We start from the raw sequence: 124,281 nt of genomic DNA, 5'->3' as shown, positions 1-124,281 counted from the left end.
GATGTCCATCAAGGGTAGGAACAACAAAATGTGCTCTATTCATACAGTGGAACAGTCCACGGGAATGCAAAGCAATGAGGCGCTTCTACACACAGCAAGGCGGCCGAGTAAAGAAGCTGGAAGAGCCCGTGCTGCACGATTCCGTTCTCTGTGTGAGGGATCCTTCTGGAATGACAGAAGTTGCCTTTGTACTGGTTTTCTTTTTTTTCTTTTTTAAAGATTTTATTTATTTATTTGACAGGGAGAGAGACAGTGAGAGAGGGAACACAAGCAGGAGGAGTGGGAGAGGGGGAGAAGCAGGCCCCCTGCCGAGCAGGGAGCCCGATGCGGGGCTGGATCCCAGGACCCTGGGATCATGACCTGAGCTGAAGGCAGACGCCTAACGACTGAGCCACCCAGGCGCCCATGTACTGGTTTTAAACATGCTTGTGAGCTCTTTGGCACTCCTCCCGCCCAGAGTGGGGCTGTAATTCCTTTCCCCTTGAGTACACACTGGCCTTAGCAACTGGCTGCTAATGACGGGAGTGCAGCTGAGACCAGGCCGGTGAAGGCGACACAGCCTCCCCTGGGGCTCTCGCAGGACACTCCCCCCTAGAGGCCAGCTCCTGTGCTGGGAGGAAGCCACTCGGCATGTTTAGGTGTCTTAGCCCCAGCAGGGTCCTCGGCAGACAGCCGTGTGCAGGGGCCTCCAGATGCTTCCGGCTCCCAGCCTTCAGACCACTCCGGCGGACACTGAGTGGAGCAGATGAGGCATCCTGTCCGAGCCCTGCCCAAATTGCAGGTTCGTGGGCAAAAGAAATGTCATTGTCTCAGCCCCTAAATTTTGGGGTGGTTTGGAGGAGACATATCGTGGTCTAAGCCGTGACCGCCGCGTGGCTGTGTCATGGAGCTGTACACACACAGCCGGTGTACTTTTCTCCTTAATGAAGTCTATTCAAAAAGCCTAACTTCTGAGGACCTGGCTTGGACAGCCGGGTGGAAGGTGGGTGGTGGTCCCGCTACACACTCAGACAGGAAGTTTCTGGTGACTGGGAATCCGAAGTTCCATCTTCTCATTCAGGTCTACGATGTCTGTGAGCCATGGAGAGGACATGTCTGGTAGGCAGTTGGAAGCATGGGTAAACAGCTCAGGGGAGGGTACACTGCTGCACGTGTCATTTGGGAGCGGTCAATACATAGATGGTGTTTAGAGCCATGACAATGAGTGAGGTCAGCACAGGAGTAAGTGGAGGTAGTGAAGGCGGCCCGGGGGCTCCCTCAGGGGCTCCCACCTTGTAGAGGTTGTGTAGAGGAGACAGAGAGGGCAGTGCTCCAGAGGTCCCAAGACGAGGGCAGCCTGAGGGACCCATAGGATAAAGTCAGAAAGGAGCCACTGGATTTGGCAACATGATTATTGGTGTTCTTGACACACCACTGTGGTGCAGAGTGGTGGGGTGTCGCAGATTAGAAGGAGTTGAAGAGGGGCGCCTGGGTGGCTCAGTTGGTAAAGTGTCTGCCTTCGGCTCAGGTCATGATCCCGGGGTCCTGGGATTGAGCCCCACATCGGGCTCCTTGCTCAGTGGAGAGCCTGCTTCTCCCTCTCCCTCTGTCCCTCCCCTCCATTTGTGCTCTCTCTCTCTCATAAATAAATAAATCTTTTTTATTTTTATTTTTTTAAAAGATTTTATTTATTTATTTGACAGAGAGAGACATAGCGAGAGAGGGAACACAAGCAGGGGGAGAGGGAGAGGGAGAAGCAGGCTTCACGCTGAGCAGGGAGCCCAATGCGGGGCTCAATCCCAGGACCCTGGGATCATGACCTGAGCCGAAGGCAGACGCTTAACAACTGAGCCACCCAGTCACCCTAAATAAATCTTTTTGAAAAAGATTTATTTATTTGAGAGAAAGAGAGATAGCAACAGAAATAGGGAGAGAGAGCACGAACGGGGAGGAGAGGGAGAAGCAGGCTCCCTGCTCCCTAACACGGGGCTCAAGCCCAGGACCCTGAGATCATGACCTGAGCCCAAGGCAGATGCTTAACCCACTGAGCCACCCAGGCGCCCCAATAAATAAATCTTCTTAAAAAAGTTGAAGAGGCAGTGGGGAGAAGTAAGGAAATAGACAAGTATTTTGAGAAGTTTGGCTATAAAGAGGAACAGGGGCACTTGGGTGGCTTAGTTGGTTAGGCATTCGACTTTTAAAAAAATACGTTTATTTATTTGAGAGAGAGAGAGAGAGAGCACGGGGTGGGGGGGGCGCAGAAGGACAATCAGACTCCCCACTGAGTGCGGAGGCCAACACGGGGCTTGATACCAGGACCCCGAGATCACAACGTGAGCCAAAGACAGACACTTAACTGACTGAGCCACCTAGATGCCTCCAGCATCCGACTCTTGATTTCGGCTCAGGTCATGATCTCAGGATCGTGAGACTGAGCCCCGTGTTGGGCATTGCGCTGGGTGTGGAGCCTGCTTGAGATTCTCTCTCTCCCTCTGCCCCTTCCCCTGCTCTCTCCCTAAAAAAATAAAATAAAATAAAATAAACTGTTTAAAGAGGAACAGAGAATCGGGGTTGTGATTGGAGAGAGGTGTTGGGTCAAGAATGGATGCTACTGGGACAGATCTGATGATGCAGGAGAAAGATGGGGTGACCTTAGGAGTGAAGAATTCCTCAGAAGAGAGGAGAAACTTGTGATCTGGCCATGGTGGGATGACAGATACCAGAATAGCCTTCTGGTGCTAAACAACTAGAATACTAGGCAAAATATTGAAAACAAGAGGCAGTGCCAGCCTGTGATCAGAAGGAAACCAAATGTAGTGACCCCAGTGAACAGCCTGGACTTCTGTCTCCTGAGTAGAACCTGTGGTCTCCATTATTAGAGCTAACAAGCCAATAGTGGAGGGAAAAAAAAATAGAAGACCAGAAACATTTGATTAATCCAGAAGTCAGGAATGGAGGAGAAAAGGAACAAAAAACAGATGGGATGAATAGAAAACAAAGAGCTAGATGGTAGACTTAAACCCAACCATTAAATGTGAATGGATTAACCAGACCAATTAAAAGGCAGAGATTATCAGACTGGTTAAAAAAGTAAGCCCAGGGGCGCCTGGGTGGCTCAGTTGGTTAAGCGACTGCCTTCTGCTCAGGTCATGATCCTGGAGTCCCTGGATCGAGTCCCGCATCGGGCTCCCTGCTCAGCAGGAGTCTGCTTTGCCCTCTGACCCTCCCCCCTCTCATGCTCTCTCTCTCTCTCTAATAAATAAATAAATAAATAAATCTTTAAAAAAGTAAGCCCAAGCCACATGCTGTCTATAGGTGCACTTTAAATAAAGACACAGACAAGTTAAAAGAACAGAACAGAAAAAAGTTATATAGAGAAATAAATTAAGCATAAGGAAGTGGGTTGGCTACACCAGACCAAGCAGATGTCAAAAGAAGGAACATTACCAGAGATAAAGAGGAGCATTTCCTGATAATAAAAAGGTCAATTTATCAAGAACACATAACAGTCCAGGGCGCCTGGGTGGCTCAGTCAGTTAAACGTCTGACTTCAGCTCAGGTCACGATCTCAGGGTCCTGGGATTGAGCCCCGCGCTGGGCATCCCCACTCAGTGGGAAGTCTGCTTGTCCCTCTGCCCCTCCCCCTGCTTGTGTTCCCTCTCTCTCAAACAAATAAATTCTTTCAAACAAAAAGAACACATAACATTCCTAAATGTGTATGCACCCAACGAGAGCTTCAATTAGATGCAGCAAAATCTGACAGAACCAAGAGGAGAAAGACAAACCCATAATTACATTTGGAGACTGTGATACTTCCCTCTCAGTCTGCCAGAGAGAACTGGTAGAGAGAAAATCAGTAAGGATACTGAAGACTTGAACAACACTAGCAACCACCTTGAGCTAATTGACATTTACAGAACACACCACCCAACTGCAGAACATACACTCTTTTCAAATAAGCATGGAACATTCACCAAGCTAAACCATATCCTAAGTCATAAAACAAGTCTCAATTTTAAAAGAAATGAAATCAGACAGAGTAAATTCTCTGTACTACAATGTAATTAATGTAATTAAAAACACATAACAGGGGCGCCTGGGTGGCTCAGTCGTTAAGCGTCTGCCTTCGGCTCAGGTCATGATCCCAGGGTCCTGGGATCGAGCCCCGCATCGGGCTCCCTGCTCAGCGGGAAGCCTGCTTCTCCCTCTCCCACTCCCCCTGCTTGTGTTCCCTCTCTCGCTATCTCTCTCTCTGTCAAATAAATAAATAAAATCTTTAAAAAAAATAAATAAAAAATAAATAAAAACACATAACAAAAAGATATAGGCCAAATTCCCAAATATTTGGAAATTAAATACACTTCCAAGAAGGCCATTGGTTAAAGAAGTAATCACAAGGGAAATTAGAAAACATTATGAACTCAATGATAGTGAAAATAGAACATATCCAAATGCATAGAATGCAGCTAAAGATGTTCTTAAAGGGAGTTTATAGCTTTAAATGCTTATGTTAGAAAAAGAAAGGTTTAATTTTTTTTTTTTTTAATTTTAAGTAAGCACCATGCCCAACGTGGGGCTTGAACTCACGACACTGAGATCAAGAGTCACATGCTCCACTGACTGAGCCCGCCAGGTGCCCCGATAAAAAGGTTTAAAATAAATGATTTAAGGTTATACTTTAAGAAGCTGGAAAGGATGAGCAAGTTAAGCCCCAAATAAGTTTTATTACTCCAAAATAAGTAAAAGAAAGGAAATGATAAAAGAGTGGAAATCATCAATAGAAAATGGATAAACGATGGAGAAAAATCAATGAGACCAAAACTTGGTTCTTTAGAACGACCAATAAGCCTCTATCTAGGCTGATCAAGAAAGAAGGAAAGACACAAACTACCAATACAAGGAATGAGAGGGGACATCAGTGCAGATCCTATAAAGGGTTGATAAAGGGGTATCATTAACTTTATGTCAACTTAGATACAACAGGCAAATTCCTTGAAAGACACAAATTTCTGAAACAGACACAGGAAGAAGAAACAAAATCCAAATGGCCCAATATCTGAAGAAATTTATTTATTTTTTATTTTTATTTTTTTAAAGATTTTATTTATTTATTTGAGACAGAGAGAATGAGAGAGAGAGAGCACACGAGAGGGGTGAGGGTCATAGGAAGAAGCAGGCTCCCCGCCGAGCAGGGAGCCCGATGCGGGACTCGATCCAGGGACTCCAGGATCATGACCTGAGCCGAAGGCAGTCGCTTAACCAACTGAGCCACCCAGGCGCCCTATCTGAAGAAATTTAAAGATTTTATTTGGGGGGGCGCCTGGGTGGCTCAGTCGTTAAGCGTCTGCCTTCAGCTCAGGTCATGATCCCAGGGTCCTGGGATCGAGCCCCGCATCGGGCTCCCTGCTCAGGGGGAAGCCTGCTTCTCCCTCTCCCACTCCCCCTGCTTGTGTTCCCTCTCTCGCTGTCTCTCTCTCTCTCAAATAAATAAAGTTTTTAAAAAAATTTTTAAGATTTTATTTTTACATAATCTCTATACCTAACATGGGCCTCAAACTGACAACCCAGATCAACAGTTGCACACACTACCAACTGAGCCAGCCAGGCATCCCTTGAGGAATTGAATTTGCAACCTTCCCACAAAGAAAACTCCAGATGGAGATGGCTTCACTGGTGAATCCATCAAATACTGAAGTAACACCAAGCACACACAAGCCCTTTAAGAACCTAAGAGGAGAAGGGAACACTTTCCAATTTGTTTTGTGAGGGCCAATACCAAAACCAGACAGACATTACCAGAAAACTGCAGGTCAATATCCCTCATGAACATAGACGCAAAAATTCCCAGGAGATATTAGCAATGGTGAAAGACAGAATGAAAGACAATATTTTGCACCCAAGTTTGAGAACAAGGTAAGGATGTCCATTTTCACCACTTCTATACAACATCGATTCGAGGCCCTAACCAGTGCGGTAAGGCAAGAAAGAGAAAGGCATAGAGATTGGAAAAGAAGTGGTAACTGCCTTTATTTCCGGAAGAAATGATTGTGCACATAAACTATTCCAAGGTGTCTACCCAAAAAAACGACTAGAGCTTGGTCCATTCCTTGATTTTGGCACCAAAAAATGAAACAAAACAAAAACCTACTAGAGCTAATAAATGAATTTACATAATGCAAAGCCGTTATTAAAAACTCAATTGCAGGGGCGCCTGGGTGGCTCAGTCAGTTAAGCGTCGGCCTTCGGCTCAGGTCATGATCCCAGGGTCCTGGGATCGAGCCCCGCATCGGGCTCCCTGCTCAGTGGGGAGCCTGCTTCTCCCTCTCCCACTCCCCCTGCTCATGCTCTCTCTCCCCCTCTGAAATGGTAAAATCTTTAAAAATAAATAAAGTTTAAAAAGCTGAATTGCATTTCCAGAAACTATCAATGATCAGTTAGACAATGAAATAAAGGGGCCCCTGGGTGGTTCAGTCAGTTGAGTGTCGGACTCTTGGTTTTGGCTCAGGTCATGATCTCAGGATCAGGAGACGGAGCCTCGAGTCAGGCTCACGCACTGGACACGGAGCCTGCTTGAGATTCTCTCTCTTTCTCTCCTTCTGCCCCCCCCAATCCCAAAGGAAAGAAAATGAAATAAAGATACCATTTACAATAGTATCAAAACCATAAAAAAACACATGGATGTGGAAAGGAAGGCCTCTGGAGGATTTGTTTAGTGGGGCGTGGGGCAGCGTGTCTGATGTCGGGGTTGGAGTTAGGAACCCCGAGATGAAAAGCATCGGGAAGACTCGAGCCTTTCAGTGCAACAAACTCCGCGAGTACAGCCAGAGGTTGAGACGTAAGCTTTTATTCCTCCCGGACAACTTGGACTTCGTGGGGCATGTAGTGTGACTCATGGTCGCGGATAAAACATCGTCGTAAGCCTGTGCTACTTTCCAAGACACTCAACTACATGAAACCTGACTTGGTTTTAAAAATGTGCGTCCGATTTTCTTCTTCCTCCTTCTTTGCCTTGCTTCCAACTCCCCACCTTCCTGGGGCTTCTCGCTGTCTGGGTAACTTAAGGTTTGGGCCTAGCCCAGCCCTGGGTAGTGGCCCCTCTGTCACCATCACTGCCTGGCCCTGAGTGAGACCGAGCCAGTGGCCTCTGGAGCCTGACCTGGCTTGGCACCCGTCGGTGGGCGCACCCAGGGGTGGCCTGGCCGGCAGGCCACCACATTAGGCTTTGCTCCCGGGTCCCTGGTGCACTGCCGGGCTCTCGGGCGTCTCGTGCGTGAACCGAACCACAGAACAGCCACACCTCACTTTTTCAAGTTACAAGAGGCTGGGAGGGCCCCAGGCCTCCTATGCTCTGTTCTACAGAGCGGCCTCTTCTCCCTGGGGCTTCAGCCAAGTCCAAAGAGAAGGCCTAAGGGCTGCCCTGCCCAGGTCTTAGGGGAGCCAGCTCCCTGCTCCATCCTACTGGACCGGCCACCCCGCTCACCTCTCCTCCCCGACAGTAACGGCTTTCCTGTCCCCCAAATGCTGGAACGAAGGCAGGCCTTGAGACAGCTTCTAGCAGCTGGCCGGGGGCGCTCCGAGCCCGGCCTGTGCCCACAGCCCGAGCGCAGCTGGGGCCACCACCTGCTGTCCCCTGTGCAGAGGAGGCCCCCACCCCCCACCGCCCACAGGCTGCTGAGGATTCGAGAGCCATGAGAACTTCCGACTATGAGAACTTTGACTTCCAGGTTTGGGGAATGTGCCAGGTGAGCAGATCAGCTCTGAAATTCATCACTCTCTTCGGGCCCCTGCCTGTTCTGCTGTTCCACAGCGAAGCCTACAGAGGGAAGAAATACCAGTTAGGAAGCGGGGGAGGCTCCCCAGCTGCCGGGAGGCCTGGCTCAAGGGCTGGGCTGTGCTGTCACCTCAGCTCCTGGGCATTCCCTGGAATTAGGGGTTGCAAGTGGCACCCGGAAGGGAAAGTACCTGCTGCAGCTTCGTATGTTCTGGAAGCAATGGGGGGGGGGCGCTGGCACCCCCAGGCTAAGGGAAGGTGTTGCTGCGAGGAGGAGGCGAGGGAGCTCCCACAAGGCCTTGTCCAGAATACACAACTTCCTGGGGGAGGCGTCGAGGGCAGGCCGGGCTTCTGGCCATCGTCAAGAGGGGTGGCCTGCCTTTGAGCTGTCCCACGCCCTCAGGGAGCAGGGGCCTTGTCCATGCCCGATGGGAACAAACACTGCGCTGTTCGGGGCTGGCATGAGGAAGCATGCCCGAGCGGCCCTGGAGGCCGGCCATCCAGCTGCAGGGCGCACAGCCGAGCCCTGTCCCTCAAGTATGGGGCCAGTCCCAGGGGTACCTGGGAGGGAGCTTGACGACAGCAGCTGCAGGCTGTCCAGGACCCCATCCTCATACAAGGCCAGCTTCTGCACCATCTTCTGTCGGGCTGGGTTGATGACGATCCGCGGCGGCCGCGATGAGGCGGAGCTGCTCACGAGCGATCCTGGGGCAGAGAGAGCACCTCTCAGCTGCCGAGGCCGCGGCCCCTGGGCACTCCTCAGTGACGCCGCTGGCCTCACGGCTCTCCCCAGCCCCCAGCTTAGCTCCCTGACCCTTTGGGACAGAAGTCCTCCGTGCTGTCTCTGAAGGAAGGGCCTGGAAGGGGCCATGCCGTCGCCCGGGCTCCCAGCTAGGCCAGGAACCCAGTCCTGAATAAAGCCTTCCTTGTTCCCAGCTTTCAGGAAGTGAGCTCCTGGCCTCCTCTCACCCACCTGGAGGGCAGGGCCTGGAGCTTGCTAAGGACGGAGTGAGATTAAGAGCAGGGCCCCGGTTCTCTCCTCCCAGAAGGCTGGGGGCAGGGAGTATGGGGACTGTCACCAAAAGAGGCCCCCGGTCCCTCTTCTGGGCACCTGTCCCCAGCTACCTTCCATAGCTGTCAGCTGGGGCCCCGGGCCACTCCCCCAGCTCGACTCTTGGGTGGCGCCCCCTTGAGTACAGCTGGCCTGCCCAAGGGCTGCTGGGGCCCACACGGTGGCCCCTTGCCCGGGGCTGCCTGGCCAGGCCAGGCCCGGGGGGCAGCTCGGGCTCAGGTGCCAGGAATGCAGGGCAGCAGACAGCCCGGACACACTCTCGTCACTCTCCACGGGCTGGTTGGGGCCTTTCTGGAGCCACTCTGGAGCCTGGGCCGGTGCTCCCGAGGGAACCGCCAGGGGCTGCAGTGGGCTGGCACCACGTGGGGCACTGCCAGTGAGGGAAATGTAGGAGTTTTCCTGTGGGGAAGAGGGGCCTCGGCTGGCGGCCTCTGGCTGCAGGGCTGGTCCTGCCACGGCCGCCTGCAGCTTCTCCAGGCTCTCATACACCTGTGAGGAGAGAGGGGGCTCTCAGGGGGCGTGGGCCGCTCAGACCACTCACAGCCGTCACGTCAGAGGGCCCTGCCCCAGAACACCGTGGTCCTACCACGGGGCTGCTCCAGGGACCACGAGGCTGGGAGAGCTATGTCCCTTGCCTGTTTATCCCTGTCACAAGGAATGCTGAGAAGTCACGGCCACTAAAACGAAGGACTGAGAATGGCTTTTCTCTGTCTGCTGGAAAGCAAATCGCACTGCCCTCCTGCCCTCAAATGGGGCGTCTGGGTTCTCACGCGTCAGGGGAGAAGAGGGGAGGCTCAGGCAGCTGCGGCGGCACGGAGCACCAGAAGGGGGCGCACGAAGAGCCCTTCGCTTCTCTCTCTCTAGCCGTGGGCTTGGGCAGGAGGCTCCAGCCACCCTCGGCAGGACTGAAGGGCAAGCTACAAACGTTTGGAGACCGTCTCCAGAAAGAGGTCTGGCAGGTGGCATGGGCAGCACCCGGAATGCGGGGTTCCTGATAGGCTACCACCTGCCATGCGCAGCCAGAGTCTCGAGCGCTTTCCATCCCCACCGGCCTCCCCCTGCCCAGGGCTACCTGGGTCATGCGGGGCCTCCTCTTGGCCCGGCGGTGCAGGCAGCAGCAGGCCAGCTGGCCCAGGGCCAGGCCCAGCTCGGGTGGGCACGGCCCAGGCCTGGGGTCCACGTGCTTCTTACAGATCTGGGTGGCAATTGGGGCAGCCCAGGCATCTGTGGCCAGACCTGCTTGGAGTGTGGTCTGGGTGCTTTTCAAAGTCACCCCGGCCTCCTCAGCCTCTTCTTCAACGAGGTCTTTCTGTGGGACAGATAATATGAGCGTGGCCACCGGGGAGGGGGGTGGGGGTGGGGATGCCTTCAGCCCCATTCCCCAGGCTCTCATCACTGACTCCTGTGGTCTTTCCTGAGATTTATTAAGCACCCATTGTGTGGCCAGCACTGCCCCAAGGCCCTAGGGATCCAGTGACAGAGCACCCCGGGCCCACCTTCATAGAACTGACTTCCTGCTGTGGGAGAGACACCAACAAGCCTCTAAACCAACGGAAAACTTCAACAGACAGGCCCATGGGGCTTCTGACCAGGGCCCGAGCAAGTAGCACTTGGGAGCTGAGATCTGAAGGCACAGATTAGCCAGAGGTCAGAGCCGAGGAGGAAAGGGAGTACCCCACAGAGAGGTACCCAGGGGTGCAAATGGAACTGGAGGCTGTCCTGGGTTTTGAGATGTGAAGGACCAGGAGGAAGCACCTGGGTCGGGGGGTGGCCTTTGAGGCAGAAGGAAAGGTTCAAACCAAGGCCCTGGGGCAGGCAGCGGGAAGCTAGCTGAGTTTGGGGGACAGAGAGAAGGTTGGTGATAGCAGGACCTGGGGAGTTGTGGCCATGTTAAGGGATTGGGCCTTCACCCCAAGCACGGTGGGAAGGCAAAGGGGCTTCCACAATCTCTTTTTTTTGTTTTCGAAGGATCGCTTTGGCCGTGGCATGGAGAACAAATAGGAAGGGTCCAAAGAAGCCCAAAGAAGGATCCCTGAGGGGTCTGGCCCACTGCCCTGGGGCAGCTATGACAACGTGGAGAGCAGCCTCAGTTGGGTTGGCTCTACACACAGAGCCAACAGGACGTGCTGACGGATGTAGATGGTGAAGGAAGGAGGGCTCCTGGCTGGCTCCCCGATTGTAGCCTGACCCACCGAGACCCGGTAAGGGACAGAAACAGCCCCAGGCCAGGAACAGGAGCAGCAGGAGGTATACCAGTTGTAAAACGTAAAGAACAAACGTGACCGGATGCGTTCCGGGCCCGAGAAGGCTCTGAGCACGGCACGTGTATAAGGTCTGTTCACATGTGGGGAAGCGGGCCCAGCGAGGACCACTGTCAAACTGGGACTAGAACCCACGCCTCCTGTCTCAGCCAAGGGGCGGGGGCAGCTCCGCCACAACGTGGAGCGCTCATCTACGGCGCGCCCGATTGCCCACCACGCCTCTCCCAGGGCCCTGCGCTCTGTTGTCGGCTGTAGCTTCTGGTCCCAGAGCACTGGGACTGCCTTGCTGGGACGACCCCTTCCCCGCTCCCGGCCCAGGTGGGGTCTGGAAAGGCCCCTAGCATCTGCAGGAGAAAGACATGTTTTTCCTGAGCAAGGTCAAGGGAAGCTGTTTGGAGCCCTGCCTACTTTCAAAGCTGAGTCAGCAGCAGCAGAGGCTGGCTTCTGTGGGGCACTGCGTTCCAGATCATTCCACCCTCCAGGGCTGCACCTGTTGGTTATCAGGAGTAGCGCCTCCCTGCCTGCCTCCCTCCCTCCCTCTCCCCTCTGCCTCCCTCCCTGCCTGCCTGCCTCCCTCCCTCCCTCTCCCCTCTGCCTCCCTGCCCGCCTCCCTCCGTCCCTGCCCCACTTCAGGAGGCTCACCAGATACTTGGTCCCGGCACCATGCGTCCTCACGGCCCTCTGGCCGGCCAGGGTCTCCAGCACTACCTGGAGAGGGCAGGACGGAGAGTGTCGCAGTGGCTCCTGGGGGCTTGGCAGGGAGGGCCATATGCGGTGGGGCCTGCAGGGTGGACAGGGCGGCCTGGCCCAAAGAGGCCGCTAAGGCTGACAGGGGCACAGCCCTTAGACGGGCAGATGAGGGCGGGCTATGGGACTGATGCTTCGGTGGTTTGGAGGGCCCACTTGAGGAGAAGGACTGCAAAATTACACATACGAAATGAGATGCAGGGCCCCCATGGGAGGGGCCCGTGTCAAGTAGAGAGGGGCTCTCGAGCTGAGGCTCCGGTTAGCTTCCTGCCAGATTGGCCTCCGGTCTCATATGGAATTATCCAGGCCCTCCTGCCTTTGCTTGGCCACAACTCCCCCACCCCCGAGCCAGCAAAGGGGCCAGGGGCTCACCACGCCGAAGCTGAAGGTATCCGTGTCCACGGCCAGTCTCCCTGTCTTGACGTACTCCTCAGGCAGGTAGGCCAGGGTGCCACGCACGGTCCGTGTCCGGGCCACCGTGCTGCTCTGGCCGGGACTGGCCCCTGCAAAACGGCTGAGACGGGCCAGGCCAAAGTCTCCCAGTTTGGGCATCAGTCTCTCATCCAGAAGGACGTTGGAACTTGGGGAGGGAAGGAGCGGTGTCAGGTCGGCCCTGGCCCGCTCCGCACCCGACACTTGCCTGGCCCTGGCAACCCTGGACTCAGGGTGGTCCAGCTACCCGGGGGCTCCCTCACATGGTTCGGTCTGTGCTCACCGGGGGGGGGGGGGCATCCTTGGCCTCTGCTTCCACACCTGTCCCATGCCAGGTACTCAGTGACCAAGGGCCCCCAGCTCTGATGTCCCAGGCCTCAGGGCTCCACCCCGTCCCTCACCTCAGCCTCAAGCAGGAGAGGGCAGGCCTATTCTCATGGGGGACACCCAGAGCAGGGCTCCTCGGGGCTCGGAGAGCAAGTACCACTGCTGCCTACCGACAGAAGGTTTGGGAGCATCACTCCCCTGCCACAGACTCTATCCTTACAGCGCTTAGAGGCACCAGGGGCCTGTGTCCCCGCCTCACCTTTTGACGTCTCCATGGATGAGGCTGGGGCTGTCCTGGTGTAAAAACTGAATCGCCCGTGCTGTGCCCAGAAGGATGTTCAGTCGCTGAGGCCAGGAGAGAGGGGGGCAGGCCTGGCTCTGGAGTGGCAGAGGAAGCAAAGGGGCTGGGAGGGCCACGGTTCCTTGACCCCAACTCTCCCTCCACCTGTCACTGTGGGTTCTAGACAAGCCGCTTCACTCTCTGGGCCTCAGTTTCCTCTTCTGGAAAATGAGGAGCAAAATCTGCATGAGCTACTTCACAAGAAGGTGGAGACTAAGCTATTCCACTGCTTTGTAAAGCATGCGGAACGTGCTCCCGCGAGTCATCATGAAATGGGGCGCTCCTCAGTGCCTGGAGCTCCCTCCTCCTCTCTGGGGCCACCGGGATGTTGTCAGAGGCATTCTCCCCAGCGCCCCCAGCACAGCGTGCCTGTCCCGAGAGCGGCAGTGCCCTGTGCGCCGTCAGCCCTTGCGTCTTGTGGGCGCGTGGCTAGCGGAGGGTCAGCTGCAGGTCCAGAGGGCGCAGCTTACTGCCCGCTGCCTCCTACTCTCGAGGGCCATGCTGAGAAGACCCTTCAGCTAGTCTGCTTGCAAGAGGAAGGGGCGTGAGTTGGGGCACCGAGTCAATAACCCCCTTTTTAGAGGCAGCTTGAGCCAGGCTCCCAGGCACGCAGGAACAGCCGGGGAGGGACCACGGGAAAGGGTGCCAGGGAAGACGGCAGCCCACCTTGGGCCAAAGCCTGAGCCCGGGCCCTGCCCGCTGGTGGGACCCACTCCCAGAGCCTGAGAGCTTCAGTCAGGTGCTGGGAGAGCTGTGGGGCCAGGGAAGCGTGCCAGGCCAGGGACAGCTACCTGGGAGTGCAGGCGGTCTTCCAGGGAGCCATTGGGCAGGAAGCCATAGACGAGGCAGTAGAAGCCACTCTGAGCACAGTAGCCAGCGAAGTCCACGATGTTTGGGTGACGAAACCTGCTTGCAAGAGGGGGACCTGAGTGCTTTCCATTTGGCCATCGCGGGGGTGGGCTCTGGGGGCCTGAGGGAGCCAGGTACCACGCTTTGTGGTCCTGGAGGCCAACGGGGCCCTGACCCGGTTCTCCCTCTGCCCCCAGACTCACCGTGACAGTTGCCCCACTTCGGTCAGGAAGCTCTGCTTCACTGTGGTCCACTCCAGGTCGGCCCCCTGCAGCCCCCAAGGAAAATGAGGGCGGGGAGGCAGCATGAAGCTCTTGCAGCCGAGGCCTGATGGCCGCTCTCACTGCCACCTGTCCTGGGCCCAGAACCACCAAGGGGCTGGGGACCTCGAACCGGGAAACCAGAGGGCTGAACGAGGTACATGGGGGAGCATGGGAGAAGCACCAGAAAAGTGCGGGTCTGCTGACAACCTGCCGGGGCCTTTGCAGGGAAGGCTCCACCCACCTCCTTCAGCCTCTTCACAGCATACAGCGTGTTCCTCATCACCGCCCGGTACACACAGCCGAAGCCACCCTCCCCGATCTTCAGCTCCTCTGAGAAGTTGTGGGTGCCCTGGGAGATCTCGCTGAGGGGCCAGCAGAATGGAGAGGGCTGGGCCCCCTGCAGGAGGGACACTGGGCTCTCTGGGTTAGGCTGTGGGCAGAGATCCTGGATCAGGTGAGGTCCTCTGTCTTCCCCTCTGCCCGACAGTCACAAGGCCCCCTATCCCACTGCCTCCTGGCTGGCCCTACTGGGCTGGCTGGGGTGCCCAGGTGTACCAAAGGCTACATTTTTTTGCTCCTTGTCTTGAATCTTTCCCTGGGGCAGGACCCACCTACCTTGGTAGAGGAAGGGGCTGGATACGGTGGTGGTGGCTGGAGGGCAGCAGGGCTTGGGACAGGACCGAGCTCAGCCCCAGAATGGGTCTGGGAGCCTGGAAAAGCTTCATAAAGATACCAGTGAGAGGCAGGCAGAGACCGACGGCATGGTTTATGGCAGTGGCCATGGTCAAGGTGGCCCTTTCCAAAGGTCCATCAAGCCCAACACCCGGGTCCTCTTACCTGGGGAGGGGAGTGTGGAGGCTGACGTCTGCAACTTCCGGGGGCGGGGGACCTCAGCCTCACAGGGTGCAGGGGGGCTGCTGGGCCTCGGGGTGCTGGTGCTGGGGGGCAGAAGAGGGGCGGGAGGGTGCCCTGGGACACCAGGAAAGAAAACGGCGGTTAGGCCCAGGCGGGGGTGGGGTGGGGTGGGCGGGGAGGAGCCCCGTAAGAGGCCCCGCACCCAGCCCGGGGTCCCGGGGTTCCCCGGGGCCGCGCGCTCACAGGCCGTGATGATGTCCCGAGCGCGGAGCAACTGCAGGTGCGTGAGGATGCTCACGAGGTCGGCCACGCGGGCGTTGCGGTTGATCCAGGGCCACAGGACGCTGGCCGTGCGCTGTCCGGAGCGCTCGCACAGCCGCAGCTCGGTCTGGTCGCGCACGATCAGGGCGGCTGCGGGGCGGGAGGCGTCAGGCCTGGGCGCCCGGGGCCCGCGCGCCCTCCGCCCCGGCGTCCCCCCGCCCGCCGCCACGCACCGAACTGGCACCAGTCGGCGGGCTCCAGGGCGTCCATCACTTTGTAGAAGCGGCACATGACCCAGGGCGGCACCTCGTACAAGAAGTGCTGGGCGCCGGGGGCCGCGGGGTCCCCCGGGCCCGGCCCACCGGCCATGGCCGCCGCCGCCCCCGGGCCAGGGCCTCTTGGGGCCTCTCGAGGCCGGGGCGGGCGCGGGCCTTGGCCGGCCGGGTCCGCGGACACTGACTCACTTCCCCTTTAAGCCGGCCTCGTGCAGCGCCCGGCGGGGCGGAAGGGGCGGGGTCCGGGCCCGCCGCCATCTTGCCCGCCGCCGCCGCCGCCGCCGCCGCCGCCGCGACCCTCGGCCACATGGGGGCGCGGCGCGCGGTCTCGCCCCGCGAAGGCCGCGCCCCTGGGTCCGGTTGGGCGGTGAGGCGGGCTTCTCGGAGGAGGGGCCCCCTGAGTGGGGCTCTGAGGGATGGAGGAGCGCGGTTCCGAGCACTGGGACAAAGGTCATGGCAAGGCCCGGGACATTCCAGAAAGGGCTAGAGCTGGGCCTTGTGAGCGTCACTGGGAGGTCCCCTTACGAACTTTTGGCTTCATTCGGGAGGCAGCAGAGAGTCGTCAGAGATCCCAGGCGGGGCAGGGTCAGATGTGGGTCACACAGAGAGGACCCCCGCTGCGTCCTGTCAGCTGGCCATGAGGCTGGGTGCAGGGAGAACGATCTGGAAGCTTGTACAGCAGGCTGCCCCAGCTCCTGCCCACCTCCTCCGCCCTGCATCCCATCTTTTCCACTTCTTCAGGAACCTGCTCCAGCAATTATTTGCTCTCTGCAGTGTTTGCAACTTTTCCTTCTTTGGTGGCTTCTTCCCACTAGCACGTAAAACGTGTTTACGTCTCTTAAAAACAGGCCTTCAGCTTCTGCTGTGCCTCCTCCCTCTTGTTGCCATGCTCCTGGCTCACTTGGCACTCCCCCCTGTGAGGATGGCAGAGTCCAGCCTCTCCCAGGCAACAGGCTCGGTTCCTAGGCTGTCTGATGTCTTCACCACATTAGTCCGTCTTGCCCATTCCCACAGTGCTCTGCAGCTACTGCTTTCTTTGGTTCTCTGGTGCTCCTCCATTCCGGCAGCCCCTATTTTGTGGTCATTTCCCCGAACATCTCTGGAGTCCATTTCTTCCCCAGGCCCCCTGCTCTTGCGACTCCCTCCTACCCTGAGGACCCTAGGCCTCTCCGGGCAGAGCTGCCTACAGCCCCTGCTGTGCTTGGCATCTGCGGCGTGTGAGCGTCTGCCCTTGTTTGCCTCCCGCTCTAGATGGGGAAAGACCCCACCAAGCAGCAACAGTGCCTGCTCTTTTGTTTCTCCAGTTGGATGAGTGCTTGCACGGCAATAGGTCTCCTTCCCTCACCACCCGCCCCCCTCGATCCTGACCCCAGAGGGCTCCCCTTCAGGCTGTCCCCCCAAGATGGACCTCCATGGGAGCCTCTCTCCCCAGAAGTCACAGCCTTCACCAGCCACACCCTGGGCCCCAGTGCTTTCTCATGGGGACAGCCTTTACAAAGACTACCAACTCCAGTACGGGAAATTATCACGCACACACACACTAAGCCCTAAAGGAACAGCAACTTTGTCCTCCTCGTTCACTGCTGGACAGCGGCTCCCAGGACAGGCCTGGCACACGAGACATGCTCAATACACACAGGTCGAATTTCAACCCTTTGTTTTAACCTTCAAGGCCAGGACATTCGAGTGCACCTTCTAGCAGCGTGTGCCCACATTTATTTGCATGTGAAGCTGGCCTCTGAGCAGTTGTTCCCTCCAGCCCAGCAACAGCCTCGTAAGAACAGCTGTGGCAGGGCAGGCAGCTCCTGAGTGCCAAGTTTGCAAAAGGTCTGCAAGCCCCACAGTGATGACAGCGCCCCCTTTGGGCAGGGGGCCAGGTCAGCAGAGGCCACGGGAAGGTCTCAGGCTGTAGGCACAGGAGCCGGAGCTCGGGGATGGCAGCTGGTTTCCAAAAGCACCTGGACAGAGGAGGCACCCCTGCCATGGCCCTCAGGAGCAGGGGATTTGTGCGGCTGTGCAGAAGGGCTGCAGCCCACTTGCCTCTGGACCTGGGGCTCAGCGGGCCGACCCGTGCCAGGTCCTTCCCAGCCTGCCACCCCAGAGCTTCCCATCACACGCTGGAGCAGTGTGCCTAGAAAGTGTAGCCTCGGAACCCAAGGGGAGGCAGTGTATGGAGCAGGCTGGTCTTTCCTCCCAAGGCAGTCCTGAAAGCAGCTGGCTACTTGGGTTCAGGGACAGCCAGACGGAATCAGGAAACATAGCACCATGCTGTCCTGTGAGCTGTCTGATAATGAAAGCCCAGACCTTGAGTCACTTTCACAGAGAGATTTATCGAGAATGCTAACAGCACAGGATACAGTACTTCCCAACAAAAGGTGCAAACGCGTCACTTAGAAAGGCATGCTGAGTATTCTTTGCTTTCACACGTATTAAAAAACTTACAAAAATAAAATAAAACTGCGTGCTGCCCATCTTTTCAAATAGTAAAAGAACCTTATGAAAAAATCACTTGATTTTACAACAAAAGACACAAACGGACATTTTTATGTAAATTTATAAGGCAAACTCTTTATATAATAAATAGGTTACAGGGATTCAGTGGGGGGGGTGTTTTTGAAACGTATACAGGTACATTCAGACAGGTTTACTGAAATGGTACAAATTTCCTTAATAAATTGCCTTTTGTTTTTAAATATATCAGTGCTTTCAGTCATTTGGCTATACACAAAGAACCTTTTTTTGAACACTACAAAAAAGCAATCAATATTTTTTGTTTTTAAAACGACCTACTTATTTTCTAAAGTAATTGTCCCAAAACACAAAAACTGAAGGTGAATGTGATGGAGGGCTTTGGAGACATCTCTAGCCAAGTCTGTCCTGGGCTGCTCCCTGTCCCACACACACCTCTCTCCCACCCTCGCCGGGCTTCCGAGCTGGAGCTCCTCTGTCTAGGGTGTCCAGTGTCACTGTGACTCAGGAGGGGGCAGCCACCCTGCCTGGTTCTTCCTGATACTAAACCCATGTGCAAATAGTCATGACAGTCAGCATTGTCTTCGCCTTTGAGGGGGGGGGCTGGGTGCTAAGGGAGCACACATCTGTCCCTGTTCCGTGAGCCCAAAACAATGTCTGGTGGGGGTAATGGCTTTTCTCAGAAGGATCTGGTTTTGCCAGGGGAAGGGAAGTGGGGTTTCTCATGCCCAAGTTTTGCTGGGGATCAGATGACAGCAAAGAGAGTGCACCCCCTCCACCATCGTCATATCACCCAGGATGGTGAAGAATCTAGAGGTCACATTAGTGTTGTATACTCTGGGACTGGGTGGGTTGTGATGGGGGTGTCCTGAACAGTAATGCCTACCACCTAGCCTGTCCAGGAAGAGCTGCATCAGGTGGAGAGTGGCCAAACTGCCCTGTCAACATACAACTGACCTGTGGCCACAGTGGAGGTCTCCAGGGAGATGACCACCCTTATTCTGAGCTATGCTCCTCAGGCCTGCCCTATCCTCCTTCCACTGAGGCAAGGTCGGCTCTGCTCACACCCCTCCTGTCTCCCTTGGAAGGAACATCAACCTTGTCTGTCCTTAAAAATAATGATGATGCTAATAATCTCGGGGGAAAAAAAGGCAACAGAATCCACTGGGTGGAACAAAACCTGGTTTTGCTCTGACTTTGAAAATGGCAACACATCAGCTATTTGGTCCGTTGGCTTAGGCTTAACTTCTTTGGGTGGCATCTGGCTGATCTGGGCAGGGGTCATCTCTTCGGATCTCCCCTCCTGGGGAAAAAGGACAGCCCCTCTCATCTTGGTCACCATCCCCTCCCTCCAAATTCTTTTGTTTGTAAAGAAAAGGTGTCTAGAAGCATTTGTCTCTGGAACAATTACTTTAAACATGGTTACAATACAGACTTCAGTTCAAACACAGAAGAGATTTACTTAGCAAATTTCCTTTCACCCACCAAAAATTACACAAATATAAGCCTCAACACCACAGTTAAGAGGACCAGTAGAGAGAACCTCATGTTTGGAACACAAAAGGAGAAATAAAAACCAAACCAAACCCAAACAGAAAAACCCCAGAAAAACGATGGAAGGATGAGGGAGAAGGGGAGGAGAGCAAACACAGCACACGTTACAGTGTCCGGGTACACGGGAGCCCAGCGCGAGGAACGGGCTCGGCACACATTGAGTAACAGTCCTGGTGATATTTGGTCATATATTCATCAACTACTGACTCTGGAGCGGCCGTTATTGATTGAAGCAGTGACAAATCAAACGGAAAAGGAGGCCTTGGTAGCAAGGGAAGGAGCAGGCTTCAAGTTCTGCAAGCCTTTTGCACTCCACCGTCCAGCTCCCCAGAAACACTCAACTGGGTGGGCCCTGCTCCGTCCAGGTGGGCGAGAGGTCACTGGGTGAGGCTAAGTTGGGCGCTGATTTCAGATTTCAGTCAGAAAGCACGCACGTGGACACACGTGGACACCCACCTGTTAGTGGCAAACATCAGCAGCAACGGCCTCCTCGCCTCCTCTGCCCCCATCCCAGGCTGGGTGGGAAAGGACGTCGTGACCCACTGCTAATACTGAATGCAGGCTGGAGTGGGCCCCAGACTGGGCCCAGAGGCTGCCCCAGCCCAGGTCCTCCGAGGGCCCCACAGGTAGCCTGGCCACCCAAAGGGCTTATGAGTGTTTCTCTTTTGGTTCAGGCCTCAGAAGAAGTAATGATGCAGGGAGGGAAGCTTTTGGCCCTGGTGATTATAATGCTCTCTGCTTTGGAAGAACAAGTTTCTGGGTTGTTGTAGTTGTTTTCTTTTTTTTTTTTTTTTTTTGGTGTTTTTTAATTACTTAAAAAAACGATCAAAAAGAACTGTTACGGCTAAACTCTCTAGCAGATATTGCTCATTAAGAATTACAAAAGCAAATGCAGTTACTCGTAGGATGGGGGAGAAGAGACAGGGATTTTCTGGAGTCTTTGCTACCTCCTAGGGGGGACCCAGTGGACTCTCATATGTGGTTCTGGGGTCCCTGGTGTCTACCTGGTGCAGCTCACACATTCAGAGATGTGATAGGCCTCCCATCTGCCCTCCAGCCTCAGCAAAGTGGAAGCCCTATTGGTGGGGAGGCCTGCTGAGCTGACTCTCCATACATGATCACTCTGACTGGGTCACTGGGAGGGCTGGGGGTGGGGTCAGGCCATCCCCTCCCTCCTGGACTCCAGCTGCCCCACCCAGAGGTCGAAGGGGGCCAGGTGGTACCAACTACATTCCAGACTTTGCCAGGGCAAGGAAGCGCTCTTACACCCACCCGTTGAGGTGAACTGTCTTGCACCAGCATCCTGGGACCTCTCTCACAAGCATGGGAGACAGTGCAAAACCCGGATGCTGCCTGGAGCCTCCTTCGCTTGGCACAGGGAAGCCCTTGAAAGAAGCGAGGAAAGACCACGGATCTGCTTGGACAGAAGTGACCAGCAGACAGATTTGTAGTTTTTTTTGTTTTTTGTTTTTTGTGTTTTTTTTGTTTGTTTGTTTTGTTTTTTTTTTTTTTATAATTTTCCCTTGTCCTATGCTATGGTTATCAGAAATATCGTAATTAAGCAACAGGTATAATTTTAACAGATCTTTTGTGTGTGTGTGTGGAGCCACAAGCAAAATGAGTGTATAATTGTGCAATATACAGATATATATATATAAAAATTCAACTGCTCTGTGTGTCTAGTTGGTGCATTAAATAAAAGGGACAGAAAAACTAAAACCAAAGCTAAAAAGCAAAACAAAAGCCCAGGATAGAGGAGACCAAGCAGGCCTATGCGTATAGTCTATAAGATATTGGATATAATCAGGGTCACCAGGAAGAACACCTTTGTCACTGGACACACAAACACTGAAGGGGAGAGGGACTACCAGTGAGCAGGAGCCAAACCTCTTGGCCTTTTCATCTCATTGTCTCTTGCTGCCGAGGACCTGAGAAAAGGTAAGCTCAAAGGGGGGCTAGGGGAGCAAAGGCAATTTGCAAGTTTCCCTAATGCTCTCAATCTCAAAGGCCGGACTTCCCTCTGGGAGGGTCTCGGCTCTGCCCAGTACCTGTTCTTGTGCCTGCCCTCCCTCTGGCCCAGGGGCTCTCGCTGGTAAGGGGCGAGGGGGACACACACCACAGGGAGTGCTCAGGCCTCTGTCTTCACCTCTGCATGCAGAAGGGAGCACCACTTCACCTAGACCCTGGGCCCCAAGGAGAGCAGAGAGAGGGAATGTCCTCAGGGAACAGGCAGAGGCCAAAGGGGAGACCTCACCCTCACCTGCCTAGTTGCCTGGGCCCTAGTTAGAACTTCTTTTTTCCCGAAAAAATCAGCACTTGGGGAACATCCTGTCGAGATGAGAAAGGAACAAGAAACAGGTGGTGCTGGGTGGTGAGAACGTCGCAGGCCTTTGGACTCACTGGTGACACTCTGCTTCCCACACCAAGTGCTGGGCTCCTACAGCTTTGGGACCAGGCAGGCAGCCCTGCAGGACAGGCGGCTCCCCAATGCGAAGATGGCCCCGAGTCTCAGATCCAGCAGCTTCAGGCTGGATTCCCCTTTTCCTGTAGCACTCACATGTCAGGCCAAGCTCCAAATATTTTTATATCAGCACTTTTGCAAAATCTTGCTCTTATTCATTCAGCAACATTGAAATGTAATTTTCTGCCAAATGTTTTCTAGATTTTCCTTCTGAACTGTTGAGAACGGGTTTCAGTGTTCACATTTTTCCCCTTTAATATGTAACTTTAGACCCTGGGGGAGGCAGTATGCTAGCAATATATAACAGACTATGCCTTTTCTAAAGATTGATACAGCATCTAAAAGAGAAAGACGAAAAAATGGAGACTCGACAAACCCCTCCAGAGTGGACGAGTTTACTGGCGGAGAGAGCAAAGGTGGGGCCCTTACAGAGAACAAAGTAAGATCAGGAACACGACATGGTGGGGCTGCAGGGGCCCAGGAGCAGGGGCTCTACCACCGGCTGGGCGATGCTGCCATGCTTGCCCCCGCTGCTCCCCCCCCCCCCCATGAGCCAAGACTCCAGGAACAGGGCTCTAAACACAGCTTGCTTCCTGAGGTCTGGGCCACCAGTCCTAAAATCTGTGCGTGACTCACATTAGGAAACAATTCGGGATGACACTGGCTAGGAAAGGATGCGCAAAAGGCTGCTCCAAGAACCAGCACCTGTGACCTTCCCTGGCTCCATCAGCCCAGAGAGCCAGGCGCAAATGCTCCGGAAAGGGGGCACAGAGCTCAGCTGCTAGGCTCCACTTGGGTTCTGTGAGATCCAGTCGCCCCACCTGGTGAGTTCACTTCATACCTGTTGCTCCCTCCTGCGCTTCAGTTGCTTACTAAAAGTTACTTCAATCCAGAGATCCTGTCAGCTAAAGAAACACCTTTCCCACCAAACATGGCAGTTTGTTTCAGGCTAGTACCTCCTTTCATCATCCCTGTCAGAGCAATGAAAAACTGCGCAGAGGAGCAGGTGACAACTTGGGGCTGCTCTGGGTCCTGGTGCCACCGTTTGTGGCCTCTAGCCTGGAATGGTGCCCCTGAACAGACTGTTGCCTGCACCTGCACGGGGTCTCAGGAGTAGAAGCCAGGTGCCGGCTGTGGCCAGTGTCCCTGGGCCACCACCACGGCTTTCACCTCCCAGGGAGTTGAGGGGACTGAGGTCCTTGGGTCGTTTGGCACTGATGGACTGGGGAACGGGGCATTTCTAGGTGTCGCCTGTGCCTTCTGATAAGGGGAATACAGCAGCAGCAGAAGGGAGCTGTCTTAGAGCCTGGCTGTGGCTCGGTGCCCTGGTTCACTACAGTGTCAAGGCCAGCGGTTCCACTGGTTAGGGCAGGCCCACCAATGGGCAGGGCAGGGCAGAGCTGGGCTGGGCATTGTAGGAGGAGCTCAAGGACATACAGCATTCTGTCGGGAGAGGAGGTAGTAACTAACAACTAGAACGAGGGTGGGGGAGGCTGAAAGTGACTGTGACCTAGCCCTACAAACAGGTGTCTGAAAGCTGTCAGTTAATTTCTATATTCTTCACACAGTCCCTAAAAGATGCCCCCAATCTTCATGATGTTCAAGCACACACAAAATCGAGGTCACACCCCCAAACTGGGCTGGACACGGCTGGTGAGAATCCCATGGCCTGGCTTTCCCTCCAACCTCCTGTCAACCTGACCCAGGACAGGGGTGGTATGGGAGCTGCAGGGCCCCTCTCTGCCAGGGCGACAAACCACCAAGGTGACCTGCTTAATGGTGACTTACTTGTGATGCCTTTATTAGGTGAAGAAGAGGGAATGTGAAAGAATGGGGAGAAGGAGAGAAAACCCTAAGGAGCCTCAGGGGCTGCCTGCAGCTTTGGAACTGTAAGGAGAAGCAGCTGGGGAGCGAGAGGGCTGCAGGTCAGGCCGGGCCGAAAGAAAATGAAACTTGAAATGCTGTGCTCTCAACCACCAATGCCCAGTCAGCCCCTGAATGGTCACGGGTGAAAGGGGGGCATGGCGGGCCCCGCACTCCTCTTCCCAGGACCACATGGTACTGAGCTGATGGAGAGGCCAGCTCTTGACACTGGTTCCGGGAGTCACATTCCACTGGACTAAGTGTAATGCATAAAAACCCAACCGACCAAAACGGATGGTGTCTCCACGACAAACTGGCCGGACGCTGTACTTGCGTGGACAGGCATCCTTTGTGGGTGCCAGGAGTGCGAGGCCACTTCGGGGTCAGGAGCCTTTTGTCCTTGAAGGAAGAGGGATCCTGAAGGACTTGCCCCCTCCTCCGACCCCCCTGCCCTTCCTGGGGAGGAGTCAGAAGTGAAGCCCAGAGGGTCAACAGCAGAGGGGGTCTGGTTGTGGGACTTGCTTTTGCAGCATAAGGAAATGGGTACAAAAATGCTACAAAGGCCAACTATGATTCTGCAAACAGAATGGGGGCAAACTCCCTTGCTTCTAACCATTCCGGAAGAGACAAACGCGGTTTTTTTCTTAAGCTACTGATTGGAACTGTCAACTATGGTTCCTGATCACTAAGGACTGGCAAGGAAGTGCTAGACGGTTTTTAGGATGTTTCACTCCTTCATGGTTACACTGCAGTAAGGAAGCCAGGGGACAATAACTGAAATACACGAGACAACACGCACTTGACAGTTCATGGCAGCAGCTCGCATGGGACGTGCTTGTGGGTGTTTCTGGAAGCATAAGACTGCTGTCTCATTTGCTACTTTGATAAGGTACTTCTCAGTTGGACAGATTTAGATATAAGAGACATCTCTGTAAACACAGAAAAGGATATACCAATATGATGAAGATATGCAGCTAGATAAGGACTTCCTGAACACAGAATGAAAGGATGGGGTCCTAAATGGAGATTGATCAATGAACACCCATAGCAAACCCAAGCCGCTCGGCCCCCACACCATTCCCCTGGCATAGATGTGGAGATGTGTGATATGCTGGCCCTACCCGGTCTCCAGCAAGCAAAACCCAGACATTTTCCATCAGAAAAGAACTCATGGTTAACTTAAGGGAGGAGCAGAGGGGCCAGGGGCCTAGGCACTGGTCCCAGCTCAGGTCTGGGGCATCTGCCATTTCTTCGCACCTGCTGCCTCGTTTCACCACACTGTGCTAGCTGGGCCTGGCCGAGGCCAAGGTCAGGGCTGGGCTACTTGATGACTATGGCAGGCCATGGGGGCCTCTGCACTACCCTCAGCTCCCAAGTCCAAATCTGCCCAACTTCGCCTGCCTGCTTCTCTCGAGTAGGTTGAGAAGGCCCAGAATCAGGGTCTGACCAGGGAAGGGAGCTCCCTAAGAGAGCAGGATCTTGCTGCTCTCTTGCCCTTCAGAGAGGCCAAGGTGCTAGGGCCAGGTGGACTCAGCAGAGCCCGGGGCTTCCTCAGGGCTCAGAATGGGGGTGTGGCTAGGGCTAGGGCTAGGGCTAGGGCTGGCAGTGGGAAGGCCCAAGGGCAGGGTGAGATCTGGGGGCCTGAGCTGACCAGCATCAGCTCAGGTAAAGCTGAGAACTGTGGGTGCCTGGTACAGAAGGGATGAACGAGGAGGGGAAGAAATGAAAGGATGAATGAAAGAAGGCAGAAATGGAAGGACAGAAGAGAAACCAATCAGGAAGTCCTTATAAAATTGCAGCAAACACTTAGAGTTTCGGAGCTTCGTGGGAACCCTATGTGCTGAGCCCACTTTAAAACAAGCGCAGGTATATACAGATCCAGGTAGTTCTAAACACCGTCATGTCTGGTGGCTTGAGGGACGAAGTGTCACCAATTCAAGCCAGTTTGTTCTCAGAGCATGTTTGTTTTGAAGTGGGAACATGAAGACTCAATAGTGCAAATAGTTCTAAGCTGTCCCTAAAGGAGTAGAATTGAAAAGTTTTGGAAGAACATTTTCCCCTCCTTCCCCCTGGCCCCCCAACCTGTCCACTAGGCCTCTACCTACCAGTCACAGAGTGCTCTGAGCGACTAGGAATTCCATCGGCCCCACTGCTCTCTGCCACCCGGAGGAGCCCAGGAGCCCGGGGCCAGTGCGCCTCGTCCTGTCGCTTCCACGGCCCCTCTCTCTCTCTCTCTCTCTCTCTCTCTCTCTAGCACCACCCACTGGAGAACGGCCCGGGGCGGTCCTCTCACCTGGTCACCTGGCTCAGGCCAGTCTACACCCAGCAGCTCAAAGGACTGGCTCCCTCCTAGCCATGCCAGAACTGGAGCGAACAGGTGCTACCTCCCTGTCCTGTGAAATGTCCTAGTCGGTTTTGGATTGGGGCTGGTGTGGGGCCAGATTTGTGCCACCATGGGTGAGATCACACAGGCTGTAGCCACTGGCCATCTCTGTCTTTTTCTCTAAAGAATCCAACTGTCTCTCCTGCCTCACACCTCCTTGTCCCAATGTGGGTGGGGATGGGGGAGGTGCGGGAGCTGGAGGATGGGGGTGGGGCAGGGTGGGGGGAGAGGAGAGCGGAGACTGGGGCACCAATGGCACTCTCTGTCCCTAATGACCACATGGGGGGCGTGGGGGGGGAGGTCGGGGTGGGAGGGGAGGTGCAGGCATACCCTAAGAAGCCTGGTCAACAGCTTGTCTGGTCAGTAGTATCTGCAGCAAGCCTTGTTGAAGGAGCCTAGTTTAGAAAAGTGCAAAGCTACTTCTGGCCCTGGTTAGGTCTTCAACCTGACTGTGCTTGTCGGTAAGAAAAACATCCCAATGCTCCAACTACTCCCACCCTGAAGCCACGAAACTCTAAGTTTACTGAAAGAAAAAAAAATATTTTTTATTTCAGTTAATCGGGAAGCTTTGTCAGAGCCCTACCCATAAGGAGAAGAGACAACAGCTGCCTTTATTCTTGTTGGTTTGCTTTGCAATCCGCTCTGTGTAAAGTCAGCTAACTCTCTCGGTCACGGGCGTCCGGCTGTCCACAGGCTCCTCTCTGTTTGGCCTTGGCATGGAGGATGAAACAATGTCTTTGCGCTCTCCCTCCCCTCGGTGTTTGTACTTGTCTGCGGCCGTGGCGGCGGTCGCGACCGCGGGCTGAGTCTTAGCTGGCTCCTTGGGGCAGCCGTCGCTCTCCAGCGAGCCTCCTCTCGCCATCTTCTCCTCTTTGCAGACGCCGCTGCTCAAGTCCTGGGGCTCAGGGGGGCTGGCGGGGTCCTCGGAGCTCTGGGGCTCAGGTGGGGGTGGGGGCGGGGGTGGAAGCAGCGGCGCGGGTGCCTTCGGGGGCTCTGAGTGGTGGTGGTGGTGGTGGTGCTCCTTCTTGGGGGGTGAGGAGGCGCTGCTGCTGCGCCCCTTTGGGCTGCTCTCCTTGCTTTTCCGCCCGGGGCTCTTGCAGGTCTTCAGTCCCTTCCCACTCTTCTCACCGAGGGTGGATACCAGCAGGGGCTTCACCACCTCCTTCACCTCGATGCTGACTGTCTCCCGGGTCTTGCGCTTCTTGATGGGGAGCACGGTCTCCTGCACGGACCGGATGGAAGACTCCTTCACTGCTTTCTTCTTGGCCTCTGCGGCAGCGGCTGCCACCACACTGCCCGGCTTTCGGCCCCGCTTCTTGGGAATGGCCTGGGGGTCGGCCTCGGCTTTTCGCTTCCTGCCAGGGCGTTTGATAACCATGACCTGGGCTGACGTGGTGGCCCCGCCGCCCCCTTCGGCCTTGCTCCCTGGTGAAGCTTGAAAAGGCATCTTGACGAGCAGCTTCCCGGGACTTTTCTCCAGGACCCTTTTCACCTGCACACCCTCTGATGCTGCTGCCTTGGGTCTCGCAGTGCCGCTCCCTTTGGGGCGTCCCCGACCTCTGCCAGTTCCTGGAGCTTTGGGAGATTTGGGCTTCTTAGGTGGTTTCTGCTCTCGCCGGGAGGGGCTCCCTCTCCCAGTTACCGTGAAGTCAAAATCATTAGGGTCCAGGGAGGTGTCGCCTACCTTTTCGAAGTACGCAATCAACTCCACTTTAGAGCGAAAGGCTTTTCCCTGGGGACTGTGGGAACAAATGGAGAGACACAAAGAATGATTAGAAGCTTCCACGCTAATGTACAAAGATGGGGCAGAGCAGAAGGTGGTGAACTCTGTGACAGGACGTTCTGCAACTGACCTGCCTGATGATACTACTGAATGAGAGTCACAGTAGAGAAAAGCCAAAACAGGCTAAAAGTAGAGGGGCACGGCCACGGCCACACGTGAAGCAGTCGGGTTGCTGGGTGGTGGCAGCGGGCACCTAGAGGGTGTGCTCGCTCCAGTGACAGCTGTTGCCCGGATGCCCCTGAGGGTCCGCCTACCACCAAGGCCCCTCCGCTGGCCCCCAAAGGGGCCTGGCCTGGGGACCCTCTTGAGCCATCAGGCTGGGGGGCCCATTCTGCTGGTTGGTGCCCAGGCCCACTCAGGAAGTAGAGCACTCCCCTGTCTGAACCTGGGCATGCTGCTTAGCCTCTTTGGGATCGGTTTCCTCATCTGTCAATAGGATAATGCTTTGCTCACCCTTGTCAGAGTTGTTGGAATCAAACGAGGTTGTCTGCAAATGTCCTTCCAAAACTGTTAACCTTTTCTGGATCATGTAAGGGCCAGAACTAAAATGTACTTATTCAGTCCTCCTCTGAAGCTCTGGCTTGGAAGTTACTGTTTGAACAGAAAATGCCCAACGACCAGCCCAAAGCTGGACAAATGCACCAGTGACAGCTAGAAAGGCATGTGTCTCTCCCCAGAGGCCCTGTCAGAGAGCCCAACCTTTCCCAACATGATTCACAAAGTGGACTGAGCCCTATGAATTCCTACTTCTGGGTCATGAAGCCATGTCACAGAATAACTCACAGAAAGAAGAGTTTTAACTGGTTTTGAGAAGAGCCCCTCAGCTGGATGTTTTCCAGCGGGTAAATGGGAGGAACCCAGAGAGCTCTGCTTGCCTTCCAAGCGCAGGCCATGACACATGGCAGGTCCTGTGGCCTCTGGGCCCAGCCTGGGCAGGGCCTTGTGTCCTCAGTGTTTCCCAGGTGACCTCTCCTGGTCTCCTCACTGTGGCCCTGGGTAGGCCCTACTGCTATGCTACCTCCAGACAAGACCTGAAGGGCTGGTGGAGTAAAATCACACTCTGCTACCCTGTGTACATCTCTGTACACAGTCATTTCCAAACACACACATCTTCCTGATCAATAAGTAACAAAGAGCCGCCACTCTAAGGGATCCCCATTAGTTTCTTAGCACCTGTCCCCAACCTCCTGCCCACCCAGCCTTCCCTGCTCTGTAGAGACAGGTGTTGCCCTTACTTACTTGATCAAATACACATCATACTTCCCAGCGGAGCGGCCAGATTTCCTTTGCTTGAGCTTTCGGGTCCAACCTTCAGGCAGAGTGGGGTCATCATACATGGGTCCCCGGTCACGAATGATGGAGCGCCGCTGTTTGGGGGAGGCAGAAGCTTCCGGGACAGCTGGGGCTGAGCCTGACCCTTCCGAGGTCTCCGCTTTGCCTGCCTCTGCTGGTTCAGCAGAGTGGTGAGCCGGTGGCTGCAGGGGCTCATGCTTGCCCTCTTTGTCTTCTTTCTTATCCTTCTTCACTTTTTTAAACTTCAGGGGTTTGTCCTTGAGGCCCTGGAGATCCTGGTCTTCTGACTTTTCTTCCCTGAAGTGTTAAATAAGTATGTAAGTATCACAGGGAACACAATGATTTGTAGAAAAAGTGAGCAATGGCAGGTTTGGGGTACCCCAGCACAGGTAGGGCTCTGAGAGACAGGGCTGCCCCGCCAATGCTCACCCAGATTTTGATGCCTTTCTCCTAGCTGTCCTGTGACCACGCTGACTCCTTCTGTCCCAAGTCCCACTCCTCTAACATACAAGAGAGTGAGCGGCCTGTACATGTGGTATTCTTCTGGGTAGAAACACCATGTGGCTTCTTAGTGCAGCGCCTTGGAAGAGGCCACTTTACAAGCTGTGCCCGAGAGCCTCTAGGCTTGATGGCTAACAAGAGGCCCCTGACTGCTGGAGAGGGAGCTGCCCACCCAAAATGTGGGCAGGGCTTCTCTTCACGAAGACTTGGCTTGGGTGTTACTATAGCTTCTGTATTTTAAGTTTTCTCAAATGTGTGCTTGATAAAAACCAGTCATGGGGCACAGTACAACTTACTGACAGTAACAGAGCCTAGCACTACCCCCTTGGGAGGTGGTGCACAGCACAGTGCTGTGGAAAGAACATGCAGGTTTTGAACCAGCCAACCTGAGCTCAAATCCTGACTTCGCAATTTCTAAACATGGGCCCGAGCAAGTGACCTCAACATCCCGTGCCTTAGTTTCCTCATCTTGACAATAGGTACCAACACCCCAGAGGGAGAAAAGTCACAAAGGCACCATATAAACACCGGCCAACTCGGGCAACCAGAAACTGCTGCCCAGGGCTCTGGAGTGAGAAGAGAAGCCATCCCAGGTCTGGTAAACTTTTATCACCAGACATTCCCTTACAACACATGACCGCCTCAGACTCGACCAATGGAAGGGAAGAGCAAGGACAACGGTGCAGAAGAGCACCCTCCCCAGGTTCCAGGGCAGGCGCCTCCCCATTCTTTCCCACTGACAGAGCAGCTCCTTCCCTATACTTTGGCTCCACCTGGTAGGGTCCCTTCCTTGTGTGCATTGGAAATGATCACCATGAGGCCCTGGACCCTGGAATCAGAGTCTGGCCGTGATGTTCTTGGGGCAGGGCTAAGAGGGCAGAAACACAACCTGGGCTGGGGAGGCTTGGAATCAGCCATCTGCTGGTCTCTCGGCAATTCATTCTAGAAAAGAATAAGACTATTCCTGTCCTCAGTATCTCAGCCCTAGAACTGTCCTGTCCCACAAGGCTCGTGTCAGCACTGGATCACTACCTCATGGCCGGTCTACCCCAAGCAACCTCTCCCTTGTTCACACTGTGGAGACTCCAATGAAGGCATGTGGTGTGCACTGGTAACCAGACTCAAATGATGTGGGTAAGCTGCCAAAGGTGGGTTTGTATCAGGACACACTTGGCACCATGAGGACAGGCCTTTTCTAAACAGCTCAGGTCAGGGGTCAAGACACAGGCTCGCCCCTGAGTTCCTCCCTATCCTGGGTCATCCTCTAGCAGTTCAGGGCTTTGAGCACGGCTACCAGGGTCACCCTGATCCAGCCCATGGCCCATAGGAGATCTTTTCTTGCTGTAAAGTGAGGGTCTCTAATCTGTTGCAGCACAGAGCTTAGTTTTCAATCCTCGCAGTCTTAGCTCCTCAGCAGGAAATGAGGAAGAATCCTGGGAAGCTAGGCGTGGCCTGTGGCCTGCATGCCCCCATCACAGAGGGGAGAAGGGGAGCTTGCCAGCAGCAGAGTGGCAGATGGACTGGAACGACCACTTCCACACAGTCCACCACAAGGGCACTGCTGAAGGCCAGGGCTGCTCCCTGGAACCTGGATAGTCCTGGAGTCAGAGGACAACACTGCACCCATGGGAAAGGTCTGGCTTCTTCAGAATGCTCATTTATATTCCCCAAATGGTTTAACCACCATGAGGTCAAGTACAAACCACATGCCCTGGCAATGCATCTTATAGATAAACAAGGGTATCAATGCCATCAAGGGCAATCCCTTCTAGAACTCTACCCTAAAGAGGCACCCCCCAAATACAAAACAACAGGTGTATGATGTTATTTGTAATGGCATTATTTTTCCTGCCCCAATACTGCACATAACTCAGAGAGCTGCCAGCAAGGACATGCGGAATGAATGGACGACACTACGCCTATAGCATGGAGAGCCATGCAGCTGGAGAGGGCTGTGAAAGAGCACCTCCGGATCTCCTACAGATCGTAGGCTGCCTTTCATGTGAGAAACAAGGGAAGAAGTGCTTCCTAGTCCCAGGGTGGGTGGGAATGAGGTAAGGTACAGGCGCGAGACAAAACCTCTCTGAATCACGTAAAAGTTTACATAACCAAAATGAAAACAAAAATAAGCGATAACAAAATGTTACTATATTGAATGCAAACACAAACACATGAATTTAACTGTATATCAAACTGATACCATACCACAGAGAAAAGATTTATTTCAAATATCTCTGACCACAGTTCTCTGCACATCCCTGGTGGGACATATTCTAAGGCCTAATACGGCACCCCAGGGGCAGGGAACGCACCCAACGTCCACGGAAGGAGCCAGGCTGGCCCTGGGAGAAGTGGATGGTTGTGGTTCTCCGGTGGCCTGTGGGGGCAGAAAGGCAGGGCAGTGCTTGGATGGAGAAAGGGAAAGTCAAAGGACACAGCTGCTGGTCTGGCCGAAAGGGCTCCTTGCACTAGGTGACACTGTGACAAGGCGAGTGTCCAAAAGAACAAACTGACTGGAACACAATGAGGGACAAAAGAGGGAAAAGCCTATAGGAAGCAAGGGAGCAAGCCATGTGGCTATGTGCCAGAAGGTTCTGGGCAGCAGAGAGGCCTCAAGGGGGATGTGGAGGGCTTTGTCAGGTTGCTACTGGGGAGCCTCGGGCAGGGGAAGGGATGAGGGCTCTTATCTTCCAAGGATCATTCTATTTGCTGTGCAGAGAGTGGACTTCAGGAAGCCACGTTCATATATTCTGGAGCTGGGAGGATCTCCAGAAAAACCACCCTTCCAACTCTTCAGTGTTACAGATGAAAAGAAAAGGAAGTATACAAAATTCCCTTGTGTGGTTGGGGAACTTGTCTGAGGTCACGGTTGAGTTGATGAATGTTCATCAACCGCCCTTGCCCTGAGCCAGACTCTGCTAGGGGCTGGAACAACAGGGCAGAATTATCATCATTTGGTCTTCAAGAGCCCCCAGTTTAGTCAGGGGGACAAGAAGTAACAAAAAAATAGTGACACCCTTCCCTGTTCCAGGCACAGGGGAAGCCCAGAGATGGGGATCTCCTGGAGGAGGAAGGCTTGAGCTGGGTTTCCAGGGCTGAGGAGTTCTACTGGCTGGCAAGGAGGGCTCAGGACAGGCCAGTGATAGTAGGCAGTGATATCAATAGCTCCATCCCTAGAGGGAGGAGTGACTAATGACTCCTACCCTGTGTCACCAATGGTTCTGGCTGGCCCTCTCTCCCATATTCTTTTGGGTTAAGATGGCACTTCTGAGGAGCATTCCCTGCTCCTGCCTTCCCCAATCCCATGAGCAGGAGTGCCCTAGGCCCCCCAGTGTGGTTGGAATACACCACTACATAGGTCAGCCCCCGCCCCCCACCCCGGCACCGATGGTGCGTGCCTTCTTTATTGTTGTCTCTCCACTTGACGCACAGTGCCAGGCACAGGAGTGCCAAGTGACAATCACAACCCAGAGGCTGTACTACCTTTGCTTCTTCTGATGACTGTATCCCTCTGACCAATAGCTCTGAAGAGCAGGGGCTAGCTTAGCACCCGAAGCAGGCACGGGCTGAGTAAGTGAACAAAGGATGAGTCTGGGTGCTACCGTAGCTGCTGAGCGCTGGGGGGCTGGGCTGGCAGGAGACGAGGCTGGGGCAGTAAGTGAGGGCCTGGGAGAACAGGCAGTGACAGTCTGTGGTGACAGGGAGGGCAGGGTGTGGGGGCAGCAGTATGGAGGATGGCTATGCTGGGAGGACAGGCTCCAGGCTTCCACGGATCAGCATCAGGTCTGCAAACACTCCTCCTGTGGAAACTACAAAAAAATGCTAGACCGAACATCTTCTAAGAAGATATTACAAAAGATGCTGTTTAAAAAGTTTTACTTGGGGGCGCCTGGGTGGCTCAGTTGGTTAAGCGTCTGCCTTCGGCTCAGGTCATGATCCCAGGGTCCTGGGATCGAGCCCCGCATCCGGCTCCCTGCTCAGCGGGGAGCCTGCTTCTCCCTCTCCCTCTGCTGTTCCCCCTGCTTGTTTGTGCTCTCTCTCTGCCAAATAAATAAAATCTTAAAAAAAAAAAGTTTTCCTTGCACTGGTAAGCTGGTGAAAAAGGAATATACAGTTTAAAGAGTAAGGGAAGGAAGGTAGGGGATCCTGTTCTATGGATAAATCTGGCAAGTGTCCCGTTAACAAGTGATCAAACTGAGCATCAGCACTGTCCCATCTCGCAAGAATGGGTAACTGAGGCCATAAAGAAACAACTGGAAGATTCCAAAGAGAAGGGCATTCCACCCAACTGTGAGTCTGGACTCTTCAAAACAGCAGCCTGAAGAAAAGGTTTGGGAACTGCTCCTAGTTAAAGAGGACAACAGAAGGCAACACGCAATCCTGTACTGGCTCCTGGTTTGAAGGCACTGAAGGGGTGGTCATGGGCCATTTGGGGAATGTAAGTATGGTTCATGTTAGCATGGTGCCAAGCTCCTTGAGGGTCAAAAGTGTACTGTATGCCCTTAGGAAAGCCAGGTTCAAGCAGCACTTCTGAGTGCAATGTGGCAACAGTGACTCAGGGAAACATATGCAGTACAAATGTGGCAGCATGTTTGAAAAGGGGGGGATGACATCAATGTAACTGGAAGCTGTGCGGGTTGACAGTGATATTTTGAAGCAGTTTCGGGCAAGTTTTCTAACAATTAAAGAGAACACCTTCACATTACACGAATACATTAAGAGGGAAAGCTGGAAACCTTGTTGAAGTGCCTTCTTTTAGTGGCTCAAAGACCCACAATGTTTTCCACAGCGTTATGCTCTATATGGTGAAGCTGTGAGTGTGAATGAAGGGAAGGTGTCAGGGTTATTTCCCTGTGTTTAAATAAAAATCATTGCAAGGGGCACCTCACTGGCTCAGTTGGAAGAGCATCTGACTCTTGATCTCGGGGTCGTGAGTTCCAGCCCCACACTGGGTGCAGAGATTACTTAAATAAAAAAAAAAAAAATCACTGCCAAAGGCAGCCTTGCCTAGGACCCCAATTTAAATGTCAAAGGAACTGTGTAATAGAATCTGCATGTGGTGTGGCAGGAACCACAAATCGGGGGGTTACAGCTGATGGTAATGCTGGGTGCAAATGTCAACAGACACTTCAGTGTGCCCCGGTGTTATGTCTCTTAGCCAGAATTTTAATCAGAACTGTCAAGGATTTTGTTAGTGAGCTCAAATCACATAGGTTTGGCGTGGCTTACTCCTCCCATTTTTCCCATAACAACTCTTACTTTTTATTGTGTGATTTGTAGAACACACATATCACATGGAAGCAGAAAGGCCTTCACAAACTTTAAACATCTACGAGGCAGGAAAGAAGGCTCTTGAGTAATAAAACATCATCTAGTAAGTTTGCTTCTAGAACGCAAACATTAGATCAAATCTTTTCTTTGATCTAGCGAAGGAAAATCAGAGTTGGAGGAACCTTGTTTTTGAGCCAAATTACTGTATCCCAAGGGGTTTGATGGCGCGAACTGCCTGTACTTTCATAATGAAAGTAACCTCCAGTAATCCTGCAGAAGGCCACCCTGGGAAGCTGCACCTGACACTCATGTGACCCCAGGCTCCTGTCCATTACAGGGGTGCAGGCAACCAACAGCTGGCAGGTGCAGCTGGCCAGGCAACTGTGACTGAGGAGGGACTACTCAATCCCCGAGGCTTTCAGATTAAAAAAGAAAAAGGCTACAAAGCCAGGTGAAAGCAGCAGCTGAAAGGGGTTTTTCACTTGAATTGGAATCCAGCCCCCTCCCAAGTGAGCTCCAGGGATCCTTCCAGAGGCACAGCAATATCCTGGCCCCATTTCAGTCATGTTTGCATGAGGCCAGTTTCAGGATATAGCATTTCTCAGCACCGTTCATTTCTAGTCACCCATTCCACTGAGCTGCAGAAGGAGCCTGAGTCCTACAACGAGGCCATGACCCATCAGGGCAAGGTGGTGGCTACTTCCCCAGGTGAATGGTCAGGGACCAGAGGAGAGAAACGGCCTTCTTGCAGTGGCCGCTTCCATCCTGCAGTGTCATTCACTCAGTGCTTCCAATTCTTTCTACCTTCAGTATGAGCTGCAGAATCTCAGAATCAAGGAGGCTTCTCTGCACGAATCAATAAAGGCAGCTGCACTTTGAGATGCCAGCTTCAGTCCCTTTTAAGATCTGAGAGAAATCAAACTGGCACTGGAAGAGAGTGTCTCAGTGGTCTCTGGGGAGCAAAAGAGCAAATGGGGTTCAGCTCAAAGGCTATAGCAGTAGAACCTGAAGTTCAACGGCTCTGAATTTAGTGTATTTTTAAATACCTCAGTTTTCAGAAGATGCAAGAGAAACTGTTTTGAAAAGCTAAATAAAATACAGCTCTTGACAGTCAAAGGGAGCTCCTTCCCCAAATGAAGGCACCCGGTGCCATACGGTAGATCTCATCTTCATAGCATGAGTCCGTCACACATGGGGCAAGAAAAGCAGGTTTAAACAAACACTGCTACTGTGGAGAACAGTCAGGCAGTTCCTCAAAAGGTTAAACATGGCATTCCCACAGGACCCAGCATTTCCACTCTAGGTGTAGACCCAAGAGAACTGAAAACAGGGACCTGAACAGGTATCTGTAAACCCATGTTCATAGCAGCATGATTCACATTAGCCAAAAGGTAGAAACAACCCAGGGGTCCACTGACAGATGAATGGATAAGCAAAATGTGGTCCATCCACACAATGGAATGTTATTTAGCTTTAAAAAATGAAATTTAGACACAGGCTACAACTTGTATGAACTTTGGAGACTCTATGCTGAGTGACATCAGCCAGCCACAAAAAGACAAATACTACATAATTCCATTTATATGAAATGTTTCAAATAGGCAAATCCACAGAGAGAAAGTAGATTAGTCATTACCAGGGGCTGGGGGTAGTGGGTAATAGGGAGTGACTCCTAATGATTATAGGGTTTTTTCTTCTTCTTTTTTTTTTTTTTTAGTGGTGGTAAAAATGTTCTGGGACCAGATAGAGGTGATGGTTGCACAACACTCTGAATGTACTAAATGCCACTGATTTGTACATTCTATATTTTTTTAAAGATTTTTTATTTATTTATTTGACAGAGAGAGCTAGAGAGCACAAGCAGGGGGAGGGGTAGAGGCAGAGGGAGAAGCAGGCTCCCCGCCAAACGGAGCCCGATGCGGGGCTCGATCCCAGGACCCTGGGATCATGACCTGAGCCGAAGGCAGATGATTAACCATCTGAGCCACCCAGGTGCCCCTGAATTGTACACTTTAAATGGGTGAATTTCCTGCTGTGTGAATTATATCTCAATTTTTATAACACCCCACCAAAATGACAGCTGACTTTGCCTATTACCCTAAACCGTAAAGGTAGGTTTTACGATGCCCAAGCAGTGCTCAGAACCCACAGCTGTTTGGCTACAGGCAGAGTCCAGGCAAGTAACTCTGCCATGCATCTGAGAGAAAGAGGCCAGCATGGGACTGAGGGGGATATATGCTAGACTAGACCAAGCTGATTTGAATGCCATCTCTGAAGCCCAAGACATGGTAACCATGGCCGTTGAAAAGAATTTAGTTCAAGAAGTTTAATGACATAAAAAAAAGTTTAATGACTAGGCATTTAGCCAAGTTGAAGGCTGCTGGCTAAATATTCTGAGGGCATTTGATCAATCTTTTTCTTATTGTGGTTAAATGCACATAACATAAAATTTACCATTAGCAGCACTTAGTACATTCACAATGTTGTGCAACCATCACCGCTATCTAGTTCCAGAACATTTCATCACCCCCGGAGGAAACCCCATACCCATTAAGCAGTTATTCCCCCAGGTCACCTTACTCCCAGCCCTCAGTAGCTACTAATCTGCTTTCTGTCTCTATGGATTTGCCTATTCTGGACATTTCATATAAATGGAATCATACAACAGATGGCCTTTTGTGACTGGCTCCTTCCACTCAGCATCATGTTTTCTAGGTTCATTCATGTTATAGTATGTATCAGAACTTAATCCCGTTTTATGGCTGAATAACATTCCATTGTATGGAAACAGCACACTTTGTCCATACATCTGTTGATGAACAGCTAGCTGGGTGGTTTCCACCTTTTAGCTACTATGAACATCTGTGTGCAAGTTTTTGCATGGATATATGTTTTCAATTTTCTTGGGTCTACACCTACAGTGGAAATGCTGGGTCATATGGGAATTCTATGTTTAACCTTTTGAGGAACTGCCAGGCTGTTTTCCACAGGGTTTCCTTTGGGATTGATGAAAATGGTCTGCAACTAGATAGGAGTAAAGCAGGGCAGCAGAAACTGCTTCCACTCTGGAATGCTTAGCAGGTAGGGGCAAGCTTTAAACAGAAGTCATCACAGCAAGAGCACTGGGAGTGGCACGGGGCAATGTTTCACCTACTCACTCATTCAGTAGCTAACATTCTTCTAGGTACTGAGGATGAGCTGTGCTAGGGCCAGGAATGCTACAGCAAGAAGACAAGCTTTCTACCTGCATCCATTTCTTTCTTCTTCTTTTTTTTTTTTTTAAAGATTTTATTTATTGGGGTGCCTTGGTGGCTCGGTCGCTAAGCGTCTGCCTTCAGCTCAGGTCCTGGGATCAAGCCCCGCATGGGGCTCCCTGCTCGGCGGGAAGCCTGCTTCTCCCTCTCCCACTCCCCTTGCTTGTGTTCCCTCTCTCACTGTGTCTCTCTCTGTCAAATAAATAAATAAAATCTTAAAAAAAAGATTTATTTATTGGGGGGGGAGGGCGGGAGGGAGAGAGCGCACGCACGAGCAGGAGGACCAAAGGGAGAGAGGGAGAGGGAGATAATCTCCAGCAGACTCCGCACTGAGCATGGAGCCCTATGCATGGCTTGATCCCAGGACCTTGAGATCATGACCTGAGCCAAAACCAAGAGTCGGAGGCTTAACCGACTGAGCCGCTCAGGCGCCCCAACCTGCATCCATTTCTTATCTTTCTCCTGGTGCTGTCTTCCGAGCAGAGTCAATAATGAAATCATAGCAATTTTGACGAATGTTGTGAAAGGGGAGATACTGGGAGGTAGGGGAGGAACTCCAGAATATGGATGCAATGGCAACACTATGGCCTGACGATGTGAGGCTGCTGGGGGTGGGGGGAGGAGAGGGTCCAAGGTGGTAAAGCTGGTGAAGCTGTGGATCATGAGGTGGCTTCCCCACCAGCTGCCCCCATGAAGGCAACTGGAGGGGGAGCTGGCCAGATGAGATAAGAACAGGAGAAAACCAAGAACCCAATCCTCATTACTGATGTTTCTGCTATTTTATCTCTTCCCCTAGAAAGGCCACATTGTTTGAATTTGCTCTCCATTCTCTAGCTTCCACATCTAGCAACTTCTCTTCCATCATGTTCCCTGGAGCCTTTGCTCCTACATGCCACAGGGTGCTCACAGTCATCGCCTGCACGAGTGGTTGGACACTTGGCCTCCAGTGCCCCCATGACAAATATCCAGTCTTCAACATACTAACAGCCAGTCTCCAAATGCACTTACATTATATTTGCCTTTTTGGTCCCCAGCAATACATTCCCACAGCTGCTTCTTCCCCCACTTGTCTGTTGATACTGTTTTCTTCTTACCTCTGTATACTTTATGTAAGTTTTACAGGCTTTTATCAAAGCGCTGGCTGCTTTTATCAAAGAACAGAGTATTTGCCAAAATAAATTTTCAACAGAGGCAATATATTTTTGGGGAAAAAAGAGGCAGAAAGGAAATCTCTAGTAATGGAAGAGAGAACTCTAAGAGCCAGCTCACTCTGTGTTTTCCTTATTGTGCCTCTTACTAGTGTAGGTCACCTCCTATCTGCATTCCTAACAAACTTCTTTTTCCCAGTGATGACATCTGAGCCCACCGAAATGGCCAACAAAATGGAAAAAAAGGGGGAAATCTGTCAGTGCTGGCAAATAAGAAGGGTGCCACCAACGGCTGAAGCACTCTGAGTGCTGTAGAAATGGTGCGGCTGGGCCCAATGTGAGTGAAGTACTGTTTGCGCAGTTCTACCTTACTCAAATACGGGAGCACAGGAGGGATCCACCAGGAAGGTCTACGAATACGATTCCCCAACAGAGCCCTAAGAAGTCTTCAAGGTCAGAACAACAGGACCTTGGAGCCAGGCTGGCTGAAATACAGTTTGCTCGTGGCAAATGGAAGGGCCTGGAATACCACTAGTGCCCTACATGGAAAGGCCAGTAATAGGCTGAGGGGTTTCCCTGGGCACTGCTGAGAAGGGGGACAGCAGAGAAAGACTGCAGTGCTCCAGTGAGACTGCATGGCTGGAACATCCAGAAAGAGATACACAGATATGGATGGAGATCCGACTTGTTCCAGCAACCTCCCCAGCAGCACCCTGGGCCCCCATCCTACACCCCAGCCTGTCACCTGGCTTTGGATGACAGGGGTTCAAAGCCATGGGGAAGCATTGGACAAGCAGGAGGGACTAAATCTCTACCCCATAAACAACTCTGGGGACTGGCTAAGAAAGTAAGTAACACACCTATTGACAAGACAAGTATCAGCAAATTCAGTCACTTCCCTGTGTCTAAACACTAACCAGGGAGAAAATACAATGGTAAGATTGAATACTGTTCTTCCAGTCCAGAGCCCAATGGAACTCCCTTCAGAGCCTGACATTTACCTAGAATAAGCATCTGTGAACAGGCAGAGAAAGTATAGGGGACAGGGCCGTGACTTGCTTCCTATGACCATTGCATCACATGCCACACAACAGAACTGATTCCACACGGATTACAGAATTAGCTTTAAATGGCTGGTTACAACCTCCCACAGACTCGCTCTCTCCCAACCCCTAATAAAACCGAGAAACAAAGGTGGGAGGAGGTGTGAAGGGAAGACTCCATCAAACAAAGGAAAGGGACATAAACCTACCCAGCAGCCTACTGGGGCTCCTGCCCCTGTCCCAAGTCCGGAAGCCATGCTGGGGAGCCGAAAATACCCAGAGACCTTAGCCAATGAGCTGGAGAGAAACAACTAGGTGGGAGTCTGTCACTTTTTCTGTTTAGACCCAGGAACTATAGCATCTCCTGCTGGGAGGTACCCAGCAAGCCAGGTGGGCTCTGTGGGAGATGACTGCTCTTGGGTACAAAAGGACCCAGGGAACTTCCCAGAGCCCGAGGTGCACCCTCTTCCTGCATCCCTGTGGGAACGGCATATACGTCCCTTAAGCAGCTAGAGTGAACCTTGGTATAAGACACTTAACATAATTCTTAAGGCAGAAAGAAGAATCCAGATACTGCCAAAGACTACCCAAGGGTGCAGCTCCCCCAGTGTGCAACTTCTCTGACCACACAATACTGAGCTCATGATAGCCCAGAGGAGAAAGCAATGAGAAAGGATGCCAAGAGACCAGGAAGAAAAAGCCAAGAACTCCCCCGCTGTACCAAAGCCAACAGAATATCTGGAAATGACATGGTAACTCTGCAAACATATTATGGCCAAAAGAGAAAAAAAAAAGAGATGACTCAGGAAAGGCAAAGTCTTTCACCAAGAAGAGAATATGCTGAAGGAAAAGAAGGTAATTCTTCGCAACTTTGTAAGAGCATTTTCTCAATAAGAATTCAAAGATGAGATGATAAAACACAGTAAGATGAAAGGGGCAAATTCCCAACCTAGACAAACTGCAGACCAAAACATATCATTATGGAACTAATAAATACATTTAAAAACAGCCAGAAACAGAATATACATAGCTGAAAATCAAATCAGACAAATAGTGAATGCAGATGAAAAAAAACAAAAGCTAAAGCAATTAGAGCAAAGCTAATAGCATTGGAAGAGAGACAAAGACAATCCAACATAAGGGTAATTTGTGTCCCTGTAGTAGGGAACCCCCAAAACGGAACAGAAAATGCTATCAAAAATATAAGAGAACAGACCTGAAACAAAGATGAGCTACATTTCCACCTTGAAAGAACACAATGTGTTCCCAGGAAAATGTGATAAGGAACACTTAACAGTGAGACAGACTCTGGTCAACCTCCTCAACTTCAAGGATAACAAAGAATGCTTCAGGCATTCCGAGGGAAAAAGCAAACACAAACGACTTCCAAGGTAGAAAGAGCAGAGGACCAGGAGCGCACAGCATCTACAGAACTGCAGGGCAGCTGAGTGCGGCGGTGAGCAGCACAGGCCGGGGAGCCAGCCTGCAACGAGCTCTGCCTTCACGTGTGCACACAGACTGAGCAGAGGTGTCGGAGAGATGGGCAGGGGGCTCTATGAGGGCAGTCTGAACCCAGATCTGAAGGAAGTGAGGGGTGAGGGAGTGGGTCATATAAAGTGCAGCCCAGGTTTAAGGAGCAGCGAGAGCCACAGCCCTGACCCAGGAACAACCTGGCCTGTTCTAGGAAAGGCAAGAGTGGTGGGCTGGACCCAAGTGAGCAAGGAGGGGAAGATGAACTCAAAATGAAGCAGGCCAGCCCAAGTAATTTGCAGGGTCCAGTGCAAAATGAAAACGCAGGACCGGGGCGCCTGGGTGGCTCAGTCGGTTAAGCGACTGCCTTCAGCTCGGGTCATGATCCCAGGGTCCTGGGATCGAGCCCCGCATCGGGCCCCCTGCTCTGCGGGGAGCCTGCTTCTCCCTCTCCCACTCCCCCTGCTTGTGTTCCCTCTCTCGCTGTGTCTCTCTCTGTCAAATAAATAAAAAAAAAAAAAAAAAAAAAAGAAAAAGAAAACGCAGGACCGCTTGTTAAAAAATGGAGAATTTTGAGATAACCACAGTAGAGCATTAAACCAAACCTGGTTCTTCTAAGGCCTGGACACTGTACAGGCTACATGCCCAGGAAGCTGGCTTCGCTTCCAGGCAAGGGACTTCGGATTTCATTTTGAGAGGTAAGAGGCCCCCAGAGGGTTTTACTCTGAGCACTGACATGACCAGATGAACAGTTTAAAAAACTCATCCTAATGATGAGGTTACAGCATGTAAGGGGGGTGAGGAGGCAGAGAGACACCAGGTGCTGCAGGGCGAGCTCATGGTTTGGGGTACTAAATGTTTATTAGGGATTGACATCTGTGAAAAAAGGGGCAGGACGCAGACCTGGGCAGAGGAAGAAACTAAAGTGTACCACAGGCCCAACAAAGCTCCTGTGCACCTTGGACAGAGATGGCAGGGGTGTGTGGGGGCGGTTGTATCCCCACCTCGCTCAGTCACCTTAGTGCTGCCCTAGAAATGGTGGTATGACCTTGGCAAGGAGGCTTTTGCAGCTGAGGCCCAGAAGAGCCCAAAGGACCTGGAGGCTGCCTGCTAACTGCACTCCCGCTACAGCAACCTCCACACCTGCCGCACAGGGCCATTGCAGAGTCTTTGTGGGTGATTAGGTGGCTTGTCTAGGTGCTGGCAGTAGAGCGCACGTGTATGCTGGGGGCAGGGGGAGGACAGATCAAGGGTCCTTTTTTTTAAGATTGTATTTATTTGACACAGAGAGAGAGACAGCGAGAGAGAGAACACAAGCACGGGGAGTAGGAGAGGGAGAAGCAGGCTTCCCGCCGAGCAGGGAGCCCGACGCGGGGCTCGATCCCAGGACCCTGGGATCATGACCTGAGCCGAAGGCAGACGCTTAACGACCGAGCCACCCAGGCGCCCCCAGATCAAGGGTTCTGACTCCCAAATTAGATGTTTTCAATGTTGAGGCAATTCACCTTCTAAAGATCTAAAGGGCTGTTGGATATGTAAGTCTGCAGTTCGGGGGAGAGGTCTGGGTTAGAGACAGATATCAGGGGTCCTCAGCACAGAGGTCCAAAGAGGCAGGTGAGTGAAAGAGGGCACCCTGGATGCTCAGCGTGGACAGCCCTCCCCCCACTACCTGTAGCTGTGATGAGAAGGAGTCAGCAAAAGAGACAGAGGAAAAGAAGCACAATCAGGTGTATCTGCCCAGATTATTGATGGCAAGTGACAGAGACCAACTCTAGCTGATTTACGCAGACAAGGACTTGATTAATAGGCTACTGGAAGACAGAAGGTGGTGATGTTTCCACGATATGAATGTACTTAATACCAGAGAACTGTACACTTAAAAATGGTTCATATGGTAAATTCTGTTATGTGTATTTTACCGCAATAAAAAAAATTAAGGAAAAAAGGCTACTGGGTGGCCAGACTATCCTTAGAGGGTTGGAGGAACAGGTTGGAGTCTAGTTGGCCAGAAACAATATTCCAATCCTGGGGCCAGGCTGCCAGAGGGCAGCTAGCACTGCCTCTGCCACCCTGCAGGGGGCAGCACGGACCACCAGCACCATGGCCACTCTGTGGCCCAGTTAAGTTGTCCTTTCTGCAGCCCAGATGCTGAGCAAGTGCTCCTCTGCTGGCTCTGATCTCCTCTGAGGATGAGTCTGACCAGAACATGGGGCACAAACCCATACCCTTGTGCAGGACTCAGGCCATTTTTTTCTGTAAAGGGCCAGACAGTAAATATTTTCTGTTTTGCAGACCACATGATCTCTGTCACAGACACTGCACTTGCCTGGTATACTGGGAGAGCAGCTACAGACAATGCATAAAGGAAGGGGCGGAGCTGGGTTGCAATAAAACTTTATTTACAAAAACAGGCAGTGGGCCAGATTTGGCCTTGGGATATAGTTTGCTCACTGCTGCCCTGGCTAAAAGGGAAACTAAAAAGGGAAGCATCTGGCATTTAAGCAACTAGTCAGGTCACCTGGCCTCCCATCAAACTCATATGGTGGGGGGAGAATTCCCCCCCAACACAGAAGGGGGCTTAGAGGTGAGGTGTCCAAAGAAAATAAAACTAAGCCAGTGACGCTGCACCACGAAAGGGTGGGGTCCCCAAAGGGACACAAGGAAGGAAGGGTTTCCAGGAAGGAACAACCATGTTAAGAGGAAGACTCACCACTGGCCATGGCAACATGGACATCCACAGGGGAACATCCACTGGCGGCTAACAAGACTGACTGCTCTGTGGATTGTGGGGGAAAACTTCCATGAACTGGGCTGAGCAGAGTGGGAGGTGAGGAAGGTAAAGGCGAGTAGCCAAGTCTTGAAGAGCTTGGCCAAGGGGCTAATAAAACTGGGTGGGAGATGAGGAGGGAGTGCTCAGTGAAGATGGGAAATTCTAAAACACATTCATATGGTGATGGGCATGAGTCATGAGAGAGAAAACTGACAGGGTCCCAGGAAGGGTGGAATCTGTGAGCTCAGAGCACAGGAAGTCTTTGTCACCAGCGGAGCTGTCTGTTAGAGCTCTGTGGGTAGAGCAGTTTCCAGTGATGACAAATTCCAGGCTGTGATTATGGCAGTGGGTGGCAGAAGTCACTGAAGAGAGGAGGGGTTAAGGGCCATCTACAAGCACACTTAAGTCACCTGGGGGATGGAAGGGACTGGGACAGAGAGACAAAGACTGTAGGCCTGGCACCAAATCCTTAGCAGAGGGGAACTGTCTGGGCAGTGAACAAGCCTGCAACAGGGAGTGTGTGGGCTTGGAAAGCTGAGTGGCATGAGTGTGACAGCATGCTTTTTATGAGAACATGGATCCTGAACACAGAGGACACAGCTTCTCCTCCTGTCTGAGGTCCATGGGCTGTCACAGTCAGCAGGCTGCTCTCTTAGCATGAGGTACCGTCAGGGAGCCAGGAATGCAAGAGGAGGATCCAACCCAGATAAGGCCTGGGGGCTTAGTTAGGGTTCTTTTCAGGAAGAGATACTTGAACTGAGTCTTCAAGAATAAGTAAGAGGAGTAAATGTGGCAAGGGAATGATGGACATAGCCAGGAGTATGAGAGCAGTTCTATACAGCTGAGGGGTATATGTATGAGAAAAAGAGCAGCAACGAACGGAAGAGGACAGAAAGAGGCAGGGGTCACATCAGGGGCCCTGATGCCATTTGAAGACAGGGGTATCATTCTTGGGTTTAAAGCAGGGGAGTGAGATTTGACTCTAGGGACCTCAGGGAAGATAAAAATGTGTAGGAGAGTTGGCAAGTTATTGCAGGAGTCCTAAGTGAGATGAGGGCTTGAACCAGGTTGGTGGAAGAAGGGATGTAGAAGACACAGGTGGGAGAAATAAAGGAATGTGGGCAGTGAAGGGTGGGGCAGGTTCCCAGCTTGCATGACTGCTGCTGCTATCAACTGTGACAGAGACCGGAGGATGTGGTGTTTGGCTGTTTGCTCTTCTGATCTAACTACCTTACTTTGGGGGAGGCAGGGGGGTGGTGGGGGAGGCAGTGGGTTGAGGAGAATAGGAGGGAGAAAAAAGGGCAAAAAACCTTCAAATGCCTTCTGTGGTAAAATCTGACTAATGTGCACGAACACCCCATGTGCCTTTTCTAACATGAAACAAAACCAGGTTTTATTTCCTTCATACTTCTTTTTGTGCTCTCTGTCGCCACCTAATGGGATGTCAGCCTCAACCCAAAGACCTGTGGACTGACCAGTGGGCAATGGGAGGCTCCTGAGATGGGGATGGGGATGGGGTGGGGGGCAGCATCTGGGTGGAAAAGGACCTGTCCAGCTAACTTTAGATGTCTGACAACACCTCTAGGGTCCATGGACCACCTTCTGGAAGATCAGAGGTTCCTGGAGCTCATAGAAATATTCATTAATAATACCTTGCTCAGGGGCGCCTGGGTGGCTCAGTCAGTTAAGCATCCGACTCCTGGTTTTGGCTCAGGTCATGATCTCAAGGTCGTGAGATCGAGCCCTGCGTCAGGCTTCACGCTCAGTGTGGAGTCAGCTTGAGATTCTCTCTCTCCCTCTGCCCCTCCCCTCACTCGTGCTCTTTCTCTCTAAAATAAATAAATAAAATCTTAAAAAAAATACCTTGTTCAACCTAAGATCATTTTCCAGACGTGCTTTGACCTTGACTTCTCTGTACTCCCAGGATCAACTATCAAACTGAAGTATATTGAGGGAACCACTGTGTAGTTATCCACGAACTCTCGTCTTGTGGGACAAAAATTGTGGGGCACCTGAGCTTAGCTGAGCTGTTTTGGGTTCTGGTGTTTAATGTGCCACCTTTCGTTTAGGTTTATAAATTTGAGAAGGCAAAAAAAAAAAAAAAATCTCCTAATGAAAAGTCTTAGCTATGGGGACAAAATAAGGAGCTATACCCCTTGCTGTGTATTCATATGGGAGGAGGGATGAGAGTGAGCTATTAATAATCCCATCATGGGGGCCCAACCCTCATGTTCTCTTCTAACCCTAAATACCTCCCAAAGGCCTCATCTCCAAATATTATCACATTGGGGGTTAAGGTGTGAACACATGAATTCTGGGGGGAGGGGACACACAAACACTTCGGTCCATAACAATGGAGATGTTTATTTTCTACTGCTAAATGGAAAATGAAAAGGCAGTGGATGGCACTATGTACACTGTGTGAAACCAATTAAACCTCAATCTGAGGGGCGCCTGGGTGGCTCAGTTGGTTGAGTGCCCAACTCTTGATTTCAGCTCAGGTCATGATCTCAGGGTCCTGAGATTGAGCCCCACATCAGGCTCCATGCTCAGCAGGGAGTCTGCTTGAGATTCTTTTCCCTCTCCTCCCCTCCCGTTCCCACAGATGTGAGCGCAGGCCCTCTCCCAAAAAAAAAAAAAAAAAAAAGAAGCAGCTTCAATCCAAAAGACAGTAGCACAACAATGAGAATGTATTTCATGCCACTGAAGTGTACACTTAAAAACGGTCAAGATGGGGTGCATGGGTGGCGCAGTCGGTTAAGCGACTCTTGGTTTCGGCTCAGGTTGTGCTCTCGAGGTCCTGGGATTGAGCCCCGTGTTGGGCTCCAAGCTCAATGCGGAGTTTGCTTGGGATTCTCTCTCCCTCTGCCCTCCTGCTTGTGCTGTCGCTGTCTCTCTCAAATAAATAAATAAATCTTTTAAAAAATGGTCAAGATGGTAAATATTATGTTATATGCATCTTACACATTTTTTAAAAAAAAGCCCTCAATCCAAGGGAAGGCAAGAAAGAAGAAAAAATAAAGAACAGAAAGTGTGGAAAAAACAGAATGTACAAAATAAAGTGGTATGAACAATCTAAACGCATTAGCAATTAAATGGATGTTAATGGATCAAACAGATTTTTTAAAAATCCAGCTATTTGCCATTTTCAAGACCTACATCTAACCCATAAAGACACAGAAGCAAAGAAAATGAAAAGTGGCAGTGCTGACCAAAAACACAGGTGGTACAGTGCGACTACCCATCAGATGTAGTAAAATTCAAGGCAAAAGCCCTATTAATTATAAAGACAGTCACTTCATAATGCCAAAGGGTTCAATTCACCAGGAATATAAAACTGAAAACCTGGGCGCCTAGGTGGCTCAGTCAGTTAGGTGTCTGTCTGCCTCTGGGTCAGGTCAGGATCCCAGGGTCCTGGGATTGAGCCCTAGGTTGGCTCTCTGCTCTGTGGGGAGTCTGCTTCTCCCTCTATCCCTCCCCCATACTTGTGCTCTCTCTTTCTCTCTCACTCTCTGTCTGAAATAAAATCTTAAAAAAAAAAACCCTGAAAACCTGGCTTCAAAATAAATAATACAGCCCAAATTAACAAAGCCCATGAAGAAACTGATGTGTCCAGCAGCAGAGAATACTGAGACACGTGTTCCCCAGCAGTGGGTAAATCAAACAGACAAAATGACAGTGAGAAGAGAGTATATTTTCATAACCCAGTGAACAAGATTGAGGTGATGAGCTTATATGGGCTCCTGCACTCCCACCTGGCAGCTGCACATCGCATTCAGGCAGCATGCATTTCTCAACATGCTGCGAGGGCTCGTGTCACACAGACCACATTCTCAGACCATACTGCAGTTTAGTTGGAACTTGATTTTTTTTTTTTATGACAGTGACTAAAACAAAACAAAACAAAACAAAAACACAAAGCCACATGCTTGGAAATTTAAAAAACACATTTTTAAATAATTGGGGGGATGTCAAAGAAAGACTCATAAAGGGAATTGAAAAACCCTTTCAGCTGACTTAAAATGATGATACTACACATCAAAACTTGATGCATGCATCTGAAATAGTTTGCAGGTCAGCTTTAAATGCTTGTATTTGGAAAGAAGATTGGAAATCAAGGAGCTAAGTTTACAATTTGAGGAGCAAGAAAAAGAAAACCAGAGAATGTACTCCATGAAAGTAGAAGACAAGACAGAGATAAAAGCAGAGTGTAATGAGTTGTAGGTGCACAGCAATACAAGACAATAATGCCAACAAGTTCGCTCTTTGCAAAAGTAATAAAACCAACAAAATTCTACCAAGACAAGGAAAACAGAGAAGGTACAAGTAAACAATACTAAAATGAAAAGGGAGACATAAATACAGATGTTGCAGAAGTTTATAAAAGTTACGTACAACTTCATTGCTAGTAAATTTAGTAACAGACATAATGGACAAAATATACCTTAGCCACACTGACCCGAGCAGGTACAGGGAACATAAAATTAGGTTTCAAGTTATGTGTACGTGCACAGAACACCTTACAGGAAATATATCAGACCCTGGAAGCAGCTGTTCCCCGCAGAGGGGCCAGGGTGGCCCAGACCAAGGGTCACCCTATGGTGTGCACTTCCTGAGTTATGAACCGTGTTCATGGGTCACCTGCTCAACAGCAAATCCAAACACACCGGTAGACAAGGAAAGACCTCACCTGGCTGGGTGTGCAGGCTGGCCCTGGAGGTGGGGAGTGAGCTGTGTGGCAGGATCAAACCCCAATATTAGTTGGCACTAAGTCTCTTTCCTTCTTCCTGTCCTTTTAACCTTTACAAATTTAGTAGGTAGAAATGGCATCTTCTTTGTTTTCATTTGTGTCTCTATCACTGAGGCAGAATTCCTATCTTCACTGGCCACCTGTATCTCTTCTTTTATAAATTTCCTGTTCACACTCTTTGTTTGTTAGTGGTGACTAGTGGTAAGTTAGCAATAAGAACTGTTACATTCAAGTCTAGACTGAAAAGGAAATTTAAAAATCTCCCCAACTCACAATAAACAACTGTGGAACAGCCCAAGATCACTGTTCCCAGTGCCCAGTTGGAGGCATTAAGTCTAGGATGATTCACTGGATGGTGATCTGCAGCTGAACTATTCAAACCCTTCAGACTCACCCAAATCCCATGAAATTGCATCCAAGCATGTATGCATGCATTCATTCACTCACCAAATAGCCTCTGTTTGTCAAGCACCGGGCTTTGATAGAGGCCAGGGTCCGCTGAGAGCCTCACTCAAAGCAGGCACTAATGGTGCTTCCTGCCCTTCCTCACCTCTTTCCAGAACGGCCCTTTGAGGCACTACCAGTATTCCTACGTTATAAGCCCATGACCCAGACAATATATAGTCCATCAAATATCTCAGAGCAGGACATTTTCCCAATACTCTCACAATCATCACTTTACAATCTCACTGAGTGCTCAGCAAGACAGCAAAGCAATGTTACCAAAGGCAACAGTGAGGCTCAAGGAGGGAAAAGTGACTTGACAGCTACTGGTGAGACCTGGGATTTAATCGTAAGGCCACATGGCTCAAAAACCTATGCTTGTCCACTATACTTAAGATAAAATTGTGAAAGTAGCAGGTTTTTACCTTGCCTAGACCCCATGCACTGCAGCAAGATCCTGGGTTGCAAGCAACAGAACCCAAATCTAGCTAACTTCAATCACAAAGAAGTTCTTTGGCAGATCTGGAAATGGAGAGTTGACTCGTGAACTAAGCCCAGAGAAGCAGCTGCACAACTGAGAACACTAAAGGGGCCATCTGGTTGGGACCCCCACCTTGGGCACCACCACCGCCTCATCACTGGATTAGCCACTACTGTTGGAAGCCACTACCATGACTTATCTCTCACTGTCCCTCAAGAGTCAAAGTGCCCGAGGACAGTATGGGTTTGGCCAAGCTTAGGCCTCATTACCATCCCGTAGCTTCCAGGGAGCAAGGAGAGGGAGATCTGTCACCCGCAGCAGGCGCTGCCAGCCACCCCTCAGTGCCCAGGTTCACTGTCGGCCTTCCTAGCAGGACCCTGTGCTCAGCTAAGGAAAGACATTTTCCAGCTTCCCAGCAGAACTGGGATGACATTCTGGCCAATGAGACGGTGGCAGAGTACACTGCCTGTCCTATTCTTCATGCCTCCTCTTGCCCCATGAACCATGGGCAGAGCACACCTCCCCGCCCACTGGCTCTGTACCTGCTCATAGGCCTGGCTTCCACTGATGAGACTGAGGAGGAAGAGACTGTAAGTAGCTTCTGTGTCTCTGCTCATTCCTTTCGGGAATGACATCCGCCTAAGAAGAGACTGTCCCTGGCAGTTGTTTCTCCCTCCGGGTCCTGGAACGATAGGCTTGGGAACCGATCTGAACCCCATTTGGCAGCTGACCTAGACCTTTGAGTGTGAAATAAATGATTGCTGTTCTAGCCACAGTTCGTTCCTCAGTAAAAACTGACAGATGTGGAGACAGAAATGGAAGTTACTCAGTGGGACTGGAAGGTGAGCCCAGAAGTGCTCTTCTGCCCTTCCTCCATGCCTCCTTCTTCCTACCCGGAGAGAAGGATGCAACGGCTAGACCTGCAAATGCCATCCTGTGACCATGGGCACCCTTGCGGATAGAAGGTACTTGCTTAGGGTGATGGAAGAAAAGGATTGAGGGGCCCTGGATCGCAGATACTTCTGGAGCCACTGCAATGGCCACTGGGACACCCTGCCTCCAGACTTCAGGGCACAGGAGAGAAGACAATTAATCCCAGCTTAGGCTTTCTTAAGTAGAAGCTAAGGTCCACTTCTACCTAAGAGCCACAAAATGGGGGATTCAACACCAAAAAAAGTATCAAGGTGCTTAGAAACAAACAAAACCCACACCAAAATGTTCACAATAAACCACATGTGAGGTTCACTTGTTACATGGCTATTTCACCAAGTTATCACAATCACTATAATGCAAGCTACTGAAATATGACAAAATAAATTCTGAGATTCTTCCTATTTCTGTTGGCTAAAAATGCAGCCTTTATTTGTTTATAAGTGAATCCGAGAGACAAAAACAAACCTAGATAATTCAGAATGTATTGAGGACAACACATATGCCTTCTATGTGATAAGTTCCCAGCATTATTTATTCAAAGAAAACTTGCTTTACTGCAAGAAATATAAAAAGCTTAAAAGTAAAACAATTAATGACGTAACACGCTACCTCCTACACCACCAGATGCCTTCACAGCAGTAACCTGACCAGAACAAAAACAAACACATTGTTCAAATTGCTGAGACTCTGAAAGTTCAATTAGCCAGAGCATTTTGCTCTCCCAAACTACAGCCACCGAGCAGGAAAAGGAGCAGCCCAAGCCTGCTGAGTGAGCCTGGACACCAGGTCCAGGTAGCAGTCATACATACACGTGTGCTTGGAGGCCAGCTGGTGAGCCAGAAACTCTGCCCCTTACCGCTCCTGGGAGACTCAGGAGTGACTCCGTCAGCCGCTCATGCTGGGCACCGTACTACACAGGGGAAGGTCCCGAGGAGTTGCATGGGGTCTCTGCTCCAGAAGCTCATAACCCACTACGGAAAGAGCAACACGCCAGAAAACCATTGTCCTTTTTAGCTATGGGGGCTACCCCCGATGTCTGTAGGGGTCCCTAAGGGCCCAAGGAGGGGAGTGGTCAGGCTCCTCAGGCCTGAGAGCTGGGGTGGGCAGTGTCAGCCTCTTCTCAGCAATCAGTTCCTCAGGTTCCGCCCAGTCGGGCGGAAAACCTTTAATAAAGGCCATTCTCATGGGTACTTTAAGCAGCACATCTGTTGGTAAAACACAAATGTTGTTACACAAATACGAAGCCACAGATTGCAAAGACACCTGACAGTCTTTAAAATTCATTTCTCCTGTTCTGCAAAGCTGCACTGGAAAATCATGCTGTTAAATTACACACTCATAGAGGATGTATGTTTAAAAAGTGGGGTAACTGTGTGGGTGTTATTTAGGCTTTCATCAATTTGTTCCATGTTTTTGGATAACTGCAAATCCCCCAAAAGTAAATCAAACTAACCACTCCACATATCTGCCCTTTATGTGTACCTTCTGACTCCAGACTGCAGGTTTGATTAACCCATAAACAAAATTGTCCCTCTTGGCCACAGAGAAGCTAATGAGTCAACAGCAGAGCAGGCTGCATTCTATTCTGTCCCTCTCAGCGTAAGACAAAATGTTAGGGCACGGTCCCACTACGGAATTCATTGCATCCATCCATGCAGCAAGTATGCATGATTCTAGGCACTGGAGATAACAGCAGGGAAGAAGTAAGAAAATCCTTGCCCTCATGGGGCTTCGATTCTAGTGGGAGGAAGAGGGAGAGGGAGAGAGACAGAGACAGAGACAGAACACAAATAAAACCAATGACTAAAACAGCATATAGCAGATGGTGACAAGTGCTAGGCTAGACAGGAAAAACTGGTGGGGTAGAGGCAGATGTCAGCTGCCTCAGTGTGGAGGGCCACACTGAGAAGGTGACATTTGAGTAGACTTGAAGGAGATCAAAAAGGGAGCCGTGTAATACCTGGGGGAAGAATGTCCCCAAGAGAGGGGAGGGCAGGGGTATACCCAGATGGTCCAGGAAGGGAGGCTAGGGAAGCCACAGTGGATGAATGACAGGAGAGTGGCAGGAGAGGTAATCACACCAGGCCACTGTAAGAACTTTGGCTCTAATTCTGAGTGAGGGGGGGCCCCAGGGAGGGTCCTGAACAAAAGAATGCCATACTCCAGCCTGCACGTTGCAGGACTGAACAGAGATGCAGGCAGCAAGCAGCAAGGCTGGGAGCTTGGACCAGGATGGGACCAGCAGAGATGGGAACTTGTCAGGGAGAATGAACAGGGCCTGTGGACAAATGGGACATGGTGTGGAAGCTATGTGGGTAACTAGCACCAGGCTTCTGGCCCAAGGAGCAAGAAGACCAGGGAAAGAGAAGGCATTGAGGGGGTGGTGGTGTCAAGGCCCAGGTTTGAACAGGTACAGTTGGAGAAGCCTGTTAGAAGACAAGCAGATATTAAGTCAGCACTGGGAGCATGGGTCTGGAGCTCAGGGGACCTGGTTAGCCTGGAGACATAAATTTGGTAGCCAGAGATTTGCAAATGGATAGACAGCCATGAAGCTGGATAAGATCACCTGGGGAGTGAAGGTGGAGAAGTATGAGCCCAAGGCCCTCCAACATCACATGGGGCACAGAGGAAGACCCAGCACACACTCACAAAGGACCTCTTGAGAACTACCAAGGGTCTTTGAATACGGTGGACAATCTTGCCTGCAGGGATGATAGAAATTTGGTCAGTCACCTATTCTGTTAGAAAGGGACCAAAGCTGTGGCTTGGAAGAAACAGGGTGGTCAGGGTAGGCCCCACTGAGAAGGTATACACTGATGCAAAGCCTCGAGGGAGGGAAGGGACTGACTCATGTAGGTAACTGGGATCACTGATACTGACAGGAAAGAGAAGTTAACAACTGGCTCCTGGATTTAACAACACAAAGGTCATCATTCATGTCAGCAAAGGGCCAACTAGAGAGATCTCAAGAAAGTGTGTAGAGAGACAGAGTGGAGTCCTGCTGGTAAATGGAAGCAAAGAAGCTGGAAGGGTGGTGGGGTCAAGGGCCACTTTTGTCAAAGTTGGAGAAGTAGCAACAGGCTTCAAGGGGGATGGGAAGGATCCAGCATTGAGGAAAGAATTCCTGACACAGGAGAGGGCTGCAGAGATGGCCCAGAACAGGAACAGGAGCAAGGGCCCAAGAGAGGAGTTGGGGTATGGGGTGGGGGGTAGATGCTGGTGAGGAGATGCAGGACCTGCTGATGCTCTCTTTGGACTGCTTCCCTGCTCTCCAAGAACTAGGAAATGAATGAGGTATCAGCTGCGAGAAGGTGTGATGGCTGATGAGGAGGGTGGGAGAGGCAAGGAGAGACTGGGGAATTGTTGTATGCTAGCCAGAGAAGTCAGGGGGCTCTATTCAGCTGTGTGGCAGGTGATGACTGAATTTCATCAGGGTTAAGGCTTTGACAACAGAGTATGACAAAGCATGGAAGTGGTGAGGCTGTGGAGGTGGCATGCCAGGGAATTATCACGACTGCCCATGCCATTCGCACTGGGAAGGAGATGAGTGAGGATACGAGGGAGGCCTGGGCCAGGGAGCAGATGGAGCCTTCACTGGCATCTGAGTGCCTGCAAGGACAAAGGCTTATTATTGAAGCTGGGTATGGAGGCACTCAGCTGGACACACAGAAGGAGCTCTACTTTTGCAGATGATGGAAACGATTAGGGCTACACTTTCTGGCACCAGCAGCAGCTACTGTAAAAGTTGTCTGACTTTGAGAAAGAGCAAAAAGTTGTGGCTATGCTTCAGGGCACGTGCACCTTTTATTTTATTTATTTACTTATTTTTTTTTTAAAAAGATTTTATTTATTGATTCAACAGAGAGAGACACAGTGATAGAGGGAACACAAGCAGGGGGAGTAGGAGAGGGAGAAGCAGGCTTCCCGCTGAGCAGGGAGCCCGATGCGGGGCTCGATCCCAGAACCCTGGGATCATGACCTGAGCCGAAGGCAGACGCTTAACGACTGAGCCACCCAGGCGCCCCCACGTGCACCTTTTAAAAAGTCATTTTTTTTAAATGAGCACAATTGTAAAAGCCCTTTCACTTTTTTTTTAAAAAGATTTTATTTGACAGAGAGAGACAGTGAGAGAGGGAACACAAGCAGGGGGAGCAGGAGAGGGAGAAGCAGGCCTCCCGCTGAGTGGGGTGCCCGATGCGGGGCTCGATCCCAGAACCCTGGGATCATGACCTGAGCCGAAGGCAGACGCTTAACGAATGAGCCACCCAGGCGCCCCGCACTTTCACTTCCTCAAAAAAAAAAAGATTTTTATTTATTTATTTGACAGAGAGAGACACAGCAAGAGACGGAACACAAGCAGGGGGAGTGGGAGAGGGAGAAGCAGGCTTCTAGCCCAGCAGGGAGCCCGATGTGGGGCTCGATCCCAGGACCCTGGGATCATGACCTGAGCCGAAGGCAGATGCCCAACGACTGAGCTACCCAGGTGCCCCACTTTCACGTTTTTTTAAAAGTAAACATTATGCCCAATGTGGGGCTTGAGCTCATGACCCTGAGGTCAAGAGTCACGTGCTCTACCCACTGAGCCAGCCAGGCGCCCTGGCACTTTCACTTATTAATGTTTCATTTCCATATCTAGTCACAGTGCAAGGTATAGGGGTATGAGAACAGACTTAAAGGAACCCTTGATTTTAACTACACAAACTTTCCAGGGAATAACAAGGTTGTTCTGTTACAGCTCCCAAACTGTGGCAGCCAGAAAGCCAGGAGTTACATGGGTGCTGTGTGAAGACCACTCAGGACAAGATAAACATCTCATTAAGTCTACCATGAGAGCTCCGTTAGCTAAAATACTGTGGTCGTGCTACACAAAATAAAACTGAATGGCCACTGTCCCTCTGCTTATAGCCTGGATTCCACTGAAAACAACTGTTCTGCGGGGACTCCTGGCTTTCCCTGGGCCCTTCTGCCCTGGTGATGGACAGGCTTCTATAGTGGGTTCAATGGTGGCCACAAAAAGGTTCATACATACCTTAATCCCTGGACCCTTGAATGTGACCTTATCTGGGAGAAGAGTCTTTGCAGATGTGGTTAAGTGAAAGATCTAAAGACGAGCTCCTCCTGGATTAGGGTGAGAAGCCAAGTGCAGATGGAAGCACCAGTTGCAGTGATGTGACCACAAGCCAAGGAACATCTAGGACTGCCAGGCAGCTGCCAGCCACTGGAAGAGGCAGGAAGGATCCTCCACTAGAGCCTCTGGAAGGAGTGGGGCCTTGTGACACCTAAATTTTGCACCTCTGGCCTCCAGCACTGTGTGAGCTCTAATTCTTACAAGACTACTGAACCTTAACCAAGGATCCCTGTGACTTCAGGATGCCTGGGTGGCTCAGTTGGTGAAGTGTCTGCCTTGGCTCAGGTCATGATTCCAGGGTCCTGGGATCGAGCCCCATATTGGGCTCCTTGCTCAGTGGGGAGCCTGCTTCTCCCTCTGCCTGCCACTCCCCCTGCTTGTGCTCTCTCTCTCTGACAAATAAATAAGAAAAAGACCCTCTGCAACACCACTGCCCTCAACCCCACTCTCACTTCTCTGGTCCTCATCAAAGCATAACTTCTCAAAGAGTTGTCTATACCTGATCTCTACTTCCTCACCTCCCACTCACTCCAATCTGGCTTCTGTCCCCATCACCTCTGATGAAGTTCACCACGTTACAGCTAGGTCCCTGCTTAAAATCCTTCATTAAACAATAACAAACTATATACATGCATTTGCTACCTAGCCCTTCAAACCTTGAAGAAACAAAGTACAGATGTATAAAGAGGAAGAAACCTCCAACAAAGATGATAGCAGGAGGGGACTTCTGAACAGATATATTTCACAAATTTCTAGACGCTAGAAGTAGGAGGAATATGTTGACTAATGGAACAGAGCAGAATGTACTACAAAGGAAATGGGAGCCCATGTGCTGGTTAGAACCCCAAAGAGGCTCTCAGAGTAGACCAGGGACAAGCAGTGCCCCTCAAACTCGCACACACATGGATCACTTGGGGGGCTTGCAGAGCATCAGATTGTGATCCAGAAGGTTGGGGCAGGGCACTTCCAGAAAACTCCCATGTGAAGCTAATGATATTGGGGCTGGTCCGTGGAGCACCCTTTCAGTGGCAAGGTGCCACTTTCTCCCATGGGCAAGAAACCAAGGGGTCTTTTCTAAATCCAGGAAGGGCTGGAACTTTCCTTTCCTCCCAGCAAGGCTCCGGGTATGGCTGACGGCAGCCCAGGTGAAGCCCATCTCTATCTGGCCTCTGAGGGTCCATGGCATGAGGGCTGACTCCTATCTGCTTACCCTGCAAAGCCAACTCTGGTTAACCTGCCCTGCCCCCTACAGAACTCCTACTCCAAATCCCTCTTCGGGGAGAGACCCTACAGGAATGGGGGACTCCACCACAGCAGAGGCAGTGTGCCAGCTACCCAGGCCTCTTGTTCCCAACCTGAACGGCTCTCCAGGGCTAGGGGAAGAGATCCAGCAACATGGAAGAGAGACCAATTCTGTCCCTAGAGGAAATATTCTGGGAAACATTCTAGAAGACAATATAGCTATAAAACCAGAACAGAAGTGTCCCCAAACAAGAAAGAAACAGACAATAAAAGAGTTCAGAGATTAAAAACGGATTAGGTACAAATACAAAACAACAGTGTGGCATTGTTTACAATAGGAAAAGGCTGAAAAGGATCCAAATGTCCATCCATAGAGAGCTGCTCAACTAAAGCATAGTTCATCTATACAACGGAGTCTATGCAGCAGGAACAAAAAGAATGAGGAAGAGAAAACTCCATACTGCCATAAAAAAGGAGGGAATCTACAATGATAGGGAACGATCTCCAGGACAGACCAAGTGAAAACGTGAAACATATCCATCATGCTAACTTTCTATGTAAGGAAGAAGGAGAAATAAGAATACATGTCTATTGGCCTATCTTTGTAAGAGGAAACACTAGAAGGATGAGCAAAAAACTAATAAAATGATCACCTATAAGGGGACCAAGGGGGGTAGAAACAGAAATGTGACCTCTGAGTATATATTTCTCATATAGGGTTGGCTTAAAAAATTTCAAGTCTATTATACTAGATTCAACAGACATCATCTTGCATTTCAATGTTGCTTACATGTACATAAAGTGTGGGCCTATAAGCCATTAATATGAAGAACCACTATTACAATCGTAACTTACTATTCTACGATCATAACTAAACAAGATTCAGTGAAGTAGCAATTCCCCATATTAAATTAGGCTTGACTTTTGAACCATTAAATACTTTACATATTCCAAAAATAGAGAAAAAAGCAAACAATGCTGAAAACAAATAAAACTAGCTGTATATCAAATCAATAACATAACCACACAGAAAAGAACTACTCCAAGTGAGTGACTTTTCCCCAACATATTATAAAGAATAAATTCAAACATACAGAACAACTGAGCAAACTGCACAAAGAACACCCCCACATTCTCATCACCTAGACTCTGCTGCTGTTGACATCATTCATTTATCCAGCAATCCATCTTATTTTTGGTGCATTTCAAAGTTTGCACACCAGTATACCCAAATACTTTGGGCATGCATATCATTAACTAGAGTTGAAAACTCATTATCATTTTTTTTAGGTAAAATTTACCTCTAGTGAAATGACAAATCTTTCAAGTGTATCACTTGATGAGTTGTCAAGTGCATGCATCTGTATGAGCCAAACCTCTTTTTTTTTTTAAGATTTTATTTGACAGAGAGAGACACAGCGAGAGAGGGAACACAAGCAGGGGGAGTGGGAGAGGGAGAAGCAGGCTTCCCACAGAGCAGGGAGCCCGACGCGGGGCTCGATCCCAGGACCCTGGGATCATGACCTGAGCCGAAGGCAGACGCTTAACGACTGAGCCACCCAGGCGCCCCGCCAAACCTCTTTTAAGATAGAAAACATCACTATGGCCACAGAAAAGTTCCCTGGTACCATTTCTCATTCAGTCATACTCAACATCCTTATCAATATTTGGTATTGTCAATTTTCAATTTTGGCCATTCTGGTGGGTGTGTAGTGGTACTTCGCTGTGGTTTTAATTTGCATTTCTCTGACGGGTAATGTTAAGCATGTTCTCATGGTCATCATTCAGGTGCCTTCCTTTGTGCAGTATCTATTAAAATCTTTTCCCCTTTTTATTATTGAACTGTGAGTACTTTATATATTCTAAATACAAGCCCTTTGTCAAATATATGATTTTCTATTTTCTCTATGACTTGTCTCAACTATTTTCTCAGTGATTTGTCTTTTCATTTTCTTAACAGTATCCTTTGAAGAGCAAAAGTTTTAAATTTTATATTTTTCTTCATGTATTCTGCAGCTTTGTAATTAGACACATACATATTTGTGACTGTTAATGTCTTCCTGATAAACTGACCCTTTTCTCATTATGAAGTGTGTTTATCTCTGGTGATATCCTTTGTTTTGAAGTCTGCTTTTTTTTTAATATTAATATTGCTACTCCAGCTTTCCTATGCTTACTGTTTGCACAATATACCTTTTCCCATCCTTTTATTTTCAACCTAGTGGTGTCTTTATATTAAAACTGCTTCTCTTATAGACAACATATAGCTGGGCTTTGATTTTTTTTTTTTAAAGTAAGCTGCTCACCCAGCACAGAGCCCAACACAGGACTTGAACTCATGACCCTGAGATCAAGACCTGAGCTGAGATCAAGAGTCAGATGCTTTTAACCGATGAACCACCCAGACACCCCGGGCCTTGTTTTTTTAATCCAGCCCACAATCTTCGCCGTTTAACCAAAATGTCTAGTCCATTTTCATTTAACGTAATTATCTATATGAGTGGATTTAGGGCTACTGATTCGTGTTTTCGTTACGAGCATATTTTCTTTTATGTCTTTGAGCATAGTTACAATAGCTGCTTTAAAATCCTTCTCTGCTAATTCCAACACTTGGGTCATCCTGGGGTAGGCTGCCATTGATTGCCTTTTCTCTTGAACAGGGGTGGGCAAAGTATGACCAGCAGGCCCAATGTGACCCTCTGCCTATTTTTGTAAATAAAAATCTGTTGGAATGCAATCATGCCTATTCATTTATGTACTGTCTATGGCTGCTTTCACACTACAACAGCAGAGTTGTATAGTTGTGACAGAGACTATATGGCCAGGAAAGCCTAAAAAGTTACTACATACAGAAAAAAAATTTGCTTATCCCTGCTCCTGAGTAAGGGTCACATTTTCCTATTTTTCCAAATGTCTAGACATTGTGAATGATACACTGTCAAACTTTGGGTTCTGTTATGTTCCAATAAAGAGTATCGATTTATTTTAGCAGGAAGTCAACGTGGTAGAATTCAAACTCCAAACTCTTCCCTATGGTGGACAGCATCTGAAATCTGTTCATTTCTTTTGCCTTAGCTGAAATTTAGCCAAGTTTATAAGAAGAATTTGTGCCCCCTGCCTGTGGCTATCTGCTTTCCAGGATTTCTACTCTTGGTTTCCAGCTGCTGTGGTTGCTGTGAACTCTGTCCTGATTCTTCAACCACTGAGACTGCAGGTTAGTAGTAGTATTAATATTATAATTTTATAACTATTTTATGTATATTATTAGATAAAGCAAATAAGTATGTAAATTAAAAATCTTCGGGGCGGGGCACCTGGGTGGTTCAGTCGGTTAAGCGTCTGCCTTCAGCTCAGGTCATGATCCCAGGGTCCTGGGATCGAGCCCCACATCGGGCTCCCTGCTCAGCGGGAAGTGTGCTTCTCCCTCTCCCACTCCCCCTGCTTGTGTTCCCTCTCTCGCTGTGTCTCTGTCAAATAAATAAAATCTTTTTTTTTTTAAAAAAAGAATCTTCGGGGCAACTGGGTGGCTCAGGTGGTTAAGCGTCCGACTTTTGGTTTTGGCTCAGGTCATGATCTCAGGTTCCTGGGATTGAGCCCTGCATCGTCAGGCTCCCCGGCTCAGCAGGGAGTCTGCATCCCCTCTCCCTCTGCCCCCCCCCATTTGTGCACTTTCTCTCTCTCTCAAATAAACAAATAAATCTTAAAAAAAAGAATCCACATTTTCAGTGTAAGAAAAAGATATAAAAGGATAAAAGTTAAAGACAAGCCCTCAAATGTTAAATTTCCACAAAAACACACCATTATGTATACAAGTTTAAAACTTTTTTCAGCATATTTTTTAGTTTTGTCCACTGAGAGAGCCTAGAAAGAATGTCACCCCAGTAAGAATGAACACATCTAGCACCCAAATCTTGGCTCCTAAATACCATTTTCCACTAAAAGGAATCAGAACTCTTGGAACCAGTTTTGGGGCAGGAAAAGCACACATGGAAAAAGTACACATGCTTTCCTGTGCCAGAAAGCAAAGAATCACTCAAAGACTAATTGATGAGAGTATGCCAAGAGGACACGGGTGCCAGCATGAAGGGACTCACACTGACCAAATCTGGAATACTTTGATTAAAAAAAACAGTGACTGTAGCTGAATTGTAAAACATTCCATAAATAAAAATCCACGAGTCCATACTTACATGAAAGAGAAGAGAAAACACAACAGCAGATAGTTTGCCATCATCTGGGCGTGACTATTACACCAACTCCTTACTCTGGGATTTAGTAATTAATTTAGTAGTTAAAGGCAAAGATTTAGTACTTATGCTGTTTTTTTAGGAGGAAATATAGATCCTCCTTATTTGATGAGGGGAAGTTCTTTACAGAAGAATGCCAATATTAAATGTAGAAGAGATGACAGAATTAGAAAATCCATCATTTTGTAACTCCCAATGAAATAATAGACTGAGGCAAGCAAGGATCACCAATGAATGCTAAAATCATCAGATGAATAGTTGTTGGGAAACAGAATCTTTGTGTCATGCCAAAGCATCATACCACATATTACTTATCAATTACAACAGGAAAACTGTGCATCTGCATCTGGAAAGATCTGGCAGTCTTCTGCTTCTTCAACCAAATGGTGAAACATAGCATCAGGAACCACAGGAAAACTATCCAGTATATGCCTCCTGATCTGATACTAATACAAAATAATCTTGCCCAAAATGGTTACCTAAACAAGCCCTCAAATCTTTTTTTTTTTTAAGATTTTATTTATTTATTTGACAGAGAGAGACACACAGCAAGAGAGGGAACACAAGCAGAGGGAGTGGGAGAGGGAGAAGCAGGCTTCCCGCGGAGTGGGGAGCCCGATGCAGGGCTCAATCCCAGGACCCTGGGATCATGACCTGAGCCAAAGGCAGACGCTTAACGACTGAGCCACCCAGGCGCCCCAACAAGCCCTCAAATCTAACCTCTCATTTATAATTAATTATAAGGGATAAACAGGAAGAGACACATGTAGAATGTGGGCCTTTTGTAAAACAGCTGGGCTGGTTGCTCCAAAAAGTCAATGTTGCAGGTGGACTGGAAGTGAGGAGGCTATTCTTCTTAAAAGAGAAAAAGGAAACATACTCGAATGTAAGGTATAAATCTTAATTGCTTTCTAGTTTCCCTCTTCCCAAACAGCTATAAGAATCATTTGGGAAAAATCAGAATTTAGAATGGCTGTCTGATGACAACATTAGAGAACTGTTAATGTTTTTAGATTGCTCAGGGCACTGTGTTATATTGGAAAATGTCCTTATTTTTAGGATATGTATGCTGAAGTACTTAAGGATGAAATGTCATGATGTCTGCGAATTCCTTTCAAATGGTCAGCAAAAAGATATAAAAATGCACATCTCTAAATAGACCAAGCAAATATGTCAAAATGTTAACAATTGTTGAATCTAGGCAGTGGGCACACAGGCTTCACAGTAAGTAGAGAAAAAGATTTGGCTGAAATAAAGAATTTAACAGAAGGGATGGAAATAAAGTCTAGGAGATCTTCCAAAATTCAGAGTGAAAGAAAACAAAAGGAAAATATGAGAAGATTGAAACAGAGGACCAATATAAGAAGTCCAAAATTAAGCTAAAAGGAATCTCCATAAAAAAGAGAAAATGGAAAAATGAAACATATTTTTAAAAAAAGAGCTGACAACAGACAAAAGTATTCTGACTGAATGACCCCAGTATAATGAATGAAAAAGACACAACTCCAGACACATTCTCATGAAATTTCAAGACACCAAAGAAAAAGAAAAAAAATCCTAAAAATTTTCCAGGGAAGGAGAGAGAAAAGAAGTCCACCTACAAAAGAACCACAACAGATTGACATCAGATGTTTCTTCCATTAGTGACTTTGCATGCTAGAAGACACTGGAAGCAGTGCCCTCAAAGTCAGGAGGAAAAATGATTTTCAACTTGGAATCTTATGCTCAGTCAATAGAATAGAAGAACAGAAGAAAAGCATTTCACACATGCAATGACTCAGAAGACTGTCTGTTACAATGCTTTTGGCTGCAAGTAACAGAAAAGCCAACTGAAACTGGCTTACACAATAAGAAAATATATTCTTTCATATAACTGGAAGCCCAGAGCTGGGGCAGGCCCCAGATTCCTCCTGTCCCTCTGCTCCCCCATCCTTGGTGAGGAAGTGCTGTTACTTCCTACTAAGTGAGGCACAGTACCTCAATCTGAGGTTACACCAGAGCTGCTAACAGCATCTTCCTGATTTACATCCAGTGAGGGAAATACAGTCTACCCGGAACGTACCATCAAAGCCCTTCCTGGGGCGCCTGGGTGGCTCAGTTGGTTAAGTGACTGCCTTCGGCTCAGGTCATGATCCTGGAGTCCCAGGATCGAGTCCCGCATCGGGCTCCCTGCTCAGCAGGGAGTCTGCTTCTCCCTCTGACCCTCATGATCTCTCTCTCTTTCTCTCTCTCAAATAAAAATCTTTTTTTTTTTTTTTAAAGATTTTATTTATTTATTTGACAGAGAGAGACACAGCGAGAGAGGGAACACAAGCAGGGGGAGTGGGAGAGGGAGAAGCAGGCTTCCCGCGGAGCAGGGAGCCCGATGCGGGGCTCGATCCCAGGACCCTGGGATCATGACCTGAGCCGAAGGCAGACGCTTAACGACTGAGCCACCCAGGCGCCCCTCAAATAAAAATCTTAAAAAAAAAAAAAAAGCCCCTCCCTTCATTCTGAGTGGACCAACTGAGACCATAGGTCCAACCTTGATCAATAACAGTTGCTAAGGGAATGCAATGTGTGGAATGACTTAAGGATCCTTGCTGGTGGTGGGAGTAAGGTAGAAAGGTGAATTATACCAGGGTTCTGTTAGGAATGGGTAAAGAGGGAATGGACATGAGTAAGCAACAAGAGTGTCCACTACAGTTTACACACCCTACCATGGTAAGTTATTTAAAGATGTATTCCAGAAAACAAGGAGTAAGCCATGTAAAAGACATGGCTTTTGGGAAACAGTGGCTCCAACCCAAGAGCTCAGTGAAAGGAAGATCCAGGTGGCAGCTGCGTACAACCTTAGAGAGCAAGCACTCGTCCAGATTGCAGGAGGGGAACAGAGAGCTCTGAGTGGAATCTGTGAGAGGGGAAGGGGAGTTGATGACACAGAACTGCAAGAAAGAAACAGCATGGCTGAAAAGATTTTACAACCAGATCAGGGAATACTATTAAAGAACAAAAGGCAATCAGAAACAGTGGGAAGATCTGTACAAGAAAACCAAGGTCCAAATATGAAGCAGGTTAAACTGTGGCAAGGATCTGAAGCAGGTGATGTAGTCTAAGAAAAGAGGATCCAATTTACCTTGCTTGGTCATTCTCCTTTGAGTGGTCTAGCAACTGTGACTCCAGACCTATAAAGAAGGAAATGTAATCCTAGCATTTGTGACTTGGCCTCAGGGTAAACAATATTTACGTATGTGTAACAGTATCAATGATGCTGACAGGTTTTCAACTTTAGAATTAACTTATGACCACTTGGATGTGGTTGCAGGGCAGAACACAAATGTTGAGAATAGTAAGAACTGATATGGTCAAGTGTAGCTTTTAGGAGGTAAAAGTGGGGAAAAGGTGGGAGGAAAAGCAGGGTCATTAGTATCCTCACCTTAACAGAAGGGAAGTGCCATGTGGACTAAAGTTGATGGAACAGGAACCACTGCAGTTACAGAGAAAATGTGAATATGAGTCTCAACATGGGAGGTGATGTATGCTAAGTCATCCTCTTTCATTTCAGGGAGTTAACATAAGTCCCCAAAGTTGGTAAATGAAGAAAGATGTATAAGCATATCATTTAATTTTGAAGGTAACCATCAAAGAAACTGAAAGTAGAAACAGTTAAAAGCTGTCATATCTGGGTTGTGGAACAGGAAGAGGAAGGGGTAGGCTGTTGTTGCCACCATAACCTGTTTTGAGACAAGTTATATTGTTATCGAGTGGCTGTAATATTTTGATAAAAACTCAAACCCCAAACAACCTAACCCTTCAATAGTTTCCTACTGCCTCTGACATTAACATAAAAAATCCTGCACTAGGGCCCTTGGGTAGCTAAGTTGGTTAAAGCACCTGACTCTTGATTTCCACTCAGGTCATGATCTCAGGGTTGTTGAGATCCAGCCCCGAGCTGGGTTCTGTGCTCAGCGCGGTGTGCTTGAGATTCTCTCCATCCCTCTGCCCCTCCCCCTGCACAAGCACACTCACTCGCTCTAAAATAAATAAAATCTTAAAAAAAAACCCTGCACCTAGCCCATCAACCTGTCTCCCTGAATCACTGCCACCCACGCCCAATTCTGCTCCAGCCACACAGGGCTTCCTTAAGTGCCTCAGACAGCTAAGCTCCTCCCAGGCTCAGGGCCTTCACACATGCTCTTCTCCGTTAGGAAAGCCCTCCTCCACTCTGCATCTTGCCCACTTCTGTTCACCCCTCAATTCTCGGCTTCAATACTGCCTCCTTAGCACAGGTTTCCTTATTCCTCCCAAGTTGGACTATTTCCCTATTACTCATGATCATGGTGAATACCCCTCTCCCCACCCCCATCCCCCGCGTCCTTCAGAGCACTTAACCTGCTGTAATTACATAATTACTTGTCAATTATTTAAAGTCTGTCTCTCCCGCCAAACTTAAGTTCCATGAGGAAAGGTACCAATTTGTCTCCGTCATCCTACAGCCTGCCTACTACAGTGCCTGAGGTACTGTAGACACCTAACTCCATCATGGAATGAATGGTTGGATGACAGCCTGATGAACTGCAGATCTTTCAGCATGGAGCAGCAAAGAATTCTGTACTTAAACTGAACTGTATTGGCCAGATGAAAAGTTACTAAATGTGGAACAATACCATCATTTAGAATTGAGTGTCACTATAACAAATAGTCCTATGAAATCAAGAGATGCAGGCACAGAGTGGAATCATCAGCACACAGCCATACCTGCCATTCGGCGCAATGAAAACACATAATCAATGGATATGCCCCTAATTAAATCGAGGCACAGACCTCAATGAAATGTCATGTACTCATCAAAAACGATGGTGTAAAGGGGTGACTGGATGGCTCAGTCGGTTGAGCGTTGACTCTTGATTTTGGCTCAGGTCATGATCTCAGGATCATGAGATCAAGCCCCGTGTCAGGCTCCACACTGGACGTGGAGCCTGCTTAAGATTCTCTCTCTCGGGGTGCCTGGTGGCTCAGTCGATTAAGTGTCTGACTTTGGCTCAGGTCATGACCTCAGGGTTCTGGGATCAAGGCCCGTGTCAGGCTCCCCACTCAGTTGGGAGTCTGCTTCTCCCTTTCACTCTGCCCCTCCCCCTGCTTGTGCTTGCTCTTTCTCTCAAATACATTTTTTAAAAATCTTAAAAAAATATTCTCTCCCCCCACTCACCCACACGCACTCTCTCTCAAAAAAAAATATATGATGGTGTAAAGACATTAGCCAGATGTTATCTATCTGTAGGTGCCATGTTTATAGGCAATTCTTACTTTTCCTCTTTATTTTCTAAAAATTTTTTCCATTGAACAGATTATTATTTTTATAATTAGAAAATGCAGTTAAGGGACGCCTGGGTGGCTCAGTCAGTTAAGCACCAACTCTTGATTTTGGCTCAGGTCATGATCTCAGGGTCCTGGGATTGAGCCCCGCATCGGGCTCTGCACTCAGCAGGTAGTCTACTTCAGGATTCTCTCTCTCCCTCTGTGCCTCCCCCTGCTCTCTCCCTCTCTCCAATAAATAAATGAATCTTTAAAAAAAAGAAAATGCAATTAAGTTATTTTTATCTTAGGGAAAGGTGGTGTTATCAATCTATTTTTACTGACATGGGTAGATATCTACAACCTACCATTGAGGAAGGAAGGCAAGTTACAACAGCACATGTTGTATAATCCTATTTATTTAAAACAATATGTATGCACAAGAGTGCATAAGGAAAACTCTAGAAGAATGTTTAAATGCCAACAACAAAGGTGACTTTGACACTATTATTTACCAAGCAATTTATGTGGTATTAAAAGTATTCTTGGGGTGTCTGGCGGGCTCAGTTGGTGGAACATGTGACTCTTGGATCTCGGGGTGGTGGATTTGAGGCCCACACTGGGTGTAGAGATTACTTAAAAATAAAAACAAATCTTAAAAAGAAGTATACTTGAACAGCTTTAGTTGCATTACACTTTGCACGGATTCTACAGAACACTAAATGGGTTAATAAAAATATTTGATAGAATAATTTGAAGTAAGCTTTAAATGTCATTTTTTCTCCATTTATTGCACTTGTGCTCTAGGGCTTTCTTTAGGCTCTTTCCCCACATACTGACTACTCAAGTGCTGACTGCTCCGATGTTTGTAGTTGCATGGTATAATGTACACAGGTGTTCTTAACCTTTTTCTGCCATGGACCCTTTGGGCTCTCTGGAACCCTCCCCTCAGAAGAATGTTTTGAAATGCATAAAATTAAATGCATAGAAATTGACTAACAACATACATCGACATGGGTGCAGAGTAATATGTGCTTCTTTAGGAAACCATTAAATAATTAGGTCTAATAACTACCCTAGGTTTGAAGCATGACGAGAAAAAATGATGTTTCCAAAATATCTGTAACTGTAATGTGATAAGAAAGTACCTCTCATCTCTATTGGTGACAAAGGCACAGGTACTCCTAATACTACCATAGTCTGTGGCCCACATTTGTCACTGAAGGAAAACTGAATTTTCAGTGAGAGGTTAGTGAAAATCAAGATGAAGTATTTTTCCCATCCAAGGTCATGGAACCCATGGATTTTCAACCATGAGTCAGAACCCTTGGTCTAGGAAGATACAGACCAAATAGCAACAGCCGTTTTCTCCACGTAGTGGAATTCCCAGAGTGATTTTCATATGCATTTTCTGAATTTTCTGCAGTGATGCTTTACTTGTGTAATTTAAAAATAAACAGCTTAATACTACATTTTTGTTTGTCTTAAACAACCTGGAAGAGTAGCTTAAGAAATTTTAGACAGTTGCTTATAAGCTACATTTTTTATAGGGTAATCACTTAAAAAAGACTTTCAACTTTCCCTAACTCCTTAAGTATTATGACGACTTTAATCATTCCTATGTTCTTACACGCCTAGAAAAAAATTCACTAGAATTATTTATTCTGGAGTTAAGCGGAACAGAAAGACAAACTGTCACAACTGCAGACGTTTGTCTGGTTTTTTTTGCCAAGTGTAATTCCACAAACAGCTGAAAATATTAGAGCAAATTAGTACTTAATATGGACTGATACCTTCTGCTGTTTACAAAAACAAAAAAAAACACACAAAAATTCATATTTTAAAAATATATTATTAAATATGTATAGACAAATTTAAAATATAACTTATCAAAGTAATGTCAAAACTTAAGTACCACTAGAAGTCCCAGAAAAACCAAAATACTTTAATATTTTCAAAAATAATCCACATGTAGAAAGTCAGCTCATGCTTAAAAGGGCTCAAGCTTGTGTTTTAGCAATGTGGAATGTTGCAAAGAAGATGGGAACAAAGGGAAATGTGCATATCTCAGAAGCCTTCTTTGCTTTCTTTCAAATCTAAAAATAAAACCTTTGGACTGCCCTATTAATAAATCTAGAAAATGGATGCCTTTTTTTGTAGAAAGCTTTCACAAACAAAGAAATAAAAATATCTTCTTGGTTAATAGGACCAAAGGATGTAAACATAAACCAGATGTCAATCCCCATTTCTCTAAATTCCACTCTCCCTCTGGGCTCTGGTGGGGCTTCTGTTGTGAAGATGTTTCTACAGCACAAGGAGACATGGTGAATGAAAGTCTATACAGAGCAACACGGACCAAGCTCAAAAGCCAAATACTGAGCGAAAAGAATGAGTTGCAGAATGTTACACAGAGTAGGAAATCCTCCTGCGTATTTGTAAAAACAGTTTTGAATGTTATATATTATTATGTGTAACAGAGCATAAAGCTTGCATGGAGAGTATTCCCTTTGGGGGACAGGCTACCTCAGGGAGGCAGGGCAAGCAAGTGCAACCACGGCCTGGGATTTCACTGGACCCGTCACATTGGAATTCCACAGGAGGAGGAGGATGTGAATAGGGCAAAATGCTAACATTTCTGAAGTCTGAGTAGAAAGCACCTGAGTAGCTAACACGTGAGCAGAGTGGAGAGGCTAGGGAGGAAGAGGGCCAGGAGGACTGCGGGAAGGCAAGACCTCAAAGGCAGAAGGGTCAGAATGGCCTAAGGGAGGGCAGAGAAGTAGGCATGCAGAGATGAGGCAAAGAGGGCTCTGATCCAACCTCCTGGGCCCAGGCTTGTGGGGATTACAGTGGTGCCATCCATGGTGGCTCATCAGGGTGGACCTGGTCCTTGACAAAAGAGAGTGAGCTTGCTTATGCACTGCTTCCTTCACCATGAAAATCTTGGTAAAAATAAATAAATAAATAAAAATCAGAAGAACTAAGCAGTGAGTTTGGCACCAGAGTTGACTCTCACACCACCCAAGCTCCTGCCTTCCTCTCAGTATTGAGTATCAGAGAATGAAGTGTGTTGGAGAAGGGGAAGCCCTCTCCTTATGGGTCTCCTGGGGCAGAGGTGGAGGGAAGGAAGGTTCCATAAAGAGACCTGAAGTGGGAGCCCTGGGGACCTGATGGGTAGGTGGGAAGTCAGCTCAGGGCAGATGGCCTTCAGAGCAGTGTGGGATGGAAAAGGGACAGGATGAATGGCCAGAGCTCCTCACATTGCCTTCTGGGGCTCAGGAACATCTCAGAATGTGATGCAACTTAGAAGGAAAGCGGAGCCTATGTGGCACAGCTGGTGTAGTGTGTCTGATTTCCTTCCAGCACACTCTGCAAACAAAAATGCTCCTTGCCCTCAGGCCTGGCTTGCTGCACCTGTCTCATCTCTGAGACCCAGCCCACCAGTTCTCTCTTGTCTGAGCCTCTGAACATGCTGGTCTCTCCCCCACTCCTACCTTCTCCTGGACTAGCTAATGTTGCCTTATCGTTCAGGTTTTGGAGGTCACTTTTCAAAGAAGTCTCTTCCCTGACCTCACTTCCAAGTCTAGGTGGGACCCCTCTAACATTTATGTGCTCCCTTAGTGGTCAGTATTCTTCCATCATAGCATTCAGCCCTCTGTAGAGAAACAGTCTGTTTGCCTATCTGTATCTTCCTTTAGATCAGAAGATAGCTGAGGGTAATCCATAGCATCTAGTAAATGACATAATATATGCTAAATTGGTATAGGGTAAAGTAATCAAGTATTGCTCTATAAAGAGTACAAGAATCAAAGAGAAATGAAGCAAGAGCAATCTGGTCCTGAATACTTCCAGGACATAACTTACGCATATTACAATACAAATAAGACAGAAGGTCCAGCAGCTTCAGGATACTTCAACTCTGAGTCCTAAGGAGCCACTGCAACTTAGTACCAAAATAAAAATGCTCCATTTTCTTCAAAATTCACAAATGAGAATTGGCTGAAGTTCCCCTTGTCAAATAAAGCATCGTGCCTCACAGGCTCTGCTCACATGAGGTCACATCTGATGAAAGGGAAGCTTCTGAAGTTTTGCTTTCTAGCGCTAACTGCTAAAAATTATTTCTTCCTAGCCTAACTAACAGCTCTCTAGTCTCTACAAATAGCACCGCAGCCATAAATTTGTGTGCTCATCTACTCAAATGTAGTCTTTTCTTTAAAACTATGCAATTAACAGGACACCCTTGATTTAGCACTATCTCTTCAAGTTTAAAATGCATATACCCAGGGCGCCTGGGTGGCTCAGTTGGTTGAGTGGCTGCCTTCAGCTCAGGTCATGATCCCAGAGTCCTGGGATCGAGCCCCACATCGGGCTCCCTGCTCAGCGAGAAGCCTGCTTCTCCCTCTCCCTCTGCCTGCCTCTCTGCCTACTTGTGCTCTCTCTCTGTCAAATAAATAAAATCTTTAAAAATGAATAAATAAATAAAGTAAAATGCATATACCCTTTGACCCAGCAAGTCCCACATCTAGGTATTTCTTCTACAACCCTTAAAAAGAATGATATGGCTCTATAAAAACTGGTATCAATCTCCAAGATACATTAACTAAAAACACACACTCACCCTTGTTTGTGTGTACATGCCCACAAAATATATAAACACAATTATGAAATAGATAATAACATGAAGTATCTAGAATAGTCAATTTCATAGAAACGGAAAGAGAGGGTAGTTACCAGGTGGGGGAGGGGGAATAGGGAGTTAGGGTTTAATGGGAGATGGTTTCAGTTCTGCAAGATGAAAAGGATTCTGGAGACATATAATGGGGACGGTTGCACAAGAATGTACTTAATGCCACAGAAGTGTACATTTAAAAATGGCTAAAATGCTAAATTTTATGTTATGTATATTTTACCACATTTAAAAATTACACCCAGGTGCGTGCGCGCGCACACACACACACACACACACACACACACATACTTAATAAGAAACTGATAATGATGGCTGCCTCCAGGGAGAAAAATGGGTATTTGGGGACAGGGTGGCAAGGAGCTCTTTAACCATATAACCTCCTATACAACCTTTTTCATTCTGTACTATATACCCATTTTAAAAAATTCATTAAAAAAACCCCAGCCTTATACAAGAAGCTTTTTCCTTAATCATAAGTCATTTATACCCTTTCTCTAAATAAAAAATATTTTTTCAATCCAAATCAGGATTCCACTTCAGTTTTAAGGTTATTTATTAGATTTAAATGATGCAAGTTGCAAAAAATTACTTTTTACCTAAGAATATATTCACCAAAAGCCTGCCTTTATTTTTATGAACTATTATAGAAATGCTTCAAAATCATCACAGAAGAAAATTACCATTTTTATCAGTACACAACTTTTATTCCATCACAACCGAGCTAGCTGAATATAGAACTGTTTCAACAGCAAAAAGCCCTCATCATAATTCAAGACAAAAATCAGCCTGCAATTACATGAGTTAGGAAACAAATGATGCTTATGTTGCAGTCTACCCTAAGCTCTCACTTCTGTGTCAGAATCTAAAACACACACACATACACACACACGCACGCACACCCTCTGGATTCCTCCTAGTTTATCCAAAACCTACTTTGTGAAGATCCACTATTTTCTTGAGTCTTCTGGAATGAGCACTGTGGCCGTTGCCACTGTTACTGCAATCTCTGTGGCCCTGCCCCAAGTCAAGGAGAAAGCAGCACTTGCAGGGCCCCACACTGCCCCTGCCTTGAATCAGGGGCTCAAGTACTTGTTGGGTGAATGAATAAATGATTATATGCTGACCAGCTTGCCATCAAGTCTCACAAAGAAAAACTTCAGAAAGAAAAAAGTAAGAGATGCTTTGCTTACTTGAAGTCAACATATGATAAAGGTGAAGACCAGATGACTGAATCACCAAATGGCTATGACACGACTGGCTAAGTGGGGAACGCATCCCTACCCAAAATTCAATACAAAAACAAGCATTTTTATAACCATAGGAAAAACACAGGACAACTTACCTATAAGATTCTTTTGTATATATCAATATAGTACATCAAGTTTTTTTAAGAAGAAAAATATATAGATGAATACTGACATGTTCTTAAGGTAGGAAAGGACTTTTTAAGTATAAAAGCAAAAGAAAAAAATCCTAACAGAAATTTTATACATCAGGGGCGCCCGGGTGGCTCAGTCGGTTAAGCATCTGCCTTCGGCTCAGGTCATGATCCCAGGGTCCTGGGATCGAGTCCTGCATCAGGCTCCCTGCTAAGTGGGGAGTCTGCTTCTCCCTCTGCCCCTCCCCCTGCTTGTACTCTCTGTTTCTCTCTCTCTCGCAAAAATAAATAAATAAAATCTTCAAAAAAAAAAAAAAGAAATTTTATACATCAAAAAAGACAAGCAGAATCAAAAGATATACGACAAGGTAGGAAAAATATTTGCATGATGATAAAGAGTATCCTTAATACAAGTTCTTACAAATCAACTTAAAAACAAGTATCCTGATGGAAGAACGAATGCAGAACACCAACAGGCAAGCAATTCACAAAGACCAAATGCAACTGGCTGATGATTACTGAAGTTCAGCCTCAGTAATAACCCAAGGAGCACAAATTTAAAAGATGGGCTTCCAATTCTGGGAGGGTCTGGGAAGTGGCACTTTCTCAGACTGTCATGGGAACTGAGACAGCCATTTTGGAAGGCGATGTGGTGGTACCCATCAGCAATTCCAAGTCTAGGTAGCTGTTCTTCAAAAAGACTGGCACATGAGGAAGTTCAATCCAGTACCATCTTTAATAGCGAACAACTGGGAAAGCCAATAGGGGGACAATGCATGACCGTTTAAGTCAGCACCAGATCACACTGCCATTTAACAGAAATGAGGCAGAGAGAAACATATCACAAGGACAGATGCAGAATATGTATAATATCATCCTCATTTTGTTAAAAACACAAAATGTGCATATTTGTATAGCCTGAGAAGATTCAGAAGGATCTACATTAATAGTGGTTACTCTGGGTAGTGAGCATGGAGAGTAATGGGGAGTTTTCATCTTTTTACGTGGTATACTTTAAAATGGTTTGTTTTCTATAAAAGCATGCATTATTTTTATAATTTCTTAAAAAAGGAAAAGAAGAAAAATAATAAGATATCAAACACTTATCTAGTAAAGACAGGTTCTGTCCTTGGAGAATTCCCTGCAAAGTTTCTTGAAGCTCAAATGGCTGTCTTTTCCACTCATAAGTAATAGACTTTTTTTTAAATATCTCTTCCTTTTTACATTTCTTAGAAGAAACTATATAGAGTGACCACTACCTGTTTTATAAAATCCATTCATAATCTGAGAAAAAGACTATTAAAAACATAAACCACCCCCAGGCCTAACATCTACCAGAAGAAACCCATTCACTGCCCATATTACATTTAGTCCACACAGTTTCTGAGACAATGCACAAAGCATCAGCCACACAACTCCCACCAGCATAAATACGTGGTGTACAAAGAACGTCCTGTCAGCAGGGCCCAGAGTACACCCCACAGCAATAAAGGAGAAATGACAATTTGAGTCACAGGATCAGGACTGGAACCAAATTTGGGACTTGGAGGCAGTGCAATGCTCTTCACTTCCTTCCACACCTTCTATTCTCCTTTACCCAAACCCTGCCCCTTCCACAGTCCCCTACTAGGCTATGTTATGGATGTCCACAAAGCTTCAGACTGAGGTGTCAGAAACCAGCAGAGAGACACAACAAAGTGCTACCTGGGGGTCTCAGCTGCAATCACAATGGCAGCATATGTATAAACTCACATTTTTTCTTAGGAAAAGGAATGGAAAAATTCAATTAGTACGTTCTGCCTTACCACATGGAATGTTTGAGATCCAGGTGTCAAAACATCAAATGTGGAGTGACCACTGATTTTAAAAAAGCTTGAGATATTGAGCCTGACAGTTGAGAAATTAAGGAACCACTCATTTTTACAAAATTAAAGTCCACACAATGGCACCAAAGTAGCCAAAAGTGTGGCTTATAGAGCACCTGAGTGTCAGACCTCATATGGCTTGGATCCTCAGCTTTTCAAAAGGCATTCATTCTGCTCTAGAGTCTCAAGAGCCAGACCTGTGTCTGGGTGCTCTTTAGTTCCGGGGAAGGAGAGTAGCAAGCACAGCCATTAGCCATGGGCTCTGCTGTTCTGTGACAGCTTTCAGGAAGCCATCCTTTTAGGGGACCACACACCAGTTCCTATATCTGAAAATGTTTTACCACTGCTCACTACCATTGACCAGGAAGTCATTTACCCAAAACCAAAGCAAACAAAGCACCATGCTGAAGACCGCTAGGCAACAGCAGCAGTGGCAGGTGAAGAGCTCAGTCAAAGCGCTCTCAGCTCAGCTGACCTGCTTCAAGGTGAACTGAAGTTGCAGATCACCAGTTCCGGCTCTAATCTGACTCCCGCCCCCAGATCACGCTGTGGCTACCAAGTAACCCTACCCAAACTGACCTTTCAGGGCTCAGGGAAGTGACTTTTTTTTATTATATGGCACAGTTTGGCACAGTTATATCTTTAGTCTTTGGGGTACTTTTATACTGTCCAAGAGTAGTACATCTTGTTTTTTTTTCCTTTTTTTTTTTTAAAAACAGATGGCCAAACCAGGACATATACTAAAAAAAAAAAAAGGAAGGTTACTTACCTGAGCCCTAACATTCCAGCTACCATGGAATCCTGTTGGAGCTGGTCTACAGAAGCAAGATGTATTCTGGGGAGTCACATGTCACATCAAAGCAGGAACTGGTGAGTCTGTATTTTTATGGAGCCTAAAACAAAGAAAATCGTAAGTTGAAAGCCCCCATTGTGCTGCACGACCTTTTTCCCAGGGCTATTTGGGACATTTTGAAGATAAACATATAGACAAAGTACTATGCTATTTCCCAGCTTACCTACTAGAAACAAGGATAAACCGCAAATTACTAGCACATAACACACAGTACTAAAATAAAGATTCATGTGTGTTAGAATCGACACTATCACAAGTCTTGTCACCTCTGAGGGACACTTTGGCACTATAAAGCATACTGTTAGTGGTGATCCCTGGTAAGTATTTCTTGCACTATGTCATACAGAAGTACTCAGGGAGAGAAAACATGTTCAAGAGAACATGCAACATCAAAATGTCATCCCAAAAAGAACACGTGAAATCCAGAGGCAAAGTTGGCCTTCTTTTTCAAGCAGCTGAATTTGAAATGAGCTGTTGTAACATCACTTAAAGGAGCTTTAACCCTGAGAGAGAGGGGGAAAAAAAAAGCAGCACCAACAGAAACCAAAAGCCCTGGGAGATCCAAAGCCCTCCTCCAATATATGCAAGTCTGTTTCAGAGCAATCACTTTTAAGCCTCTCAGATCAGTTAAATCACAATGTTCAACAAACTAAGTTATTAGTTTGATAGTTTCTCTTCTGCTTTTGAATACATTCAAAAGAAGACTTTTGTCATTACATTTTTCATCAAGATAACATCATTTCCTTGTTAAAACCTAAACTGCCCCATATTAGCTAATCTCTGGTTAGCTTGCTGGCCCAAGAGCAGCACTTTCACCTTTAGACTAAAAAAACCTAGAATACACAACTTAGAGACTATTCACACAATTACTCATGTAATTAAACCCAGAGGAAGGGCAACACCAACCAAGTCTTTTAAGCTGGTCTGTAACTACCAGGATGGTACCTAGAATTATCTATTGAGGTGCAGTGAGGCCTTACAATTCCCTGAAACAGTCAAGTCATAGAATGCTTTGAAATCCAGAAGTCAAGGTAACAGTACTACTGTTAGCTATATAATAAAAATCATACCCAGTATCGGGCTGGGAGGCCCTGGCAAAGCTACAACTTCTCACAGCCACGGTTTGTTTTTTTACTTGTAAACTGAGGGAGCTGGACTAAGGGTTCCTTCCAGCTCTGAAATTTTAAGATCTTTGATTAACTCAAGATTTCACAGAAAAAAGAGCAAGCAAATGAAAGCAGTTAAGTGAAAACCCAATAAAACAGTAATGTGCAGCTCCATATATATGATGCCCCCAGCTCCTAGGCAAGGAAGACAAGTGAACCCTTCCTAAGGCTTGCTCCGGAGAGTTCAGACATCTGCAGGAACTGCTAAACAGCCATGGTGAGGACACCTTCATATGCCAGCAGACCCAACGTAAGTATGCCCTGAAGAAGTTATAAAGGTCAAGGCTTTATTCTTGAGTAGAATGGCCACACACACCCCCTCTGATTTGGGAATGGGGATGCCCTGCCTGCCACCAAATTCCCACTCCCACTCAGTTCCCCCAACACCATACCTACCATCCAAAATGGCAGAACCAAGTATTTAAGTAATAGCATGCAAATCAAGATTTCAATAAGAAAAGATTCCTTGCAAGAGAAAGGCAGAAGAGAACAGATAAAGGCAGAAGAGCATAACTTTGTGTAACTGAGCCCAAGGAAGAAGAACCCATTCACATCTGTCCTACTGGAAACGAGATAAAGGCATAGTAGTCACAGTGGTGACAACAGCAATCTGACTGGAAAAGCCTGGTACAGAAGAATTGAGGACAAGGTCCTTCCGTTGAAGCAGAAATAATGCTCTACCCAAGAAAAAAGATTGTGTCTGCCAGCCACATGAGGCTGGTCTGCATGCATGTCACCACAGCAGAGGGTGGTGAAAACAAGCAGGTGTCCTGCTGCACTCCCTGGAACTCGCCACCAGTCTAGGACTGTGTTTCCCCCACCCCTCCACCCCCATGCCCTTAAAAAACTACAGTTGATCCTTGAACAACACAGGTTTGAACTGTTCGGGTCCACTTATATGCTGATTTTTTTCAGTATAGTACTGTAAATGTATTTTCTCTTCCTTATGATTTTCTTAATAACATCTTTATTGTGTTTAAGAATACAGTATATACTACACATAACATACAAAATATACATTAATCGACTGTTTAAGTTAATAATAAGGCTTCTGGTCAACACTAGGCTATTAGTAGTTAAATTCTGGGGGGGAGTCAAAAGTTATATGTGGATTTTCAACTGCACGGGGGTGAGAGGTCGCGGCCCCCAATCCCTGCATCGTTCAAAGGTCAACTATAGTTACTACAAATGTCAAACATTTTCTGGGATTCTCTCCTCCTCATAGATAACTCAGGCAGCCTGGCGACAAACTGCCCTTAGCCAATTAAAAGATTTCCACTGATATTCACCTTTATAAACGATCAGGACACATCATTTATCATGCAAACAGTCCCAGGCAGGTACATTAGTGGTGGAAACTGGACTGGAGTAAGGAACTAACAATTTTGCTTCTGCTCTTCTCTATTTCAGGTTAAAGAAGCAAGCTTCTCATTCAATGCCCACATAGGGGACGGAGTATTCGGGTGGGGGCAACATCATATTGGACTTATCTAGCCAAACTCCACAGTTTCTTTTGGTCAAACTCCACAGTTCGCCTCTCCACCCACTCTAGCTTTGGCCACACAGAGGCAGGGTAAACGGGCAACAATGACTCTGGTTAGAAATTGCAAATAGAATGCAAAATTGTATTCTAACCCTCCCAATACATAAACAACACAAAAGTCGAGGAGAGTTTCACTGCATCATGCTCTGTCAGGTGAAATAAAGACCTGGTACTGTAGGTTTAAAGCATTCCAGGCACATTTGTAACAAGAAACAGGACGGTGTGATAGCCCGTAATAGCAAGAAAGCCATAGGTTTCTTCAAGCTGTTAGAACATACTGACTTCAGATGCCACCAGGCACTTTTCAGAGAAACTGTATTCTGGAAGCTGCCTGTGCTGTTTAAAAGGCTAGAGGTGGGGCGCCTGGGTGGCTCAGTCGTTAAGCATCTGCCTTCAGCTCAGGGTCATGATCCCAGGGTCCTGGGATCGAGCCCCGCATCGGTCTCCCTGCTCGGCGGGAAGCCTGCTTCTCCCTCTCCCACTGCCCCTGCTTGTGTTCCCTCTCTCGCTGTGTCTCTCTCTGTCAAATAAATAAATAAAATCTTTAAAAAATATATAAAATAAAAGGCTAGAGGTATGATGAACAGCTAACTGGAGGGGCACCCGAGGAGGCAAATGCATTGCCAATGATGCAAAACAAAGCAGAGTCCTCATCCTGTCATGTCATAGGCTGAGATGCACAAACCTTGGAATCTTTGTCAAGTGAGGCTTGTGCGTCTGTGTGTGTGGATGGGAATGTACCTCAGTGATCTGCCACCAAGCTGACATGCCACAAATGGGTATCTATCTGTGGCAACTTATTTAATCAACTGTACTCTACTAGATTGACTGTGTCCCTTAAGGTTCTCCTGTGTCCGGGTAAGAAAATAAAAGCAAGTGTTTCCCGGGCTTCCTGACTGGGATTTGAAATAGAAGTCATAAAAAGCCCATAAATAAGCCTATTCCCTAAGTCTCTGGTGGAAATTCCTAAAAGACCAAAGAAACCTAGACACCGTTTTTTTTGTTTTTTGTTTTTTTTTAAATAAGGATCCAGCATATTTCAAAAGACCCAAGAGGTCAGCTTAATCTTGTTGTTAACTGAAATCGCTGAGATCCAGATGAAAATTCTGGCCATGAAACACGAATTTCTTTTCAAGTAATAATTGCCTATTAACAACACTGAATTTTACTACCACGGCACAAATAACCTTCATTTTTCTGGTATGACAAAACACCTAAAACTTGTCAGAGTCTTGCAAAGTCTAAGCCACCTGGCATCACGCGCTGCTAGATTTGCTTCCACCATCACCAACCACCCCCCTGAATTCGATCCTACCATCTCACAATTTGGGGTACTGATCCCACACAACAGAGACACAACGTGTGAATGGCTCTGCAGAGTCCATTCCTGTTCCTGGAAAAAGAACCAGAAGCACACATCTGCCTGACCATGAGTCAGGAATATCACTTTTGTGGTGGAGCCCATTTCTGCTGTGACCAATCCACAACGAACACACTCACAACGCAGGCGACCACCACAGAGGTAGGTATTCCAGAGCAAGCTTTCCCAACCTCGGGTCCACTTAAGCAAGGTCATTAACGGTCTCCTCTGTGAAAGCAATTTTTTTAGACTCTTTACGATGACATTAAGTCTTCAGGGCAAAACCACAGAAACATTGCCACACCACGTAAAAGTCACCTGAGTTTCAGTTTGGGTAATTCAGTTATAACCAAACTAAAAAGAAAATAAACTTTCAGGGGCAATTGACAGGAACCACAACGATGCGATGAACTTGGCCCATCTGGTGATGATCATCTTGAGCAGGGCGCGCTCCAGAACTATAGGAGCCGGTTACATACTATGTCCCACTCCACTTATGTAACTAGAAGATCTCCGGCGAAGGGGGGCGGGGAGGATGGGAGGGCGCTCACATTCTGAGGCCACGGAACCCCCCAAAGACCCTGGGGGCGCACTCCCACCGAAGAGCCTCTAGTGCTCCCGGACACACAGTCCCCTACCTAAGGTTCATGATGGGAACTATAACCGCCTCTTTATGATGAGTTGTGGGACCAGGAACACAATGTCTAGTCCCTTTTGTGGGTGGACAATAATTCCCACCTACTTGTTCCTGCTAGAGGGGAAAGGAGATGGTGGACCGACTCGCTCGCAGTGGGGGCAGAAAGTCATGGAATGGGCGAGAAGGAGGGGGAGGCAAAGCCTGGAGATGGGGGTGAGAGCACAGGAGCCCTTGTGGCGCACTCTCCCGACGGGAGGCGGACTGCGCACGCGCGCCAGTGGGGGGGCCGAGTAACGGCAGAGGGGGCGCGCGAGGGAGGGAGAGGGGAGAGCGCGATCCAGGGAGAGGCCGGGGCGGCGGGCGCGCGACGACGCCGCGGGCCCGAAGCCCCGAGAAGGGCACGACGCGCGCGCAGCCCCGACAGGCAAAACCCCGGCGACAGGGGCGCCCGCGGGGCCGGGGGCCGGGATGCGCGCCGGAGGCGGGAGGGAGGGGGGCGTCAGGCGAAGTCGGCCCTGGGAGACCGCGCCGAGGACGGTCACCGCGAGTGCGGGTGACGGGCCGAGGGGGGAGCCGTCACCGGCGGCGGCGGCGGGAGGGGGAGGGTAGAGAGGAGGGACGCCATCCGCCAGCCGTGTCGCCCGACCCCGCGGGCCCCTCCCGCGCCACGTCCCGCCCCTACCCTCCGCCCCCCGGCAAGGGTCCCCGCCCGCGGCCGCGGCGGTCCCACTCACAGTCTCTCCTCCTCGCCTCCTCCTCCTCCTCCGCTCGGCGCGGCAGCGGCGGCGGCGGCCATTTTCCGGACGGCTTTTACCACAGCCCTCTCTCTGAGAGGAGGGAGCGCGCGCGCCGCCGACGCCGGGACCCCGCACGGCCGACGTCGCGCCCCGCCCTCCCGGCCGGCTTGCGCGCTGCTGCACCTGCGCGCCCGCGCCCCGCCCCCGGCACCGCCGCGAGCCCTCCTGCCATTGGGTGCGACGACCAGGGTGGGGCGGGGTCTCGGTGATGATGCTACCAATTGGCTGGAGTTTGTGTCCATTCCGGCTAGGGAAAAGGGGGTGGAAACCATGTCCAGCTCCCGATTGGTTGCCATCGACCGTCATTTGGGGAAAAGAGGCGGCTAGGGCGCGGAGGGGCTGGTTTAGTGGGAGGAATTTGAATATTAAGGATTAATGGGCCCTTGCGGATGCTGGGGCAAGTGAAGGCCTCGGCTCCGCACGCCTGTTTTGCGTGGCCCTCCTGGGCCATTGACCCGCTGTACACAAACGCACAAACTACGCTGCTATAAGAGTTTCACCGCACCTGTATTTTCTCGGTATCACCACCTTCACTAGAAGCAGCAAAGTTGCCTACCCTGGAGCCTGACGTTCCAGACAACGGACCTTCGTTTCAGGGGCCTACCCATTGCATTCTTTCATCCGAGCCTGCTGGGTGCCGTATGCTACACTCTCATGGGGTCAGGGAATAATTAACAAATCACAGCCCTGGCCTTCCTGAAACTCTGGCGGGAGAAGACGGTGCATGCCCAGGCTGCAACGAGATCTGTCATTGTTGTATCAGATGGTTTGGTGGAGGTGTGGAGAAGGGGCAATGAGAGCACAAAGGAAGCAGCACTTAGCTCTGCCAGCTCTAACACCTGCTAGAAAAGGTGATTTGGGAGCTAAGATCCAGCAATTCTGTGTCAGAAAAATAAGAGTGCGGGAAAAGTTTTATCCAATGGGGTGTGCAGGACAGGACTATTTCTCAAGGCAACCTTAATCTGATTCCACCTATCATCCAATTCATCCAATGCTCCTTGTACTGGTTCTGTGCTTAACAAGGAACCTTCTAATTCTGATTTGCCACCTCCCCCCTTCATTTATTAAATACCTGTTATGTCAGGCACTGTTCCAGGTTCTGGATTCACAGTACTGAACAAGACAGTAAACTAACATCCTTGTGGCAAAGATTCATACTAAGCATACAGATAAGTATATAATATAATGTCACGTAGTGATAAGGCCTTTGATACAGATAAAGCAAAGTTGAAGGGGGTGCTATTTAGATATCTATAGGCTTTTGCCCTCGTTTTATTCCCCCATATGGACATCTGGGGAGAGAACATTCCAGGCAAGTTCAAAGGCCCTGAGGTGATACTATGCCTGGCATGTTGGGAAGAAAGCTTACGTGGCTAGAGAATAGTAGGGTGTGCGGTTGGAGAGGCAGCTAGAGCCACCGTGGGAACTGAGAGCTTCTTCTGGGATGAGAAGCCCTCGGAGGATTTTGAACTGAGAGTTCACATCATCAGATCCATGTTGTAGGTGCAGTGTGGCGACCTGCCCGTGGAGAAACAAAACTAGGAACAAAAGCCCAATCAGGAGACCCTGACAACAGTCTAAGAAAGGTGATAGTGGCATTAACTAGGGTGGTAGCAGTGGAGGTTCTGAGATGTTGTGACACTCAATCTGTATTTTCAAAATCGAGCAGAAAAGATTGGATGTATAGAGAAAGAGAAGAAACAAGGATGATTCCTGAGTTTTTCACTGAGCAACTGAATGAATCGGTGCCTTTCACTATAATGGGAAAAACTGAAGGAAAAGCACATTTTTAGAGGTACATATCAAGAGTTCCGTTTTGACCATGTTAAGCTTGGGGTGCCTATTAGATGTGCAAGTGGAGGTGTTGAGTAGGCGTTTGGGTTAACAAGTCAACAAGTTGAGCATCCAACTCAAGAAGCTATAAAAGAGGGGTGCCTGGGTAGCTCAGTCAGTTAAACGTCTGACCTCAGCTCAGGTCATGATTTCAGGGTCCTGGGATAGAGCCCCACGTTGGGCTCCCTGTTCAGCAGGGAGTCTGCTTGTCCCTCTGCTCCTCCCCCTGCTCGTGCTTGCTTGCGCGCACTCTCTTGCTCTCTTTCCCTCAAATAAATAAATAAAATCTAAAAAAAAAAGCTATGAAAGAAACAGCAGAGTAAACCTGGAGAAAATAGAAGAAAAATAAGGATGAGTAGAAAATGATGAAACAGAAACAAATGATAGGATTGGAACATCAAAAGCTGATTCTTTGAAAAGCTGAAAAACAAAAGCCAGCCCTTTAACAACCTAAATATAAAGAGAGGAAAGACAAATTATATTAGAAATGAAAAAGAGATGCAACCACAGATACAATAGATTATACAATAGATAGTAGATAAAACATAAATTTTTAAAAAGGATATTATAAACAACTGTATGTTAGAAAATTGGAAAACATAAACAAAATGAACAAATTCCTAGAAAAGCACAGCTTACCAAAACTGATCCTAGAAACATAAAACCTGGATAGACCCTCTATGACCGCAAAGAAATTGACTATGTATTTTTAAAAATACTTTATTTATTTATTTGTCAGAGAGAGAGAGAGAGAGCGGGCGCATGAGCAGGGGGAGCAGCAGGCAGAGGGAGAAGCAGGCTCCCTGCTGATCAGGGAGCCCGATGTGGGGCTTGATCCCAGGACCCTGGGATCATGACCTGAGCTGAAGGCAGACACTTAACGACTGAACCACCCAGGGCTCCCAAATGACTATGTATTTTAAAAATCTACCCCCTGCAAAAAAAAAAAAAAGGCTCAGAGAGCTTTATAGATGAATTCTACCAAATTATTAATGAATGGGTAATTCCAACCATACACAGAAAAAAAACCTCTCTAAACTTATTTTATGAGCATAATAGAACTACTATAATGAGCCAATGAAAGCATGCCATAGGATAAGTAAATAGATGTAAAAATTCTAGACAAATAAACTGAATCCAGCAGACTATAATTATATATCATAACCAAGTTGAAATTTTTACTAAGAATGCAAGGATGGTTTAAAATTAGAAAATCAGGGGTGCCTGGGTGGCTCAGTCGGTTAAGCGTCTGCCTTCGGCTCAGGTCATGATCCCAGGGTCCTGGGATCGAGCCCTACGTCGGGCTCCCTGCTCGGTGGAGAGCCTGCTTCTCCCTCTCCCTCTTCTGCTGCTCTGCCCACTTGTATTCTCTCTCTCTCTGTCAAATAAATAAAATCTTTAAAAATAAATAAATAAAATTAGAAAATGAACCTTAACAGATTTAAGGGGAACAAATTATACGATTATTACAATAGATGCAGGAAAAGTGTTTAATAAAATACAACACCTACTTATGAGAAAAACAACAACTTAGAGAGCTATGAATAGAAGGGAGCCTCCTCAATCTGATCAAAGGTATCTATTACAAAACTTAGAGCAAACATCATATTTAATGGTGTTAAGTGGGAAAAAAGTAAGAAACAGAACAAGATCTATGGTGCAACATCATTCATGTAAAATAAAACACATGTATCCTCCTCTGATTCTCTTTTAAACCTCATCCTTGGAGTTTCATCATGAGAAGAACCCATTAGACCCAGTAAAGAAAGACCAATTCCCTGGTTTTTAGGATGCAGACATATAGATACAGCCAGTAATAAAAAGCTGGAAAATGTAATGAAAAAAAAAAGATTCAACTCACTCTGGCTACAAAAAATATAAAATGGCTGGGAATAAACTTAAGAAATGCCAAAAACCTATATTTAAAAACTATAAAACTTGACTGAAAAACATAAAAGAAGACCTAAAAAGAAAGAAAGAAAGAAAGAAAGAAAGAAAGAAAGAAAGAAAGAAAGAAAGAAAAAGAGAAAGAAAGAAAAAGAAATTACCACAGTCCTGGAAGCAAAGAGTTACATAATAAAAATGTCAATTCTTCATAAATTAATCTGGAAATTTTTTTCCCCAAGTCAAAATCAAGGAGTTTTTGTGGACTGTAACAAGTTAATTCTAGATTGGGAAGAGTAAGTGTACAAGACTAGAAGTCAAGACATTTTTTTTTTAAGATTTTATTTATTTGACAGAGAGAGACACAGCGAGAGAGGGAACGCAAGCAGGGGGAGTGGGAGAGGGAGAAGCAGGCTTTCCTCTCAGCAGGGAGCCCGATGCGGGGCTCGATCCCAGGACCCTAGGATCATGACCTGAGCCGAAGGCAGACGCTTAATGACTGAGCCACCCAGGCGCCCCTAGAAGTCGAGACATTTTTTAAAGAGAAAACCAATGAGGAGGATCTTGCTAAATTCCTTAGTTTGACTAAGCAGGACTTAAATAATACAATTTCACTTTTGCCATTGAAAAGTAGAAAAATATACTAGAGTTTAAAGTATTCACTAGTAGAATTAAAAATGTGTCATTTAGGGGCGCCTGGGTGGCTCAGTCGGTTAAGTGTCTGCCTTCGGCTCAGGTCATGTTCCCAGGGTCCTGGGATCGAGCCCCACATCAGGCTCCCTGCTCAGCGGGAAGCCTGCTTCTCCCTCTCCCTCTCCCACTCCCCCTGCTTGTGTTCCTTCTCTTGCTTTGTCTCTCTCTGTCAAATAAATAAATGAAATCTTTTTTAAAAAATGTGTCATTTTAAAAAATGGGCTATAATATTTTTTAAATGGGTCCCCTTAAAATGTGGACTGTAAAAGATAAAAACCAGGAAAATAGGGGCACCTGGGTGGCTCAGTCGGTTAAGTGTCTGCCTTTGGCTCAGTTGATGATCTTGGGGTCCTGGGATCCAGCCCTGCATCAGGCTCTCTGCTCAGGGGGCAGTCTGCTTCTCCCTCTCCCTCTGCCTCTCCCCCTCTTGTGCTCTCTCGCTCTCTCTCTAATAGATAAATAAAATCTTTTAAAAAAGACACACAGGAAAATATAGTATGAATAGCAATTGACAGAAAACCAACAACCGGAAGGATTTTATCAATATGACAGAGCACCAACTCCTAATCCATCTGTCTAAAAATCCCTTGGACAGGGGTGCCTGGGTGGCTCAGTTGTTAAGCGTCTGCCTTCAGCTCAGGTCATGACCCCAGGGTCCTGGGATCGAGCCCCGCGTCAGGCTCTCTGCTCTGTGGGAAGCCTGCTTCTCCCTCTCCCACTCCCCCTGCTTGTGTTCCCTCTCTTGCTGTCTCTCTCTGTCAAAAAATAAATATTTTTTAAAAATAAAAATAAAAAAATAAAAATCCCTTGGACTGATAGGAATATATATATATATTTTTAGAAAAGCACATCCAAAATGACAATGGAAAATGAGAACGGCAAAATGGACGGTCCAGAGTTGTAGAACTAGCATCTCAGATGATAACAAACAGAAAGAAATAAACCCATCAAAGTAAAGAAAATGTGGTGAAAATGGGAGGTTATCCTCAAAGGACAGATTTCAACAATTTTTTGGAAAGCAGGCAGGAATTAGTTGAATAAAATAGGTGGGAAAAATCTAGCCTGGAACATTTGATAAGGGAACTACTGAGGAGGTGGGAGTCAGTTTGCCAGATATAAGACCAGAGAGTAGGCTCAGAATCAGCAGGCATGTGATGGAAGGCAATAGAACTGCATGGGACCAAACACATGGGAATTAACTGAAGACCCCAGTACAGAATGACTCCAACAGTTGGAGCTCCTCTCCTCTACCAGATAGCTGAGCTGGCAGCTGGGGCAGGCCTGCAAGAAAAATACCTGACAGTTCCCTAAAGAAATGGAATGAAATGTCTATAGAGAGCTAGTTTCCAGCATGGATGTTGGCAATTCCTGAACAATTTTCTCCTCGTTCTAGCATTTGCAGAATGTGAACTCTGTTCTTTAGTTCCCTGCCCTACACAGAAGAGTCATAGCAGGAAAACAGACCTATTCGCCCTAAAGCAGCTTAAATCCACAATAGCTATCCAGCCTTTCTTTATTAAATATAAAAAACCACTAAGGATTATCAGAAATTTGAAGAAGGTCTTCGACATTAAAAATAATCAAGTATAACCTATAGGAAAAAATGAACTTGGAGGAATTCCAGAAAATGCAGGGAACATATGGAAAGAAAATTTTAATTTAATTAGCATATTCAGAGAACTAAAAGAAAATACTGTATCCACAAAACAAGAATAGAATATTATGTAAAAGGAGTGGAGAAGAAGAAAGAATTATTGGAAATTAAATGTGATTATTGAAGTTCAAATTCCAATAGAAATATTGAAAGGCAAAACTGAAGAAGTCTGCTAGGAAATAGAACAAAACAATACGGACAAAAAATAAGCGGAAATATAAGGACTGGGAAAAACAATCTGGGAAGTCCAGCAAGCAATTAACAAGAGTTCTTGAAAAATAAAAGTGAGAAAAAAGAACAGGAATCAGAATAAGTAGCATCAGACTTCATAACAACACTGGATGATAAAAGATAATAGGGCAACAATTTTAAAAAGATAATAGGGTGGGGCACATTGGTAGCTCAGTCGGTTAAGCGTCTGGCTTCTTCTTGGGTCGTGATCCCAGGGTGCTGTGATCTAGCCCTGTGACCTGCTCCCTGCTCAGCGGGGGCTCTGCTTCTCCCTGTCCCTCTGCCTCTCCTCCCTGCTTGTGGTCTCTCTTTCTCTCAAATAAATAAATAAAATCTTTAAAAAAAAGATAATAGGGCAATGCTTTCAAAATTCTAAGAGAAAATGATTTTCAATTCAGATTCTATACCAGCCAAAATATCCATCAAGTATGACAATGGAATTAAAATATTTTTAGATATGCAAGAGCTAAGAAAATTTACCTCTCAAATATACTTTCTTAGGAAATTACTTGAGGATGTTCTCCAGCAAATCAAGGGTGAACGCCAAGAAAAAGGAAAACGTGGGATCCACAAAACAGTGGATCTAATCCAGGAGCTCAGTGATAGGAAATACCAGGGATGCCAACTGGGCAGAAGGCCTGATTGGCAATCAGTGTAGATTGAAGTAGGAGAATGGCAGGCTCTGGGAGAGAGGACTCCAAGGATTCAAAAAAGAAAGGGCATGTGTTTGTGAACTCAACATATGAGATGGTGCGATTGGGAGTTTGAAGAAAAGTGAATGCAATGATGGTTAATTAGTACAAGAAAATAAGGAAAAGCAACTAGAAACAGGAAAAAAAGAACTGATGAGGAATTTATGATCAAAATAAGAAAGAAAGTAAAATATATTATAATTTTACCAACTGATTGTGCACAAGAAGAGAGAATCCACTGGACCTTGATGCCGAAACAACTCTCTTTCCCAATGGCCTAGGGTTCATCAAATTCAAATTATATGAAGGAAATGTAATCCTAGCATGTATCTTCTTGATCTGGCATCAAAAAATATTTATATAAATATAACCCACATTTGTGTCTTTGGTTTTCAACTTGTAGAAAATTTGTTTATATACACAGAACATGGAGGGATAGGTTTTTGTTGCAGGATGGGACAGCCCTCTTCTCCTTATATATAGTGAAGTGTTAACTCAGCAGGCCTGGGTGTTCCTGAGGGTGGTCTTAGGGACCCCTGCCACACCATATTTGATATTCATACTGTTATCTTTAGTTGTTTGTAAGTATAAATATTACACTCGAACTTCTTCTATTAACTTTATTTTTTTAAATTTCATTTATTTATTTGAGAGGGAGAGAGAGAAAGCACAAGCAGGGGGAGAGGCCGAGGGAGAGGGAGAAGCAGACCCCACCCCCACCCCTACCCCCGAGCAAGGAGCCCGATGCGGGGCTTGATCCCAGGACCCCGAGATCATGACCTGAGCTGAAGGCTGACGCTTAACCGACTGAGCCACGCAGGCGCCCTAACTTTCAATAGTAATGTATCTTGGACCACTCGATAGCAGCTTCACTTGACTTTTGAACTGTGGGAGTCAACATTTACATCTCATCCTGATAAAGAGGAAAAGATAATCTCTAAGAAGTGAGAGAGTGGAGGAAAGGGGAACAGAAACATTGGAGATTGAAGGGTCCCAATAGGCGATATCCATTTTTTCCCTACCTGAATGTCATGGAGCTTAAGAATATGATTCTAGGGTTCATCAGAGTAAATACACAAGATGGGCCAAGAAACTGTTGACTCAAGAGAAGACTGCCTTACCAGATATCCAAACACATTCTGAAATGAATATAACACAACTTTGGTGCTGAAAGAGGCAAATGATCAATGGAACTGAGTATAGCCCTGAAGAGACCCAGACACAGTCAGGACAGATCCCACTTTCGCCCTGTTTGTATAGCCCTTCTCAGATTCTGGCTCTCCCTCTTTTTTTTTTTTTTTAGAAAGGAAGTGGGAAGGGCAGAGGGAGAGGGAGAGACAGAAAGTCTCAAGTAGGCTCCACGCCCAATGTAGAGACCGACGCAGGACTTGATCTCAGGATCCTGAGATCATGACCTGAGCTGAAATCAGAGTGGGATGCTTAACCTACTGAGCCACCCAGATGCCCCACGGCTCCCCCTCTTCTTGCGTGATTCAGGAAGAAATCCTGCTGTGGGAAACAGTGGTGGCCAGTGACCTAGTTCTAGCGAGTGTTAAGTTCAGGGATGTCCTCCAGGGGCTTCTGTTAAGCCACAGGCCTTCTGCTTCTCCTGGACTGGATTGTGTCTGGAGGTGACATCTGAAACAGTGGCAGTAGCTCAATCAGGCATCAGGGATCTCTTCATGAGAACTTTCTCTGTGGTTAAGGGTTCCCCCACCATAATTACTTTTTCTGTTGCCTATATCACAAGTTGTTTGTGACCGTGGGAGACTTATGGCCACTTCTGTTATTTCCCAGTTTGGGCTTTTCATTTTGTTTTCTTTTGGTTCTTTTTTCCCCTTGCTTAGGTTGGCTACTGTTTTATCTTTTGGTCTTGTTTTCGGGTTCTCAAAGAACCAGTTTTGAGATTGATTTATTAGTTCTCTGGTTTCTCTGTGTTCCAACTCAGTACTTTCTGTTCTCATTATTCCTATTTTCTAGATATTCTGCAGTTCTTTTCTCAGACTTTTTTAACCAAAGATTTTTTTAAAGGGAGATTAAATTCTAAAGGTAGGTTTTTGTTTTGTTTTCCATTTTAGTCGTCAACATTCTATTCCAAGAATGTGTTCTGTATTCTTTTCTATTTTTTGAAATTTCTTCAGGACTCTTTCTGGCTTAAAATTTGGTCAGTGGTGCATCTCTCACTTCCCTCTGCCATGATGCCACCATGGGCTGTTCCCTGTTGTGGTCTCAAACTTGCTATTTTATTCATTAAGGTCCTCCCAGGAAAACAGGAACTACATCAACCGAGGGCATTGAATGCCAGGAAAGGGGCACCTAGGACTACTGGGAGGTTGCTGTGGAGACAGCTCGGAGACCCGTCCAGGTAGGAAGTCGCTGCCACCCCTAAGACTGGAGCTCCCACTGAGAGGCCCTCCTTGATTCCAGGTCTTCTCCCTGTGCCTCTCCAGCCTTAGGAAACCCACTGAACAATATCTACTGATAAGAGCAATTTTTGTTGAGAGATAAAGAAATCAGCCCACTTGAACTTTCTCCCGCCTCTTCTCTCTCTCCATCCTTGGTTTCATTCTCTGAGTTTTATTTCTGTATCCTCGTGGCTCTGTTTCTCACAGTTCCTGGTCTTTGTGGATTTCATGTTCACTGTTAGTCTTCAGAGTGCTGCCACTCCAAGTGTCTGGGTTGGCTAGCGTTTGGCAGCAAGCATTTTGGCATGGGTTTCAGGTGATCACTCATTTACAAAATGGAATGATTCCACCTGAACCCGTTACTGACTATACCCCTTGGCCTACCTATACCCCACGGGCCTGCCACTCGAAGCCACGGCTCATTGGTTTATCCCTTAGATGTGCCAGTTAATTTGAACAGCCTGTGCACTGGCTGAACTCTTCACAGACATGTCTGCTTTCAGCTGCTTCCTTTCTATACCAACGGAAAAAGTAATCTTGGTGTGTGACAAAGGAGAATTCAAAGAATATTAAATGGCACCCAAGAAGTATCCGTTCATGTCAATAGGGAGAGCACTTTGCAATAAAGAAGTCACTGTAATGAATCTTCCCGAACAGAGCAGTATTTCATTCGGGCAGAGGAAGCACAATTTGCTGGAAATACGTGATGAAATGGGCAGAAATATAACAGTCTTATTCTTGGGGCAAAACAAAGAGAACGACACAAGTTGGTGTTTTGTATTTTTTTATGGGATGATCAGTCAGGTGCAACCACAAGAGAAGACGGAAGAGAGGCTAAGAAAAACAGAGTTTATTACACTCATAGGTCTTAGAGACAGGACACATGCCATGTGGGGCCACATGGGGACACCCCAGGGTGGTCAGGAGGCAGACAACAGGAGTGAGGGGAAGGTTTAGACCAGAAACTTTACTGCAGTTTCCATGAGAAAGGCAAGGCAGGACAGGGGGATCAGTTTAGGGTTGACTAGTTTAAATAATCTTAGTGGGCTTTAGGCTTTGGGGTGTCTCTAGTTGCCTGACACCTAACCCTGGGATGATTAAGGCAGAGGAATATTGCCTCCTACGCTGTAGGAGGTCTTGAACTGGCTTGATTAGTTTGCGTATCAAAGACATGATCCTGGGCCCTGGGAAGGGCAGTCTCTCCCCAGCCAGAAAGCTGTGGGTTTTTTTAAAGATTTTATTTATTTATTAGAAAAAGAGAGAGAGCACGAGCAGGGGGAGCTGCAGGCTGAGGGAGAAGCAGGCTCACCAGTGAGCAAGGAGCCCGACACGGGGCTCGATCCCAGGACCCCAGGATCATGACCTGAGCCGAAGGCAGCCGCTTAACTCACTGAGCCACCCAGGTGTCCCGAAAGTTTTTTTTAGGATATCAAAACATCAAAATACACAGGAAATGTACAAACTTTACAATATAGTTCGCTAAAACTATAATCTGTGACATTGGTTTTCTAACTACGTATCAAACTATGTACCATACCTTAAAGAGCAGCAGTGCTGTCCTGCTCTGTGCCTTGGTTCTGCTTCCCTTCCGGGCACCTATTTCTCCCCAGTGTTAGCTTTTGTCTCCCCCACTGTAAAGGTGAACGCCGTGAGGACAGGGCTGCACCTTGTTCTCTGCTCTATCCGGTGCCTGAAAAGGGCCTGGGCTACAGTCAGCACTCAAGTGTCTGTTGACCCGACAGAAATTCCCAAACACACCTGCACCTCTATCGTCATTGTTATCAGTGTCAAGAAGGAAATGGCATCTTTGTCAGATTGCATCACTAGCTCCAGTCTGGAATGATGCTCAGTGGGAGGGTTGCAAGTTTAGACAGGGTGACAGGGAAAGCTCGCTTTGTATAAATGCACGAGAAAGCTGATGTATATAAAATCTGAGGATTGGGGGCTCCTGGGTGGCACAGTCGGTTACGTGTCTGACTCTTGGTTTTGGCTCAGGTCACGATCTCAGGGTCGTGGGATTGAGCCTCACGTCAGGCTCCGCACTCAGCTCAGAGTCTGCTTGAGATTCCTCCTCTCCCTCTGCCCCTCCCACTCCTGTTTACTCCCTCAGATAAATAAATCTTTAAAAAAAAAAAAAAACCCTGAGTGATGGCTAAGGAGAGGGCAACCTCATCACTTGAAGAGTCAAGTTCCCCCCGGGAAAGAGAAGCTGAACAGAGCTTCTGGGCTGGGGTCTCCCTCAGCTTCCCTGGGAGTTCCCTTCCGGGGAAGGCAGTGGACAAGGTCATGAGAGACTCCTGGGAAACAGGGCTCCCCAGGTGGGCATCTGGCAAGGCTGTGATGGAGACCAAGGACTGCATGTGTCTGTCTTTTATGTCACACTTTTCTGATCCAGACTGGCTCCCCCAAACCTGGAACCTGGAGTCAGGCCGGATCCTCCTCCTTAGACTCCTTTCCCTCTCTCCTCCCTCTGTTGAAACTTGTGTCCCTGTGGCCCTTGTCCTTTTTTGTTGTGTTTACCCACAGTTTTTTGAGGGAGGGGCATATTCTCCAGCAGTTCCCTAAGAAAGAGCGTGCAGGAGAGAAATTTTTGAGAACTTGCCTGTCTGACAAAGTCTGTATTCTGCCTTTAGATATGAGTGATAATTTGGCTACTTATGGAATTCCACGTTGGTAATGATCTTCCTCCAGCATCTAGAAGCACGTACCTTGGAGAGGGTCTATTTTCACCCATGTGCTGGGCATTCCGTGGGCCTTTTCAATTTGGCAGGTCCTGTCCTTCAGTTCTGGAACTATGACCAGAAGCTCGGTCTCAGCCCAATTCTCTGGAGAAGATACTTCTAACACCCCCCCCCCCGAAGACTTGGATCTGGGTGCAGAGGTAGGGATGTCCGTTCTGAGCACATAGACGGGAAACATTCACAAGCTCTCCCCGTTCCAGGTAGCATTTTAGTGCCCTCGCCAGGTGCAACAAGGCAAATGTCCTTCAGAGAATGAACGGGAAGCATCGTGCGGTACATCCACGAGAGGGAATGCTACTCAAGGGCAAGCTCAGAGTCATCCCACTGAGTGAAAGAAGCTAGGCAGAAAAAGAGTCTACACTGCATGATTCCATTTATATAAAACCCTAGAAAAGGCAAATGAACATGTAGTGATAGAAAGTGTTGCCTGAGGATTGGGCCATAGGGACTGGTGGGAGAGAGGATTTACAGAGGGGCATGAAGATTCATGGCTATGTTCATGATCTTGATTGTGGTGGTTTTACAGGATTATACATGTGTCAAAATGTGCCAAATTGTATACTTTATATTCTATTATTTTTTTATGCGGGGCTTCAACTCACAACCCTGAGATCAAGACCTGAGCTGAGATCAAGAGTCAGACACTTAACTGACTGAGACACCCAGGCGCCCCCCAGATTGTATACCTTAAACACTACACTTGGATGTATGTAAGTTATACCTGAATAAAGCTGTTTGAGGGGCGCCTGGGTGGCTCAGTCGGTTGAGCGTCCGACTCTTGATTTTGGCTCAGGTCTTGATCTCAGGGTAGAGGGATGGAGCCCTGCTTCGGGCTCCGCACTTAGCAGGGTGTCTGCTTGGGATTCTCCTCTCTCCATCTCCCTCTGGCCCTCCCCCTTCTCTCCCTCTCTAAAATGAAGAAATAAATCTTTTTTAAAAAAAAAGCTGTTTGAAATAAAGTGCTTCAAGTATATTGTACAATCTAAAGGACAATTCTGAATCAACATTGCCAGGTGTCCTTCCTCAGCTGCCGGCTGTCACTCCTGCTTTCACTGTTGTCATCGTCATTTCCTCATTTTTCTTTAGAATTTTACCACCTAGGGGTGCCTGGGTGGCTCAGTCAGTTGGGTGTCTGCCTTTGGCTCAGGTCATGATCTCAGGGTCCTGGGATCGAGCTCCTCGGGGCTCCCTGCTCAGCGGGGAGCCTGCTTCTCCCTCTCCTCCTGGCTTGTGTTCTCTGTTGCTGTCTCTGTCTCTTTTTCTCTCTCATAATAAATAAATAAAATCTTTAAAAAAAAAAAAAAGAATTTGCTCTTCCACAGGAGGCCTACACGCCGCCGCTAGGGCCGCCGCCATGTCTCTAGTGATCCCTGAGAAGTTCCAGCACATTTTGCGTGTACTCAACACCAATATCGATGGGCGGCGGAAAATAGCCTTTGCCATCACTGCAATTAAGGGTGTGGGGCGAAGATATGCTCATGTGGTGTTGAGGAAAGCAGACATCGATCTCACCAAAAGGGCCGGAGAGCTCACTGAGGATGAGGTGGAACGTGTGATCACCATTATGCAGAATCCTCGCCAGTATAAGATCCCAGACTGGTTTTTGAACAGACAAAAGGACGTGAAGGATGGAAAGTACAGCCAGGTCCTGGCCAATGGTCTGGACAACAAACTTCGTGAAGACCTGGAGAGACTGAAGAAGATTAGGGCCCACAGAGGGCTGCGCCACTTCTGGGGACTTCGTGTCCGAGGCCAGCACACCAAGACCACAGGGCACCGTGGCCGCACCGTGGGTGTGTCCAAGAAGAAATAAATCTGTAGGCCTTGTCTGTTAATAAAATAGTTTATACACCTAAAAAAAAAAAAATAATAAATAAAATAAAATAAAATAAAATAAAAGAATTTTACCACCTAAATGAGCTTCCCCAAACAAGGGTTTAGTCTGGCCTATTTTGAATGGAATAATGCAGTCTGAGTTTGTTTCTCTCTTTCCACTAACCATTATGTTTCTGTTATTAAATATAGCTACAGTTCATTCATTTGCATTCCTGTATGATATTTCAATGTGTGAATATACCACAGCTTATTTATCCATCCTAGTATTGTTGGACATTTGGGGGGTTTCCAGTTTTTGCTTATTAAGGAGAGCCAAACGTTCTACCATGAACATTCTTCTTGGAGCCTGTGTGCATGCGTGCATGCCGTCCACCCGGGGCACACGATATGTGTGTGTTCGGTCTGAGCAGATAATGCCAATCGGTTTCTCAAAGTGATTGTACAAAGTTACAGTTCCAGCAGCAACATCTGAGCATTCATTACCTCACGTCCTTACCAACAGTTGGTCCTGTCAGGGCTGGGATTTGTAATTCTCGCCTATCTAGTAGATGTGTAGTGGTATATTATTGTGCATTAATTTTCCACTTCCCTGATTTCTATTGTGATTGAGTACCTTTTCATACATTTATGAAAAGTTTGGCTTTTGTGAGGTGCCCATTCAAGCCTCTTGCCCATTTTTCTATGAAGTTGTTGGGCTTTTTCTTATTAAATTGGAATTCTTTCTGCGTTCTATATGTGAGTCTTCTGTAGCTTTTCATTCTCTTTATGATGTTTTTGATGAATCCAAATACTTGATTGTAATGTACACCAGTTCTCAATCTTTTCCTTTGTGCTTAGTGCTTTTGTATCTTGTATACAAACATTGCTTACTCCTAGCAATGAAGATATTCTCACATATTTTTCTCTAAAAGAGTTACAGTTTTGCCCTTCATATTTATGTTTCTAATCTATGTGAAATTGATTTTTGTATATGGTGTGATGTAGAGGTACAGTTTCATTTCATTTCAATCTCCATATGAATGCAGCTGTCCTGCCACAATTCATTAAACGGTTCATCCTCTTCCCACGGCCCTAAATGCCGCCTCTGTCATGTATCAGGAGTCCACATAAGAAAGGGTCCTATTTCTAGGCTCTCTATTCAGCCCAACTGCTCTATTTGTCTGTCCCAGCACCAAACTACACTGCACTAAGTTCCACAACTCTAGAATATGCTCCAAATCTGAAACAGCAAGTCTTTCCCCTTGTCCTTCATCTTCAAGGGTGCTTCTTGTATTCTTGGGGCTATGCATTTCCACAGAAATTTTAGAATCGTGAGTTGTATTATGATCTTGTTAGGTATTGCACTGAATCTGTAAATCAATTTGGGGAAACAGTATCGAGTCGTCCAATCCGGACACTTATTTAGATCTTCTTTAACGTCTCTCATTAAAGTTTTATAATCTCCTCCACAAAAGGCCTGCAAATCTTTTATAAATGTATTCCTAGGTATTTTGTGTTTTTTAAAACGTTATTGCAAATGGTATATTAATTTTTAAAATGTCATTTTTGAACTGTTCACTGCTGATAGAAATATAAATAATTTTTATATATGGATTTTATATCCAGCAACCTTGTTAAACTCTCTTAATAACTGTAATGATTTAGGGACGCCTGGGTGGCTCAGTCGGTTAAGCGGCTGCCTTCGGCCTGGGTCATGATCCCAGTGTCCTGGGATCGAGTCCCACATCAGGCTCCTTGCTCGGCAGGGAGCCTGCTTCTCTCTCTCTCTCCCTCTGCTTGTGCTCTCTCTGTCAAATAAATAAAATCTTTAAAAAAAAATAACTGTAATGATTTATCTCTAGATTCTTTGGTATTTCATAGTACACATCAAATCACCTGTGAATAATGCCAGTCATTTCTTGCCTTTAGCTTTTGCTTATTTTTCTTGCCCCACTGCACAAACTAGGACCAACATGACAATGTTGACAAAAGTGGTGATGACAATGAGCATCCTTTTCTGATTTCTGATCTCCAGGGAAAGCTTTCAACATTTTACCATTAAATGTGGTGGTGACTATAATTATTTTTATAAGGCTTTTGTTAAGGAAGCTCACTTTAATTCCCAGTTTCCTGAGTTTTCTTTTTAATTATGAATGGATGTTGAATTTTACTGTATGCCTTTTTTGCACCTATTGTGATGATCCCATAACTTTTCTTCTTTAACGTATTAATGTGGTTAATTACAATAAATTATTTTCTATTGTTAAACCAACTTCACACTCCTAAGATAAATGCAACTTGGTCACTACGTATGATCATCTCTATATATGGCTAATATTTTGCTATGCTCATCTGCATCTATGCTCATAAGTGAGCTTGGCCAATAATTTTCTTTTTTTTTTTAAAGATTTTATTTATTTATTTGACAGATAGAAACATAACGAGAGAGGGAACACAAGCAGGGAGAGTGGGAGAGGGAGAAGCAGGCTTCCCGCCGAGCCGGGAGCCCGATGCGGGGCTCGATCCCAGGACCCTGGGACCATGACCTGAGCTGAAGGCAGACGCTTAACGACTGAGCCACCCAGGCGCCCCAATAATTTTCTTTCTTATAATGTCTTTAACAGTTTTGGTGCCAAGTTTATGTTTGCCTTCTAACAAAAGTATATCCTCTTTTGTTATTCTCTGGGAAAATGTGTATAAAAGTAGAACCATTTGTTCTTGAATATTTGGTAGATCTTGCTGATTAAGTCATCTGGGCCTGGAGTTTGCTATAGGGGGGATATTTGATTATCAATAAAAATATTTTATGATCATATGACTATTTAGGGTTTCTGCCTTTTCTTTGTGTGTTGTGTGTTGTGTGTACATATTTAGTTTTATTGTAACTAGGCAACTTGTACGTTTTAATGTTTAAAACTGAGCATCATCTTTCCTTTCCAGTGAAACAAAAAGAAAATTTGAAAATAAACAGGAACGGGGCACCTGGGTGGCTCAGTTGGTTAAGCGACTGCCTTCGGCTCAGGTCATGATCCTGGAGTCCCGGGATCGAGTCCCGCATCGGGCTCCCTGCTCAGCAGGGAGTCTGCTTCTCCCTCTGACCCTCCTCCCTCTCATGCTCTCTGTCTCTCATTCTCTCTCTCTCAAATAAATAAATAAAATCTTTAAAAATAAATAAATAAAAATAAACAGGAACGAAATTACAATAGAGAATGTCAATTCCCAGTAAGATCCTACAGGTTCTGCGGATTCTCCCATTGAGTAGCAGGGCTCAAGTCATCATTAGGAGAGAATTTTATTTTATTTATTTATTTTTAAGTTTTTATTTAAATTCTAGTTAGTTACATATAGTGTAATATTGGTTTCAGGAGTAAAATTTAGTGATTCATTGCTTATATACAACACCCAGTGCTCATCACAAGTGCCCTCCTTAGTGCCCATCACACATTTAACCCATCTTTCACCCACCTGCCCTCCAGCAACCCTCAGTTTGTTCTCTATCCTTAAGAGTCTCTCATGGTTTGCCTCCCTCTCTCTCTCTCTTTTTTTTAAGATTTTATTTGTTTGATAGAGACACAACGAGAGAGGGAACACAAGCAGGGGGAGTGGGAGAGGGAGAAGCAGGCTTCCCGCTGAGCAGGGAGCTTGATGCTGGGCTCGATGTGGTGTTCGATCCCAAGACCCTGGGATCATGACCTGAGCCGAAGCAGACGTTTAACGACTGAGCCACCCAGGCGCCCCTGCCTCCCTCTCTTTTTATCCCCTTCCCCTATGTTCATCTGTTTTGTTTCTTTCTTTTTAAAAAAAAAATTTATTTATTTATTTATTTATTTATTTATTTATTTATTTATTTTAGAGAGAGAGTGCGCACGCGTGAGGGGGGTGGGCAGAGAGCAGAGGGAGAGGGACAAACAGACTCCCCACTGAGCACAGAGCCCAATGCAGGCCCCATCCCATCACCCCGAGATCATGACCTGAGCCGAAATCAAGAGTCAGATGCTCAACTGGCTGAGCCACCCAGGTGCCACACATCTGTTTCGTTTCTTAAGAGAGAATTTTATTTTAGAAGTGTCATCTTCAGGGCGCCTGGGTGGCTCAGTTGGTTGGGCGACTGCCTTCAGCTCGGGTCATGATCCTGGAGTCCCAGGATTGAGTCCCGCATCGGGCTCCCTGCTTAGCGGGGAGTCTGCTTCTCCCTCTGACCCTCTCCCCTCTCATGCTGTTTTTCTCCCTCTCTCTCAAATAAATAAATAAAATCTTTAAAAAAATAAAAAATTAAATAAAAGTGTCATCTTCAATTGCAAGGATGTTCATTAAACATCACAATTAAACATGCCAGAGGAGAAGCCATGTTGTCAAAATACCCACTTAACCCATGCAAACATTTCAAACCCACCCTCTGCTGACCTTCTATAACCACATTTTTTTTTAAAGATTTTATTTATTTATTTGACAGAGAGAGAGATAGCGAGAGCAGAAACACAAGCAGGGGGAGTGGGAGAGGGAGAAGCAGGCTTCCTGCCGAGCAGGGAGCCCGATGTGGGACTTGATCCCAGGACCCAGGGATCATGACCTGAGCCGAAGGCAGACGCTTAACGACTGAGCCACCCAGGCGCCCTATATAACCACATTTTTAAGGTGCTTTTTCTTTTTTTTTAAACAAGAGAAAGTGGACAGATACAAGTTGGTAAATGCTAACTGTCCATATTCACGTAGAGACACAGTGTAATCTCTGAGCCCAATATCCAGAGAAAGGAGGAAAACAGCTAAAATTCTAGGCACTACTGTACTGGAGCCTCCCACCCTTCAGCTTCCAGCTTCCTTCTGCTAAGGGAGCAGAAGCCTTTTCTTTTTTCCCATAGAGCACAGTAGTGTTGATTCCATAAAGTTTTTGTTGAGACAGGAAGGGATAAAAATGAATTTGGAAAGAAAGGGGTAGATATTCTTTTCTCAAGGTGTTTCCCCCCAAAATAACTTGAGAACCATGGTATAGAGGGAGAGAAAAGAGACTTCAAAAAACAGGGCAAAGGAGCACAAGAGGAGGAAAAAAAAAAAAAAAAAAGACTGCAACTTGCTCCCAGGGACCGGAGAACATTAAAAAAGGAAGGTTGGAATCCACCAGTGTTCCATTACTCAGCTTCTCCTTCCTCCTCCTCTCCTTCCCCCCGACATCATCATCTTCATCTTCACCTTCATCCTCATCTCCTTCTTCATCAGTATCTTCCAACCCTTCTTCTTCTCCTTCCCCTCCTCCGTCATCCACATCGGGAACCGAGTAGTGCTGTCACAGATTTGACCAAATATCATCTTTGATGACCTCTCCTAACTCATCTGCACCTGCATCAGAATGGTTAGGAAACCAGGTGAAGAAGCTCTCCGGTTCCTCATGCTGTCTCTTCCTGCTGGCTCTATTCTGCGTTTGACTTGAACGTTTCTTGTCAAATCCTTTCCAGATTTCCATTTGACTTCAGTGGACTTTGAAGATGGATCACCACTCTCATTCAGATGAAATTCTTTGGAAAGAACTTTATTTTCTTTTTTTTTAAAGATTTTATTTATTTATTTGAGAGAGAGAGCATGAGAGGGGGGAGGGTCAGAGGGAGAAGCAGACTCCCTGCTGAGCAGGGAACCTGGTACGGGACTCGATCCTGGGACTCCAAGATCATGACCTGAGCTGAAGGCAGTCGCTTAACCAACTGAGCCACCCAGTCACCCAGAACTTTACTTTCAAACTAAGGGCTTTCATCAAAATAAGAAAATCTATTCTGTACTCTGATTTAATATCTTTAAATTCAGTCACTTCAACTCTTGTCAAATAATGCAGCGCCTCTTCATCCTCCTCCCCAAGCAGTGCAGACACTTGTGGATGACTGACAAATGTTGTTACCCCCAAATTTGGAATTTTGGTGATAAAGTCCAACCTCTTCTGAAAAGATGGTTGGCAGAGTTTGTTTTATTCCTGTTCTACTTTCAAAATCTCCTCACTGGTTTGTTCATTAAGTCTGTCTATTTCCTTTTGTACTTCATCAGTCTGTTCAATTGCTTCTTGCTGTTCCTTTTCTCCCTTCAGCAAGTGCTGAGAGGTCAACGTCTCCTCCAGCTTGGGGGCAAGAGGCAATCTTGGTTCCTTCATTTGAGGCGGGAACGAAGACTGGCGTTTGGGGGTCATGGTGTGAGTAAAGTCCACGAAACAATGGTAGATGCGCGCCTGGAAGAAGCTCTGATTACTCTCTGCCTTTTCTTTTTCTAGGAATTTGTTCATTTCAACAGCATTTTCCAATGTATTGACATAAAGTTATTCACAACACCCATTATTTGAAAACATTACTGCATCCGTGGTTATGTGCCATTTTCCATTCATGATATGGTTCTTTGGAGCCTTTCATCTTGTCCTGATGAGGTATGTCAAGGTTATGATCCTGCCGGGGAAGGTTCTACCTCAGCCAGGCAGATCGCTTTGCCACCTGCTCTATCGATCGTGTCACCATGCTGGTGACAACAGTCTACATTGATGTCTGAAGTGGGAATGACACAAAGACCCCATCTACAAGTGGGTAAACTTCATTCCAAACTTAAGAAAAAGTGGATTTTCTCCCAACTTAAGCAGGACTTTGTCATGAAAAAAGAACTGGACTTTCTTCCACTGTTTTTCTGATTGAAGCTCACAACCATATTGCTTGTTAGTTCTAATGAAGATTGCCATACCTAGCATTTCTTGGAGATGTATCTGGGTTAATATGACCCAGGTGTCACTCACACAAGTCATAAAGACATGGCAGATTTTTAGCCCTTGGGAAAGTAACATGCTTTACACCTATGGAAGAAATTTGTCTAAACACCCCTCTTTCTCTGCAGCCTGTCCGTGAGAGCTGCACATTAAGCCAGACTTCTCTGGCTGGCTGCCTCACTGCACTTGGACACGTGCTTATCATATCTCTGACTAATACTATTGCTTTCACAGTTTGGAGGTTTCCCCCGTGGTCACTCACCTCAAGGTAGCTGCCATCAGAGCAGAGCCTTGGCCCTTGGGAAGTCCTAGCAGCGGGCTGTGAAGGTCCTTCAGTCTCTAGCCCTCCTTCCCAAGAGTTGGGGTGGCTACTGACTGGGCAGTTGACTGTTGGTTGCCGCGATTGAGCTAGTTTCTGGGTTCTTGACTGTCAAAGTCTGGTGGCTACTTGAGGTTTCTGGTTCCCTGATCCATCTTGGTTAGTTTCTCTTGTCTTTCGTGGTGAGAGACTGAAAGTCTTGTTTCTGTGAATTGTGACTGTGTTGCAGGATACAAAACTGACTGGGCCCCTGTAGCATGTTTGTCTTCCGGTTTAGAAACTGCAAGCCTGGGTGAGGTGTCCCATCTCCCAGATTGAAGTGACAGGCCAATTGTTCTTTCTGTGCTTCCAGTCTGGGGCCAGAGTAATTGTGCCCAAGTGTTAGCGCTTTTTGCCTGGGCCAGCCCCAGCCCAGTAGCCCTCCCTGTGGACCCCGGGCTCTGTTTACACTTAGCTTCTAGCTCTAGCTGCCGAACTGGTTCTGCCTGTTTTCTGTGGTCTTTGCCCAGAGCTCTTGCTCTCTGGAGTCTAGGGAAGCAGGGAATGCTGCATTTCTGCGTCTTTTAAGGAAAGATACACACAAGTAGCTGGAGAAATGGAACAGGTGCTCAAGAGAGGTGCCCCCATGAGAATGGTCTCCTAGAGAAGAGGTCGGTTCCTGGGAGAGTCCAGGGCACCTGTGACATCTGGAGCACGGCTATAGCAGGTCTGAGTCTGAGTCTTGTACTGGGAGGGAAACAAGTGGAGTCCCCTCCAGCTCATGAGCCCAACCTCTACCCAAGCTTCCTGAAGCTGGTTCTGACTGCTTTTTCTTTATTTCTCCCCCTTAGAAGAACCAGAGGAATTTCAGGAAAACACACAAGTGGGCTAAGGCAGAATGGCAGGAGAAGCTGTGGATACCAGCATGATGTTGGAACCTTCCCACTGATTCTTAACTTGCCCTCCGTGCACTCCAACAAAGTCCCAACTTTCTGTAGTGACACGTGAAATGGGGCAGCCCCCTGCACCTGTCAATCTGCACCCAGGGATTCCTGAGCTTATGGGCTCAGCGCTTTGGGAGACACTGAAACTTGGAACCCAACGAAGACCCCCGATTCAGACACAGTCGCAGTGGGGGGACTTCTGTTGCCACAGGAGGCCTGCTTGACAGTCTCTAGCATGTGGGAGAGTTTGAGGAGATTCTTCGGTGGGATGAAGGCGGGGCTTTTTCTCTGTATGCATATCAGTGGGAGGAATTTCCTTGAAAGGTAGCTTTGACCGCATCTGGAGGAAATTAACAAATGAGGACACGGAGTCTTTCAGAGCCAAAGGAATTCCTATTTCCATCGGTTTCAAAGACATTTGAAGACTGGAGGAAAACATTTTAAAATTTAAGCCCACACCTGTGATGCTGTGAAAGTACTGGCTCCTTAAGGTTAGGAAACAAGAAACCACAGACTGGGTTAGAGCCTAGGCAGGTTTCCTGAGCAAAACTCTCACAGCTCAGAGGGCTGTCCCCAGGATCAGGGGGCAGGCTCTAGAGGCCCAGGCCACCCTCATACCCTGGTCAGGGGTCGTTCCAGTGCTGGAGGACCTCCTCAAGTAGCCTGACTTCTCTTTGACCTCAAGGAGAGGGAACCACAGGAGAGCTGCTAGGTCAAGGGTGGCGGGTTAGGGTGGTTCGGGGCGGCTGCAGCTGGGCTTCAAGGTCATCAGGATGGTCCTGGAGTGGAGAGCGCGGGTATGGCACTGCCCTGACAGCAACCCTGTAGGTACAAAGAGGGAGGTAGGCCACTTCAGCTCACACCCTTGGCCACATCCAAAGGGCTGGTGTCAGAGCAGGGAGTTATTTGTTGTGATTTCTTTTCTTTTTCCAAATAAACAAACATTTTTATTTACTTATTTTTTATTTATTTTTTTAAAATATTTATTTATTTGACACAGAGAGAGCACACAAGCAGGGGGAGCAGCAGGCAGAGGGAGAAGCAGACTCCCCGCTGAGCAGGGAGCCTGATGCGGGACTCGATCCCAGGACCCCGGGATCATGACCTGAGCTGAAGGCAGACGCTTAACTGACTGAGCCACCCAGGCGCCCTAAACAAACATTTTTAGAACTAACTTTGTATTCTTTTTCTTTAAGAAGGACCCAGGGGTGCTTGGGTGGCTCAGTCAGTTAGGCGTCTGCCTTCGGCTCAGGTCATGATCTCGGGGTCCTGGGATTGAGCCCCGTTGGGCTCTCTGCTCAGCAGGGAGTCTGCTTCTCCCTCTCCCTCTGCCACTCCCCCTGCTCATGCGCTCTTTATCTCTCTTTCCCCCTGTCTCTCTCAAATGAATAAATACAATCTTTTTTTAAAAAAAAGAAGGACCCAAATTGTATAAACTTCAGTCCCCATGCAACGTGGATCTGTCCTCCAGTATGCCTGTTCAGATACTTAAATAAGTTAAAGATATTGATCTTGTGGGGACAATATCATATCCTGGTTTCTTCTATGCACAAAGGTAATTTCCAAGTGCTCAAAAAGGAAAAGAGAAAAATTAATCAATAAAATCATTGAATTTTTGGTTATCATACTCTAATAAGTAAAGATAAAATATGTATGAATAACCATATAAAACCAACTAAGCTATTAGTAAAAGTCTAAACAGTAGTCTTGTTTCCTCAATACACTCTTTCTCTGTCTCTCTCTCTCTCTCTAAAACAGGTTTGGATAAGAGAAAATGAAAACTGGGTTTTTTTTTTTTTTTTTAATTGCCATGATGTCCTGGTTGCTAAGTTACAGGATAAGGAAAAAGGAAACACACATTGCCATCAGGCCAAACAGTAACAGTTGTGAAGAAGCTTCAGGAACCTCCTCCTGTATTAAACACTCTTCCCAATATTTCAAGGGCTTTAACAACATAAGAGAGACAAATGGGGAAGTGGCCTCAAGTCTGACAGGAAAGGGAAGGCAGAGGGTTTCCTCCCCGCCCCACATGCCTCCACGGGGCCAAAGGATGGGTGCCACAGGCCTCACCAGTCACGGGATTCTCTGGCCATGTAAGCGGGGCACTGGGTGGCTTTGTGTGCTAAGGCCCTGGTCATCACATTCATCTTCAGATGACGTGACTTCTCACTGTTTGTGATTAAAAGTTTTGGAGCCCACTTATGAAGTCACGGCTTTAGTGGTAGTCCCCTTGGGAAAATAAAGCCAAGAAAACCATCTAAAACTCCTAAACTCCTTCAATACTTGTTTGCAAGGCAAACCCTTAAATAGTTTTGTTAATTTTCATATAAAAGATAGTTCTGTCTTCTCCCCAATCTTATTACAGTATAAAGTATCATGCAAACACCACATTTGGGTTTTTGCAAGATCTGAGATGTATTTGTTATTCATTTCTTACAAGAAGCTTTATTATGTGGAACTTCCTAAACTCACGATGCTTATCCTGTACATCAAATAAGTTATCACTTCTTACACTAAATAATTATGTAGTCCCACAAAGTTACTCCACTTTGTAAAGCAAGTACTTATTTATTCACCGTGATTGTATTGTTTTTCAATGTCAACCTACTATAATTTCTTAATCCATTGACTTTGCAACCCTGGGTGAATAATAAATTGAGGCGGTTAGCAAGTAATCTGAACCTGGACAATCTCAAAAGGGATTAAAATTCATACAAACAGAGAACGCAGAAGTATTCCATTACTTTTTACTTACATATTGTTGTCTGTGTATAAACACAATTGCCCCTCATACCACCCAAACTCAGAAAGTCACTGTAGTATAAACATTGCTTTGTGCTATGCCTGGCTGCTTTAATTATATTTTAAAAACCTAAAGTCTTAAAGCTTTAAGTAGTATTGCCATCAGAACATCTTTACTGTGACTGTACATAAGTGTACATATAAAGGTGTATTAAGTCAATAAATGTTTTAAAAGCTTATGTATAACAGAGTAGAGAGGCCTGGGTCTTTAAGTGATCACTAGCTTTTCGCACTGGTATTCTATCCAGAGGGCAGAAGTTTTTCTCACCCTAGTAGGAACTGACAGCTCAAAATTCTGTTAACAGAGGTGCTTCTCTGCTGCCCCTCAGCATGGCTTCTTCACAACAGAGGCCAATTATAAGAAAATAAGCAAGCAAGCAAAACAAGTAGCAAAGGCTCTTTTTTAGAGGAGGAGCTAAGATTCCGACCGGTTATCGTGTTACCTTCTCCTGTGGGTTGTTATCAAGTATTGTGACTCTGGTTACACTGTCAAGGCCATGGGTATTTCTGCTTCTAGGGTACCTGTGCTCTTATCAAGCAACTGACCAGTCTCCGCTCACAACTCTCTCTCTTTTTTTTTAATTAACTAATTTCCTTTTTTCCCTACTCCCCTCCCTCCCCTCCAGCAACCCTCAGTTTGTTTCCTGAGATTAAGAGTCTCTTATGGTTTGTCTCCCTCTCTGGTTTCGTCTTGTTTCATTTTTTCCTCTCATCCCCTATGATCCTCTGTGTTGCCACAACTCTCTTGGATACTGGCTTTCTCCAAGATCAGTCCTCAGATTAATAACGCTGACGAGATTCTTCTCCGTGCCGCTGTCCTTGGTAGATGGCTGCTTTGTAGGGTCAAGGTTTGCTCCTTTGCCTGGCTCGGGTGACCCACCGGGCAGTGCATGTGAGTAAGGGGGGATGTTGGGAACAAGGAGGCATGATCAATGTGCCATAGTTATTAAAAACAGCTCAATGGGATTATAAAAGCTACCCTGTACATTTATCAAAATTTAATTTGAATATGTTAAATTATTAAATTAAAATATTAAATTAATTAAAACGAATTTAAATATGTTCTGGTAGAAAGGGATAAAATACTGATACATATGCTGCACTGCAGACGAATCTCAAAAACATTACGCACCTCACACGAGGTCAAAAGGCCGAAACAGTCAAAAAGTGAGTCCACAGGTGAATGAATAAACAAAATGTGGTCTAGCCATGCAATTGAATGTTATTCAGCTATAACAAGGAATGAAGTTCAGACACCTGCTACAACATGAATGAACCCGGAGAATATTCTGTTGAGTGAGAGAAGCCAGTCACAAAAGGTCACATATTGCATGATTCCATTGATATGAAATGCCCAGAATAGGCAAATCCACAGAAACAGAAAGCACATTATGGGTTGCTAGGGGCTGGGGGGCAGGGAGCAGGGAATGACAAGTAACTGCTAATGGGTACAGGGTTTCTGTTTGGAACAATGAAAATGTTCTGGAATTAGTGGTGATAGTTGTTCATTGTGAATGTACTGAATGCCGCTGAACTGTACTTTTTAAGATGGTTAATTTTATGTTATATGAATTTCACTTCAATGAGAAAACAGTTGGGACGCCTGGGTGGTTACAGTCGGTTAAGCATTGGACTCTTGGTTTAGGCTCAAGTCATGATCTCAGGGTCGTGGGATGGAGCCTCAAGTCAGGCTCCGAGATCAGCACGGAGTCTGCTTAAGATTCTCTCTCCCTCTCCCTCTACCTCTCCCACTTGTTCTCTCTCTCTCAAATAAATAAATAAATCTCAAAAAAAAAAAAAGAAAGAAAGAAAAAGAAAACACTTAAAACATGTTTTGGTAATCACATAACTTCTTAGAATGAATTTTTATGAAAGAGCTAACATGAGTATTCTTGGCACAATGACTTTTATACCTTCTCTAAGATCATATTCCAAGGTTTAAAATCCCCTTGTTTATTAATAGCTTTAGTGACACACAAAATGGACAGATTGTCAGGCTCAAGGTGGTTGGAAATGAATGGCCCAGCAGGCCAGTGTCGTGGCGCACGGCCCGGCCACTGCATCCACAGCAAGGCTTATGGACTGGTGACAACATGGACACCAACACTGGGGAAGGGCAGTGCTGCTGTCATAGACCCACAGGTTCCCCTACCGGAGACCTCAGTGCCAACTGTTTAACAACTTCTTTTGGTCTCTTAGGTTTTCTCTTAGATGTAGGGATGACAGAGCATTTCTCACTGGACGGGTGGACTGTTTCCCAAGATGGCCACCTCAGTCGCTCCCATTCGGCACCACTCCTCCTCCCAACAAGAGGTGGGGCCTATTTCCCCTTCTCTTGACCAGGCCTGGCCCGGTGACTTGCTTTGACTAACAAAATGTGGCAGAAGTGACACTGCGTGACTTCCAGAAGAGGCTTCGCACCTTCTGTATTTGCCCACTTGGAAATCAGTAAGACCATGGAAAGGAGTCTGGGTTGTCCTACTCGAGAGGCCGCGAGGAGAAAGAAGCCCTGGAGGATGAGCTGCCACATGAAAGAGAATCACACAAGCCCGCTAACAGCCGGCACCAACTGCCAGACATGAGACTGAGGCCGTCTCAGATGTTCCAGCCTCCTTGGCTATGCTCCCAGCTGAATGAAGTCACACGAGGGACCCCGACCAACACCATGTGGAGCGAAGAACCACCCCCCCAGAGCTCAGTCAACGCATAAACTCATAAGAAATGACAAATCATTGTTGTTTTAGGCCACGAAGTTTGGGGGTGGCTTGTCAGCAGATACACTTGAGATCCAGACCAAATCATAGAATATGTGTAAGCTCCTGAGAATAGCCCAGAAGTTCTTGAAAAACACGCCTGAAAAGCTTGCAGAGGACTAAAGCCCAGGATGCCTAGGACCAATTCCAACCAGAAGCAGATGACTTCCTGGGGCAGGCTGCTGGCTCAGGACCAGTGGAGTAAGGCATAATTACAAAGGCCTTTCAGGGAACAAGTGAAACTGATGAGGGAGAGCCAGCTGTCATTATCTGTCCTAGAATATTTTTGGCATTGTCCTCAGTGCTCCATTTTCTAGTAGCCATATACAATGAAAACTTTTCTTCTTGCTCTTTCTCTATTTCTCCATTTCAAAGGTTATATTTGTGCAGACTGGCCTGAACAGCCCACTGACATCAGGATCACATTAGATTTCGTAGAGGCCACCACGGGAAAGAGAAGTATTACAAGGCAGAAAACGTGTAAGAAAACCTGAAGACAGGGACTACGGATCGAGGTTCAGACGCTTGGGTAATGCATGGATTCAAAACCCCACACCTGTCTTTTGAGAGAGGAATTTGTGCCAAGAGCATATTCACCTTGACTTCTATTCATTTGACTTTATCTTAGCATTCTGACCCTGCACCCCCCAAATTCATGTTGTTCTCACATGCAAAATATATGTATTTCATCCCAACAGCCCCAGTTCCAGCATTGACTCAAAAGTCCAAAGTGCAACGTCTCATCTAAATATTGTATAAATCAGAAATAGGTAAGACTCGAGGTATGATTCATCCTGGGGCAGATTCCTCTCCAGCTGTGAACCTTTAAATCAAACAAGTTCTGTACTTCCAAAATACAGTGGTAGGACAGGCAGAGGATAAACACTTGCGTTCCAAAAAGGAGAAATTGGCAAGAAAGAGCTGAAAGATGCCAGGCAAGTATAAAATCCAACAGGGCAAACGACATCAAATCTGAAGTTGTTGTTGTGTTTTGTTTTTTTTTAAAGATTTTATTTATTTATTTGACAGAGAGAGAGCAAGAGAGCGCAAGCAGGGGGAGCTGCAGAGGGAGAGGGACAAGCAGACTCCTTGCTGAGCAGGGAGCCAGGCCCCGGGGATCATGACTTGAGCTGAAGGCAGACGTTTAACCGACGGAGCCACTCAGGCGCCCCCTCAAATCTGAAGTTTTGAGAATCATGTTCTTGAACTCGATGCTCTGCCCACCAGGCCCACCGGGGTGGGGGTCCTGCCTTTCAGACACAGTGGGGCGTCCCTGTCCCCAAAGCTTTGCTGGGCACGACCCACATGGCAGCTCTCACGGGTTGGAGTTGCATACATGTGGCTCTCCCAGGCTGGTGCCTCCATCAGTCCGGGCCCCCCGGGGTGGCCCCAACCCCGCAGCCCTTGCGGGACATTACCCTAGCCACGGCCCTCTGCCTGGGTCACACACTGCATCTCCAGGTGGCTCCATCCTTTGAAATCCAGGTGGAGGGAGCCATGCCCCCCAGAGGTCCGCTGGGCAGGAGTCAAGTCAGTCCCCATGCTCTGGGTGGCACTGACCCCACAGCTTTGGGCGGGGGTTATCCGGCCTGATGAAACCCAGCCAGTGGCCCCCCTCTGACACAGAGGAGGCAGCACTGACGATCTCTGAAGAGTCTTTGGGGTCCTTCCTTTGTCTGGAAGAATAGCTCTCTGGCCCCGTCCCCCAGCCCGCCTGCCTTCCTGCCTGGCTCCTTCCCCTCCAGCTCGAACCAGTTCGCCTGCTGGGATGGCTGACGAAGCCCAGGGTTTCACACCCACACTAGTCTCCTCACCAGAGGCTCGCGTGACCACACCCTTAGCGTTCTCTCCCCAATATGCTTGTTCATATTTTGCAATATGGCTAGGCTGAGAATTTTCCAAATTTTTAAGTTTCGCTTCCCTTTTGATTAACCATTCCATCTTAAAGTCATTTCTTCTCGAATTTTACTGTAAGCATTCAAGAGAAGCCAAGCTGCACCTTCACCACTTTGCTTAGATATTTCCTCAAGCAAATATGCAATTCCATCACTCACAAATTCAACCTTCCACAAGACGCTAGCACATGAACACAGTTCAGCCAAGCTCATGGCCATTTCATAAGGGTGGCCTCTCCTACAACTTCCCAAAACGTGTCCTCATTTCCATCCTTATTTCTACCAACGTTCTGCTCATGACCCCTTAAGTATTCTCTGAGAAGGCTCTCTGTCCAGCTCTCCTCCTTAACTTCTGGGACCTCATCAGAACCCCTCGGGAAGGGCCCTTCATGGCAATGTAGGCTTTTTCCAGCACATGCCTCCAAAAGCCCATGACCAACTTCCAAAGCTGCTCTCACACGTTTAGGGAGCTGTTACAGCAGTGCCCCAATATTTGAGACCAGCTTACGGTCCCAGCTTGTTGAGGCTGCTGTAATAGCCTCTATCGGGCCAGCTTATGGACAGAAACCGGTGTCTTAGGGCTACAGGCCAGAAGTCAGAGATGAGAGGGCCAGCACAGTTGGATGAGGACCCTCGTCTGGATCACAGACTTCTCGCTGTGCCCTGGCATGGCAGGAGGGGAAGAGGTCTTTCTCGGGCCTCTTTTATAAGGGCATAATCTCATTTTCCAGGGCTCCACCCTCATGACTTGATCACTTCCCAAACGCCTCACGTCCTAATACCAGCACATTGGCCGTTGTGATTTCAGCGTAAGAGGTGGGGGCGAGGGGCGGGCCACAAACATTCAGACCATAGCAAAATTATGAGACATGTATAACTCACCTCAGGTGCAGTTTATAGCAAGTCAAAGGAGAACTCGACTAAAGGCAATTGATTCATCCCTAAGCATTGTAGTGCTGGCCGCACGCTGTGCCTTTTCCCACTGGCCGCTGGGCTTCAGAGCAAAGTGGTTGTTTGCATTGGTCAATCAGAGTCAATCCTCTTCCCTACTAGACTGTAAGTGGATAAATCGATTTTGTGATCACAACCTCACCAGAAATGTCGCTTGCAAAGCTTAACTAATCAGATTCAGACATCCAGCCTCACAGACCAAGGTGTGGACGGACTTCACAGAAAATGCCCTGGGGCCTCCCCTAACAACCACCTGGAGGGTCACAGCAAGAGAGAGCAGCAAGCAAGCCACCCCGCCAGAGGGAGGGGGGCGGGGCAGTCAGACCCACTGGGGTCAAGCTTTCTGTCCTCGGTTGCCTGACTCAAAGGCAGCAAAACCATCTCTAGAACAATGGAAACAGAACATATCTCTTGTTGCACTATGTAAAAAAGGCAGGACAGATGAAGAACACACACAGCAACGGATAAAGAGAATATACACAATAAAAACAAAGGACCCTGGGCTTCTATTTGGAATATCTTTCCCTAACGGGGGCAGACAGTTAAAGGGAACCGTATCGTATGGGCACATCTTGTTGATAATTTTAATTGCGTGTATATCCTGTAAGCTTTTGTTCGATTCCCACTGTCTGTGGAAATGAATATAAAAAACCAATTAACTGGACCACGAATTGAATTAAGGATCTTAATACAAAAAAAGACAATAAAGACAATGAGAATGTACTAATGCTACTGAATTGCACACCTACAAATGGTTCCCGTGGTAAATTTTGTTATGTGTACTTTACCACAATTTAAAAGTCAATTAAAAAAAAGATAAGGAAGAGATTTCTGAGTTCAGGTAGGAGTAGGAAGGCAGCAAAAAACCCGAACTCCCCGGCTTCTATAGAACGAGTGACAGCCCCCACCACAGCCCCCCACCCCCACCCCCACCCCCACCAATCTACGAGAGTTTCTTGAAACCAGGAAGCACAGACAACTGGCGACCCGAGGGATCTGTAGGACCAGAAGCCACTAGGGTGAGGCCGGGCAGCGGGGCTGGTACGAAGGGTCCCGTTGGTCCCCGGGACGCACCGAGCAGGATCTACTCCCGCAGGACACGGCCCGATCCTGCATAGGGACAGCTGGGGACAGAAGTGAGAAGGATCGGGACAGAGGCGGGCGCGGGGGGAGCGCGGGGGGCGGCTCAGCCGAGAAGACAGCGGAAGCGGCCCGGGCGCCGCGCAGTGCCACCCAGCCGGGCGAGGCGCACGGCGACGCCGGGAGAGGGCGCGCGAGAGCTAGAGCGCAGCCGAGCCGCGGGCCCTTCCCGCCCGCAGGCGTCCCGGGCCGAGAGCCGCTGTTAGGCCCCCCCCGGGGCTTTGCAACACGAACGTGAAACGTCCTGCGCGTCAGTGTGCGGTCGGGGCCTCGCGCAGACTCCACTCCTGTCAGGAATTCTTTGTGATGCTCAGTTTGTCACAAGTTTGGCCAGGGCGACCCTCCTCGAGCTGGCTCCCGTGCCCTTTTGCCGCTCCCCACAGTTTCTGGCACAACAGAGGTGCTCCTGGCTCATCTTGACCCTCTGTGGATGGACAGCACTGGGAAATGCGAATACAATGTATAATCTATACCTGTGGATTTATTTATTTATTTTTTACATAGGCTCCACACCCGGCGTGGGGCCCAACAGGGGACTTGAACTCACGACCCTGAGATCAAGACCTGAGCTGAGACCAGGAGTCAGGAGCTCAACTGACTGAGCCACCCAGGCGCCCCCATATACCTGTCGATTTAAAACAAGAGTTCAGATTGGATTTGCCAGTTAGCTCTCTCCTCTCTCTTACCCGGAAGATCGGGATTTGTAAAGCGAACTTACTTTCTTTGTCCTAGGCAGCCAGCTTGGACGGAACAGCACTAGCGTGAACAGAGACGCCTGCAGTGGGGAGTCGGGGCGCGGTCTCTGCGGCAGGGCCTCCCCCTGCGAGAAGGCCCCGGGCCTGAGCGTGCGCGCCGTGCTGTCGCCGGCCTCCTCCCCCCGGAGGCTCCCGCCCAGCAGATGGCTCCCCCGGGCCTCTCGGGCGCCGACGCTGCCCCAACAAACCCCAGGTGGCTACGAACTTAGAGGCCCTGGCCTAGCCCAGCTGCAAGGCCAAAGCCGAATGCGGGCTCCGCCTGTTTGCCGCGGGGCCAACAGGGACACGGACACTTGAAGAGTAGCCAGTGTTAGAGATGCACCACTCGCCCTATTGGAGACCTCAGTGTCAACCGTTTAAGGACTTCTTTGTGTTCCTCGGGAGTTCTCTTACACGTGGAACTGATGGAGCTTGTCTCCCGATGCGATCCGCTGCTTCCAAGAAGGACTTTCACCATTTTTATTTGGCCAGGCAGACACATACATTCACCATAGGCTGTGATGGAGTTAATATAATGGAGAATATATATATTTTCCAATTTTAATTGTGGTAAAATGCACATAACATAAAGTTTACCATCTTAGTCATTTCCAAGTGTACAATTCAGTAGTGTTAAATTTGGGGCAGCCAAGCTCGGGAACTTCTTCATTGTGCACAACTGCAACTCTCTACCCATGAAACACTTCCTCTCCATTCCCCCCCTCCCCCAGCCCCTGGCACCCACCTTTCTACCTTCTGTCTCTATGACTTGGACTACTCCAGGGACCTCATATAAGTGGAATCATATAGTATTTGTTCTTTTGTGGCTGCCTTTGTAGGCTATATCTTTTTGAAGGTTCTTTATACCCAAACATGAAATAGTTTTAAATTACAGCAGAAATTACGTACGGTTTAAGGCCTGGCTCTGAACTAAATTGTAACTATGGACCAGATTGGAAAGAAAACACTTTTTCTCCGAGTAAAAACAGGAAAAATCGGTTCAAAAAGACAAGGAAAAAGAAATGAAGAAGGGAAAAATGAAGCAACAGAGACCCAATAGCTTTTTCTGGAGTAAAATTTCATAATATTATAAATGAACAAAACTTGTGTTTCTTCTCATTGGAGGCATGGTGAATTTTAGTCCATTCAAATTTCAGATATTTACACCAAAATTTTCTAGCTGTGACTTATGGATTCTGTTTGTTTGTGTGGATACAAAGCCCTCCGGGGATGAGCTGCAAAGGTCTGAGGATTACTGCTGAAGACAATACAAGGGAAGCTTGGAACCAACAAGGCCGCACAGACCAGGAACAGAAGGACACACCCCCGTGGCCGGGTGTGTGCTTAGGGCTTTGCTGTCTTCATAGCTGCAGATCTCTTCAGATTTTCTACTTCTTGAGTCCATTTTGTTAAGCTAGGTTTTTCTAGAAGTTGGTCTTTTCATCCAAATTTTCACACCGATTGGGATAAGTTGTTCAGCATATTCTCTTTGAATAATGTCTGTGGGTCAAGGGGATGGCCCCTGTTTGTTCCTTACATGGGCCGTTTACGCCTGCATTCCTGATGTTCACAGCCTCCCTCCTGCAGCCGAACCCCCTGCCCGTGGCCCCGACTTCTCGGCTGAGGACAACCTCCGTCCCTGTAGTTGCTCGGGCCCCAAACTTTGGAGTCGGCCTTGACTCCTCCCTTTCTCCAACTGCTTCCACCGATGCCACCAGGAAATCCTGCTGGCTCTACCTGCAGAAGCTATCCGGAATCTGACATTCCTCCCCATCCTGCTGGCCTGGCCCTTCCTTGGTGAAGCCATCACCATCTCTCACCTGGACCCCCAGAGTGCTTCTCACCTGATCGCCCCACTTCTGCCTCAGTCGTTTCCCCTCTCAGGACAGCAACCAGGTTACATTGCATCACGTTTCCCTGAAAAATCATGCAGTGCTCCCCATGTCATTCACCGTGAAAGCTAACATGTTAAAAATGGACTCCAGGACACACATGCTCTGGCTGCCAACCCCTCTCTGACCTTTCTTCTTCCTAGTCTCCACTCACTCACTCCGTTCCTGCCACCCTGGTCTCTAGAACAGTAAGGATACTGTTCTTTGAACATTCCAGGCATGCTCCTGCCCCAGGGCCTTTGCACTTACTTGCTGGTTCTCTCCTGGGATGTCTTCCTCAGATCTCTGCATGGCTCCCTCCCTCCTTTCTTTATGTCTTTGCTCACATAGCCCTTTCTCAGAGAGGCCCATCCTGATGCCCTAGGAAAATGGGCATCCATTCCCTTTCTACCCTGGCACCCCCAACCCCTGCATCCTGTTTTCCTTGTCCTGTTCTCCATCCTACTTATCACAGCTTACTTATGATGTCTGGTGTTCACGTTCTCTTCCCCTGCTAGAATGGCAGCTGTAAGACGGCAGGGGTGTCCGTGTGTTTGTCCCCTGGGGTGCTGAGCAGGGCCTGGCCGCAACAGGTGCTTGGTGGGTATCTGTGTAATGAACTGTTGACCGAATTCTCTGTACCAAATACTGTGCTAGAACTTTTCAAAAGGATGATCTCCTTCAAGCCTTACAGCAAGTAAATGTTATCCCCTCTTCCTGATAAGGACACATGCTCAGAGATGGTGACTGACTTGCTCGAGGTCACAGAGGGCAGGCATGGCAGCACTCCAGGAGGCCCGCAGCAGATGGGGCGAGATTAAGGGCCTGAGCTGAAGAGCATGGAGATTGGACCAAGAAGGGGACATCGGCTGTAGGGGGAATCGGTCAGCTGGAGGGTGAAGAAAATCTGATTGTTGTCGGGTTCTGAGGTGAGCAGTTCGGGATGCCATGGGACAGTCACGGGAATAGGGAAACTGTCCAACCCTTGCCTTTGGACCTTATACACATGGTGCATGTTTACGGATCTCCGAGGGACTCACAGTGGGAGAACTTTTCCAACCAGAAACCAAAAACGAAACAGAGTCACATTTGGCCACATAAAAATTAAAATTTGATGTATGTAAATCGATTCCAAAGTCAAAGGCAGTGGATGATCTTTGAAAACATGCCAAGTGAGAGAAGCCAGACACAAAAGGACAGATATTGTAGGAGTCCACCTCTATGAGGCACGTAGGGTAGGCAAACTCAGAGAGACAGAAAGTAGGACGGTGGGTGCTGGGGGCTGGGGGGGGCTGTCAGTGTCTAATGGGGACAGAGTTCCAGTTTGGGGCGATGGGAAGAGTTCTGGAGACGGAGGGTGGGCATGGCTGCACAGCACTGTGAACGCGCTATACACTTCCACATGGTGCAGATGGTAAAGTTCCCGTGATGTGTATTTCATCACACACACAAAAGTCAAAGACAAATGAGCAAACAGTCCCTTGCCCTGTACCTTTAGCTGTTACTGACAAAGCCAGAGCCAAGCACTGAATCGAGGGTCCTACTCAGCACCCCCACGCTGCATCACTTAGGAGTAGGGGGTTAGAGACGAGGCCGGCATGTCATCTTCCAGCCTGGCCAGGTGGCCCCAGGGGGCAGCGAGGGCGTGGTGACCAGGACAGAGTGGACAGTGTGGCACATTCGCCCCGTGGGGGCTGGGGAGGGGAGTGAGCCCAAAGCCCCTCAGCTGTGAAAGGTCTCCTCCCCTTCCTATTTCTCCTGCTGCTCTTCACCCACATTTTGGCCCAGCCACTTGTTCTCCATCTCCCTCTCCAGTGCCCCTCCCCTTTCATCCACCCTTCGCCAGAGCGGGGGACCCAGCGTGGGCCTCGGGGAACACACGTGGGCACCCAGGTGCTAGGTGACTTTCCAGGGCAGTAATCTGCTTTGGGCTAAAATGAGACTTGATCTTCTGTTAGCCCTAATCATCAATTAGCACCCCCACTCTGCAGAGACGTGACAGTCAGGGCCTCACGGCCATCTCCACCTCCTCCCTTCCCCCTCCGCGGGTCCTCAGGTAGACCCACGACTGAGTTCAGTCATTAGTGTAACGCTAGACAAGGGCCAGCTCCGGGGCTCAAGCTGGAGGCTCCCCCACATGCCCTGCTCCAGCTCTGCCAGACCCCCACCTTCCGAACAACAGGCGACCCTGGGTGTCCGTGGTAGCCCCATGGGATGGGGGGCAGGCAGGATTGGTCATCTCCCTGCAGAAAGAGGGTGAACTTGGCCTGAGAAGGAGGGGTCAGCCCATCCAAGGCCACGCTGCCGGTCCCTGGTGGTGCTGGGAAGAGGCGATCCCGTGTCCAGTGCTCAGAAGGGGCCAGGTTGGGCAGTCACCTCAGAGGAGGCCCACTTCTAGTTCTGACATTCTCGGATGCTCTGATTCTTTGACCCTGGTGGGGGGCAGACAGATAAAGCTCCCTGGGAGCCAGGAGGAGGAAAAGGTATAAACTGGGAAGTCACAACAACCTTGTTACATCAAGCTACTTTGTGAGGCCCCTTGAACCTGCTGTGTTCATGCTAGGAGCCCCTGCTTCCCATTCCTTTGGGTAGGTACCCAGAAGTGGGGCTGCTGGGCCATATGAGGAATTGCCAGACCCCCCACAAGAACCCCTGTTCCCATGAGCAGTCACTCCCCATTGCCCACCCCCACCCCCAGCAACCATTCATCTGTTTTCTGTCTCTGTGGACTTGCCTCTTCTGGACATTTCCTATCAATGGAATCATTCGGTATGTGTGCTTCTGCGTCTGGCCTCTCTCACTCAGCATCATATTCTGCAGGCTTGCTCATGTAGCGGCGGTCAGAACTTCATTCCTTATTTTGGCTTAATAGCATTCAAGTGCATGGATAGGCCACGTTGTGTTTATTCATTCACCCGTCGATTCACTCTTTGACTGTTTTTACATTTTGACCTCCTGTGAATAGTGCTGCTCTGAGTGCAAGCTGGGGACATGTGTCTTCAGTTCTCCTGAGTGTAAGTACTGGGGGCACACTCTCTTGCAATTAGGCAAAACTCAGCTTCCCGGGTACCCCTGGGCAATGAGCCCAGCTTTCCTGGCCGCCAGTTGGCCCTGGCAAGACTGTGATCGGGACTCCTTCCTTCGATTCCACACGGAGCCCCTGGCCTGGCACCTGGCCCGCGGCAGGTACTGACCCGTGCTAGGAGCCATTCTCGGTATGGGCGGCCGCACTGGGGCTCCATGGAGCCCCAGCCCGCAGCATGGCAGCCTGGGATTTCCCCCCACCCGCAGCAGCAGCCGTATCACCGGGAGCCTTAGCCTGCAGAGTCATGGCACTGAGAGTGGGAAGGTGACGTCACGTGCCCATGTCTTGGCTTTACCGAGCCTCAGGCCAACCCAAAGGAGGTGTCGAAGGCAGCTGAATTTCAGGACTGTGTAGAGAGGAGCTGGCAGGAACCACGAGAGAGGATGTGCTCCCCTGTAGACGGGGACAGGGGCTGCAGAATTAGGCAATCAGCACGTAATCAGAGCGCTGCCAAGCATGGGGCCTGCAGCCAGACTGCAGTGGGCGAAGAGGGACAGAGGAGGCAGCCCGTCTGGAACACTCTGTTGACAGGTTTGCTTTTGAAGGAGGTGTAGTCAGGAACAGTCCAAGGAAAGGTCATGAACTCAGGGGACGGAGACTTGAGCAGGTGGATTGTGAGTGCCTGTGGGCACCTTCAGGAGCTGCGGGAAGGCTGCTGGGAGGGCCCGGATGAGCACACTGGTGACCGTAGGAGCTGCAGCTCATGGGGAGCAAGGGGGAGCCGGGAGCGGAAAGCGAGATGCGCAGTGGAGTCTCCCCCCGCCCCGCCCCGCCCCACACCTGTCTTTCGCTTCTGTGGGGAGGACCCCCAGCAGTACAACTTGCATCCATTTGGGTCTACCCGCGGGGAGGCTCCACTTCCAGGCCTCAGCCCTGCAAAGCCTCCTGGCCTCCCCCCCCCCACCTCCCAGGGCTTTGGGAGAACTGGGTGGGAAAGGCAGATTTGGGCTTTGGGCTGCTTCCCTAACCCACACCCCAATCTGGAAATCTTGACCCTTGGGTCCAGCTGACCTAAGAGCGAGGTCAGGACAGTAGGGAGGAAAGGGCATGTCAACATGGGGGAGGGCCCACCTTGGCAAGCTGGGGGCTCTGAGTTGGGCTCCCAGAAAATCCTTCTGAGCCGCCCTCACAGGCTCATCTTAGGAGCTAGGAGGCAAGGGGTGGGGGAGGAGGAGGTCTAAGTCCCGGGCCCAATTAAGAGATCAGGTGGGGAAGGGTTCGGGGGCTTTTAAGGTGAGGAAGCCTGGGCTGATCCCTCAGCCTAGTATAAAGCGCCATGACCCCCAGGCAGCCCCAGGGCTGGCAGGCATTGGGGACAGGGCTTTCTGGAGCCATGACCCAGCGGTGGGGCCCCCAAAGGCTTGCGGACGGGCGGCCGCAGCCCGGCTATGAGGACAGCACCCAGGCAAGCATCTTCACCTACACCAACAGCAACGCAACCAGAGGTGAGCGAGCAGGCGCTGTGAAGGCTGGGTCACACTGGCTGGAGCCGCCCTCCAGGGACACCAGGCCTGAGTGGCCACACGGGGGCAGGGGCCCGCTGGCCACCCATCCCACTCGGGAGACTTCTCTTCTGCACATCGTGGTCAGCCGAGATGGTCTTCTCCCTTAGTCTTTATGATGACATGAAATGGGGGGGGGGCTTTCTGAATATAAAAGGACACCATAATATGGAACATGCATTTTCAAACCACATAGGCTTCCCAGACCTTTTGAGAATCCCTGTCCCAGGGACGTTCATTAACTATTTCCTTGTGGCCCCAGGCTGCTAGTGAGCACTCATTACATTCAGTTCTGGTGTATCTACCTGGCCGCACTGCCCTGAGCTTCCTGGGGAAGAAGCCGGGTCTGACTCATTTTTGCATCTCCTGAAGCCAAAAGGAGGCAAACGGCAGGAGCGGGAGGCTGGGCAGCTGGCCCGGAGGAGGGTGAGTGACTTCTTCAACCTTAGGGTCGGAAGAGACGGTAGTGGTCATCTTGTCCAACTGTGCAGCTGGGGCCAGCAGCCTTTGGCTGTGCGTTCTTGGGGAGGAGGCTCGCTTGGCTCCCAGGGCAGTTTTTCCTCTGCTGAGGCGGCCTGAGTTATGCCCGGGGGGGGGGGGGGGCAGTCCAAAAGCTTTGCATGCAAGCCCTGCGAAGAGCTGAGGACACTGGTGACCCCCAGCCCCCGGCCCCCCTTCCCCAGTCCCTCCTCCAAACCAAAGCCCATCTGTTCCTTCAGGAATGTCTCACGTGCCCTGGTTTCCAGAAGCCACACCAGCTCCTTGATGGCCAGGGTTCCCAGGCCAAACTAATTAAGAACCCTGAAGTTTGCTCTGACCTGATTGTCCGTGTCCCAGACTGTCCTCGATGGAGATGCAACAGTGCTCTCCCTGGAGGGCCATAGGACTTCATGGATGCCTGAGATTCCTTTTTGTGCTTTTTTTTTTCTTTTTTCTCAAAAATTCAAGTATCTACCGAAGTGGAGGGAAGCATGTAACGAGCCCCTGGGTATCCGTCACTTATTTCATCTATAACTGCCTCCACGCACCCCTCCTGATTTCTGGAAGCAGATCTAAGGCATCACATCATTGCCTCTGTAAATCTTCAGGATGCACCTCAAAGGGGAAAGGACTCTTTAAAAACATAACCATAGTGCCATTGCCACACCCATAAGGTAACATTGCCTTGATATCATCGGATCTCCTAGTCAGAATTGAAAAAAAGGTCATACATTTTTTTCCCTTTGCTTGAATCAGGGCTCCAATAAGGTCCACAGGTTCAGACTGTTCGTTCTCTTTTCATCCTCTTTGAATTTAGAGGTTCCCCCTCTATCTCCTTGTAATTTATTTGTTGAAGAAAATGGGTCGTTTGTCCCTGGACTCATCCACTTCAGACTTTGCTGATGGTTTCCCATGTGTAGCTTCCCAAGCCCCTCCCACCTCGTTTGTCATTATGTTTGTATAAATTGGTAGTTGATCTGAAGATCTGCTTAGAGGTCAGTTGGATCTGCTGGGTGTTTGGCAAGACCTCTCCATTAAGAGGGTGTCCCTTTTTCTGGGGTGTTGGCAGCTGCTGAAGCTCGATGCCCGGACCCATTAAACCACTGGGGATTGCAAAATGGTGACATTCTGGCTTCCATACCCCATCTTCATCTATTAGCTAGAGTACTTTGATAGAGAGAAACATGCCCTCATCTACTTTTGGGTTCCCCAGGGGCACAGTGTGTATGGGAAAGGCAGGAGAAATGCCTCTTCTTTCCTTTTAGTGCTCCCATTCCAAAGTAATGACTTGGTTTCCCAGTGGAGCCAATTGGGTTTGACCTCTGTGTCTCCTTTTCTCCCACTAGGAATCCTGTTCTCAAGGGCTTTGGGTAGAAGAATTAGAATATCATTTAATTACTCATTTGCTTGATCTCAAACACACTCACAATGGTCTCAGAATAAGGACACCAACACTACCATCAACAACATGACTACCCAAAACTTAACAGTTGGACAGGTCTTTTTAGTCTTAGGGTCTATGCCACTAGGTCCGAGTAGTCAAGCTAGTGTCTTTTCAAGTCCCTTAGAACAGTCCCTCTCTATGTGATTATGCCTCTGAGTGGATACGCATTTAGTTTCGTTTGTCTTATTTTTGATTTTCCGGGATTGCTTTTTAAAATTTAACGTTGAGGGCGCCTGGGTGGCTCAGATGGTTAAGCGTCTGCCTTCGACTCAGGTCATGATCCCAGGGTCCTGGGATCGAGTCCCGCATCGGGCTCCCTGCTAGGCGGGGAGCCTGCTTCTCCCTCTGCCTCTGCCTCTCTCTCTCTCTCTCTCTCTCTGACTCTCATGAATAAATAAATAAAACATTTAAAAAATAAAATAAAATAAAATAAAATTTAACGTTGATTTTAAATTATGTAATAAAATATTTACAAGATTCCAAATTAAAATCTAGAGAACAAGGTATATTCAAGGAAATCTTGTTTCCTTGCCTGCCCCCACACCCAATTCCCTCCCCGCCGAATATTCTTTAGAACACCTTCGCCTGGGAGTAAACTGTGATACCCATTTCTGTACGAAATTTGTCCTGGAGATTTCAGGAGGGAGGGGCAGGACGAGACATCTGCTCTGCTTGCACTGCTAGAAGACCCTCCTCTGTGACCTCCCACATTCAGAACACTCCTCTCCCCTCCCCCACCACACACTGCCCTGTCCCTCTTGTCCCTGCCCTGCCCAATCTGGACTCCATGAGCTGTCTGGGAAGGATGCTCTGGCTGCCTCATTTTGAAATTATCCCAAAGCCGGAGTGTTCCAAACACCTCCCAGTTCCAGCTGCTGTTCTCAAACTAATCCGCTGTAGTTTCCGGGGAAGATCTGTTGGCAATTTGGGGGGGGGGGTGAGTCTCTGTTCTCCAGTCTATCAGCAGCTCCATTGTTTCTCTCTGCTTCCTTCTGCATAGAAACCGGTACCATGCAGGCCTTCAGTACTCAGAGGTCTGGTCCCAGGGAGCCTGTGCCACCTAGCATGGTTGCAGATATCGTGGATGGGTTTCCAGGAGCTCCCTGTGAAAGGGGCAAATGAGGCTCATGCACAGAGTACTGGAACATCATGGGTGCTGTGGGGGCCGGTTGTGCTGGGGGGGCAAGATCTACCCCATCCCTTCTAGCCAGGGGACCCAAGAAAGCCCTACTTCTCTAAAACTAGTTTGAGTTGGGGTTTTGAAACACACAACTGAAGTGTCCTGGTAAATCTGGGGATTCTGCGTGGATGCTTTCCTAGGTGCTGTACAACCCCGTCAAGTATTCTGCCAGAAATGATGGTGGTGAAAAAGGTCCTTCCAAGACAGAGACATGCGGAGCTACTGTGTTGTAATAAACGGGAATTAGCTCTCCTTTTCGTTCTGTGTGCATTTCCTAGGGCTGCCATGACAAAGCCCCACACACCATGTGGCTCAAACAACAAGAGAAATTCCTTCCATCACAGACCAGGACAGAAGTCCAAGGTCCAGCTGTGGGCAGGGTTGGCTCCTCCTGGCGACTCTGAGGGACAATCTGCTCCAGGTCTCTCCTCTAGTTTCTGGTGGTGACTGGCCATGTGTGGTGTTCCTTGGCTTGTGGAAGCATCACCCGGATCTCCGCCTTCCTCCTCACATGGCCTTCTCCCTGTGTGCCTGTCTCTGTGTCCAAATGACCCCCTTTTATAGGGACACAGTCCTATTGGATGAGGGCCCACCCTAATGGCCTCATTATAACTTGATTACCTCTGGGTAGACCCTGTCTCCAGATAAGGTTACATTCACAGGTACTGGGGGTTAGGACTCCAACATCTCTTTTTTTGGGGGGGGACACAATTCAACTCATAACTCATTCATTCATTTATTCTCTGAACACTGATTGTGTGCTGGACCTGCCATATGAGATGAATGACAGGATGTGCACATGGGTAATTCCAATACAGGTTAGAACGTCATAGAGCTGCGTGGAGATGGTAGTCCCGAGGGGCCGAGTTGACGCTCAGCTGAGGAATCTGGAAAGGCTTCCAGAGGACAAGGGCATCCGAGCTGGGCTTTATGGTACAGAAGAGAAGTGGACCCAGGTGCAGGGGAGAATGTGAGCAAAGATCCAACAGCAGAGAGACATGGAGCCCTCATGGGAAGCAGCACAGTGGGTGCAGGGTTCGAGGGAGAGAA

The 124,281-nt window shown here is 48.2% G+C and overlaps 4 protein-coding genes and 1 pseudogene across 6 annotated transcripts in view; 2 read left to right on the top strand and 3 right to left on the bottom strand.

The window, feature by feature from the left end:
• Nucleotides 1-6,357: 6,357 nt before the first annotated feature.
• IRAK1 (interleukin 1 receptor associated kinase 1) lies at nucleotides 6,358-15,589 on the bottom strand. 3 transcript variants are annotated; one of them, XM_032397526.1, is made up of 14 exons: nucleotides 15,391-15,589; nucleotides 15,140-15,307; nucleotides 14,879-15,010; nucleotides 14,657-14,760; nucleotides 14,283-14,471; nucleotides 13,982-14,046; nucleotides 13,721-13,835; nucleotides 12,849-12,967; nucleotides 12,203-12,410; nucleotides 11,726-11,791; nucleotides 9,895-10,131; nucleotides 8,876-9,311; nucleotides 8,312-8,455; nucleotides 6,358-7,792 (listed from the first exon to the last, which is right to left on the bottom strand). In XM_032397526.1, exons 1-14 carry the CDS (start codon nucleotides 15,524-15,526, stop codon nucleotides 7,731-7,733), a joined length of 2,181 nt encoding a protein of 726 aa, XP_032253417.1. In that variant the 5' UTR covers nucleotides 15,527-15,589; the 3' UTR covers nucleotides 6,358-7,730. The 3 variants fall into 3 exon arrangements, with proteins under 3 accessions (XP_032253417.1, XP_032253420.1, XP_032253418.1); XM_032397529.1 differs by having other exon boundaries at nucleotides 9,080-9,311; XM_032397527.1 differs by having other exon boundaries at nucleotides 14,657-14,751.
• A 10,872-nt stretch (nucleotides 15,590-26,461) lies between these two features.
• MECP2 (methyl-CpG binding protein 2) lies at nucleotides 26,462-81,561 on the bottom strand. Its single transcript, XM_032397448.1, has 3 exons — nucleotides 81,418-81,561; nucleotides 29,185-29,535; nucleotides 26,462-27,901 (listed from the first exon to the last, which is right to left on the bottom strand). Exons 1-3 carry the CDS (start codon nucleotides 81,477-81,479, stop codon nucleotides 26,815-26,817), a joined length of 1,500 nt encoding a protein of 499 aa, XP_032253339.1. The 5' UTR covers nucleotides 81,480-81,561; the 3' UTR covers nucleotides 26,462-26,814.
• Nucleotides 81,562-94,920: 13,359 nt separating this feature from the next.
• Nucleotides 94,921-95,480, top strand: LOC116627646 (40S ribosomal protein S18-like). Its single transcript, XM_032397508.1, has one exon. It carries the CDS (start codon nucleotides 94,968-94,970, stop codon nucleotides 95,424-95,426), a length of 459 nt encoding a protein of 152 aa, XP_032253399.1. The 5' UTR covers nucleotides 94,921-94,967; the 3' UTR covers nucleotides 95,427-95,480.
• Nucleotides 95,481-100,554: 5,074 nt separating this feature from the next.
• LOC116627647 lies at nucleotides 100,555-101,609 on the bottom strand (annotated as a pseudogene).
• Nucleotides 101,610-119,958: 18,349 nt separating this feature from the next.
• The window catches only part of OPN1LW (opsin 1, long wave sensitive), a 13,525-nt gene continuing 9,202 nt past the window's right edge, over nucleotides 119,959-124,281 (top strand). The window contains exon 1 of the mRNA XM_032397506.1: nucleotides 119,959-120,070. Coding sequence (XP_032253397.1) covers nucleotides 119,959-120,070 — 112 coding nt within the window. The remainder of the gene's footprint in view (nucleotides 120,071-124,281) is intronic.

Source organism: Phoca vitulina, unplaced genomic scaffold (assembly GCF_004348235.1).
Source record: "Phoca vitulina isolate PV1807 unplaced genomic scaffold, GSC_HSeal_1.0 scaffold99, whole genome shotgun sequence".
Classification (NCBI taxonomy): Eukaryota; Metazoa; Chordata; class Mammalia; order Carnivora; family Phocidae; genus Phoca; species Phoca vitulina.
This window is presented reverse-complemented; position numbering and strand designations above follow the sequence as displayed.

Bases quoted from the DNA above. Each gene is read 5' to 3' on its own strand.
- IRAK1 (XM_032397526.1), bottom strand. From the start codon at position 15,526: ATGGCCGGTGGGCCGGGCCCGGGGGACCCCGCGGCCCCCGGCGCCCAG. The intron at 8,456-8,875 runs GTAGCTGGGGAC...TCTCTGCCCCAG, and splicing joins CCAGCTGACAGCTATGGAAG to GATCGCTCGTGAGCAGCTCC. The intron at 7,793-8,311 runs GTACCCCTGGGA...TTCCCTCTGTAG, and splicing joins GTCGTCAAGCTCCCTCCCAG to GCTTCGCTGTGGAACAGCAG.
- MECP2 (XM_032397448.1), bottom strand. From the start codon at position 81,479: ATGGCCGCCGCCGCCGCTGCCGCGCCGAGCGGAGGAGGAGGAGGAGGC. The intron at 29,536-81,417 runs GTGAGTGGGACC...TTAACACTTCAG, and splicing joins GGAGGCGAGGAGGAGAGACT to GGAAGAAAAGTCAGAAGACC. The intron at 27,902-29,184 runs GTAAGTAAGGGC...TTGTTCCCACAG, and splicing joins TATGATGTGTATTTGATCAA to TCCCCAGGGAAAAGCCTTTC.
- LOC116627646 (XM_032397508.1), top strand. From the start codon at position 94,968: ATGTCTCTAGTGATCCCTGAGAAGTTCCAGCACATTTTGCGTGTACTC.